Raw genomic sequence first — 129140 nt, 5'->3', positions numbered from 1 at the left:
TCTGCTTTTTGGTGAAATCTGTTCAAGGTAGCAACAACAACAAAAAAAGATAATGTTTTCTTTCTGCCTAGTGCAGCGCAGGCTAATGATATACCACTGACTGAACCAGACGCTCTAGAGATTTCATTTACGGGGAGGAGTTGTGGGGGGGGGGGGGATTTTTTTTTCCATCCTAGTTATTTATTTTAAATATAATGTTTCCAACTCCACCTTTATTGTTATGGGCGTCATCTCTTGCCGGCCAATCGGCAAGCTGCAATCTATCTGTCAGATTAAATGGAAAGTCCTAATGAAGCTGGAGATTTGAAGTGGGAAGAGCTACTGGGATGGGGGGTGCAAAGAGGGAGAGAGGATGCACGACTCAGAGATACTTCTGTAGCTCATCAACTGTTCCACTTGCTTGAGCTGAGCAGCCCTAGTTCTCTCTTCTGCTGCAGCGTTTCACCCTTTTCCTTTTTATAAGAGCTACACGTCAGCTCTTCAGTTGGAGAGGCAGGGGCTAATTCCTGATCTGCATAATAGGTTACTCGGTTATGGGAGGAGTGGCTGCGCTTCTCTGGTATGCTGGTGAAGAAGGGAAAAACAGGCCATGCTAGCTGTCCCTGGTATGCTTTTGCCCATTACCGTTTTCGATTGCCATTTTGCTGGAATAGTTTTCTTGTGAGCTGGGCTGCCCTGTTAATGGAGCTCTGGGTGACAGTATGAGGCTTGGGGGTTGGATGTTTATTTCAGGATGCATTCTCGGAAGAAAAGACTAAGATGTGACACAAGTGAGATTGGGGAAGAAAGAAGTCTGTGACTCAGCAGGGGACTGACCGATTGATTACAACAGTGGTGGATCTCGCTGCTTCCTTAGAAGATTCCCGAGACGTGATATAAATTTGATCCACCCTGTTGGTGTCTTTTGGTCAAGAGAAAGATAAATCATTGATCTTGAAACCGGTTTTTTTTCCATAAGAAAGACGTGATATATTGTGGGTCCAAGGTTAATGTTTTTCCAGATGTGGCTACAGCCACTCAACTTAGGCAAAAGGCCTTTTTGGCCTTAAAGCCAAGGGTGTTAGCAGTAGACGCTTCTATTTTCCTGAAGTACCCCTGTAAATGTCTTCTTACATTCAAAGGAACTGAATATATATTCTTGGACTCATTACAACTTGAACAGTTTATTAAGGGGCATGAAATTAGTAGTGTGGGTTAAGGGATTATTTATATGTTCTGTAATAGTTTATACTGACTTGATTGCCTTATTTTGTTTTGTTTTTGAGGTGACTCCTCTAAATGTGGGCTAGTTGGTTTTCTTAGAGAATATTTTGGTCACTTTTTATAATTTCTTTTATTTTGTTTTTTTGCAATTCCAAGTCACATGTTCTTATGATGGATATGTAAATGTTAAAAAAAAGAGCAGGGTCTCCAAATGGGTTTGTTTTGTTTATACCATAGCAAGAATACACCTCACTTGGAAGCCAGTGTATATTGGATACAATCTCTCTCCCTCAGGGCCATCGAGAGACTGAGCCGGGACAGAGCCGCCACCACCCCCACCCCAGGATCGTCGCTGCCATTATCCCCCCCCCCCCCCCCCCCCCCCCCCCCAGGATCGTTGCCGCTCCCTGCCTGCTGCAACTGTAAATACCTTGGCTGGCATGTATGAAAGCAGTGTGTAACTTTTTTTTGTTTTGTTTTCAAACTTTTTTTTTTCTATCGCTGCCAGACCCTCAGCAGCAGTACAGGGAGAGTGAGGTGAAGGAGAGAGTGAAGGGTTGCCTGCGAGCATGCTTGGCGAGCGGGAGGGCAGGCTCCAGAGATGCCGCAGCTCCTCAGCCATCCAGCAGCTGCTATTTCAGTGGTAATGGGAAGGAAACGGCATTACCGGCAGCTCCTGACCACCCGTAAAAATTTAATCCTAAAGGTAAGCGGTCCTTTCTGTGCATTGCTAGGAAAACGGCGGTGCATCACCTTGAAATTTTGTGCATCTGTGTCTCAGACCACACAGGCCTGTCCAGCACCAGCCTTAGTCCTTCACACTCGGAGTCACCATCTAAAGCGCTACTCGACATGCAAACACACATGCAGCCATTTAAGTTTTGGTTTTCATACCATTCGTTTTCTAATTAGAGATCCCTTGTGTTTATCCCACGCTTTTTTTAATTCTGTCACGGTTTTCTTCTCCACCACCTCTCTTTGGAGGGCATCAACTACCCTCTCTGTAAAAAACAATTTGCTAACGTTACTCCTAAGTCTACCACCCCACAATCTCAATTCTTGTCCTCTAGTTTTACCTAAGCATAGGCAAAGGTACTGCCATGCCACCCAGTCTACCTGCCCCCCCCCTTCAGTTCTGCACATATGAAGAGACCACACCATAACTGGAAACATCAAAGGCCACAATTTATTGGGTTTAATTGAACCAGAGCCTTAACAATAACTTGTATAACTTCAAACATGGCGCCCCTCCTCCCCCCAAACCCCCCAGCATCTGAGCAAGATTCTGCCTTGGCCCAACAGTTGCTGCCTTCAACCACCACAGTTTCAGATGTCTTCCAGCGGTCACCCACCCATCTCAATTTATTCTCCCCTCTCCCCCCCACATGTCACAGTTCCCAGCATGTTTGTGCCAAGATGACGTCTCACCTTCCCCATCCCCAGCATGCCCTTTGCTCCAGGTAATTATTCATCATTTACCTGTGTCCTCAACAGTAGTTTCACACAAAACTCTTAGTCTTAGGTTCCTCCAACCAGAAGAGGGTCAGCCTAAACATTAGGCAGCAGCTTCTTGGTGGCGGCAATAGAGCAGTACGGTAAAAAAAGAAAAAACAGTAGGTCCTATCAGCACATAGTTTAACCTGCATTTTTATAGGATTTTCAGGTAATGATCACGATTGAGTTTAATTAACAAAACCTTGCAGGGGAGGGGGTGGGCTGCAGGTTAGGACTTGAAAGTTAATTTGGGGGGGGAGCAGGGGCGTAGCTACGTGGGGCCACAGGGGCATGGGCCCCCGTAGATTTGGCTCTGGCCCCTCCCCCGCCGACAACCCCTTCGACCCCCCCCCTTCCGCCGCCGTAGGGTACCTTTGCTGGCAGGGTTCCCCAACCCCCGCCAGCCGAAGTCCTCTTCTGCGCAGCCGCGTTGCTGATCTGCAAGGCCAGGCTTCTGTTTCTGTGAGTGACGTCCTGCAAAGTGAATGTCTAACTCCAGCCCTGCTAAAGATGAACATACTGAGCACGAAACACCTGGAAAATAGCGATTTTCAAAACCTCCAAAAAAATAGACATTTTTTGGGGTTCGAAAATTGCTATGTTCGGGATGAGATTTCTAGATGTTTTCAGCAAAACGTATACAATTGGACTTGGGTGTCATATTGAAAATGCCCTTCCACGGCACCCACTACCCTTGTACTGGCTCTGGGGACCAATTACTTGTCCCCCCCCCCCCCCCAACACCACAAAAAAAAAACACCTTGGCCTTAATCCATCATCATCATCAGTTTTTTTTAAATCATTTTTAGTGAACTTGTTCATCCAAAATAGTTTACAATAAAAAGAAAGCACAGAAAAGGCAAAAAAAACAGGAAGAGAAAGCTAGATTATGTTTCACTATGACATGACTGTCAGATGTACCAGCTGCATATTATTTAACAGCTGGAAAGAAATAACCCTTTTCTAAAGGATAATGAGGAAAGGCTGAGAAGGTTAGGGCTCTTCAGCTTGGAGAAAAGGTGGCTGAGGGGTGATATGATAGAAGCCTACAAGATAATGAGTGGAGTACAGCGGACAGATGTGAAGCGTTTGTTTACACTTTCAAACAACAAAACCAGGGGACACAAGATGAAGCTAGAATATGGTAGATTTAAAACAAATAGGAGAAAGTTTTTCTTTACTCAGCGTGTAGTTAGGCTCTGGAACTCGTTGCCGGAGAATGTAGTGACAGCAGCTGGCCTTACAGAATTTAAAGGGGGTTTGGACAGATTCCTGAGGGAAAAGTACATTGAACATTATTAATTTTTTTTTTTTTTTGGGGGGGGGGGGGGGGGGGTTTGCCGGGTTTTGAAGCCTGGATTGACTGCTGTCGGAGACAGGATGCTGGGCTTGATGGACCCTTGGTCTTTCCCAGTATGGCAGTGTACTTATGTACCTCACATGGGGGCCCTTGTACTAAAGTTTAGAATGCGTTAATGGACATTAGTGTGTACTGCGTGTCACCTGGCCTATTGGTATGAAATAAGACACACAGCACTTAGCATGCACTAAGCTTTAGTAAAAGGCTTGGCTGCTCTGCGCGTGCTCTATGGGCCGATTTTCCGATGGTTTTACGAAGGGTTAGAGAATGCAAGTGAGCTGCAACGAGCAGCTCATTTGCATTCCCTTTCCTTCGTGCATAGCTGTTCTGTACCGATTTGTTATGAAATTCGGTACGGAACGGCTCTAACGAGGACTTCGGTGCATCCCCCCCTCAGAGTTTCCTCCTTCCCCTTAGCCCTCTGGGAATGGTAGTGTGAATCATTCTTACTCTACTCTGTGTCTCCCACAGGGGCTGCTGGGAATTGTAGTCTTTGGCTCTCACTATTTCCTCTGAGGAAGGTGACCAACTGCTGTCCCTAACATGCTGGATCCTTGGGGACCGGAATCTACAGCGACCACCCCTACGGGCGGACTCAGGCCAACCCGAAGGAGCCCTTCTCTCCCCTTCCCTGGCCATTTTCCACTCCATGTCCTTGTACTCTTCACAATATATAATTTATCTTTAAAATTGAGCGAGGTACTGGAAGATTGGAGGATGGCCAATGTAACACCGATTTTTATAAGAGGTTCCAGAGGAACATATTAATTTATCCATATTCATTATTCTCAATACCATAATGCAGAGACAGAGCTAAAGTGAAAATTAAACACTAGAATAAAAAGCCTCAGATCCCTACCACTAGCTGTAAATTTTAGTGAGGCTTTATGGATAATTACTTCATAGACATATTCCCCCCCCCCCCCCCCAATGAAAGATTCACATTCAACTCTGTGCCATGCAGAAATTACAGTGAAAAAAAATCATTAGAAACAGAAACATAACTTGTCTGCTTTAACTGAAGACTCAGTCCCACTGACAGTAGCCAGCATTTTGCTGAACTGCTGCTTCAGGATTACAGGGACCAATCTTAGCCATCACTGCATTCATTGAACAACAAAAAGATAAATTTAAACCACTACTTTCTTACTTAACCATTTAAATAACGACATGTGCCAAACGTACTGTTCACTTGAAAATCGCACCACTTCAAAATGATGTCTGTCACCCCCCTTTCATAACATGGTTGCGGGGACTTTGAAGTGTTTAAATAGACCCATTGATTTAGATTTTACCTTGTGGGTTCTTTTGTATTTTTGCATGACAAATACACATAGACTACAAACTCACACGTTCAACCAGAAAATGGAATATGATAGATACCTTTAATATGATGTCAGCAGAATAATCAGCTAACACAGTTTCTGATTACAGATATATGGTATTCATGGCAGTCTCTAACCTCCTGTGCACAGGGCGGGGGCAATGAAGGGTCTGTGTCTCCACAGTGCTCAGAAATGCAATATTGGAGCAAAATGCCAAATAAAAAGAAAAAGCTCTGAAGAAGTTCCTCTCTCTAAAACATACCAGTGCACAGTGCAGTTATACTCCTGCTCTGCCCAGCCCAGGTGGGGCAGGCCCTGACCAGTCAAATATGTACACATGAGCGGAGCCTGGCCAGGGTAGCATGCACATCCACAGAAAAAAAGGAATGTTTCTCTCCCTCAGTTACTAACTGATAAGGGAGGTGAAGAAGATCTCTGGCTGTGGGAAGGGGATTCAGAGATGAAGCAGTGTAAACATGAGCATGTCAGATAATGAGGCCAAAAGGTGAGGCCTTTGAAAGCCCAATTCACAGCTATGTGGGCCAAATTTTCACTGACAAAAGCAGGTATGTACCATTCTGCATCTTAGAGCACAAGAAAGGGGGTCCAGGTCTTCTACAAAAAGCAAAGTACACAAAGATGGAAGTGAACCAAGTCCAAATGACCAGCCAAAAACACAGAAGTAAGAGCACCAAAAACAAAGTTTATAGGGTCCCAATCAACTTTGTTTTCAGTGCTCTTTCTATTGTGCTTTTGGCTGGTCATTTGGACTTGGTTCACTTCCATCTTTGTGTACTTTTGCCATTCTGCATCAGTCCACCTCTTGGAAATCGGGATTACAGATGTATCCTGTGCAACAGGTTGTGCATCTGATCATAAACAGAAATAGTTGGGACTAAGTGTATATTACAAAATGTCTGTCGGATGTTAGGCCTAGAAAACATCTAAAGTATCTCTAATTTCATTATCATATTATATGCAATTATTTCTACAGTTACTTATGGGAATAAGACACATCAAAATTACTAACAATTATGTTAGGCATGTACTCAAAAGCACTAATACTAAATATGTATTATTCATATCTTCTTTTGCCATTCTTGGCAATAACACAATAACACACTTGTGCGAAATGTAACAGTTCTGTCAAGTTCAGTTCATGATGGTCTTGTATAGAAAGTTGCACTTGCGGTTTTCATCACACATGAAAACTTCTGTCTTGTTGCACATTCAGTGGTCAGTTCAGTTCCCCTCTTCTTTAGCAGCAAGAGGTTGTCATCAGGGCTGATGGCTGCAGTCAGCATGTTTGCAGGACATGTTTAATTGTTCACAGGTGATGTGACATCCTGTGGGTAAGAACAGGGACAGCAGTATCTGGACCATAGCAGGTCCTTATCATATCCAAAGTTCCCTTTCCTGGGTTCATAACTTCATTTCATTCATACACAAACTTTCCTTGTGCCCAGTCCTGTCCTGCCTCAATGTGAACACTTGTGTTGCCTATCCTAGAGTACCCTGTACTACCACCTCTGTTATGTGGTATATATTTATCTGGGCATCTTTCCCTATCAGGAAAGTGTAACACTAGTGCTGTGTAGCACTATCCCTACAGATGTCCTTAATGGTACTGGCCATTCCTACTTGACCAGGTGAGTTGACCCAGTGCTACAACTGGACATTACCCCTGTCTCCAGAGCCTGGATTTCAGGTTCTGAGGACAGTAAACCCATATGTTTCAAATAGGGCTATACCGAATACTCGTATTCAATTCGATTCAGCCCTGAATACACTATTCATCTGAATAGTGATTTAAATTCAAATATGAATAATCTGGGGTTCTGCTGTGCTAAATCCTACTGAAATAAACACTTGATCTCTGATTTCATGTTGCTTCTTTTTTAAATTTATTATGTTAAAGCTCAATGCTCATTATTCGTATTCAGTATATGTACTTGGCCAAATAATAGTTTTCATTATTCAAATTCAGCCGAATAGTAAAATATGGTGTGGCTCCCCCAAGTGGACAATTGACAACCACTAGTGGGATTGTTTCACCCAAATCTCTTAGGGTTTGAGCGAGTGTATTCTGGTGTAAGCCCTCTTTACTGAGTTTATTCGGGCATTCAGTCAGTTCTTATGCTTTTGGCTGACAGTCAGTGTGGGAAATCTAGATGATCTGGAGACAGGTGATAGTCCTGAAGAGGTGGCCATCCCACTTCCGATTGCATCAGCCAATCATAATTGAGGATCCACACCCACCTCCTGTCCCATACCTCTTGATGGTGCCACTGGATGTGATATAGCCACACCCACACCCACTCTTTTGCATAACCCCACCCTAACCCTACTTTATTTGCAAATCCAAGCCCTACCCTTATTTATATAGCCCACCCCCAAACCCCACCCCTTTTGGTGACATCAAGGAAGTGACATAACTCCAACCTAGGCCACACCCCTTTTTCAAGATAGTGGCAAGTAGTGGATGCCCTATGACACTTCCTTTTTCAAATTATTTGCTGCCATCTTAGATGGGTCACATGATGGGAACTGGTATCAATTGTTACATTACTCATCAGACACAACCCCCTATGACCTGGGAGTAGCATACACAGTTTATTTTTCTCAGCCCTTAAACCATTTTTTTTAAATGTATTTTTCCAAACACAGAATGCTGATTTATTTATTTACTTCTGTGTATGATCGGCTGTCTGCTTTTTATCTGGAATAAAAGGGATGTTCTCTTCTTGCAAGAGAAGCAGAACAGCCGTGCTTGTGCCAGCAAAAAAGTTTGTGTGACCATTTTAACAGGCTTTTTAAAGCAGTGCTTTGAGAACTTAATGGTGCGTTATGAGTGAAAGGATATGCTCTGCCTTTAAAAACCTTTTTCTTTAACCAGACTGTCTGTGTTTCTCAGCAATTGCCTCTCTATCAGAAGTATAGTCCACATCCTCCCTCCCTTTAAAACAAACCTACTGGTTTCACAACCATTTCCCCTCTCTTCTCATGCAGCTCGTCAGCCAGCAAGCTCTCCTACACAGAGGCCAGCAGACTGCTTGCTTTTGACTCACCTCTCCCTCCTCTCAATACACAGGTTTTAAATTGTGTCAGTTCTTGTCTGCATGAAGTCAAGCAAGCTGACACATGGCCCCCTTCCTGTCTCCCCCCCCTTCCCCCCCTCTCTGTGGCAGGCCAAATGGAAAAAAAATCTTTTTTTTAGAGATTCACACAGTGGCATGTGCATAACCAGCCTGCGTTTTATTTTACCAACCTCTCACAGATTCCCCCTTTCAGTGGGCAATTCAGAAAAAACAGAGCTGTGTGGTTAACAGTTTTTAAGAAAGAGACAAAACCCAGAGCCATACATTTTACATTGCTTTTAGGTTTTGCAGAAGTTTCTTTTAGAAGAACAATAAAATAAAAATCAAAAACAAAAGGCTTTTGTTTAAACAAATGCTAACCTTTCCTGAGGTAATCAAATTTGCTGATGACACAAAGTTATTCAAAGTCGTTAAATCGCAGGAAGATTGTGAAAAATTACAAGAGGACCTTACAAGACTGGGAGACTGGGCGTTTAAATGGCAGATGACGTTTAATGTGAACAAGTGCAAAGTTATGCATGTGGGAAAGAGGAACCCAAACTATAACTATGTCATGCAGGATTCAGTGTTAGGCGTCATGGACCAAGAAAGGGATCTAGGTGTCATAGTTGATGATACGTTGACACCTTCTGCTCAATGTGCTGCTGCGGCTAGGAAAGCAAATATAGAATGTTGGGTATTATTAGGATAGGGATGGAAAACAAAAATGAGGATATTATTCTGCCATTGTATCGCTCCATGATGCGAGTGCACCTCGAGTATTGTGTGCAATTCTGGTCTCCGCACCTCATAAAAGATATAGTGGAATTAGAAAAGGTGCAGAGAAGGGCAACAAAAATGATACAGGGGATGGGATGACTTCCCTATGAGGAAAGGCTGAAGAGGCTGGGGCTCTTCAGCTTGGAGAAAAGGCGGCTGATGGGAGATATGATAGAGGTCTATAAGATAATGAGTGGAATGGAAAGGGTCGATGTGGAGTGTCTGTTTACGCTTTCCCAAAATACTAGGACAAGGGGGCATGCGATGAAGCTGCAGTAGGGAGTTTGCTTTTTCGCTATGAATACTAAAGAGTTTGATGCACACCTGCTCCATCCCTTCTCATGCATCATAGCAGGACCCTTCAACGGTGGTTAATGTTTATTTGTTAAAAAATTATTAGAACCCACCAACCTTAAGTTTGGCATGGAACCTGATCAAATTGTATGGTGCTACAACTGCTGGCAACCTTTGTATGCAGAATTTTCAAACCAGTACCCATTTATACATTTTATGGATTTCTGCCAGTAATGTTTAATGATGACCTGCTGTTTCCAGCCCATAAAGTAAATCTGGTCATTGCCAAAGATTTTATGGAGTCCATTTATAAAAATGATGTTGAAAAAGCCTTTACTGAATATACACACCACAAAAATTTAAGCATTATTTATATCGTCCAGATCATTTTTTGTCAAAGCAGAACAAGCCACTCTATCACCTTAGTTTCCAAATATATGGCACTGTTTGAGAATCCGAGAGATAGGCAGCAGATAGCTGTTCTTGCCAGACAAATATACCCAGGCAAGACACGTTTCTTTCTCAAGGCCTTTGAAGATGCTACCAGAAAACCGTACGGCTATCTCATCATGTATTTGAACACATTGATGCCCGAGGCTTACAGATTGAGTACGGACATCTTTCCCCCAGCTATGGTGGTCATATATGGCAAGAAAACAGAGTGCCTATAAAAAGAAGTGATGAGCCACCACTTTTTCCACACAAGCTAATAGCACTCTCACAGGCAACAATATATATAGCCACCTGAAAAGGAACCTGGAGCTTTTAAAACTTTTAGGTCAGGCTTGCCCTGGCAGAGAAAGGCCATCTTTGGCATCACTTTGAATGGTTTAGTAGTGGCTATAGCAGAGATAGCCCTAAATACTCTAAAAGGTAGCATACCAATATCACATAATCAGATCAGCATCTTGAAAAGACCAAAGAGTCTTGGGGGCAAAAGGATTCCTCTTAAAGCAAAGAAGAAGCTGGTGATGCAGTCTGGGGGTTTTATTGGACCCTTGCTAAGTTTTGCCTTGCCACTGATCATGATCTTTATTGGCAATGTAGTATGCTGAAAAGATGTACTTGATCCCTAGCTGACAGCTTCATTATGTAAGAGGTCCTCCAGGGCCCCATGAAAATATTAGAACAGTTGCTGTTCAAAGGCTCGATGAAAAAAATGAGTGGTATTCTTCAAAGTTCCAGACTAACCAACTATGAAAAGGCCAAACATTATTCAGCTGTGCTTCAGTGCTACCTTTTGTTTGCCAAACAGAGCAAAAGGGAAAGAGAAAAAATAAGCCTGTATCTATCCGAACAAGGTCATAAGCATATGGAGGTGCTCCTACCCTGTCTTCAGGAAGTGTTAAAAGGAATTTGTGTGCATTATAGGAAAAACACAGAAGTGTTGCTCAGTAAGCTATCCATGCACAAGGATGTGGTGACCTGGGATGCTAATGGGACTTTTGTATATGAGGGATACCCTATCAGTGGGTCTAATCTGCTCAACCTGGTTTGCAGGGCTACGCAGACGCACAATCTCCCCATAAAAGGAAACCTAGAGGTTGGGAAGAGTTCGTGGAGTCCTTGGCTGAACTCAATATACCCTCCACAGTAGTTGGCATTGGCAATGTAAGCAACAAATATCTGTTCAAACTTCTTAAAGAAAAACCCCACTAAGGTCTCTGTAAAATTCACCACCCCTGTGAAAACCAAAGAAATTCTTCCTTTAAAAAAAAGAGAAACCTGTGAAAAACATTACCCTCCCCTATAAGAAGCAATCTGCATTGAACAGATAAAAATAGTTAAATATGTAATATGCACAGTTTGTACACAGACACATAAAGCCAGACCCATGATTCCTTTTCAAAGTTTTATTTAGATGCTGTATGCCACTCTATTTAGGAAAGACATCTGTTTAGGTTACGAAACAGACCTCGAAAAGATCTATACATATAACACGTTCTTTGTTATTTTTCCCCAAAGTGTAATACCACTTCATCATTTTTCAGAGCAGCTTCAGAATATAATTGTAAAATATTTTCAAAAACCAAGGAGTGGCCTAGTGGTTAGGGTGGTGGACTCTAGTCCTGATTCCCACTTCAGGCACAGGCAGCTCCTTGTGACTCTGGGCAAGTCACTTAATCCTCCATTGCCCCAATATGTAAGCCGCATTGAGCCTGCCATGAGTGGGAAAGCGCAGGGTACAAATGTAAAAAAAAAAAAAAAAGTCTTTACAGCGATGGTGTAAGAAAAACATGCAGTAGTAACCACAGGTAGTCAGTAGAGGGTGTTGTAGCCATCTGTTGTGGTACACAGTGCTTCTGTAAAAAATCTATAGTACTACTAGGAAACAATAAGCTATCTAGGGAATGTCTGCAAGAATTTTATTTTAAAAACCTCGCTGGCACTGTTCTGATTCAGATAGATGGCTAACTAGTGCTCGCTGAGTAGGTCGTGCGGGTGGGTAATTACTGCTAAAGCCAAGCAACCAATCGCTGGGTAAAAATTCTAAAAACGGTTCTGTGGTGTACGGGTCTTCCATCAACAAATGATAGATCTGTACGGTGTTCATTGTTTACATGTAGTCAAGCAGGGACATTCCTTCGCTGGTTGATTCCTATTACGTTATCAAACACCCCATAGACAATCATGGCAAAACATGGCACAAAGAGGATTTCTGTGCACATATTTGATTTCATCAAGGAGTATTTCTGATCAGGTAACAGGTCAAAAGCCAGCAAAGTGTAACCTCTGTAAAATTCCATACGGTCGATCATCAAAATGCTATCTTTCATATGTTTACAGGTCACTTGTACCAGCTGCATGTATTCTCTTAAGCAGTGACCATGTTCAAAGTCTGGTTGAAGAGGTGTTCCCGGTACTTGTTCGCTGTTCATGTATAGAACAGCAAAGTTGATATTGTAATGTTGAAAATGAAAGAGGTTTTTACTGTAGGACCTGCTGAAAACATCATTGTCCACAAACCCCAGGATGATGAGTTCAAGCAACTGTCCCAGAAAGAGGTTTTCCTGGTTGGTAACACAAGCTCCGGAGGGTATGCTAAACACCTTCAGCCCCATGCGATCCATGGCATACTTGATGTTGGCCTTCAACAGTGCTTCAGCATGACCCAACCTTACCCCTGGTGACATTTTTACTGTCTTTATAAACAATGAAGCAGACAGGATCTGTACTTTGTAGTATTCATTGACATCCTCATTAAACAGAAGGCATCTTTACTTCTTATCAGCTTTATCTTAACATCTACCCCATTGATCAGAAGTTTTTCTTGGAAAAACAGATCATTGTGTAAATGACTCAATAATTCTACTTTCTGGCTAGCGGCCACCAGGGTCTGTCAACTTGTGGCTCCTGGCTGAATCTGTATAAATCAAACCGCTTGTAAACTGTGTTTTGAAGGGTCCTTCATAATTGAGAAGCAGTTATATGAGGGCTCTATAAGGGTACCAGTTGTTACTCTGATTGATGAATGTCTCCAATTGTGACGTTAAGCTAGCTGAGGAGGGAGGCCATAATCTACTAGCATCACTTTGGCTGCCCCTGTGATGTCTGATCCGTCTTCTTTCACGATCTTACAGGTCAGGTACAACAGCATATTATTCAAATCCAAATAATCTTCCCCATGACCAGGTACGTAAAAGTCAAGCAGCGTGGTTTTCGATAAGGTGATAAAGGCAATATTTCCACACAAATGCTTTTTCGATACTGGTTTGTGTAGGTGAGAGTTGAAAGAAGCCCAATTCTAATTTAATGCATTCTTCTGGACCATCATGCACAAAAGTTATGATTTTTTTTTTCAAGCTATATCTTCCAGCTCTGTAGTGTTGGCTCTCTTCTTAGCCTTGCGCTTAGGCTTCTGAGATACTACACAGCTAGGTTTCTTTCTTGTGAGGGGTTCGGGCAGTCCTTCTAAAAGTGTTGCTTTTAAGGGCTTTTTGTATGACCGCTAGTCTTGAACAGGTCTGCTCCATAAGTAACAGGTAATCCATAAACATCTAGGAGCCTGTGACTGGCTTAAGCCACAAATTAATGCTGCTTGGTCACTGTAAGTTTTAATCGCCACCATGTTAAAATACAACCGTTTTTCGGGGTTGCAAGTGAAGCTTAAAGATCAGAGACATGTCTGTTCATGTCATCTTTATTTCGAAGGTGATGGTATTGATGTGGTGCTTGTTCACGGGGACATATTGGGCTTTATTATATGTGAAGGTATGTACCTTCCCCTTTAACCAGTACACAGCGCTGTGCAGTACAAAATGATCTGCTACTAACTGATGCTCTACAATGTCTGTGTAGAGATACAAGGGCTTAAAACCACCTGTGATGTCAGCGGGCAAGCTTGCATGACTAGTGAAACCATTAGGTTCAAACCCCAAAATGATCGCTAATTTGTCCTATGCTCAGATGAGCGCCGGTGAGCCCGTATTTCTCATTATGATTCTACATTTGATGGGTCGTAAGAGTTTTGCATGGGCTGCTTATTGTAGCAAGTGTTGTTATCCTCGTTCATACTCTCTGCTAAAGCTTCCACGGTTGGGAGTAGCCATTCCACACTACAAATGTTTCATTTGGTAAGCCATATACCATCAAGTTGTAAAGTTGGTTTTAGGCAGGGCTTTTTCTGAGGGGGTACTTGGGCGTACCGAGTACCGGCACCTTTTCCATTGTCTGCTAACATTGACCCATGAAACCCAAGTTTTAATGATAGAGCTCAGGCTCTACACACTAATTCTGTCTTGTCATAGATTCTGTGACTGGTTGCAGGGGGCCTGGCTATGATGGGATGGGTCCCTCAGTGATCACCCCATTTTTAATAGTTCTTTGTGGTAAAAAGAACCTAAATAAGGCCATTTAGCTATGTGGGTGCTGTAGGGGTATATTCAGGAGGACAACTTCTAATATATATCTAGAGGAACTTAGCTGACAGAACACTACTAAATAGGAATTATTCTGGACACGGTTCTAGGGGATGCGTACCTCTTATTGGCCCTTAGGCTAGCTAGCTGTACTAATGAAATGAACAATGCCACAGATGGAATATATATTATTTATTAGGTAAAGAAATATATATATAAATAGTTCTGAAGCAAAAGGCAAAGCAAAATACAAAATAACTTGCTATAAAATAGATTATCACCAAAATATAGATAATGATATATGATTATCCAAACAGACTAACTAAATGGTGATTACACAACCAATCACAATACTGATATCCTAATGATTATTATGAGAACTTACACCACACATCTTCTGCAAAATACACAGTTAGCAGCTAAATTCACACACCACCAGTCCTGACACCCAATCTGTCACAGACAAAAAGCCAAGAACTAACTATCCCCTAACTAATAGGTAGTAAACCCTGTTATCTCACCCTACAGTCCGTGGCAGACTTCCAATGGTAAAGAAGCGGTTTCCTCTTCTGAGACTCAAGCTGAAGCCTCAGCAAGTCTCTCAGTCTAGGAATAAAGTCCAAGGTCTGTATTCTGGATACAGATGGCACAGTCTTTAGGGAGGCCGTGTATCATAGTTGAGCTAACCTTGTGAGTTTGTTGCAAGGTGTGCAGATCACTGATGTTTAGAAAATCAGTCTCTTGCTCTTTCAGAGCCTTCTATCCTCCAGCAAGTCTTCTGGTCTTCTTCCTTCCATTCTCCTTCAGTCCCACATTGGCATCCAAAGGTCAGTTGACACGTTTGGACCAATCACAGATGGTGTAATAATGTCCAGCAACCTTCATGGTCATGAAGAGAGGCCTTTGTTATAGCAAAGAAACTGTTATCGATGGCATGCAAACCTCTGTGTCGGATCCCATACTCCTGGAGCCATCTGTGTCTCTCTCCTCCATTCTTCCCAGGAGATAGCTGGGCTAGTTTGCAACAAATAATATGTCCTTGGACGAAGTTGTCATGGTATTGAGGGAGCTCAGAGAGGTTCTGGCGGGTCCTCTTAAAGATTTGTTTAATAAATCCTTGGAGACGGGAGAGGTTCCGTGGGATTGGAGAACGGCGGAGGTGGTCCCTCTTCACAAAAGTGGTGATAGGGAAGAAGCTGGAAACTACAGGCCGGTAAGCCTCACTTCAATTATTGGAAAAGTAATGGAAGCCATGCTGAAGGAAAGGATAGTGAATTTCCTGGAAGCAAATAAGTTGCAAGATCCGAGACAACATGGTTTTACCAAAGGGAAATCGTACCAAACGAATCTCATTGAATTGTTTGACTGGGTGACCAGAGAATTAAATCAAGGACATGCTATGGATGTAATCTACTTAGATTTCAGCAAAGCTTTTGACACGGTTCTCCACAGGAGGCTCTTGAATAAACTAGAAGGGCTGAAGATAGGACCCGAAGTGGTGAACTGGATTAGGAACTGGTTGACGGGCAGACGCCAGAGGGTGGTGGTAAATGGAGTTCGCTCGGAGGAGAGAAAGGTGAGTAGTGGAGTGCCTCAGGGATCGGTGCTGGGGCCGATTCTATTCAATATATTTGTGAGCGATATTGCCGAAGGCTTACAAGGTAAAGTTTGCCTTTTTGCGGATGACACTAAGATTTGCAACAGAGTGGGCATCTCAGAGGGAGTGGAAAGCATGAAAAAAGATCTGCGGAAGCTAGAAGAATGGTTTAAGGTTTGGCAATTAAAATTCAATGCGAAGAAATGCAAAGTGATGCACTTAGGGAGTAGAAATCCACGGGAGACGTATGTGTTAGGCGGTGAGAGTCTGATAGGTACGGACGGGGAGAGGGATCTTGGGGTGATAGTATCTGAGGACCTGAAGACGACGAAACAGTGTGACAAGGCGGAGGCCATAGCTAGAAGATTGCTAGGCTGTATAGAGAGAGGTATGACCAGCAGAAGAAAAGAGGTTTTAATACCCCTGTATAAGACATTGGTGAGGCCCCACCTGGAGTATTGTGTTCAGTTTTGGAGGCCGTATCTTGCGAAGGAGTTAAAAAAATGGAAGCGGTGCAAAGAAAAGCTACGAGAATGGTATGGGATTTGCGTTACAAGACGTATGAGGAGAGACTTGTTGACCTGAACATGTATACCCTGGAGGAAAGGAGAAACAGGGGTGATATGATACAGACGTTCAATTTGAAAGGTATTAATCTGCAAACGAACCTTTTCCGGAGAGGGGAAGGCGGTAGAACTAGAGGACATGAAATGAGATTGAAGGGGGGCAGACTCAAGAAAAATGTCAGGAAGTATTTTTTCACAGAGAGAATGGTGGATGCTTGGAATGCCCTCCCGCGGGAGGTGGTTGAGAGGAAAATGGTAACGGAATTCAAACATGCGTGGGATAAACATAAAGGAATCCTGCTCAGAAGGAAGGGATCCCCAGAAGCTTAGCTGGCGGTGGGAGGCAGGGCTGGTGGTTGGGAGGTGGGGATAGTGCTGGGCAGACTTATACGGTCTGTGCCCTGAAAAAGACAGGTACAAATCAAGGTAAGGTATACACAAAAAATGGCACATGTGAGTTTATCTTGTTGGGCAGACTGGTTGGACCGTGCAGGTCTTTTTCTACTGTCATTTACTATGTTACTATGTATGCTCAGCAGTAATTTTCCTTTGTAGAAAAGCTGGTTTCTGATGGTTACAGATGTATTCAGGCCACAGGCAGTAGTATCCATATTATTATAACAGAATTGTTCAGGTGTGTATAAGCCCCAGACCAGCAAAGGTGAGATCGCAGGTAAATACACCTACAGTGCTGGCTCTGAATATGGGGTTGGCACCCGCATATCTTTTTTTTTCTTAAAAAAAAAAAGCCCCTGAGCCCCCTTCCACCCCAACAATGTCCCCTCTTCTCTCCCCCAGTCCACATTAAGACCCCCCAGACCTTCACACCCCCAGCCATGCAGCGGGGTAATTGGGAAGAGGAGCACAGCTCTCTCGCGCATGCCCCTTGAGGCACCTCTCTAAAATGGCTGCCATGACTTCGTGTAGCACCTCGCAATACTGCACAAAGAGATACAAGTAGGCTTGGGGGTTTTCTGGGGGGGGGGGGGCTTGACATGAGCTTGGGGAAGGGAAAAAGGGGCCATTGTTAGGGGGAGCTTGAGGGCTCTTTTTTTTAACCAAAAACAAAGTTATGTAGGCTTGGTCCAATATTCAGCCGGGGCTGCATAACTCTTATTTATTTATTTGGATTTTATTCACACCTTTTCCAGTGAGTTACATTCAGGTACACTGGGTATTTTTCTGTCCCAGGAGGGCTCACAATCTAAGTTTGTACCTGAGGCAATGGAGGGTTAAGTGACTTACCCAAGATTACAAGGAGCAGCAGTGGGGTTTGAACTGATCACCTCTGGATGTCAAGACTGGTGCTCTAACCACTAGGCCACTCCTCCCCGACTGAATATTGGCCGGGCCCACATACATTTCGGCATCCAGCCCACTCAAAATTATCCCCCAATATTCAGTGCCAGTGCCTGGACATGGCACCTGAATATTGGGGGATAATTTAGCCAGCAACAATCAGTAAATAGCTGACCACCAGCTGAATATCAGGGGGATTATCTTTTTTTGGTTAAATTGCTCAACTAGCAGCCAGTTTAACCAATAATGTAGCCTTTTAGGTCTCTGTTAGGGTTTTATCTAGTGTTTTAGAGTCTAGTTTAGTATTTTAGCTTGCATTGTAGAGCTTGGCATAACATCAGTTTAGAGCACAGGTACCAGTTGAAAGAAGTCTCTGTTTAGTGTTTAATTTCCTTAGTCCCACTCACCCCAAGGCCGATCTTTGATTTATAGGCTCTCCAGCCAATTAGGAGGTAGACATTATAGATAGAAGTCCTTTTTCTTTTTTTTTGGCTTTGTGCTTTTTTTTGCAACCAGTGCTGTGTCTGATTTATTTATTTTAGGAAAGGGTTTCTTTAAATTCTAATTTCATATTGGTGGGAAAACTGTTGCTTCCCCCCCCCCCCCCCCCCCATCTTAGTAGAGAGGACTTAGATTAACTTTCTCTTTAAGCAGCTTCTTTTCTTGCTCGCTCCAGGATTTCATTTTTACCTCCATTTCAAAAGGAGAGGTGACTTAAATAATCCCTTTTGAAGTCCTTGCACTTCTGTGAGTTAGTCCTTACACAAAAGAAGACGGCTGCCACTTTTAGCCTACATCAGGGGCAGACTGACAGTGATCTGGGCTCCTGGGCACAAGGGGTCATTGGGCCCCTGCCGCTGCCCCCGCCTTTGTTTCCAGCACCCCGTTGCACACTACAGCCCCTGGGCCTACTTTGAAGGACCCTGGTGGTCTAGTAGCCTCTTCAGGGGACAGGAAAGAACGCCACTCTTTCCTGCTTCTTCTTAATGGCTGCCGAGATTTCCCACGGCAGTCTCGGTCCTGGCAGTCTCGTGAGTCTGCCGCAGGATGTCTCAGCAGCCATTTTGAAGAGGCAGCAGTGCCAGACAGAGAAGCGCAGTGGGCAGGAAAGAGTGGCATTCTTTCCTGCCCCCCGAAGAGGCCACCAGGGGGAAGGGGGGAAGAGGCACTGGGACCCCCAGTCCCTCTGGGCCCTCGAGCACTGCCCAGTTGCCCGTATGGTCAGTTCGCCCCTGGCCCACAGGACAGCTGAGGAAATGTTAGGGACTTTGGTAGGGCTTTTCTGTTTTCTTTCTATAGGTGCAAATACTTCTGCTGGGAAACATTGCGTCACCAAAGCTGTTGCCCCACTTACAGCTTCTGCCTCTGTACAGACAGAAAATGTGACCCCAGGAGAAGGGCCGGTTCCATGTGCCAGATGTCTTCAGCTTGAATCCCTCATGAAAGGAAGTGACAAGGTTGAGAAGCATCTGTGAAAATGAGACATACAGAAGAAGCTGTGCTGAAAGAGGACAACTGGACTCAGATCACGAGACCTTGCAGGATTGATACCATGACTTCGCCTGCCTTCGAACTGAAGAGCCGATATGCAGCCCTGCAGGACTGACAGTGGTCGGGGCCCCTGGGCAGTAAAGATCGTTTGGGCCTCCCCCGGCCACTGCCTGCCTTCCCACTGATACAGAGCTGCCTCACCGCCCCCACTGCTGCAGTTGCTGCCCCCTCCCACACACCCTAAGCCAAAGTGGGCCCTCCCCAGTGCTACCTTGAAGGGCCTGGGTGGTCTAGTGGCTTCTTGGGGGGCAGGAAAGAACCTCAATCTTTCCTGCCTGCTATTGCTACTGTGCTTGGTGCTGCTATGTTTTTTAAATGGCTGCTGAGACTTGCCAGGCAGAATAGCATCAGAGGGGAGGAAAGAGTGAGATTGTCTCTTGCCCCCACAGAAGCCATTAGACCACCGGGGCCCTTCAAGGTAGGACCGGAGAGGGCTGTATTGTGCGGTGGCAGGCAACCGAACAGAGCCTCTTGGCCCTCGAGCACTGCCCGGTTGCCCAAATGGTCAGTCCGCCCCTGTTGCTCTGGAAGTGGAGGAGGTGAGAGCATTCCAAAGAGAAGAGGAATCAGAACTCAAAATCTCAAAGTTGCTGGATCAGTGACCACTGAGAGGTGAAAGGTAGTGGATGTTGGCGATTCTCTTCTTTTTTTTTTTTTTATAACTCAAACATTTATTACAATTTAAGACAACCTGGAACATACAGAAAACTACAAAAGGTCTCCTGTTATGAAACCCTCCCCATATAACAAAAGCAAAAAAAACCCCTTCCTTAAGCGTCCCCCTAAATACACTCGCCTCCTCCACTCCTCCAGCCCCCCCCCCCCATATCAGCAAATCTAAATACTTTTGTAACATCTCCCAATGAGGCACAAAAGGATTCTTCTTATTGTGAACAGCAGCTGTGATTTTTCCATCAAGAAAACAAACTTAACCAGGCATGATGTCCTGGGAGGTGTGCTATCTGCCAGATGCCAAAACTCAAGATGTTACAGGGAGCTTGCTGAGACTCATCAAGCCTAATGACTATTATCCAATATTGCTCATCCATTTTGGCACAAATGATACTCAAGGTATGAAAAGTGGCTTCATGGATCTGGGAGAGAGGGTGAAGCAGACAGATGCACAGGTGGTGTTCTCGTTGATCGCCTGGTGACTTGCCTGCCTGGTGCGAAGGTGGCGGACCTCACGTGTCACCTAGATAGGATTCTAGATAGTGCTGGGGAGGAGTCCGCTGTCTTGGTACATGTGGGTACCAATGACATAGGAAAATGTGGGAGAGAGGTTCTGGAAGCAAAATTTAGGCTCTTAGGTAGAAAGCTGAAATCCAGATCCTCCAGGGTAGCATTTTCTGAAATGCTACCTGTGCCACGCGCAGGGCCCAAGAGACAGGCAGAGCTCCAGAGTCTCAATGCGTGGATGAGACGATGGTGCAGGGAGGAGGGCTTTAGATTTGTTAGGAACTGGGCAACATTCTGGGGAAGGGGGAGCCTATTCCGAAAGGATGGGCTCCATCTTAACCAGAGTGGGACCAGGCTGCTGGCATCGGCGTTTAAGAAGGAGATAGAGCAGCTTTTAAACTAGAAATGGGGGGAAGGCCGACAGTCGCTCAAAAGAGCATGGTTCGGGATAAGGTATCTTTCAAAGATATCACCATAACAGGGAAGATAGAGTATCCTGATAGTGAGGTTGCAAAAGAGATTGTAGTAGATCGGGTATCTTTAAATAACAATAAAAATCAGACAAAAGATTGCCAATTAATACTGTCAAGTACTAAGCATGATGTACTTAGGAACAACAAACATAGTTTGAAATGTCTATATGCGAATGCCAGGAGCCTAAGAAATAAGATGGGGGAGTTAGAATATATTGCACTAAATGAAAAATTAGATATAATAGGCATCTCTGAGACCTGGTGGAAGGAGGATAACCAGTGGGACACTGTCATACCGGGGTACAAATTATATCGTAGTGATAGGGTGAATCGGATTGGTGGAGGGGTAGCATTGTATATTAACGAGAGCCTTGAATCAAATAGATTGAAAATTCTGCAGGAAGCAAAACACTCCTTGGAATCACTGTGGATTGAAATTCCATGTGCAAAGGGGAAAAGGATAGTGATAGGAGTGTACTACCGTCCGCCTGGCCAGGACGAACAGATGGATGCGGAAATGTTAAAGGAAATCAGGGACGCAAACAAACTGGGCAACACAATAATAATGGGGGATTTCAATTACCCGCATATAGACTGGGGTAATGTAACATCTGTACACGCAAGGGACATAAGATTTCTTGATGAAATCAAGGACAGCTTCATGGAACAGCTAGTTCAGGAGCCGACAAGAGAAGGAAAAATACTAGACTTAGTCCTTAGTGGTGCTCATGATCTAGTGCAGGGGGTAACGATACGAGGGCCGCTTGATAACAGTGATCATAATATGATCGGTTTTGATATTGGCATTGAAGGAAGTGAAACTAGGAAATCAAGTACGCTAGCGTTTAACTATAGAAAAGGTGATTACGACAAAATGAGAAAAATGGTGAAAAAAAGACTGAAAGGAGCAGCTCGCAGAGTAAAAAACTTGCATCAGGCGTGGATGCTGTTTAAAAACACCATCCTGGAGGTTCAGGACAAATATATTCCACGTATTAGAAAAAAGGGAAAAAAGACTAAACGTCAGCCGGCGTGGCTAAACAGTAAGATAAAGGAAATCATTAGAGCCAAAAAACAATCCTTCAGAAAGTGGAGAAGAGAACCAACTGAAAGTAACAGGATAGATCATAAGGAATGCCAAGCCAAATGCAAAGCGGAGATAAGGAGGGCAAAAAAGGACTTTGAGAAGAAATTAGCGTTGGAAGCAAAAATACATAGTAAAAACTTTTTTAGATACATTAAAAGCAGGAAACCGGCCAAAGAGTCGGTTGGGCCGCTGGACGAAAATGGTGTTAAAGGGGCGATCAAGGAGGACAAAGCCGTAGCGGAGAAATTAAATGAATTCTTTGCTTCGGTCTTCACCGAGGAGGATTTGGGGGGGACACCGGTGCCGGAAAGAATATTTGAAGCGGGGGAGTCGGAGAAACTAAACAAATTCTCTGTAACCTTGGAGGATGTAATGGGTCAGTTCAGCAAGCTGAAGAGTAGTAAATCACCGGGACCTGATGGTATTCATCCCAGAGTATTAATAGAACTAAAAATGAACTTGCGGAGCTACTGTTAGAAATATGCAATCTGTCCCTAAAATCGAGTGTAATACCGGAAGACTGGAGGGTAGCCAATGTTACTCCGATTTTTAAGAAAGGTTCCAGAGGAGATCCGGGAAATTATAGACCGGTGAGTCTGACGTCGGTGCCGGGCAAGATGGTGGAGGCTATTATTAAGAATAAAATTGCAGAGCATATACAAAAACATGGACTGATGAGACAAAGTCAGCACGGATTTAGTGAAGGGAAGTCTTGCCTCACCAATCTAATGCATTTTTTTGAGGGGGTAAGCAAACATGTGGACAATGGGGAGCCGGTTGATATTGTATATCTGGATTTTCAGAAGGCGTTTGACAAAGTGCCGCACGAAAGACTCCTGAAGAAATTGCAGAGTCATGGAATCGGAGGTAGGGTATTATTATGGATTAAGAACTGGTTGAAAGATAGGAAGCAGAGAGTAGGATTGCGTGGCCAGTATTCTCAGTGGAGGAGGGTAGTTAGTGGGGTCCCGCAGGGGTCTGTGCTGGGTCCGTTGCTTTTTAATGTATTTATAAATGACCTAGAGATGGGAATAACTAGTGAGGTAATTAAATTCGCCGATGACACAAAATTATTCAGGGTCGTCAAGTCGCAGGAGGAATGTGAACGATTACAGGAGGACCTTGCGAGACTGGGAGAATGGGCGTGCAAGTGGCAGATGAAGTTCAATGTTGACAAGTGCAAAGTGATGCATGTGGGTAAGAGGAACCCGAATTATAGCTACGTCTTGCAAGGTTCCGCGTTAGGAGTTACGGATCAAGAAAGGGATCTGGGTGTCGTCGTCGATGATACGCTGAAACCTTCTGCTCAGTGTGCTGCTGCGGCTAGGAAAGCGAATAGAATGTTGGGTGTTATTAAGAAGGGTATGGAGTCCAGGTGTGCGGATGTTATAATGCCGTTGTATCGCTCCATGGTGCGACCGCACTTGGAGTATTGTGTTCAGTACTGGTCTCCGTATCTCAAAAAAGATATAGTAGAATTGGAAAAGGTACAGCGAAGGGCGACGAAAATGATAGTGGGGATGGGACGACTTTCCTATGAAGAGAGGCTGAGAAGGCTAGGGCTTTTCAGCTTGGAGAAGAGACGGCTGAGGGGAGATATGATAGAAGTGTATAAAATAATGAGTGGAATGGATCGGGTGGATGTGAAGCGACTGTTCACGCTATCCAAAAATACTAGGACTAGAGGGCATGAGTTGAAGCTACAGTGTGGTAAATTTAAAACGAATCGGAGAAAATTTTTCTTCACCCAACGTGTAATTAGACTCTGGAATTCATTGCCGGAGAACGTGGTACAGGCGGTTAGCTTGACGGAGTTTAAAAAGGGGTTAGATAGATTCCTAAAGGACAAGTCCATAGACCGCTATTAAATGGACTGGAAAAATTCCTCATTTTTAGGTACAACTTGTCTGGAATGTTTTTACGTTTGGGGAGCGTGCCAGGTGCCCTTGACCTGGATTGGCCACTGTCGGTGACAGGATGCTGGGCTAGATGGACCTTTGGTCTTTCCCAGTATGGCACTACTTATGTACTTATGTACTTATGTACTCCTGTTGAGGGTAAAGGCCAAGGCAGAGAAGATCGCATTCTAGAGATGAATATGTTTTTATGTTTATGTTTATTATAAAAATTTAATATACTGCCTGGCTTAAACAGATCATGGTGGTTGGTGTCGTCAAGAGCATTTTGGCTTCCTGAACCATGGGATGCTTTTCCAAGGGCTGCTGAGCAGAGATGGTGTCCATCTATCAAAGAAGGGAAGACGTGTTTTCAGCAGCAGACTGGCTAATCTACTGAAGAGGGCTTTAAAGTAGAATCACCTTTAAAATCTGCTCCCTAGTACACAAAATTCTCTATGGTGAAGTCCCTGACTACCTGATTAACCTAATCATCCTACCACCCAGGAATGCATTAAGACTATCCCGTTCGTACCTAAACCTTCATTACCCAAACTGCAACGGGCTTAAGTATAAATCCACATATGCTTCATCCTTCTCCTTCATCAGCTCACAACTATGGAATTCTTTGCCAGAGGCTATAAAAACCATCCACAACCATCTAAATTTCAGGAAATCACTTAAGACCATGTTATTTGGAAAAGCCTACCCCAAGGACTCGGCATGTGTCTCCACTGCTTGATACACATCAATCTAATGACAATTTTGGGCACATCCACCCTTCCCTCCTCTCCCCTGGTTTCCCTGTTCCTTTCGTTCCTTCCCCATTCTCTCCATTATTTCTTATGTAGATTTAATGTTGTATTAGCTTAATTTACTGCATTGGCGTCCGCCTTTGCAATACGATGTAAGCCACATTGAGCCTGACACAGTTGGGAAAATGTGGGGTATAAATGAGATAATAAATAAATAAATCATTGGGCAGAGTGATCAAAGCCCCTAGGTAAGTACAAGCCCGCAGGTAAATAAAGCATTAAATACCTCTATATAAATGGGGAAAAGGGACAATGTCTGGAAAGCAGTATATACTAATGCCTGAAGTATGGGAAATAAGGTTTTAGGATGTGATGGAAGAGGCTGATTTGGATTTAGTGGCGATCACAGAGACATGGTTCACAGAGACTCATGACTGGGATATAGTTGTACTGAGCTATAATCTGTTCAGGAAAAACAGGATAGGAAGAAAGGGAGGGGGAGTGGCATTACATCAGTGGCGTAGCAAGGGGGGGGCGGTCCGCCCCGGGTGTCAGCTCAAGGGGGGTGCTCCCTGCCAGCTCCCCCCCCCGGGTGCAGCACGATGACACCCCCCCCCTTCAGCACATCAACACCGCCAGACCCAGTGCCTACCCTCAGCTCCATCCAACCAGCTCCAGCACCCTACCTTTATGTTTAACTCATTTTTATTAGGTTTCCAGTAAGTAACAATACATACATAAATGAACAATCTACCGAGAAGATTCCCATGTACAGATATTAAACATTAACAATGCTACTCCTCTCCTCTTCAACCTCTACAACTCCCCTTCCCCCCCCCTTCTTCCTCCCCCCTCTTTCATTCCCCCCCCCCCCAAAACTGTTACCCTTTATTCATTTTTTTTAATTGCAAGGAGTCCAATGTCGCACAGGTAAAGTCCAACAATAGAGTTAATTTAGGATTCTGCTTCTCGCTGCTGGCTGCAATGTATCCCAGAAGTGTGCCCATATTTTTTTCCAGGTTCTTGACTTCCTCAGAGGAGAAATCTGTTACTCCACATCTTTCCAATTTCAGTAGCTCAATCATTTGCGTCCTCCAGACACCTATTGATGGGGCCACAGACTCTCGCCAACTCAGCAATATAGTTTTTTTTCCAATTAACACCGATCGTCTTACAAAGGATATAAAACCTGGGGGTTGTAAGTTTCACACTTTTATAGATCCCAAAGAGCAGCAGCGGATGACTCCGTATGGTACGGCCTCAATAAATCTTGATTTCAGACAGCACCCGGGAATAAAAGTTCGCCACGTGGGGGCATAGCCAAAACATATGGCCAAACGTCGCAAGCATCTGTCCACATCGGGGGCACGCTCCGGAATCGCCAAACCCCGCTTTCAGCGCTCTTGCTGGAGAAACATAAAGTCGCATTGCGAATTTGTACTGAAGTTCCCAATAACGCGTGTAAACTGCATGACTCTGGGCCTGACGCAGATGCTCACTAAATATCTCCGCTGTCACTTCAGTCACCAAGTCTTTGGCCCAGGCCTGTGCTCTACTAACATAGTCAATGTCCTCCGTGGTGTCTTGTAGGAACCTATGATGATATCTGAGGGGCACGGAATTCTGGGCTCCAAGAGTCAAAGCCGTGTTCAGTACGTCCTGCACATCCTCGCTGATGTTCATCCAACCCAGTGCGCACCCTACCTTTAAAGAAATCTCGGAAGCCGTGGCGAGGCGAGGCGCAGCGCCTCACGCCTGCATGTAAAAGAAGTGTGGATCCCCCTCCGAAGGGACACCACCTTGTAAGTGGTGGAGGGGCTTCCGTGTTTCAATGACTTAGAGGGCTATGCTGAAGGGTTACCCATATCAGACAGGCCTCTGAGGAGAAACCAGACAAAGAGTGTCCCAAACTGGAGGATCCAAGATGGCATCGAGGGAGGACGTACATTAGTTGAGTTCCCGTTTTACACCAGAATACCTGAAGAAGTTGGCGCACTCCCCAGAGAATGGGGAAGAAAAAAGGCAAAGCCGTGGTGTTGTCCTCCTCGAACACGGCTGGGGTTCCCACCACTTCTCAGTCTACATTGGAGAGATTCGGGGTCATAACGTCGGGGATATCGGTTCCTGCTTCGGGGAACAGCAAAGCTTTATTGCCGAATCTCAGTGGAGAGGGAGTGACTTTGAGACCCCTGTTGGCATGACCTCTCCAAGACCCGGAAACAGTAACGCTTCGCTATGGAGGTCGACAGTGGAAACGCCCGAAGTGGGTTAGGATTCTCACGCGATCCGAGGAGGTCCTGGCGCAGCATTGACTCCAGATAATAAACCAACTGGGGGATTGGAGAGTGAGCTCTTCCCCCCAAAGATATCTGGAGCGATTTCTGTGGAGAAATTGGATCTGGTGAAGCCAAAAAATGTCATAATGGATGCACTATGGGAAGTGCTGCAGAGTGTGAATAATTCTCTTCTTCAGATGTCAAAAATTTTTCAGGAATAAATATGTGATTATGTCAATACTTATCTAACAAAGTGGAAGTCCAAGATATAAAAATAGAGACTTTGATTACGGAAATGGTTTCTCTATGAAAATCAGTTAATCTGGTAATGAAGGACAGTCATGTTTCTTGTAAAAAAAGTGGAACTTCTGGAGAACCAATTAAGGAAAAATAACTTGAGAATGACAAATCTTCCTAAAATACCCTATATAGAGAGATATATTACCAGTGACTTTTGCCTTTGATTTAGATAGAAACAATGTTTTGAAATTGTATTTCCGAAACATGGCTGATAGTTTTTTGGGTTCAAAGATAAATATATTTCCTGATATATCAAGGGAATCGCAGACTATGAGGTGTGAACTCTTGGCTTTTAAGCCAAGAATCATTGCCCTAGGTGGGACCTTCCTAGAGCGATACCCTTGTAAGTGTTTTATTTCCTTATTACTTATTTGTTGAACCCAAGAAATTACAAGAGTTTGTGGAGTTAAAAGAACAGATGAAGAACCTGCAGCAACTTCCTTTAGTTACCACTGTACCGGCTGCAATTACCGATTAACCTTCCTCCCTCAGAAAATATGAATTTGTAAGATTAACCACTTGGTGTTTTTCTTATTTTCTTTGAGATTGTTTTTCTGATCTTGGATCCCCCAATTGTGGACAATTATATATATTGTTGAGAGAAAATGTTTTTTCTTTTTCCTTATATTAATTTCTGTTTTTCCTTACATTTACGTGATAAATGTGAATGTAATTAAGTAAAATGATAAATAAAAAAAAAAAAAAAGAAGTGTGGATCGTCTCATCGGGCCTTCCCTCACTCTGTCTGTCCCGCCCGCCGCTGACGCAGCTTCCTATTTCCGCAAGGGCAGGACAGACAGACTGAGGGAAGGCCCGATGAGACGATCCACACTTCTTTTACATGCAGGCGCTGCGCCTCGCCACGGCTTCTGAGATTTCTTTAAAGGTAGGGTGCGGGAGCTGGTTGGACGGAGTTGAGGAGGGTAGGCACTGGGTCAGGGGGGGGATGTCATCGTGCTGCACCCGGGGGGGGGGTGCAACAGTGAACCGCCCTGGGTGGCAGCCCCCCTTGCTACGTCACTGCATTACATATTGATAATTTTAAAGCCACAGAATTGCAGGACCTACAGGGCAAGGAAGAGGCACTGTAGGTCAGTCTGGAAAGAGGAAATGGAAAATGCATCTACATTGGTGTGACGTACAGGATTCCACAGATAGAAAAATTGGACAGAGATTTAACTGAAGGCATTCAAAATATATAGCTATGAAGGGGGAAATACTACTAACGTGATTTTAATATGCCAGATGTTGATTGAGATATATCTACTGAGGGGTCTTTTAGAAGCAGGGAGATCCTAGATTCTCTACAGGGGGAACTATTTCGGCAGTTGGTAATGGAACATGCAGGATGGGGCCATACTGGCCTTAGTGCTTACTAATGGGGAGAGTGTTTCTGATGTTATAGTAGGTGATCATCTGGCATCCAGTGATCACCAGATGGTGTGGTTTAATATTAAGATAGGTGTGGAGAGGGTTCATTCAAAAGTGAAGGATCTAGACATCAAAAAAAGTGACTTTATTCAAACGGGAAGAAGTTGGAAAGCAGTGGGCAAAACTGAAAGGAGCTGTTGTAAGGGCAACAAACCTTTTTGTAAGGAAAGTAAATAATAGTAAGAGGAAAATGAGGCTAAAAATCAGTAGTAGCTGAAAAGGTCAGGAAAAAGAGGTTAGCAGCAAGAGGAAGACAGGCAACAGTATCTGGAAAAGGTAAGAGAAGCTGGTAAAGTAGTCAGGAAAGCAAAGCTGCAAATGGAAGAAAACAATAGCCAATATGGTAAAATTGGGGGGGGGGGGGGGGGGGACAAGGCATATTTTAGATATGTTAGTGATAGGAGGAACTGCAAAAGTAGCATTGTGAGACTCAAGGGTGAAGGGGAGGAATACATAGAAGCTGATAAAGATAAGGCGAGATAGCTTAACAAATATTCCTATTCTATGTTCACAGCTGAAGAGCCGGATGCAGGACCATAGAACACAAAACACAAATAGGAATGGAGGGGTGGTAGTTCCTGAATGATTTACAGAGGACTACGTTTGTGAGAAGCTGGCTAAACTAAAAGTGGACAAAACAATGTGGCCGGATGGCATACCCCCGAGGGTACTGAAAGAACTTAGGGAAGTTCTGACAGCTGTGCTGACTGACCTTTTCAATGCTTCTCGAGAGTCGGGAGAGATCCCAGAGGACTAGGGAAGAGCAGAGGTGGTCCTTCTCCACAAAAGTTGAAGTAAGGAAGAGGTTGGGATCTACAGGCCAGTAAGTCTGACTTCTGTGGTAAGTAAATTAATGAAAACACTTTTAAAACAGAGAACAGTAAAGTTTTTAGAATCCAGTGTATTACAGGATGCAAGGCAACATGGTTTCACTGGAGGCAGGTCTTGATAGACAAATCTGATTAATTTCTTTGACTGGGTAACCAGAGAGTGGGATCGAGAGAGAGCACTAGATGTGGTGTATGTAGATTTTAACAAAGCCTTTGACACAATTCCTCATAGAAGACTGATAAATAAACTGAGTGCCCTTGGTATGGGCCCTAAAGTGACTGCCTGGGTTAAGAACTGGCTGAGTGGAAGGTGGTAAGAGGGTAGTGGTAAATGCAGCTTCCTCAGCAACCCTCCAGACCGGTCAAGATGCTTGGGTTATGCACGCCTACCAGCAGAGGGAGACTGAGAACACTAAACTTTGAACACTGTACATATAACCTGTGCCTAACCATATCCATCCAGTATTTCTCAGTCGCCAGCAGAGGGTAGACGTGCAGCCTGTGCAGCTTGTCCGGTCTGGTAGGCCCTAGGGGTTTTTTAGGGTTTAGTGTGCCTTATTTTTCTCTATTTTAGTTCCTTTCCATTTGTTTAAAAAAAAACAAAAAGAGAATCCGTGTGCTTGGTTTCCTCAGTGTGCTTGGGGTGGTGGGTCCTGTGGGGCCCTTATTGTACCCCGTGGGGTGTCACACCCGGGTGGCCAGGTCCCGCCCCCTAGCTGGCTCTCCCTCTTGGGCAGCCTTGTGCCTCAGCTGCCGTGATAGGGCGGCAGCCTTGAGTGCCTTACAGCCAGCAGTAGCGGGGCTCAAATAAAGTTTAAAAAAAAATCAGCTGCTCCTCCAGTTTTGAACCGGCATCTTTCTGGCTGTCCAGGAGAGTCGAGGCTGGTGGTGAGCCATGTGTGTCTGTGTGTGCTTGGGCTTTAGGCTGAGTTGCAGTTCTTTAGTTATGTCAGGGAAACTCCTCCGTTGCCGTTTTTATGCTTGTTGAGGTCTGGAAGCGCTGGGTTGTCAGTGCAGGTTTTGTGGGGAGCCCAAGCCACCTTCCTCCGCATTCCTGCCTTGTGCTCTGATGGGGCTGAGTTGGCAGCTCAGGCGGGCGTGACAGTGTTGGTCCTGGTTTTGGCGGGAACCGCAGCCATTTTTGAATCGTCCCGCGTTGCGGATCCGACAAAGTCTTCTCAGGGAATCCCTGTTCCAGGACCATCTTCAGCTTTAGACTCCTCTGGGGGATGGGTTTTCCCCCGGAATTTATATGGTCCATGTTCCAGGCCTGGAAGGCGGGTCCCTCCCGCATGATGCTCCCTGGTGAAAGGGCAGGGGCAGGGTTAACGAAGAGACCTCGTTTGGAGTGGTCAGAGGATCTTGAGACCTTTTCTCTCCCAGGTTCTGAGGGGAATCTTAGTGAGCTGGAGGAAGAGGAGATGTCCCTGTCAGCTCAGGACAAAGAGGTGTCCTTGCCAGGCGAGGACCCCTCAGTGGTTCGGATTTTAAATAGGGATGAGTTATCCAAGTTCATTGATCAGGTTTCTACTACCCTAAAATTTGAACCTACAGAGGTTCCTCTGGGATAGGTGAAGCAAGTGGATCCTTTGGTTAAGGGGATTCGGCGTCCTCCACGCTCTTTTCCTATGAACTTGGACCTGAGAGACATGGTGGCGCAGGAGTGGGCTTCTTGTGGCTCAGGCCATGGCTAAGCTCTACCCTCTTCCCCAGGAGGATAGGGATTCTTTGAAACCTCCTGCAGTGGATGCAGTGGTAACGGCTGTCACTAAGGCCACAGCTATTCCGGTGGATGGTGGTGCCGAGTTACGGGACCCTCAGGATAGGAAGTTGGAATCCTTTCTTAAGCAGAGTTTTGATTTGTCGGCCTTGGCATTGCAAGCTTCGGTTTGTGGAGGTCTGGTGGCCCGCGCTTGTTTCTGCAGGGCTGAGAAGCTTCTGGATAGTCCAGGGTCTGATAGGACTTTCTGGATTCAGGAGTTGGCTAAGTTGGAAATGGGGTCATCTTTTTTGGCGGATGTGCTGTACGATTTGTTAAGGGCGTCGGCAAAGAATATGACCCTAGTGGTAGGAGCCCGTCGAGCTCTGTGGTTACGGGGTTGGGTTGCTGATGCGGCTTCTAAGTCCAAGCTCTGTTCGCTCCCCTTTAAGAGCTCTATTCTTTTTGGGGAGGATTTGGATAAGTTGGTGCGGGGATTTGGTGAAGCTAAGGTTCCGCGTCTCCCAGAGCTACGTACCAAGTCAGGTTCCAGGGGGACATCTGTGCATGGTCGTTTTTGAGAAGAGTGGCAGTATAGGCCGGGTAGGTCTAGTGGAGCGCCCAGAGATAGTTTTGTTCCAGAGGACCCAGCCCTTTCGGGGTGGATGCCATGCTGGACAGGATGCCTCTTCGGGAACTTCCGGATCAGTCCGTTCTTCCCGATGATAGTGCGGGGGCCCATAGGTACGTGTGGGCGTTCGGTTGAGTCAATTTTACCAGAGGTGGGTCCAGGTTACTTCAGACCAGTGGGTTCTGGAGGTAGTATGCAATGGTTATGCGCTAGAGTTCGACAGTCCTCTTTCAGATTTCTTTGTAGTGTCTCCTTGTCACTGTCTGCGCAAGGCGAGAGCAGTGCGAGACACTCTGTTACGTTTGATCGACCTAGGAGCAGTGGTATCCGTTCCTGCAAGAGAAAGAGGGAAGGGTTGCTACTCGATTTATTTTGTGGTGCCCAAGAAGGAGGGTTCCTTTCGGCCCATTTTAGACCTTAAGAGGGTCAATGGAGCTTTGAAGGTCCCCTCCTTTTGGATGGAAATCTTGTGCTCGGTTATCGTGGCGGTTCAGAAAGGCAAGTTTCTCACCTCCTTAGACCTGACAGAGGCATATCTGCACATTCCTATCCAGGCGGTGCATCAGCATTTTCTTCAATTTGCTGCCTTAGGGAAGCATTTCCAGTTTTGTGCGCTTCCCTTCGGTCTTGCGACGGCTCCTCGCACCTTTTCCAAGGTAATGGTGGTTGTGGCGGAAGCAAGGCATTTTGGTTCATCCTTAACTCGACGATTGGTTGATTCGAGCCAAGTCGAGGTCAGAAAGCAAGGAGACGACCGCACGGGTGGTGTCCTTTTTGCAGTCGCTAGGCTGGGTAGTGAATCCGGCCAAGAGTCAGCTAGTCCCTTCTCAGTCCCTGGAGTTCCTAGGGGTGCGGTTCGACACAGAGAAAGGTCAAATGTTCCTGACTCGCTTGAGTTTCCAAGCTGCAGGGGCAGATTCGGCAGCTCTATGCGCAGAGGGCTCCCTTGGCCCATTCTTACCTCTAGGTTCTGGGTTTGATGGCAGCAGCGATAGAGGTAGTCCCATGGGCCAGGGCCCATATGCGTCAACTGCAGGTGGCTCTGCTGGATCGCTGGTGTCCTCAAACGAAACTTCTTCTGTTAGAGGCTCCTAAGGGTTGTGGAACAGCTTCCTGGTGGAGATGAAAACTGTATCTGACTTTAAGAAAGTTTGGGACAAGTACATAGGATATCTATGGGAGTGAAAGGGAGAGAAGATGGCAGGAATGGGCAGACTAGATAGGCCATATAGTCTTTATTTACCTTAATTTTTTATGTTTCTATGTTAAACTGCTGTATATTGCCTTGGGTGAATTTCTTCATAAAGGTGGTTAATAAATCACAATAAATAAATAAAATAAATAAATGTATTTATGACATACAAATAATGAGGACGATTTCCAAAAGCCACATACCCAGGTAAATGGGCAATGTGAAAATTGCCCACCCTTCCTGCAGACAAAAGTATGCACTGAAAACGTTTTGACTATGCGGGGGTGTCAGAATCTATTGTTTTGCTTTGACTACAGCCAGTGGCATAGGAAGGAAGGGGGTGGTGGGGCGGTCCGCCCCGGGTGCACGCCGCTGGGGGGGTGTCGGCTCCGCTGGTTCCCTGCTCTCTCTGCCCCGGAACAGGTTCCTGTTCCAGGGCAGAGAGAGCAGGGAACCAGCTGATCGGCCCTCTCACCTGCCCCTCGCTTCCTAATTGAAGTAAGAATGCGCTCTGGGGGGGGGGGGTGCGCGCGCCGAGGGAGTGTGTGCCGTGCTGTACCGGGGGGGGGAGGGGTGCGCAGCGGCGACCCGCCCCGGGAGTCAGCCGCCCTCGCTACGGCACTGACTACAGCTACTTTTTGCCCCCCCCCCCCCAAGAAGCTGATGCCTAGGTGACTGCCTGGTCTTGCCTAATAGTTGGACCAGGCCTACGATATATAAATGCCTGCTTATAGATATGTCACATTAAGAAATTCTTTAATTGCATTCTCTCCTCACACACAGTTAATTGGACGTATTTGGAACATACATCTTCTCTATTTTTTGAAAATCAGCTGTGCATCGCCATCTTTTTGCTGTTTCACATGCTTTTGGGGTGGCAGAATTTGGTGGCCGAGTAAAATCTAACAGAAACCATAAAAAAAACATATTGTTGAAAGTTTGTTGCCATTGATGTCTGAATTGAAAACTAGCCGGGAAGGAGCAGCCATTTTACCCATGAACAGGGTAAGAACGCTCTAAAACTGATGTGAAAAGATCAGTAAGGAACCTGCTGGTTGATTCTGGAATCTCCATTGACGTTAAGAAATTTCCAGAATATGACAGAATGATTGTTCCCCAGGGGATTTTGAGTCTTAAAAAAGAAAATACAAATAAACTGGAGAGGCACAAATGTGTTAAAAGCAATTTATTTTGCATATAATCTGTTACAAAAAAATAATCCATTTATGAAGCTAACATACTTCTAAAAAAAATTCACAGATACAAAGGAATGGATATGAGGCATTGGTAGGAACTGGCAAAGTCACCTGACATGTTACTTTAGAAGAAACAGTAGGTGTGTTTAATGTTCATATGGAAAGAGAATTTATGGGTAAAAATATTTGCTATGACTTTCCGATGAGAGAAAATCCTGAGTGGAAACAGTTTGGATTTCATTATTGAAATGCTAGAAAGATTTCTTCCTCACCTCCATTCAGTTCCTGTTCTCTCCTTCTGTGTTATTTCACTCTCTAAGTTACAAAGCCAAGATGAACTCCATCTAAAATTTGCCAACTTCATCTGCACCCCAGCTGCATTGCTGAAGAGAAGCAGAATTCAGGCATGGCTTCTCTTTGCCTTCCCAACAGAACCCCAAGGCATACAGACAGAAGTAATCAGGGGTTATGAAAATGAGCCTGTTCACTCATGAATTTCACTGATGCTAACAACAGTTTTTCCTTCCTTGCCATCCAAATACCAAAACCCATTCTCATTTTTTTTCCATTACGGAGGGCATTATAGCAAACAGACTCAAGAAAGGATTATACATACTAGATTTTGCACATGGATATATGAATAGTACTGTAGGCAAGTTCAGTCTTTAAACAATAAATGCATAGTATTACTAACCTTGAGAATAATGATCTGCAGCTTTTGTGCTAGCCAGAAGGATGTCTTTGGCTAGCACAGTCTACTTAATGGTTCGCAAACCTGTGCTGGGGAACCCCAGCCAGTTGGGTTCTCAGGATATCCACAATGAATAGGCATGAGAGAAATTTGCATGCGAAGGATACAGTGTTTGCAAATGTAGCAGATATTCTGAAAACCTGACTGGTTGTTTTGGGAACCACTAGAACTGAATTAAAGTTAAGGCCACTTTATCCATCCCAGCATGGGTTTGGATCCTAAGAGCACTTTCTTACCATGCACTAATTTGCAAAGCCCAGAAGTCTCAGTCCTGGGGAATTCCTGAGCCACATAGATAGCCATCTTAGGCTGCCAAAAATTAAGATCTCGAGGTTCTCATGGGGAAATAACTGTTGGCTCTGCGTCTCACTGAGATTTATTTCCATTTTTCCGGATTTATCTAGGGACACTCAAAAAAGAAGAAAAGAATTCTTGGCATTAAAACCAAGAATTCTTAAGTTAGGAGGAATTTTCCTCCTTAAATTCCCTTGTAGATGTATTGTCTCTTTACATTCCACAAATTATGTTTTCTTTGAACCTGGGAAATTATTGGATTTTATTAATGCTAAAGAATAAGTTGAGTTTAACTTGAATTGCAATTATGTTACTTGGCTGTGTTTTCTAGAATTCCTTCTACCCTTATCTCTATATATAAAAGGCACCACCAACGTTCTAAATGAAGCCTCCAGCCGGAAGTGTGAAGGGGAGAGATATCCGGTTTCCCCATGAGTGTCTGCCCCGCCCTCGCTCTCTCTGTAACACAGACAGTGAAGGAAAACACAGCAAAGCACGAAATCAAATTGCTCTCTCTGTAACAGTGAAGGATTCAGAGGGGGGAGGGGAGAGAGGGCAGAAGCCCTCACTATCTCTGTAACACAAACACAGCACAGCAGGAAACACTGAAGGACTCGACTCCCAGGGGGGAGGGGACAGAGAGGACAGACAGCACAGGGGAAGGGAGAGAGGGCAGAGGGCAGGGACACACACACTCCCACATGCACACAGAAGAAAACCTTGCTAGCCCCCGTTTCATTTGCATCAGAAATGGGGCTTTTTTACTAGTGATTTATATATTGAAATTTACCTTGCTTTTTACCTAGTACTTGGATCACACATTATTTTGTGGACTAAGATTATTATTGTAATTTCTTCTAATTTTTCTTTTACTTAATTTGTAAACTGAGATATTTTCTGTATTTCCATATTTGCGTTTATTCATGAACGTAAATGAAAATATTGATAAATAAAATAATTTAAAAAAAAAGAGATTTATTTCTGTGCCCAATTTTGTGAACAAATCTCTACATTTTGCACAAAAAGAAAAGCCATGGGGGGGGGGGGGGTTCTGGCTCTTTGATGTCTGCTTATGAAGCTTTCTCTATACCTAATCAAAACCTTTCTATAGCTGCTTGACATCTACATGCCAACAGTAATTCTAAGAGAGCATCTAGACCAGCGTTTTTCATTGGTGTGCCGTAGCTGGTCCGCAGGTGTGCCGCAGGAGTTGAGGGTCATTTATTAGTAGGGCCAGCTTCATTTGTGCCCGAACAGAGCGTATCTTTTAAAAGTTTCTTTGTCTCTAGCAGTTAGTGCCAGTGAGCAGCAATTCATACAGCCTGCTTGTGCCAACCCTAGAGCCTTCTCTCTGATGTAACTTCCTGCTTTCACATAAGTAGGAAGTCACGTCAGAGAGAAGGCTCTGGCATTGGCATAAACAGGCTGTATGAATCACTGCTCATTGCTGCTGACCGCTGGAGACAAGAAGGTACATGGGGGGGGGGGGGGGGGGGGGGGGGGGGGGGGGGGGGAGGGTTAAGCAAGACAAGGGAAAATGCCTGATTGCTGGCTGGAGAGGGAACAGGAGAGAGAGATACTGAACTATTTGTGAGGATGGAAGGGGGGAGAGAAGGTAAAAGCTGGACTATTTGTGGGGAGGGGAGAAGGTAAAATGTGTGGGGGTGCAGGTGGTGGGGGGGGGGGGGGGAAGAAGGGAAAATGCCGCCGGACCATTTGTGGAGTTGTGCTTTCACAATTTTAGCGCCATGTAAGTGTGCCATGAGATGAAAAAGTTTGAACGTTTCTGATCTAGGCTCTAGGGTAAGAGGATAAGGAGGTGCCTGTTTATAAGCCTGTTCTATAAAGAGAAGTAGACACTTACGTTTCTCTACAGAATACTAACGCAAGTGGCAGAAACATGCTTATATTTACATACAGCAGCTTTACAAAGGCTGGTGTAAATGCCCCTGCCAAATTGTTACCCGGAGCCCTGCAAATTCTGTATAGTGCGACTAGAGTTGTGCCTGCAAATCTGGGTGTATTCTGATTTGCGCAAGCAACTCCATTAGTTAACAAGCCAATCACCACCGATAATTAGATGTTAACAAGCAATTAGAATTGGCACTAATGAAGAATTTATGCACACAATTTGCTAAGCGTATTCTATAAAGTAGTCTGTGTAAACTCTACCGCGTGGATCTCAAAAGTGGGCATGGCCATGGGAGAAGCAAGGGCGGGTCGTGGGTGTTCCTAAAATTGACGTGCAGTGTTATAGAATAACCCATTCTGGGTGGAGATGAAATATAGGGTGCCTAAAAAATTGGTGCTGAAATCAGTACTGATTAACGTATTCTATAATCAGCACCTAGATTTAGGCGCGCCAACGATAGAATATGCTTAGTTGCTATTTCAGAGCCTAAATCTACATGCATCTATTTGCACCAATGAAAATGTAGCCTGAATCCCAGCATGCAGATTTGGCGCGCTGGGCCATATTCTACAGTGGGGGAAATAAGTATTTGATCCCTTGCTGATTTTGTAAGTTTGCCCACTGACAAAGACATGAGCAGCCCATAATTGAAGGGTAGGTTATTGGTAACAGTGAGAGATAGCACATCACAAATTAAATCCGGAAAATCACATTGTGGAAAGTATATGAATTTATTTGCATTCTGCAGAGGGAAATAAGTATTTAATCCCTCTGGCAAACAAGACCTAATACTTGGTGGCAAAACCCTTGTTGGCAAGCACAGCGGTCAGACTTCTTCTGTAGTTGATGATGAGGTTTGCACACATGTCAGGAGGAATTTTGGTCCACTCCTCTTTGCAGATCATCTCTAAATCATTAAGAGTTCTGGGCTGTCGCTTGGCAACTCGCAGCTTCAGCTCCCTCCATAAGTTTTCAATGGGATTAAGGTCTGGTGACTGGCTAGGCCACTCCATGACCCTAATGTGCTTCTTCCTGAGCCACTCCTTTGTTGCCTTGGCTGTATGTTTTGGGTCATTGTCGTGCTGGAAGACCCAGCCACGACCCATTTTTAAGGCCCTGGCGGAGGGAAGGAGGTTGTCACTCAGAATTGTACGGTACATGGCCCCATCCATTCTCCCATTGATGCGGTGAAGTAGTCCTGTGCCCTTAGCAGAGAAACACCCCCAAAACATAACATTTCCACCTCCATGCTTGACAGTGGGGACGGTGTTCTTTGGGTCATAGGCAGCATTTCTCTTCCTCCAAACACGGCGAGTTGAGTTCATGCCAAAGAGCTCAATTTTTGTCTCATCTGACCACAGCACCTTCTCCCAATCACTCTCGGCATCATCCAGGTGTTCACTGGCAAACTTCAGACGGGCCGTCACATGTGCCTTCCGGAGCAGGGGGACCTTGCGGGCACTGCAGGATTGCAATCCGTTATGTCGTAATGTGTTACCAATGGTTTTCGTGGTGACAGTGGTCCCAGCTGCCTTGAGATCATTGACAAGTTCCCCCCTTGTAGTTGTAGGCTGATTTCTAACCTTCCTCATGATCAAGGATACCCCACGAGGTGAGATTTTGCGTGGAGCCCCAGATCTTTGTCGATTGACAGTCATTTTGTACTTCTTCCATTTTCTTACTATGGCACCAACAGTTGTCTCCTTCTCGCCCAGCGTCTTACTGATGGTTTTGTAGCCCATTCCAGCTTTGTGCAGGTATATGATCTTGTCCCTGACATCCTTAGACAGCTCCTTGCTCTTGGCCATTTTGTAGAGGTTAGAGTCTGACTGATTCACTGAGTCTGTGGACAGGTGTCTTTCATACAGGTGACCATTGCCGACAGCTGTCTGTCATGCAGGTAACGAGTTGATTTGGAGCATCTACCTGGTCTGTAGGGGCCAGATCTCTTACTGGTTGGTGGGGGATCAAATACTTATTTCCCTCTGCAGAATGCAAATAAATTCATATACTTTCCACAATGTGATTTTCCGGATTTAATTTGTGATGTGCTATCTCTCACTGTTACCAATAACCTACCCTTCAATTATGGGCTGCTCATGTCTTTGTCAGTGGGCAAACTTACAAAATCAGCAAGGGATCAAATACTTATTTCCCCCACTGTATAAGTAGACGTGTAAATTTTGGAACAGTCACGAAACACCCATTTCCCCGCCCATAACCATGCCCCTTTTTGCCTGCGCATGTTAGATGTTCAGCGCACATCATTACAGAATACACTTAGTGGTTTGGGCGCCTAAATTCTAATCAGTGCCAATTAGTGCTCATTATTGCTTGTTAAGTTCTGTTATCAGCGCTCATTAGCTTATTAAGCCAATTGAGTTGCATGCATTGTTATAGAATCCATGCCGATTTTGGCATGGGTCTCTAGGCGCTCTATATGGATTCTGGGGGTCTTCACCTAAAGTTAGGCGTGGGCATTTACCCCCGTTTTTCATTAGTGTAAATGGCTGCACCTAAATTGTAGTTGTGTGGACGGCGCTATGTGTATTCTACAAACCTCACTTACTTGGGCACGGTTTATAGAATGTGCGTAGGTGTGCTTTCCATTGGTGCAGATTTTCTCTTTATAGAATCTGGCCCAACATGTGTAAATCATAAAATACTGTAATTTGTCTTCTCCGCCCTTGCTCCACCCATGAATGCGTCCACTGTCAAAGTATGCAACATCAAACCATGGTCGTTTTCTTTTAGCTGGAGAAAACTACCGGCTGAACGGAATTTAAATTTCTTGGACCTGTGGTCCTGACGCAGCCTTGCAAAACGCTGGCCACTGTTGGTCACGGTCAGGCTGAAGACCTTGCTAGTAATAAGAAAGGACAGGAGCAGCTAAAGCTAATTTTGTTTTACTACTTTGCGTAATAAAAAGACCAAGCTAAGCTGTTTTTCACTATTTGGAGAAGAAAGGAGTTTTTTTCGCCGATGATGAGGAAGTCCTGCTTCTACAGTGTATAATCTACAGCTGGGAGCTTCTCGAGGCTTTTTCCTCTTTCTATACTAGCACCATTTGTGAAAGCTTACTATCTATGTGAGAATTCCAAGAACTTCTATGGTATATGGGCTAATGTTGCCATTAGCGCTCGGCCATTTTGAAAAATGACCAAGTGTGCATTAACTCCCCCATTCTCTATTTCTGTGGATAACACTCTCATCCTTCCTGTCTCATCAGCTCGTAACCTTGGGGTCATCTTTGACTCCTCCCTCTCCTTCTCTGTACATATTCAACAGACTGCTAAAACCTGTCATTTCTTTCTCTATAATATCACCAAAGTTCGCCCTTTCCTTTCTGAGCACACTACCAGAACCCTCATCCACAATCTTATCACCTCTCACTTAGACTATTGCAACTTGCTTCTCACAGGTCTCCCACTTAGCCATCTCTCTCCTCTTCAATCTGTTCAAAATTCTGCTGCACGACTAATATTCCGCCAGTGTCGTTATGCTCATAGTAGCTCCACTCCTCAAATCACTTCACTGGCTTCCTATCCGTTTCCACATACAGTTCAAACTCCTCTTATTGACCTATAAGTGCATTCACTCTGCAGCTCCTCCGTACCTCTCCACTCTCATCTCTCCCTACATTCCTCCCCAGGAACTCCGTTCACTGGGTAAATCTCTCTTATCTGCACCCTTCTCCTCTACCGCTAATGCCAGACTCCGTTCCTTTTATCTTGCTGCACCATATGCCTGGAATAGACTTCCTGAGCCGGTACGTCAAGCTTCATCTCTGGCCGTCTTCAAATCTAAGCTAAAAGCCCACCTTTTTCATGCTGCTTTTAACTCTTAACCCTTATTCACTTGTTCAGAACCCTTATTTTATCATCCTTATTTTAATATTCTCTTATCTCTTGTTTGTCTGTCCTAGATTGTAAGCTCTGTTGAGCAGGGACTGTCTCTTCACGTTCAAGTGTACAGCGCTGCGTACGTCTAGTAGCGCTATAGAAATGATAAGTAGTAGTAGTCTTTGAGATTCCGGAATCTTGCTACTCTTTGGGATTCCGGAATCTTGTTACTCTTTGGGATTCTGCACAGAATCTTGATATTGGGATTCCGGAATTTTGCTACTCTTTAGGATTCCACACAGAATCTTCCTACTCTTATCTCTTATTTGTCCTGTTTGTCTGTCCTAATTAGATTGTAAGCTCTGTCGAGCAGGGACTGTCTCTTCATGTTCAAGTGTACAGCGCTGCATACGTCTAGTAGCAGTTTAGAAATGATAAGTAGTAGTAGTACTGTAGGTGGTAAGGGCTAACCCACTATCCATATGCTAAACAGTTAGGAATGCCCACTCTTCACCCCAACATGCCCCTTCAAAAAAAATGATTTTTTTTAGCACACAGCGCATGCAGGGACCCTGAGTGCATCCCGTGGTATAGCATTTGAAGCTGTGTTAGGCACATGCTAACACAGTTTAGTAAAAGGGGGCCTATGTCATTAGAAGATTTAGGGCTCCTTTTATCAAGCCATGCTAAAACGTGGCTGGAGCTGGTGACAGTCCGTGGGGTTTCCATGTGCTGCGGCCACTTTTAGTGCAGCAGTAAAATGGCTGCTGTGCCGTATTTCATTGTAATGGCCACGCACTAATTTCCCCAGTAGTACGTGGCCATTACCGTGGGAGCCCAGCTATTTAGGAGGTGGTAAGTACTCTCACACTAATCGGCGTGTGCACAGTAATGTGCCCGTGCTACCTGATTAGTGCAGGCACGCCTACTCTCCACCCATGGGCACACCTTCCACGCTGGAAAATATTTTCCAGTGTGGGATTAGCACACTGAATGGGGAAACTACTGCAGGATGCCTCAGTTCATCTCGTGGTAATGCCCTTTTAGCGTGCGGTAGGCCTGCCGCACCTTAAAAGACCCCTTAGTCCATCACAGCTGGACTAAGGGGTCCTTTTTTTTCTTTCTGTCTACAAGAAACAGAATGGCCTCTGCAAGTGAGGGAGTGCCCATGAATAAGGAGTAAGCACGTATAATCTGTATTTCTTTATATGTAAATAAATCATTTTATTTAAAAAAGAAAAAATAAAGCATTTTTTTTTAACTTCAAGTAACATTTCAGCATTTTGTACCCCTTCTGCTAACTGAAGTTTTGACTAGGAGAGGTAGGCAGTGCAATAGATTCGCCTTGATCCTCACAAAAATTGAAAGTTTATTGTCGCTTCACCTAAAGAGGTAAAGCCTTGCTTCTGAGTTACTATTGCTGTCCTAAGGTGATGATGATTCAACCTTGGTTTGCTGACTCCCAATAAAATCTGGTGCATATTGGTGTGGCATTAAAAAAAACCAAGCAAAACCTCTTTAGAACTTGAAACTAAATCATCTTTCATTAAATTCATTAAAAAATACAATTTTTTAAATGAAACTTCTTAAAAATAAATAAGAAAAGTTTCTTAAAATTATCTTCAGATTTACACCATCATACTCTATCCATGTTTTGGTATAATTCCTGGTGTCTGATAAAAAAAATTATGCTCTCTTTTCACTGGGAATTCCTAGCCTTCCTAGTCTAGGTCACACATAGGGGCAGGGCCCGGGGCAAGGCCGCCCCCAGGGCCCCCACCCCCCAAGGTCGTCGTCGCCGCCACCCCCTCCGTTCACCACCAGGCCGGGCCCCCATGAATTCAAATCATAGCGCGAGGGAGGGACACAGGGAGGGAAGGCCCGAAGGGAGGCGATCTGCAGACTGCCGCTGCTGCGCTTCTTTCAAACGGAGTGAGGTCGAGGTGAGGCGCTATAATTTGAATTCAGGAGGGCCCGGTAGTGGATGGAGGGGGCGGGTGGAGGGGACTGCGGCGCCAGGCCCCCCTTGGAGGCCTGGACCCGGGGAATTTTGTTCCCCTGCCCCCCCTCTCAGCGGCCCTGTATAGGGGGTCTTTTACTAAGTTGTGGTAGAAGTTTTAGCTCACGATAGAAATCAGCTGGTGGTAAACACCGAGACACCCATGAGCATCTCGGCATTTACTGCCAGCTGATTTCTACCGCAAGCTAAAATTGCCATCATGGCTTAGTAAAAGACCCCCATAGCGATTAAGGTCAAATGACAGAAGGCACAGGACTCCATATTTGAAAGCACTGAGGCAGGAGCACCAGTGAACTGATAATTTTGGATGCATACACTGTTATGATACACACCCAAAGTTATACAACCAAAAAAGATGTGGGATTTACTGTGGGATGTTCTAGGGCAGGGGTGTCCAACCTCTGTCCTTGTCAGGTTGGGTTTTCAGGATTTCCATAATGAATATGCATGAGATCTATTTGCATAGAATGGAGGCAGTGCATACATATAGACCTCATGGATATTCATTGGGGAAATCCTGAAAACCCAACTGGATTGTGGCCCTTGAGGATCGAGGTTGGACATATTTCTCATTGTCTGCAGTACCAACTGGCTTCTGGTTTTATTTAGCCCCTGAGATCTATGGAGATGTGGTTTTGCTTTTCTTCATTCTTTTCTGGCTTTGCTGCCTTTTTAAAAGGCCAGCTCAAGATTTATTCAGAGAGCACCTTCTTTAGACAATGCATTTGCTTTTTAGATTGAGTGAAAAGGGGAATTGGGAGATCAGTTCTTAAATGGTTTTCATCCTTCTTGGGAAATAGACAATACAGGGGCCCATTTACAAAGCAGTGGTAAGCTCACTGCGGTATTACCACAGGGCAATCCAGAAGTACCACCAGCCCAACATGAGCATCGGAGGTAGTTCCACTCCTAGCATGTAGAGAAAATAGGTCCCTATTTTTACCGCAGCAGTGGCGTAGCTACATGGGGGCCACGGGGGCCTGGGCCTCCGTAGATTTGGCCCTGGATCCCCTGCTGATGATCCTCTCTACCCCCCCTCCCATCACCAACCCGCCGTTACCTACCTTTGCTGGTGGGGGACCCCAACCCCCACCAGCCGAGGTCCTCTTCTTCTGGCACAAGGTAGGCAACGGCGTCGGCAGGGGAGGGTTGGCAGCGGGATGGGGGGTCGAGAGAGTCGTTGGCAGGGGGGGTCAAAGTTGTTGGTGGTGGCGGCGGCAGGGGGGGTCGACAATGGCGGGGGGGTGGCGCCGGGGGGGGGGGGGGCTAAAATGTGCCCCCTCGCCTTGGGCTCTGGATCCCCCTCCCGCCGAAGTCTAGCTACGCCCCTGCCTGGCAGTAATCGGTTAGCGTCACACGCTGCCTGTTTACTGCCGGGTTAGCTTGGGAGGCCTTACCGCCACCTCATTGGATGGCAGTAAGTGCTCCCCCCCCTCATGGCCATGTGGTAAGTGCAATCTTACCGCATGGCCATTTGTTTTTTCGACCTTTTTACCCGCTGCGGTAAAAAGGGCCTCAGCACGAGGCAAAAAGGGCCCCCATCGTGAACAATGGTGTAGCATCAAAGGGTTGAAAGCATCTAGGAGTTCTGAAAATCTGCCTCTCGATGTTCCTTCTGTAAAAAAACATGCGATTGGAGTCTGTTTGGGAGCAATCTGTTGCCTTCCAAGGCTCAAAAATATGGAATAGTCTACCTAAAACAGTTCGCTTTACAGTTCTTTTTGAAAGGTGTTAAAAACGTATTTGTTTTGTTTCTTAATGTTATGTTTTATAAAAATGACTTAGATATTTCTTATTAAGATTAGATTATTGATTTTAATGTAATTCTGTCTGATTGGCAAATATCTCTTTGCTCTGTGATCCGCTTTGAATCGCAAGTTAAAAGCAGAATAGAAATCGCAGATTAGAATAGAATGAAATGGAATCACATGTCCATAGATTCAATGAGATTTAGGGCCCTGTTTACTGTGTTATAGGCTCATTGACGTTTTTAACACACGTTAACCATGTACGCAGGCTAACCGTGTATGCGCCTACATTATCCTTATAGATGCCTACACAGTTAGCGCATGCGTTAATTGTAGGCATGTTAAAAACACTAATGCGTCTTAGTAAACAGGACCCTTAGCCTGCTCTCAATGACCTGCCAGTCTCCTCCTATCTCAGAAGCACAGTCTACCCTCCCCCAACTGATCAGACCAGGTAATTCATGTTATTTTTAGACTAAGCTAAACTCAGAAGCACCAGTTATGTCTGTTCTGTACAAGTAGAAAATTAAGGAATCTTTTCCATATATTTATATATTTACATCTTCCATTGGTGATAAAACCGACAATATTAGCAAATCCCCAAACTTCTAGTCTAACCTGCAATAACATATATGCATGTCTATATAAATATATAAAATGAAACAAACAAAAAGGCTATGATAGGGAAGCGTGAATCCTTTCTCCCTAAAGCTAAGCAGACAAGTTATCGCGGTTAAAGGACAGACAGCCAGTCTCTCATTCCTGCAATGCTATAATAACACATAGCCTGCAAATTGATTTCACTTTGTGATTTCTTTTAGCAATCCGTCACGTTCTGCTGCTGGATAACTTGACCGCTCGGGGTAGTATTCTGCTTTTTCCTGATAATTTCAACACTGCCAACATATGCCACAAAAGCAGCCTGTCTGACCAGGACATGGTTAATAGAACTCAAGCACAATACATCTCACAAGGAAGATATAACTTACATTTCAGTGTATAATAAAAACAATAAAAATGCATAAGAGCCCTCAGGCAGCACCTAATGAGACAACAGCCTTTCTCTCACAGTAATTGTGAACCATGTTGGTGTGCAAGGAGCTCACTGAACGGTCAGAGAAGACACAGTTATCTTCTCAAACACACTCCTATACTCCCTCCCTCCCACAGTTGCTAAAACTGATTACTACACCCTCCTAGACATAATCCTATCTCAGTCCCTCACCACCAGCATATTATTTAAGAAGCAGGACATATTAAGTCTGTTGACTTTGGGCCAGACCGTGGCACTGTCAACTGCAAGATCGGGGTTTGCTTCCTGAATCCACTTTCTACTCCGTGGGCTAGCCGGAATTGGGGATGCTGCAGTGACAGCATTCACAGCCCTCCAGGAGGAGGGAGTTGCAGCCATTGTTTAATGGCAACCCCTACTGGCCACACTTTGTCGTCTCTGGCCAGGGACAATTGCTGCAATGCCTGGGCTAGACCGGGGGGGGGGGGGGGGGTGGAATGAAAGGGTTAAAATGGGGAAACATACCCCTCCCCCATCTACCAGGTAGTTGTGCATGTAGACTCATGGCATCACAACTCTATTACGACCTGCTTCTCAGTGAACTGGAAGCCTAAAGAAAACCATCTGGTCGAAGAATAGACTCCTGTATGCTAGTGTGTGTAAAGGATTATATGGTAAGATTACATATGAGCACGTGTATACTCAGATGAGACTGAACTCACTCATATGCATGTGTGTGCACATGGATCAATGTTCTTGTCTTCCTTAGGGTCCTTTTTCTCATTAGGTGGTGCTCTTCCAGGGCCCAGAAAGCATTTCTACCTGCAAAGAATAAGCTAGTTCACCACCATTTTCAGAAATTGCAACGTTTAGGCCACACCACACATGGAAAAGCCAAGCTGAGTCCTTTCAGACATGACTGGGTCCAGTCAATATAAATGGGATTGGTTTTGGTCCTGATCAACTTCATTACCAGTCTTCCTACAAGGTAGAAGAGAGAATCTTCTGGAATTCACCCAGCACTCCTGCTGTTGTTGAAGGCACTTTGGCTAGGATTTGTCAAGAGACTTTGCTCCAATTATATGGGAGTGGAAAAACCATCAATAAATCGGACCCTTGGTCTTGAAAGAGAAAAGAAAACTAGCTCTGGTGGCTCACACTGGCATTGGGACCTCGTCGTACACATCCTGACCCTCCGTTTCATCTAAGGTCACCTGTACATCATCTCCATCGAGCTACAAAGAATGAAATGCAAGGTTACCAGCAGTACCAAACACACCAAACAGATGCAACTCAGTTCTGTATATGAACTGCCTATTCCCAGTCTGTCTGTAGGGACTAGATCCATCAGGGATTACTGTGCGTCTGAGTCACATTCCGGGGGTTGATATCCATTCCATGCAGGCCAAGGTACAAACAGTTCAAGAAGGTGCTTTTGGTGACCTTAGAAAATGGCATTCTTCAAGAATGAAAGATAATAATGATGATGTGATAAAAATAATTTTATTTATGCGGAGGAAAAGCCTCAAATGTGAAGGGAGCACTCCGTCGTTGATGATTCCAACATAAGGGAGGTCCCTTTAATCATCACGGGCATAAAAACCTCCTTTAAGAAAAGTTGAGCTATTAGAACCTAAACATACTCTTAACGGTTCTAAATGGTACACTTATCTCTCAATCCTGTTCAAACGACTGCAGGATTGAGAGATAAGTGTACCATTTAGAACCGTTAAGAGTATGTTTAGGTTCTAATAGCTCAACTTTTCTTAAAGGAGGTTTTTATGCCCGTGATGATTAAAGGGACCTCCCTTATGTTGGAATCATCAACGACGGAGTGCTCCCTTCACATTTGAGGCTTTTCCTCCGCATAAATAAAATTATTTTTATCACATCATCATTATTATCTTTTTTGCTTGGGTATCTGTCTAGAGTTTTCCAGAAATTGATTTGATGATATTCCAAGAGCTCTAGTTTGATATTTAGATTATTCTTTAAGAATGACTCAGATGAATATTATACCAGAGGAAATGTAATACTAAAAGGTATTGATTCAGAACCCAGAGACAACATTTCAGCTCCTAAGCACCAATGATCTTAAGGGACTATATATTTAATACTAGCCGTTAAGCCCGTAACAACGGGCTAGTTTTTTGTTTTCCTATGGCCTCTCCCTCCCTCCCTCCCCTCCCCCCCCCATCCACCAACCCTGCTCTCTCCCCTGCCCTCCCCCCAGCATCTGTTTCCCTCAGTTCTGCCCCCTCCTTCCCTCCCTGCTCCCTCCTCCTCTGATTTCCACACCCATGTCCAATCCCTCCTCCCTATTGGGCTGTACTGCTGGTGGAGGCGGGGCTTGGACTTCTACACTCTCAGCGTTCTGACTCTACTGCGCATTTGCAGGTGAGTCGGTCACTTGCCGTTTATATGTTTGATATGCTAAGCCCTATCTGTGTATTGTTTTATTTTAATTTTGTACATTAGGTTCAAGAAAATGTGAGACGGTACTTCTTTGCTGGAGGAGGGAATGAGGGGAATAGGAGTGAATATTGGAGTAGACCATTAGCAGTGGTGAAGGAACCTAGTGTTGTATAAGGGTTTGCGCATTATACAGATTAATATTCAAAAGCATCTGCGATCTGGATAAGCACTGCTCACCAGGACATTCAGAGACACTGCTTCTGAATATCCTTACAGACCACTTCTGCACTATCCAGACAGTGGCAGGGCAGAGCACAGATAGAACCGGAGCAGTCCTGGAACATATCCAGATCGTGGACTGAATATTCCCACAATCTGGATGAATTCTGGTGCTGACCACATTATCCGGATATTCAGTGCCAGTCACTGACCAATGCTGAATATCCAGATATTGTTTGACCACCGCAACTGACATCTACAAAAAACTGCTAATGGGGGCAGTGCAATATTGACCTGACAGAGTTCAGAGCTAGGAAATGGGTTGAAACGTTAATTCCTAATACCGATTCTACTCCAGATTCCATTACAAATCCACTGGGCCCAATATTCAGAGCACAGGATGTAGCTGGGCTGCCTCCCGTGGCTACCATTGAGCTCGGATATTCAATGCCTGGCCATTTCTGTTGACTGGCATTGAATATCCAGTTTAATTTTGGCCGGTTTAAACATAACTGGCCAAGCCAATATTCAGTGCTGGCCGGTTATGTTTAAACCAGCCAGAGATATACCTGTCAGTTTGGCGGCCAAATACGGCAGCAAAACTTAGCTGGCGGTTCACCGAAAATCTGCAGATAGCCAGTTTTATCATGCAACATAACTAGGTGTTAACCAATAATATTCAGTGGAAGACAGCTGGCTATCTCCCACTGAATATCCCCGGTTAAATGGTTTTGAACATCAGGGGCACTGTGGCCAGCCATGTGTCAATGGGTGAAGCACAAGGGTTGAGAGAGAGAGAGAGAGAGAGAGAGAGAAATTGAAGCAGAGAGGAGAGAGGAAAGAGAGATGAGCGAGAGAGAGAGAGAGAGAAAGAGAGAAAGAGAGAGAAAGAGAGAGATAAAGAAAGAGAGAGAGAGAGAGAGAGAGAGAGAGAGAGAGCAAATGTTGACATGACATCCTGACTACACTTCAGAAGCCCTGGTTAATGCTTATAGTCTATCTGATCTCAGCGTGTCTCTCCTCAATATCTGCTCCACAGAGCTGGCACTCTCTCTTCTCTGTATCTGTACAGTGCTCTGTATACCTTGTAGAATTACAGAGATATTTAGTAATAGTGGTAGAAGGTGGGTGAAATATGGGGAAAAAGAGTCCTAGTGTTGATACAGTAAATAATGTGCTCATCCACACAAAGTCGTAGGGAACTAGATGTGAAGAGAAGTGGGCTGACTGGATGGGCCAGTTGGGCCTTATCTGACTTCATCTGTTACGTTTCATTCAGAGTTAAGAGGAGTGTACTGCACTCATGGAACAAGAAGGAGCTACAGTCGTATAGAGGTTACACCGTTAGACTTACACATTTCAATTCCAGGTTTCGGAAGATCTTGGGAAGCAGGAACCTGCGCAGGGGCACAGTCATGATCAGGATGAAGGGCAATGCCAGGGAAGCTGGGGTTGACTTCACCACCCACAGGACCATGAGACAGAAGATCTGAATGAGCGTGAAGATGTGCATTCGCCAGGTCTTCACCTAAAGGCAACAAGGTGAGAGTGGTCAAAGACAAAAATTCAATATCCTCCTTGCCTCTTTTGACACCACAGGACACCAGTCTCTGCTGCATGTACCTTAAACAGAGGCTGCAGGATCAGTGGCGTTCCTAGCCTGGATGGCACCCGGGGCGGATCGCCGATGCGCCCCCCCCCCCCGCAAAATGACACCTCCCCCCCCTCCGGTGAAATGACACCCCCCCCAGGTGCACGCCGCTGGGGGGGGGGGTGCCGCGGCGCGCGCCTGTCGGCTCCGAGTTTGCTAACTTCGCTCGTTCGCTGCAGCTCCCTCTACCTCGGAACAGGAAGTAACCTGTTCCGGGACAGAGGGAGCTGCAGCGAACGTACGAAGTTAGTGAACTTGGAGCAGGCGCGCGCCGCGGCACCCCCTAGCGGCGTGCACCCGGGGCGGACCGCCCGCCCCCCCCGGTACGTCACTGTGCAGGATGCACAGCCCACACTTAAGAAAAGCAGATTTATGTAGATATGTCAGCAACAATTTATGAGCGGATTGTATTTATTTATTTGCTGCACTTGTATCTCACATTTCCCCCCCTATTTGCAGGCTCAATGTGGCTTACAAAATGTTTTTGTTTTGTTACATTTGTACCCCACACTTTCCCACTCATGGCAGGCTTAATGTGGTCTACATGGGGCAATGGAGGGTTAAGTGACTTGCCCAGAGTCACAAGGAGCTGCCTGTGCTGGGAATTGAACTCAGTTCCTCAGGACCAAAGTCCACCACCCTAACCACTAGGCCACTCAACATGTACACATTATAGGATAAGAATTTCAAAATATAGATACAGATGGGTACATAGAATATCAAAGCGATCATATTAACGGACAGGGCTTTTTTTGAGGGGGTACTGAGTACCGGCACCTTTTCTATTGTCTGCTAAAATTGACCCATGGCCCCCAAGTTTTAATGAAAGAGCTCAGGCTCTACACACTAATTCTGCCTTGTCACAGATTCTGTGACTGGTTGCAGGGGGCCTGGCCATTGTGGGGTGGGTCCCTCAGTGATCACCTCACCCCTGAAGGGTGGCCTAGCATTTGAGTACCGGCACCTTTTTTGCTAGAAAAAACACACTGTTAACGGAATAATAATTTTACAGTTATTACAAATAAGAGTGCATAAGTAAATCATATTGGATTGGAAGTGGATTGAAAGATCAACATAACATAACATAACATAATGATATCAGGACAAGATATAATATTCAGTCGTGAGGATGTATAAATACCTTTATATACCTCTAAATGTCCTAGAACACCAGAGATTAAATACATATTCCCTTGACTAACACAATAGTCTGAAGACAGACACTAAGACGTCTTTAGAAAGACAGGTTATATTTACAGTGCAGGATCATATGTAAATGTCTTGAAAAATGTAAGTCGTTTATATTTATGATTATTGGGAAATTTCTATGCGTAAATTGTTTGAAGATGCTCCAGCAGAGGCTGCAGTGAAAGCCACTATAAAAAGGCTCCCGTCTTGTCTTACCCTCTTCACATATGGCACATCAGGATGGTACTTGGGTGGCTTGAGCATGAGCAGCATTCGGTCATACAGCTGGATTCCATTCAGAGACGTCACACCCATGTAAAGGAAGATTCCAAAGAGCACCGCCAGAGGAATGAGCTTCAGAACAGGTTCCATCAAGATAGAGAGACCTGATGGGAGACAGAGAGATCTAAGTCATTCACTCTAAAGCTGCTGCCAATCAAGGTGGCCACTTTGAAAATAGCCCACCCAGGCAGTGTGAAGTCCATTTTCCCTTTGAAAATTGCCCACAGGTAGAACTGGCCTGCCTAAACTTCACTGGGAAATAGCATATGTGCATTTGAAAATTTAATCCACACACATTATTTCTTAATATTGTCCAAACACCTCCAGGAACAATTCCTTTAATCCAGCTAAGAGTACTTGTACGGTGGAATTGCACGTTCTGCCAGATTAAAGGTGAACAATGTTCAGACAGCCTTTTTACTTGGGTAAATTAGTGTTCACCCAGATAACTGGCTTTTCACAAACTGACCTCCAAGTAGGGCCATGTTGCTCTCTGCCACATTAAAAACATTACATCTGGCTATTTCCACAATCTTTAAGAATTGTGTTTTTAAAGACTTACCTACAAGGATGCCCACCAAAAGCCCACTGATCCTCTGTTCTATGACATGTTGAATCTGGACTTTTTCTCCTGGGCTACTGGGTTTACTCATCACAGTCAAGGCGTTGACGTGGGTGACTGTCCTTACTGTGGTGGCACTGAGCCAGGGCATCCCAAAGAGGGCACATATACTCCCCATGCCAACAATCAACAAAAGGTCCAGGTGGAAACCAGAACCCTTCACTAGCTTTCTCTCTGGCTTGCTCACAATCAGTCTAGAAAAGAGAAAGAGATTAAAAGTTAGCCGAAATCTGGTATAAGTCATCCTTCTCAGACAATGACAGTATCTTCAGCTCTTCATCAGCAGAACCCACCAGCTTGGGCAGGTCTGGTACTGTCCACTGCCTTGTAGAGGAAGCTGAGTTTGATTCTTGGGTCAGGTTTTTCTCTATTTAAAAGCCTTCTCTACTGCAAGCCATTCAAACTGATGTACAGCTAGCAGAAAAATACAATATTGCAAATCAAGCAAACCCATAAAATATATAACACATAAAAAACAAGCTGAGACAAAACACTCCAGGCAAAAAATACACAACTACTGGAAAATATCTATTACAAAATGTAGACAAACCAAACACAAAAATCCAGCTCCCTATAGCCATCTACACTCCTGATAAGCCCATTACTCATACTAGGCTTTGTCCATCATTCCTACCCCTTCCTTTCTGCTCCCCAGGGTTTGTTCACAGCTCCTGCTAGGCAGGAAGTCATTACATCATGCAATGGTGACACCTAGTGGCTAGAATTTTGTCTTTTGATTGCAGGGTTCCAGAAGGAGTTTGAAGCATAGATCCAGTCAAATAACTGTTATTGCAATGGATGGACTATTGTACATTTGGTGAGAGGGAGGATGGGAATATAAAAATTGAGAAAAAAATCCCTGGGTAGCTGTTACTGAAGGCTCATGGCACCAGATTCCTGCTCTGGCTCTAATTGAACTGGAATTCCAGTGGAACAGAAGGACAACTGCTGGATCCAAAATGTCTTTACAATCACAATCTGAATCCCTTTGTTGCGTGTAGTAACGATCCAAAAAATGGCATCCAAAAACATGAACTCTACTGTCTGGTAGGAGGCAATAATATAGTAGTTACCAGGTTTTTGGTTAAAAAAATCTTAACAGTTCACTAATAAATACAACCAGTGTCTCCTCCAACCCATCCAATTAATAACCAATAATAAATCAATTTAATCAATTAAAAACCCCCAAAATTATTTACTCAATTCATTATCCCCAAAACCAAGTGATTACTCTAACAAACTAAACCACTATTCAGCTACCATTCAGCAGCACCTGAGTCTATTTTCTGTCTTCCTCTCTCTCTTTACCTCTTCTCTCCCCTCCCCCCCCTTTAGTGAGGGATCCACCAGCCATACAAACAAGGATAAGATCCTTTCTTACGTTGTGATCTGTGACTCCATGAAGATGAGGATGAAGACAAGCAGTGCAGGGACAATTGTAGCAAACATCATCCAGATGGGAAAATCAGAATGAACCCCGAAGGGATGGATAAACCAGCCCCGGAGACTGGCATTGGACACCTCCAAGCCTTTAGGAACACTCAGTTTCTGGGAAAGAGTTAAGAAGTTAATTGTTCTGCTGATGCTCACACCCAGTCTTGTTTGAGAAAATATCTGTTTTCAGTTCCACAGAGACAGCTGAGAAGGGATATAATAGAGGTCTACAAAATACTGAGTGGCGTAGAACGAGGTAAACATAAATTGATTTTTTTACTATTTCAGAAGTACAAAGACTAGGAGACACTCAAGGAACTTACATGGTATTAATTTTAAAACAAACAAGAGGAAATATTTTTTTTCACTCAACGAATAGTTAAGCTCTGGAACTCATTGCCAGAGGATATGGTATCAACGGTTAGTGTATCTGTGTTTTTAAAAGGTTTGGATAAGTTCCTGGAGGAAAAGTCCATAGTCTGCTTTTGAGACAGACATGGGGGAAGCCACTGCTTGTCCCTGGGATCAGTAGCCTGAATCTTGCTACTATTTGGGATTCTGTCAGGTACTTGTGACCTGAATTGGTCACTGTTGGAAGCAGGACACTGGGCTAGATGGACCATTGGTCTGACCCAGTATGGTTCTTCTTATGTTCTTACCTTAGTGCTGCTCTTCTTCTCAAGCCAGACTTTCTACTGGTCCCCCTTCCCTGCTCTATCCTTAACTATCTCCATTCAGTGTCCTGGTGGCAATTCACTAAGGCATCCAAACCCATCACCCTTTCACTTGTCATTTCAATTAGCTTTGGAAAGGAAGTCAAGCTCTCTTTTCTATCACTTGTAGCTCAGCAACCTTTTATATATATGCATTATAGCTTTTAAGCAATCCCCATATAGGAATTGCTCAGCGAGGACACACTATGATAGGATAAGGGTACTAATCTCTATGCAATGCTTTAAGTGGAAAGTGCTCCCTAAGGATCTCACCTGGGTGTAGGTATCGGTGATAAAGAAATCAGCTATAACCATAATAAAAATGGCTATTGGAACACCAAAGTCCCCAATCACACGACGAATCTGCAGGAGAAGAACAGCAATATCACACAACAATATGGAAGTCATCGGCAAATCAGGACCCCTTGGTTCACCCAATCTTCCTTGTTCCTCTGCACAATCTCTGGCCCCTTTTTTTTTGCCTTGCTTTTACCATCAGCCCTCTGTACCCATCTGAAGCGTGCTTATAATTCTGTTGTCCTCGTTGTGCTAGATGATGGCGTTGTCCTCATGGCGCTAGATGATTCCAATCATCTATTTATCACCCTCTCATTTAAGCAGCATGTTCTAATCTACATATGTAACAGTATCATTGCTATAGTCTATCCCAGGGTGTACGTGATGTATTAACATTGGTATGATCCCGGTCATTCCATGTCAAGTGGTCTTGTGGTCCCTGCGTGACCATCACGGATTTCGATGACATTTCTGTGACATTCATACATGTCCCCAATGAACATTGGTAAAGTTTTACGTTCCCCGATGCAATACTTGCTGAGATATAGTAATCTGTTTGACCCCATACTGCAACCTTCGCGCAGGGACCACCAGACCACTTGACATGGAATGACCCAGTCTGGCTCGTGTGGCAAGAGTTGAGCACTGCCATATGTAAGGTGTCCAGTTTGACCCCTGCATTAGGCCTTCCACTCTCCTGGGCTGAACTGATGCTGGTAATGTTGTTAGCACAGTATTCAAGCCTCTGAGAAGAGGGAGTCATATCACTGCTTAAAAGTGGTACCTAGTGGATTGATTGCAGGTCCCATTTTCCAGAGTTCCAGAAGGAACCCTGGCACTTCAATGATCAGCCTAAATTTTGTAGACATAAAAGCCTGGATTCTATATATGGCGACTAAAGTTTCATGCAAATCAGTGAGCACAGCCGATTTGCGTGTGCAACTTAATTAATTAACAAGCCAATCAGTGCTGATAATTGGCCATTAACAAGATATTATTGCCACTAATTGGCACCAGGAGCGTAGCCAGACTTTGGCGGGAGGGGGGTCCAGAGCCCAAGGTGAGGGGACACCATTTAGCCCCCTCCTCGGCACCGCCAACCCCCCCCCCCGCCATTGCCGGCCCACCCCGCCGCCGCCACCACCACCACCACCACCACCACCACCACCACCACCAACTTTGCCCCCCCCTCCCGCCGCCAACCCTCCTCCATCGCCGCCGTCGCCTACCTTTGCTGGCGAGGGACCTCAACACACGCCAGCCTAGGTCCTATTCTTCCGGCGCAAGGCTTCGTTCTGTTTCTGTGAGTCTGACATCCTCCTGTACGTTGTATATGCAGGATGTCAGACTCACAGAAACAGAACGAAGCCTTGCGACAGAAGAAGAGGACCTCGGCTGGCGGGGATTTGGGTCCCCCGCCAGCAAAGGTAGGCGGCGGCGGGGGAGGGTTGGCGGCGTGAGGAGGGGGTTGAGAGGGTCGTCAGCAGGGGGGTCCAGGGCCAAATCTACGGGGGCCCAGGCCCCTGTGGCCCCACGAAGCTATGCCACTGATTGGCACTAATGAGAATTTACGCAAGCAACTTTCTAAGTGTATTCTGAAAAGTGGTGCACGTAAATTCTAATGCATGGATCAAAAAGGGGGCATGGCTATGGAAGGAACTCATGGACATTTCTAAAAATTACACACACTGTTCTGGAATATGCCTCACGGGCATGTACACCAGGTTGTCATTGGTGTAAATGGTCACACCTAAATTTTAGTCACGGAGACAGATGCTACGCGTATTCTATAAACCGCTCCTAACTTTAGGCGAGGTTTATAGAATAGTGCTAAGCGTGTTTTGTTTCGGCAATCATTTTTTTTTGGTGCCATTTATAGAATTTTATCCAAAATGGGCAGATGGGGATCCTAAGGATAGTTGTGAGGGAAGGTTCATGGTACAAGATCTCAGCCCCAATTCAACTGAACTGGCATCATAAAAGAGCAGGATGCCACCACCAAGCCAAAATCACTGCTAGAACAGCAATGGATATGCAGAAACTCTCTCACTAACATGTACGTATCTACAGAACAAAGTGATGTCTCTCCTTCTTTAACCCCCCCAGGAGTTTTTGTTATAACCATAACATTGTTCATTGCAGGGGTGTAGCTACGGGGGCCACGGGGGCTCGGCCCCTACAAATTTCATCCGGGCCCCTGGTTTTGGCTGGCAGGGGACCCCAACCCCCGCCAGCTGAAGCCTTCTTCAGCGTGGTCTCCGGCGCAGCCGCGTTCGCTGCCTGCCCCCGTTCTTCTTTCTTCTTGCTCCTCCTGTGCATCAGCGTGCACAAGAGGAGCAAGAAGAAAGGAGAGCAGGGGGCAGGCAGCGAATGCGGCTGTATCAGAGACTGCGCTGAAGAAGGCTTCAACTGGCGGGAGTTGGGGACCCATGTCAGCAAAGGTATTTGTTTGTGAGGGGGGTTGAGGCGAGGCGGTGGAGGGGATGAGGCAAGGCGGTGGGGGGGGAGGGTGAGGAGGCGAGGCGTGGGCGGCAGGGCTGCACTCAAAATGTGCCCCCCCCCAACCTCGGGCTCTGGCCCCTCCACCGTGAGGTCTGCTATGCCCCTGGTTCATTGTTCAGGATGTTTGAGCAGAGGCAAACCCACAAGAGTGGAAGAAGCAAACCGCAGTCTCAAGTGGATCACCAAGACATTTATTCATCCCAAATCTGAAGACTGAATATTTCCAATTCTGACAGAATGAACCCCATATGGGCTGTGTTTCGGCACCCCAAAGCCTTTATCAGGGGTTCTTAGACAAACAGAAAATTCAGTCATAGAAACATATAAAATAATTGTATGAACTAAAAGGATATATAATGAATTAAAATAATATAAGGTAAAATAATACAAACGTAATGCAAAAACAGAACAGAATATGAAAACATAACTTGAGAACTGTGTTTTGGCTTCTTCCACTCTTGTGGTTTGCTTGTTTCCCTTTTGCGGAAGACGATGTTCCCGTTTGTACTGTTTGACAGAGGGACATGGAATGATAGATCCAATTTGGTTCCTAGATTTTCTTTTGAGGAGGAGGTAAAAGAAGGATCATGATCCATTTGTTTTTACAGGTGTAAGCAAAGGGGATGGGGTAGAGAAAGAAAATGCTGAAGGTTGCCACCATACTGACCTTCCCCTGGGAAAAAGCTGCTCGTTTTTGAACTTGCGCAAGAAGAAAGCAATGAAAAAAAGTCCCAGCCATCAGAACCAGCGAAGCAGAGCTGTGTTGGGTTGTGGGGGTTCTGTGCCCGTCACGTTGTATTGTTTCTGAAGCGGGTTCTGCTGGAAGATCTGACAGGGATTGATGGAGAATAGTTAGCCAAATCCAAGAGGCAGGAAGGTGACAGCAAGAGGGGCCTAGATCAGTGAATCATGCTGAGGGAACCAAGGGGCAGGGCCAGTGCAAGAGTATTAGGCATCCTGGCAGCCCTTCAGCCTTAGCCCCTCTCAAGTAAACTTTCAGACTCCTAGTGTCCTTCCGCCTGATTTTTTTGATAAATAAACTTAATGATGGTCATCCCAAAGCCACTCCGCCAGAGTGATCTTGTAAAAATACAGAATGACATACTAAATTTATTTAGATTTTGCCCACACCCTTTTTCAATAGTAGCTCAAGGTGAGTTACATTCAGGTACACTAGATATTTCTCTGTCCAGGAGGGCCTCACAATCTAAGTTTGTACCTGAGGCAATGGAGGGTTAAGTGACTTGCCCAAGATCACAAGGAGCAGCAGTGGGGATTTGAACTGGCCACCTCGGGATTGCAAGACCGGTGCTCTAACCACTAGGTCACTCCTCGTTTATGTATTTATGCATACATACTATATAAGGAAGGCTATAGCCAAAAGCCATTTACCTGGGTAAGGGTGTTTTTTTGAAAAATTGCCCACCTTTCCTGCAGGTAAAATACATTCTGCTATTTCTGGGCATGTGTGTAGCTGTCAGGACATATTGTTTTGCTTTGAGTTCAGCTACTCCTTGCCATGCTCCCCTCAACCCCTCCCCCCTCAAGATAATGCCCTAGGTGACTGCCTAGTTTGCCTGATGGTTAAACCAGCTCTGCCAATGAGTGGAACTTTATTGCCTTCTGAACCTTTACTGTTGAAATTTACCACGTGCTCTACCTTCATATTCAAACTGGTCATCTTTCCCCCCTCCCCCTCTTGCCCCTCCCTCTCCCCCATCCCCCTCTCTCTGTACCCCCTCCCCATCCCCATCCCCATCCCCCCTCCCTCTCCCCCTCCCTCACCCCCTCCCCCTCCCTCCAAGTTCCAGTCCCTCCCTCCCAGTTCCAGTTCCTCCCAGTTCCAGTTCCTCCCAGTTCCAGGCCCCCCTCCCTTCGAGTTCTAGGGTCCCCCTCCCTCCGAGTTCCAGGGTCCCTCCGAGTTCCAAGGCCCTCCCCTCTTCCCTCCCTCCCTCCCTCCCGAGTTCCAAGGCCCCCCTCCTCCCTTCGAGTTCCAGGACCCCTCCCTCCGAATTTTAAAAGTCATCTTACCTCATCGGGATTACAGCAGCAGCAGCAGCGGTGAAAAGCGTGCAGGCTTTGCGCTTAGTTCAGGCTTCCCTTCTCTCTCTCTCAGCTCTGGTCCCGTGGGACCAGAGCTGAGAGAGAGAGAGAAGGGAAGACTGAACTAAGAACCGAGCCTGCACGCTTTTCACCACTGCTGCCGCCGTAACCCTGATGAGGTAAGATGATGACTTTTAAAATTCAGAGGGATGCGGCCTGGAACTCAAAGGGAGGGAGGGAGGAGGGATGAAGGGAACTTCCGGTGGGGGGTGCTCGAGCACCCACAGCACCCACTGAGTCAGCCCTTATGCCTGCTGTACACCGACTTTAGTGAATCTCTTCATAAAGGTGGTTAATAAATTCCAATAAATAAATGGGATAAGTACTAAGCTCTGTTGTTTTTATTTCATTTAAAAAATGATACCGTGATTAGATAGGTAAATCTTAGGAATCTGTTCCCTAAAGGTATCCAGGGAATGGATTAGGAGTCTCCAACTGAACCAGAACATGTGATAGGCTTTACCACTACAGCAAAAACTCAGCTTTGTAAACTTCTTTTTGAAAGCAGAAATGTATGGTAATGATCAGAATGGCATTTTTCGGGGGGTGCGGGTGGCAAAGGTGAAGAAGATTTAATGAACCATATGGAAGTCACAACCTTTTGTAATTTTCCCATATGCAGAGAGTAAATTAGACCCATAGGGGCCCTTTTACAAAGACGCACTAGTGTTTTTAGCTCACGGTAAAAATCAGCAGGCGGTAAACTACTGTCAGCTGATTTTTACTGTGAGCTAAAAACGCTAGCAGGGCTTTGTTAAAGACCCCCATAGTGCGGTATTTATTTATTAAGGTTTATTTATTTATTAGGATTTATTCACCGCCTTTTTGAAGGAATTCACTCAAGGTGGTGTACAGTAAGAATTTAAATCAAACATAAGCAATAGACAATTGCAGCAGTAAGAATATTCAAACTGTACAAAGTATGGCATAGTTTACTACGTACTAAAGACTGAGAAGATGTATAATAATAGAGAAGTTTATTGAAGTATGGAGACTCGACACAACGTTGTGTTTCGGCCTTAGGCCTGCATCAGGAGTCTTATTTCACAAAAAGCCTTCTAGGCAATGATGACATAAAATCTTCTGGAAAGGATAGTCTTTAAAAAGACCGTTGTGGAATATGGCATGCACGTTTGTCTCAGACTGCACGATTGCTGCAAAAAGACTATCCTTTCCAGAAGATTTTATGTCATCATTGCCCAGAAGGCTTTTTGTGAAATAAGACTCCTGATGCAGGCCTAAGGCTGAAACACAATGTTGTGTCATAGTAACATAGTAGATGACGGCAGAAAAAGACCTGCACGGTCCATCCAGTCTGCCCAACAAGACAACTCATGTGTGCTACTTTTTGTGTATACCCTACTTTGATTTGTACCTATGCTCTTCAGGGCACAGACCGTATAAGTCTGCCCAGCACTATCCCCGCCTCCCAACCACCAGCCCCGCCTCCCAACCACCGGCTCTGGCACAGACCGTATAAGTCTGCCCAGCACTATCCCTGCCTCCCACCACTGGCTCTGGCACAGACCGTATAAGTCTGCCCAGCACTATCCCTGTCTCCCAACCTCCAGCCCCGCCTCCCACTACCGGCTCTGCTATCCAATCTCGGTTAAGCTCCTGAGGATCCATTCCTTCTGAACAGGATTCCTTTATGTTTATCCCACGCATGTTTGAATTCCGTTACCGTTTTCCTCTCCACCACCTCCCGCGGAAGGGCATTCCAAGCATCCACCACTGTCTCCGTGAAGAAATACTTCCTGACATTTTTCTTGAGTCTGCCCCCCTTCAATCTCATTTCATGTCCTCTCGTTCTCCATACTTCAATAAACTTCTCTATTATTATACATCTTCTCAGTCTTTGGCTTCCTTGGTCGTCCTCCCACTTTTATTTTAAATTGTTGTATTCCGTGGGGTGTCTTGAGTTCTCCGTTCTTTGGCGGATTTCTTTTCACATAGTTTACTACGTACAATGTCAACACAGTACGTAATGGAACATTTTAATTGACAGTGTAGGGTATAAGTAAAGATGAAACATATTGATAGGTAAGAGAGTAAGAGGAGTTTGAAAAATAAGGTAACTAGTTTAAAGAAAGTTGCACATGAGGTTAGAGAGATGGTTAAATATTATTCTAGCTAGGGTAGGAGTGGATAAACATGTCCTGCTGCAGTATGTGCAAACCATGTCACTCCCTGTGTGTGTGAGTGAGACTAAAAAGTTAGTTACTAGTACATGAAAGCACACACACCCATAAACACACACGTAGATATCTGGCACATCAAATGTACATACACAAAACACACTCCAACTGCCTCTGACACACAGACACTCCCTCTCACACTAACAGGACAGCTCACCTTGATTAGCTTGGAGAAGGTCTCATAAATGAAGATGAGTGAGATGAGGAAAGAGAAGATCTCCTGGGTGAATCGAGAGATGTATCTCACAAGGAAGCTGCCTTCAATGGCCACAACAATCAAGACGATCAAAAGGAGCCAGAAACCAATCCAAACCCTTCCCACAACGTATTCCATATCATTGTTTTCACAAAACTGAGTCAGGAAGAAAGGACAGGAGTTAAGAATGACAACCTCCAACAATCAGCAGCCAATGAGGATAGGCAGGCTCTAATAATCAGTATCCAATGGGGATCAAGAATGTCCAAAAAAAAGTAGCCAATACAGAAAGACCGTCTCTAATAATCAGCATCCAATAGAGAATGAGAACTTTCCTAAGCAGTCAGTAAGCAAAAACACTCTGTAACAGTCAGTATGAAATGAAAACTTCCAACCATTAGCAGCCAATAAAGAAAGGCAGACTTCAACAATCAACACCCAGTGTAGAATCAGAGCCAATCCATCAAACCTGCATGTGGAGGGGCATAATCGAACAGGGGCGCCCATCTGTAAGGGCGGTCATCTCCGGGGATGGCCCTAGGAAGGGGCGGAGCTAACTGTATTATTGAAAAAGATGGGCAGCCATCTTTCGTTTCGATAATATGGTTGGGGCCGGCCAAATCTCAACATTTAGGTCGACATAAATGTTGAGATCGCCGGACTTAGAGATGGGCGGCTTTGTTTTTCGCCGATAATGGAAACTGAGGCTGGCCATCTCAAACCCGGCGAAATCCAAGGCATTTGGTCATGGAAGGAGCCAGTATTTGTAGTGCACTGGTCCCCCTGACATGCCAGGACACCAACTGGGCACCCTAGGGGGCACTGCAGTGGACTTTATGAATTGCTCCCAGGTACATAGCTCCCTTCCCTTGGGTGCTGAGCCCCCCAAATACCCCCAAAACCCACTCCACACAATTGTAAACCACTATCATAGCCCTTATGGGTGAAGGTGGCACCTACATATGGGTACAGTGGGTTTGGGGGGGGGGGTTGGAGGGCTCAACACTTACCACCACAAGTGCAGCAGGTGGGGGGGGGGGGGGGATGGGACTGGGTCTGCCTGCCTGAAGTGCACTGCACCCACTAACACTGCTCCAGGGACCTGCATACTGCTGCCATGGAGCTGGGTATGACATTTCAGGCTGGCATAGAGGCTGGTGAAAAAATGTTTAAAATTTTTTTTTAGGGTGGGAGGGGGTTGGTGACCACTGGGGAGTACGGGGATGTCATTCCCGATTCCCTCCGGTGGTCATCTGGTCAGTTTGGACACTTTTTTGAAGCTTGGGCCTGAAAATAAATGGACCAAGTAAAGCTGGTGAAATGCTCATCAGGGCTGCCCTTCTTTTTTCCATTATCGGCTGAGGGCGGCCAAGTGTTAAGCACGCCCCCGTCCCGCCTTCGCTATGCCTCCGACATGGCCCCTTAAACTTTCGCCGGCCCTGCGACGGACTGCAGTTGAAGGCGGCCAAAATCGGCTTTCAATTATGCCGATTTGGCCGCACCTGAGAGAAGGGCGGCCATCTCCCGATTTGTGTCGGAAGATGGCCGCCCTTCTCCTTCAAAAATAAGCTGGATAGTGACCCATCAGTTATCAGCCAACCCCAGAAAATTAAAACTTTTTTATTTAGTGAATTCTTAGGATGAATCTTTGGGATGATTTTGTTCTCTGTTGAACCAATTTTGTCTAACTTTTATATTAGATTTGGATTAGTGGTTTAAAATTGCATTGTTCTATTATTACTTGATTTGTAATCCGCTTTGGGCCTCCTGAAAGGAGCTGGCGGAATATAAATATGTGAATTGAATTGAAAGAGCATATGCAAAGATTCACTTTTCTAGGGAGGTTGGACTTTTTCTTCGAGCTCACAGGAGATAAGTTGCTCCACAAAGAGGGGCATATTCAAACGGGGCGCCCAAGTTTTCATGAGGGCGTCCTCGCAGGATGGCCCCATAAAGGGGCAGGGCAACCCGTATTATTGAAATAAGATGGGCATCCATCTTTCATTTCGATAATACGGTCGGAGACGCCCAAATCATTAAATTTAGGTCGACCTTAGAGATGGTCATCCTTAGGTTGTTTTTGAGATGGTCATCCCCGGTTTTCAGCCATAATGGAAACCGAGGACTCCCATCTCAAAAATGACCAAATCCAAGCTATTTGGTTGTGGGAGGAGCCAGCATTCGTAATGCACTGGTCCCCCTCACATGCCAGGACACCAACCGGACACCCTAGGGGGCACTGCAGTGGACTTCACAAATTGCTCCCAGCTGCATAGCTCCCATACCTTCGGCGCTGAGCCCTCCAAACCCCCCCAAAGCCCACTCCCCACAACTATACACACTACCATAGCCCTATGGGGTGAAGGGGGGCACCTACATGTGGGTAGAGTGGGTTTTGGGGGGGGGGGTTTGGAGGGCTCAACATTTACCACCACAAGTGTAACAGGTGGGGGGGGGGTGGGCCTGGGTCCGCCTGCCTTAAGTGTACTGCACCCACTAAAACCTGCTCCAGGGACCTGCATACTGCTGTGATGGAGCTGGGTATGACATTTGAGACTGGCATAGAGACTGGAAAAAATGTTTAAAAAATTTTTTTTGGGTGGGAGGGGGTTGGTGACCACTGGGGGAGTAAGGGGAGGTCAGTTTGGGCACCTTTTCGAGACTTGGCCGTGAAAAAAAATGGACCAAGTAAAGTCGGCCAAATGCTGTTCAGGGACGCCCTTCTTTTTTCCATTATCGGCCGAGGACGCCCATCTCTAAATGACGCCCCAGTCCCGCCTTCGGTACAGTGCCGACACGCCCCCGTGAATTTTGGTCATCCCCACGACGGAAAGCAGTTGAGGATGCCCAAAATCGGCTTTCGATTATGCCGATTTGGGCGACCCTGAAAGAAGGATGCCCATCTCCCGATTTGTGTCGGAAGATGGGCGTCCTTCTCTTTCGAAAATTCACCTGAAAGTGTTGCAGGTATGATTCAAAAGAGAAACATTGATGCACATAATGCAGTAATGTGCAAGTCCTACTTGAATAGAGCAGAAAAATGTATCAGTTCCCCTTATGAAGATGCAAACATACAAGTGGAACATCATTTTAAGGAGTGCAATACATGGCATGCTTTCGGAGCAGAAACATACTGTGTAAAAGGATTCTTCAAAGACCAACAAAGGACCTGAGAACCCAAGGATGAGCAGAGGCTGAGCACTTAGGAGACAAAAGACCACACTCTGGACAGCTGTAGAGACAAGTAGCTCAGAAACTCCCATATAATTCTGTGTCTTCTCACCTGGAAGCCAAGCAAAGCAGAACCCCGTCAGGAAAAATTATACAGCACTATGTCTGAAAACATTCTGAGAGATATGAAGGACCTCTCACCCAATGTCCTACTTAAAATATTGTACCAATTGTATCTAACCAACAAAATTATATTCAACCAATGTCCTATCTATAATAATATTGCACCAACCTCTGGCCCACTGATGACGTAAATTGCACTGAACCCTAAAAAGGGGATATTGGCTTATATGGGAAATGGGACTTGATATACTGCCTTTCTGAGGTTTTTGCAACTACATTCAAAGCGGTTTACATATATTTAGGTACTTATTTTGTACCAGGGGCAATGGAGGGTCAAGTGACTTGCCCAGAGTCACAAGGAGCTGCAGTGGAAATTGAACCCAGTTCCCCAGAATCAGAGTCCACTGCACTAACCACTAGGCTACTCCTCCACTCAGACCTAAGTTGAACTGAATTAAATCTAAGGGTCTGAACATGTGGAGGGACATTTTCGATATGATGTTTAAATCCGACTTTAATCCGTTTTGCAGAAAACGTCCAAAAATCCAGTAGTGAACATGGCCATTTTTGAACCTGAAAAATGTTTATTTTTTTTTTTTCCGAAAATGGCCATTTGCTAGACGTTGATGTGCTTAGTGCATCTGTCTTTTCTGACCATTTTCTGGAAAACAAAAAAACATCCAAGTGAAAAACACACAAAATCAAGCTATTAGGATGTAGGAGGAGCCAGCATTCTTAGTAGACTGGCCACACAGACATCCCAGCAAAGCAGTGGGGCACCCTAGGAGGCACTGCAGTGGACTTCACATAAAAGGTCCCAGGTTTACATCTCACCATTACCCCCTTATATTGTATGATGAGCCCTCCAAAACCCACCAAAAACCTAATGTACCCAACTGTACAGCACTACAATAGCCCTTATGGCTGCAGGTGTCACCTACATGTGGGTGCAGTAGATTTTTAGTGAGTTTTGGAGGGCTCACGCTTTCCACCACAAGTGTAACACTTAGAGTGGGTTATGGGCCTGGGTCCCCTTCTCTACAGTGCTCTGCACTGACCACTAAATGACTCCAAGGACCTGCTTGCTGCTCTAATAGGACTGGCCATAACATCTGAAGCTGTCATAGAGCTTGGTATGTACTGTTTCATTTACATCTTTAAGGGGTGGGCGAGGGCAGTGGCGTAGGAAGGGGGAAAGTGGTGGGGCGGTCCGCCCTGGGTGCACGCCACTGGGGGAGTGTCGGCTCCGCTGGTTCCCTGCTCCCTCTGCCCCGGAACAGGTTACTTCCTGTTCCGGGACAGAGAGAGCAGGGAACCAGTGGAGCCGACGCAGCTCCCAGCGACATGCACTTGGGGCGGTTCGGCCCTCCCGCCCGTCCCTCGTTGCTTTCCCATGTAAGTATGTGCTCCGGGGGGGGGGGGGGGGGTGCACTCCAGAGAGGGGAGGTGCGCTCCGGAGGGAGGAGGGTGTGCCGTGCTGCACCCGGGGGGAGAGGGTGCACAGCGGTGACCCACCCTGGGTGCCAGCTGCCCTCGCTACGGCACTGGGAGGGGATCAGTGACCACTGGGAGAGTAAGGGGGGGGGAGTTATGCCTTAATTCCTCCAGTGGTCATTTGGTTATTTGGGGCACCTTTTTGTGATTAAGTCGTTATTAAAACAAGTCTAGTCCAAAACATCAAGGTTTTAGCCTGGGATGTTTTTGCTTTGTTCCATTATGGCAGAAAAACATTCACATACAACACGCCTCTGACATGCCCCCTTGTAATCTGGATGAACTGTATAGAAAAATGTCTGAAAAATATGTTTCAAAAATAGCAATTTGGATGTTTTTGCAAGAAAAAAGTCCATCTACCGCTTTGTTTTGGTTTTTTTTGGACATTTTCTGTTTTGAAAATAAACCCAATACCAACACATACTTATATACCACCACCCTCCCCTAATAGGTTCGGTGCGGCTTACATCATCTCAAACAATCCAGAATAAACAAAATAAAATAAAGATAAAAATATATACTACAGTATGACAAATTCAATTACAACTTCTGATCATTGAATAACAGTAGATAGATAATGGTAGATAAAGACCTGCCCAACAAGATAAACTCCTACTATACGATATGATAACGTATGCGTACTTGATCTTGAGCTGTCCTTGCTATTTTCAGAGAACAGACCATAGAAGTCTGCCTAGCACAGGCTTAATTTTCAACTACTGGAGTTGCCATCGAAGCCCACTCCAGACCTATCTAGCCATAATTGGGACACAGACCAAAGCCTTACTTCCCAACTAGTGGATTTGATGCTTAAGCATGACTAAGTTGTTTTGATTGCATTCTATTGCCATATGGAATCCTTTGTGTTTATCCCATTCATTCTTGAATTCAGTTGTCTCCACCATCTCCTGAGGGAGGGCATTATAGGTAACCACCACCCTCTCCGTGAAAAAGTACTTCCTGACCATTACTGCTAAGCCAACTGCCCTGTAACCTCGATTCATGTCCTCTAATTCTACTGCTTCCCCTTTTCTGGAAATGGTTTGTTTGCATATTAATACCATTCAAATATTTATGGGAGTAGAGGCTTTTCTCCACAGGATTGGTACTTCCAACAAAGTCTCTCAAACATAGTCCCAATTCCAGTAGCCTGTCCCTGGCTTGGCTACATTCTTGACTATGCAATAACTTCCTTTATCATAACCACAGTTCCAATAGCCAAGGGATAATTAGACTACCTTGGCAGTCTTCAGTTACCTCACTTGTGATCATACAACCCTGGAATCACTGGAGGCATAAGAATAGCCATACTGGGTCAGACCAATGGTCCATCTAGCCCAGTATCTTGCTTCCAACAGTGGCCAATCCAGGTCACAAGTACCTGGCAGAAGCCCAAATAGTAGAAACATTCCATGCTACCGATTCCAGGACAAGCTGTGACTTCCTCCATGTCCATCTCAATGGCAGATAATGGACTTCTCCTCCAGGAACTTGTCAAAACCTTTTTAAAACCCATATATGCTAACTGCTGTTACCACATCCTCTGGCAATGAGTTCCAGAGCTTAACTATTCTTTGAGTGAAAAAATATTTCCTCCTATTGGTTTTAAAAGTATTTTCATGTAATTTCATTGAGTGTCCCCTGGTCTTAGTACTTTTTGAAAGAGTGAAAAATCGATTCACTTTTACCCATTCTACACCACTAAGGATTTTGTAGACCTGAATCATATCCCCCCTCAATGGTCTCTTTTCCAAGCTGAAGAGCCTTAACCTCTTTAGCCATATGAGAGGAGTTCCATCCCCTTAATCATTTTGGTTGCTCTTCTTTGAACCTTTCCATATTCCGCTATATCTTTTTTGAGATACAGCTACCAGAACTGAACGCAATACTCAAGGTGAGCTCACACCATGGAGCTATACAAAGGCATTATAATATTATTGGTCTTATTTACCATCCCTTTCCTAATAACTCCTAGCATCCCGTTTGCTTGTTTGGCCACTGCCATACACTGAGCCGAAGATTTCAGCGTATTGTCTACAATGACACCTAGATCTTTTTCTTGGGTACTGACTCCTAAGGTGGACCCTAGCATCAGGTAACTATGATTTGGATTATTCTTCCCAATGTGCATCACTTTACATTTGTCCACATTAAATTTCATCTGCAATTTGGATGCCCAGTCTTCCAATGTCCTAAGGTCTTCCTGCAACTTTTCACAGTTTACATGTGCTTGACTAATTTGAATAGTTTTGTGTCATCTGCAAATTTAATTACCTCACTTATTGCTCCAATTTCCAGATCATTTATAAATATGTTAAATAGTACCAGTCCTAGTACAGACCCCTGTGGCACTCCACTAATCACCCTCCTCCACTGAGGAAAAAATGGCCATTTAATCCTACCTTCTGTTTTCTGCCCAATAACCAATTCCTAATCCACAAAAGAACATTGCCTCTTATCCCATGACTTTTTAATTTTCCCAGGAGTCTTTCATGAGGAACTTTATCAAAAGCTTTCTGAAAATCTAGATACACTACATCAACTGGTTCACCTTTATCCACATGTTTATTCACGCCTTCAAAGAAATGAAGCAAATTGGTGAGGCAAGACTTCTCTTGGCTGAATCCATGCTGACTCTGTCCCATTAAACCATATTTGTCTATGTGCTCCATAATTTTATTCTGTATAATAGTTTCCACTATTTTGCCAAGCTTACTGGTCTGTAATTTCCCAGATCACACCTGGGACCCTTTTAAAAAACAACATTATATTGGCCACCCTCCAATCTTCAGGTACTATGGACGATTTTAACAATAGGTTACAAATCACTAACAGCAGATCAGCAACTTCATGTTTGAGTTCTTTCAGTACCCTGGGGTATATACCATCTGGTCCAAGTGATTTACCCTCTTTAACTTGTCAATTTGGCTCAGTACGTCTTTCAGGTTCACCAAGATGTCTTTCAGTTTCTCTACATTGTCGCCCTTGTAAACCATTTCTGGTACAGGTAGATCTCTTACATATTTTTTCGTAAAGACCGAAGCAAAGAATTCATTCGGTCACTCTGCTATGGCCTTGTCCTCCCTGAGTGCCCCCTTTTCTCCTTGGTGATCTATTGGTCCCACTGATTCCCTCACAGGCTTTCTGCTTCTGAAGTACCTGAAAAAGTTGTTACTATGAGTTTGCCTCTATGGCAAATTTCTCTTCATATTCTCTTTTAGCCTGCTTTAGACTTCTTATCACACAGGAATGCAAGGGTCTGAGCTAGAACCACTCCTCTTCCCTGGTACTCCCCTCAGATACTGCAGCCAAGCCCTCTTTTGATCTCTTCCCTTGGGGCCTCTCTCGCTGTACTCTGCCTCAGGGCATTTAACTACATCCCTGCCTGAGCCCTGCCCCTCTGACTCTGGTCAGTAGGCTAGCACCACCTGCTATAAGATGGCTTAACTGTACCATCAGTGAGGGAGTGTTCTTAGGCACACCTGCTGCTATATCACTCCCTCCCTCACAGAGGGAGATCATGTATGCTTTTAACTCCTAACCCTTATTCACTTGTTCAGAACCCTTATTTCATCATCCTCACTTTAATATTCTCTTATCTCTTGTTTGTCCTGTTTGTCTGTCCTAATTAGATTGTAAGCTCTGTCGAGCAGGGACTGTCTCTTCATGTTCAAGTGTACAGCACTGCGAACGTCTAGTAGCGCTTTAGAAATGATAAGTAGTAGTAGTAGTAGTCTTTGGGATTCTGGAATGTTTCTACTCTTTGGGATTCCGGAATCTTGCTGTCTTTGGGATTCCACACAGAATCTTGCTACTCTTTGGGATTCCGGAATCTTCCTACTCTTTGTCCTTATCCCTTATTTGTCCTGTTTGTCTGTCCTAATTAGATTGTAAGCTCTGTCGAGCAGGGACTGACTCTTCATGTTCAATTGCACAGCGCTGCATACGTCTAGTAGCGCTTTAGAAATGATAAGTAGTAGTAGTATGGTATGTAGTACTGCAGTAAATAAGAAATGGCAGGAACTTGCAGTCTTTATCTGTTGCCCCAAAGCTACAAAATGACAGTTATCCCATTGAATTAGAAGAATAAGCAGCACTCAGCTTACCCAACAGACCCCCAAAGGTGATGGCAGGGGACAGAGCGGCAAAGTAAATGAAGATGACGGCAGCCAGGCATTGGGCATTTAAGGCATCCTTGATATCGCTCAGATACTTGGGATAGCGGCGTTTGATATCCCGAATCAATCCACCAAATGGTCGTCTTGTTCTGCTCAAGGGGTCATCATCCTCTTTTGGCTTCTGTTCTGTTGGGACCAAAAAGCACAAGTGGCAAATAGCTGAGTGAGATCTGAGGGGAGCTTAGGTGTTGTGTGAAACTAATCACACTGAGACATTTGGATATAGAAAGGCACAAACATATATCCCAGAGTCATTCATCTAATGAATTGGTGAAACCAAGACCACAGATATGTAGCTGTTTCATCTACTGAAGAACTAACACGTCAGAGACTTAAGTTTATATTCATAGCATAATTATTGTAAGGAGGTATCATCTGGCTAGATCCAGATTTCATGATGGGATAGGATTGGCTGCACCAAATATAAAATTCCCCCCTATATTATGCTAGTTGGATCACCACCTCCAAAGGTGGATGGGGAACTTATTTTCTACGTTCATCTAATTTGCATTCTCTTCTGCTCCAGCAATGGGGATATCAAGCCAGAGATCAGTCAACGAATGGACTACTTTGGAGAAGCCAACCTTTCCTAAGGTGAGATAGTAGTCTAGGGTTCTTATTTTTGAAGCTCTATTGCTATTTTGGATGTCTGAAAACTAGCATTTAGATGTCCATATCGCATATTTCTACTTTCCCTCTCTAAGTTCCCCCCAATTGTACCTACCATACATGTACCTCATTCAACCACAATATCACTTTGTATTCATTCGTACCACGTATTTGTTCAGACCGGAATCGGCTAACGCCGTTAACGGTAATATGTAAGCCACATTGAGCCTGCAAAAAGGTGGGAAAATGTGGGATACAAATGCAACAAATAAATAAATAAATATCTCAATTTTAGAAAGGCAGGATATGGGCATCCAACACCGCAGAACGTCAATATAGCAAGGGAGGGTGGTCATGGCATGTTCTAGGAGGGACTAGGGAGGGCCCAAACTATGGATGTCCAACTACAATTAAGGAAGGGGAACAGATGTCCATGTCTAAAAGGAAGGACGTCATTATTTAGACCTGGTACTTGTCACATCCAGGTTACAGAAAGGTGCTCTACTGGAGCAGCTGGGCACTGGAGGGATTGAGGCACAACACCTCCTTAATCCCCCAGTGGTCCCTGACCCTGATCCTCTCCCTTGAAAGTGAAACAGGCAAGAGATACCAGGCTGTATGACAGCTCCAGGTGTTATTGGCATTGTTAACAGAGAAGCATTCAGATCTAAGGAGTAACCTAGTGGTTAGTGCAGTGGATTGTAAAAAAAATTCAAATCCCACTTCAACTCTTTTTTTTTTTAATTGTGAGCCCTCCAGGGACAGAAATATCCCTACTGTACTGTACTTGCAAGCCTAAAGGCTATTGAAGTGGCGTACATTCAGATACAATAGGTATTTTTCTTTCCCTGGAGTGCTCAAAATTAAAAGTGAAATTCACAAGCAGCTGCATTGAGATTTGAACCTGGGTCCCCTGATAACTAATACCTACCCCTCTGCTCTTCTTGGATATCTGTGTGGCCATTTCCTATACTGCTATACAGAAGTCCGTGTCCCTTGTTTTGCCTCGTTCATAATTTATAGCTTATAGTTTATTCAGCACGTGATACACCGCTTTTACAAAAACTTTTGGTCACAGCAGTTTACAATAAAATAAAATTGTAAAAAAAACACCATTTAAATAGAGGAAAGCACACAATCATACAGAGAAAGAGGGGATAATCTGAGGAGATTGCTTATTGGAATCCACAGTATTCGCAGCCATACCTGAGTCCCTGAAGAAGAAGATTTCAAACCCCGCAGTGTTGGGCGTTTTAGAGAGACTGCGGAGAGGAACGATTTTCAGAATGAAGCAATGTTTGCTGATTCTACGTGGTTAAGATACTTTTACTACAGCACAGTCGGGTAAAATATTTTTTGTCTGGCAGCAAGACAATAAGTGTTGTGCTCTTTACATTTGGATATTTTCTGATATTTCCTGATGTTAAAGAGTGATTTGTATTAAAACAATGTATTTGGGAAGGTGAAATTTATTTATGGCATTTATACCCCGCTCTTTCCCGCTCGATAGCAGGTTCAGTGCGGCTTACAAAGTATGGTACAAAGTATCACGGAGATGACATAATTACATAGAGTAGGAATATTACTGCATTTAATAATTCTTGAAATATCAGAGTCCACAGTGTTTCGGAATTAGCTATTTTGTAGTTATTCTTGTTCTGTGCTCTGTGGAAATATGGTCAGAATTAAGGGCCTAGTTTTTGCAGTGTGAAGAATGAAAAAAACTTATCCACTCTCTATAGCAGCCAATTTTTGGCTAGCTGCATGAGTGAGTCAAATTTCTGAGGGTCTTCTTTACTTATGTAATGCTTTTCCTATACACTGTGTAGCTAATAAAGAATTAGAAGGAATACTTTTTTTAAAAAGTGCAAAATAGAAAGGTAAAAATAGGTATTGTTTGACTTTAGTTCCCCGGTTTGATTTGTGTATTGTTTAATAATACCAGTGGATTTGGGGATTTTTTGATTCATTCATAATTTTGCCATTTCAGTTTGTAAAATGGATGTTCATTTCTAGCACATGGACATCCATCTCACATATTTTCAAACAGGCTGTATCCTGTCTGTGATGGTCTGACTTGGACATCCTTTCAAAAATGTCGTTCTATATAAACATTTGGTCTAGAAAGCAAACTCAATTTTGGGTGGGCCTGAGCCTAACAGAGGTGGGCAGAAGAACTCCACCCTGTCCCACAAGTGATTTGGTCTCTATCTCTCTCATCTGCATGCCATATGGTCTCTCAAACATCCCCCTCCCCCGCATACCTTTTAAGTAGCATGTTTTCACCAGCAGCCAGCATAAACTAATACACACTGCTCATGTTGGCCCCACAGCCTTCCCTCTGATGCAACTTCCTGTTTCTGCATAGGCAGGAATACATCAGAGGGAAAGCTGTGGGGCCAGTGTGAACAGTATATATCAGTCGCTGCTTGCTGCAGGCGAAGATCTGCAATTTACAGGATATGCAGGAAGGACAGTTATTGGGAGTTTTGGGTTGGTGGGGCTTGGGGATCCCTGCCAGCCACATCATAGATGTGCTGCTACTGGGTGGGCCTGAGCCCAAAGTGGGTGGGCTGGGCCCACCCTTGGCTACGCCACTGCTAGAAAGACCAGAGACGTCCTGTTGTGAAAGGGGAAGTGCTTGTGCTATTACAAGCTTCCCTCACCCCTGATATATTCATTTAAGTACTTCCATCTTGGCCTTTCCAGTTATCAGATGCTTGTGGGTTTGCCATTTTGATCCTCTCTACTATCAGCAGAGCGCCATTTATAGAGCTGAAACATAGCTTCAGGGAAGGGTTTACAGTGGATTTTCCATCCTATCTCTTTCAACACTAAAACAGATGACATAAACCTGGGAGACAAACAACATTACTCTGCCCTCTCCATACCTGTCATCTTGCTCCCTGGGACCACTTTGATCTCCTCAGGTGCGCGATACCTTTTCCGAAGGAGTGCCTGCTGTACTGGCACTAATTCCTTCAGAAGCTGTTCATTTTGGATCTCAGAAGGGGGGATAACAATGCTGCAGTCTAGAAACTCCTCCACCCCCTTGATCAGGTCCTGGCGTTCTTCTGCCAGGTAAGCTTCCATGCGGAACACCTGCAAGTCCAGAAGAAAGAGGACGTTAAGGAGAATGCATTCAAGGTCTAGTCGAGCAAGGACCGTCTCTTCATGTTCAAATGTACAATGCTGCGTACGCCTAGTAGCGCTATAGAAATGATAAGTAGTAGTAGTAGTAGTAGTTAGGAAGTAGAAAAACCAAAAGGGCACTCAAATCTCAGTAACACACGGAATTAAGCCAATAATACGGTAACTACCTCAATGATTCTGAAAAACTGAATCCAGTTGTCTGACTCTTCAGAAAGCCCCCTTCTCCCGGAGGTTTTATCCAGTTCTATATCAACGTACCCTTTCTGACATCATGGTGGAGACAGCCCGACCAATCTCATGGTAACTTGTATTTGGGGAACCGGGCCCCAAGAGCACAAAGAGGAACTTGACAGGGCAGGGCACCTCCAACACTGATTCCAGCTCCGCAGCTTCCTTCAGACGCACAAAGGCCAATGTAGGGTGCTCCAGGAAAGCCGCACACCCTGGGGAGGGAGGCGCCATAAAGGTGTCATTAACCAGGGAAGGTATAGTGACAGGTTTGCATGGTATATTAGAAGTAATGAATAAGAGAGAAAACAGAAGGGGGAAAGAGAGAAAGGCAAAGAAGCAGAGCAGTGAAGAAAGAGAAAAAGAGACTGGGAGAGATGAGGATTAGAACAGCAGGGTGAGAACCAGGGAAGCCAATGTTTCTTGTGACCTTGGGCAAGTCACTTAACCTATTTTCAAAAACTTAGACTGTAAGTCCTCTGAGAACAGGAAAATACGTATTGTACCTGAATGTAACCCAGCTTGAGCAACTATTAAAAAGGTATGAGATAAATCCAAATAATTATGTATTGAATTAAATTATGAATAGGCTAGAAGGAGTAGAGGTCACTCAGAGGGATACTGCATCTATCAATAGATGACCCAGTGAATTGTTCAATATAATCTGGAAATTCTAATAAAAATGAAAAGAATTAAAAGGTAAAAGTTGGGGTCACAAGATAGTTCTAGGTCATTCAGGTTTGGCTCAGTTGGGCCTTTCTGTTTCCATTGCATATTTTGAACTAGAACTTGAAGAAAACAGGACCAGGAGTCCCTAGGTGCCATATTGGCCTCTCCTTGATGTCACAGCCGGTCTTTGCTCAAGGATGGGAAGCTAGTGATTGTTAAAGAGTAGAGCTCTGACAGAAAAAGTTTACACTCACCTACTAGAACCAATGTCGCCTCAGTGTTTTCTGGAATTCTCTCTGATAACTGCTTGTTGCTGGGTGCCCCAAGCTCTCCCTGAAGAGAAAGGAAAGGAGAGAAATGAGTCTGCTCACTATCTGATATCCTTTCCTTTTTGTCCCCCCCCCCCCGAGATTCCTGTCCTCTCTAATACCAAACTTATCCTGCTTCAATTCCACTGCTCATTCTCTTCCCCATTTTCTCTCTTGAATTCTGTCCAACAGCTTTCCCCACCCATTTCCTCACTTAACCTTTTTGCCCTTGTCTTTATTTTCCTTACTTTCTCCTCTTCTTCTTTCAACCCACACCCTGCAGTCTAACCTTGCTCACAACTCTTTCCCTTTTTGAACTAGGACCTTCCCATCTGGAAATGCATTGGGATCTGCAGTGTTGCATTCTGTAGTGTGTAGAGCTAGAATATAACTCCAAGATAAAGGGTAAAAATAAATGGGCCTTTTTAACCAAAATGTGGAATTGCCCCTTCAAATGCAGGACATGTGTTCAAGCTAGATGCCAAGGTTTACCTGTTCCATGACAGCATAGGTCTTCATCTCAATCTGCGACTTTTCTTGCATTAATGCCCATGAGGCACTTGGATCCTCTGTTCCCTTCTGCTGCAGTGATCCAATAGAGCCAGGATCATCAGGATGGCTGTTGGGCATCAGACAACACAACATCTTAAACTTCAGGATTGTTCAACGCTTTCAGAAGTGGCATATTCTACGCTATTGTGTCAGTGGGAACGCTGGCTGCATGTGGGTTCTCACCATTATTACCTGTGCTGGAGGAGGAGGGCTCTCAAAAGTTCCTCTCGATCTTGTGGTCTCAAGTGGCCTTCATAGATCATTTGGTCAACTAGCTGACTGGAAATTCCAGCCAAGTTCTTCTCTTGCAAGTCAAGGAGGACCGTACCTAGAGACATGACAGAGTCTCTTAATTTTACATAAGAACATAAGGATTGCCATACTGGGACAGACCGAAGGTCCATCAAGCCCAGTAGCCTGTTTCTAACAGTGACTAATCCAGATCCAAGTACCTGGCAAGATCCCAAAATAGTAAAACAGATGATGCTTATTCTAGAAATAAGCAGTGGATTTTTCCAAGCCCATCTTAAGAATGGCTTATGGACTTTTCTTTTAGAAATGTTTTTCAAACCTTTTTTAAACCCTGCTATGCTAACCACTTTTACCACATTCTGTGGCAGCAAATTTCAGAGTTTAATTATATGTTGAGTGAAGAAATATTTTTTTCATGATTTGTTTTGAATTTACTACTTAGTAGCGTCATTGCATGCCCCCTAGTCCTTGTATTTTTGGAAAGAGTAAACAATGCTAAATAGTAGTAGTAGTAGTAGTACAAGTGATTCACACCTACCCGTTCCACTCAGTATTTTTAGACCTCTATCATATCTCCCCTCAGCCATCTCTTTTCCAAGCTGAAGAGCCCTATCCTCATCCTTTCCTCATAGGTAAGTCATCCCATCTCCTGTATCCTTTTGTCACCCTTCTCTGTACCTTTTCTAATTCCATTATATCTTTTTTGAGATGCAGTGATCAGAATTGTACACAATATTTTGCAGTTGCAGCATGGAGCAATACAAAGGCATTATAATATTCTCAGTCTTGTTTATTTATTTATTTAGATTTATACTTTGCTTTTCCAAAAAAAAAAAGTCCAGAGCTACTGGTGTACAGCCAGTACTGCCCCTTCTTTCTAATGCTCAGCAGAGCCTTCCTGATCCCTGTTCCAATGATGTCTCCACTGTCCCATTTCTGAAAGACCCATCATTGGTACCATTACAAAGCACTTGTTTGACCTCTTGATTCCTCCTTTCTCACCTTTTGTGAAGGCTCTGCGCAACTGGAGGAGACTCTGGAAGGTCAGGTAGGAGATATGTGGCTTCCCCCACTGCTTGGCATCCTCTTCATAACCCTCTTCCATCTTGACCCAACGAGAGGCCTCCATCCAGCGCAGCTCGTTGTTTTGATCCACGATTAGTTCTTGCAGCTCTACGTAGCCCTGCAAGCCGCCGAACCCCACCACCAGGAAAAAAAAAAAAAGAATTCAGAAATGAAAACCAAGACACTTCAAACTTGGCAGAGTGCTAGGGCTGCATAAAATGGAGGCAAGATTGCTCTATGTGCCATGGACTATACAACAATTTCCATCCACTTCAGAATGAAAACGTTTGATTGCAAATTGATATCAGGTCAAAGTTCTATGTTTGACAAAGACACGCTTTCAGGTCATAAAGGTAACTTTATTTATAGGAGTTAAAATGGCTGTGACAATCATTGTGCCTTTCCTTGGATCATCATTACGCAGCGCTAGAGAGGTGACAGAAGAAGAAGAGGGGACAGTGCTGGGCAGACTTATACGGTCTGTGCCCTGAAGAGCACAGGTACAAATCAAAGTAGGGTATACACAAAAAGTAGCACATATGAGTTGTCTTGTTGGGCAGACTGAATGGACCGTACAGGTCTTTTTCTGCCGTCATCTACTATGTATATGTAAGAAGGTTAAAAATGATTGGTGTTGAGTCTTGATTCACAGCCTTCACCTCCTGTAATCGCTTACATATTTGCTATGAAATTTGTATTTTTTTCCTGATATACTTTCATGCTTCTTTGTAATATTTTTGATTCTATGAAATACACACTTTTTTTTGGAGGGGAGGGGTGGAGTGGTAGAGGGAAAATCCATTTTGACATGGTCTGTAGGTGATGATGAAGTGGGTTGCCTCCTCAAGTGAACCCACAAATGTTAATCCAATGCTGTATCAGTGGCGTAGCCACAGGTGGGCCTGGGTGGGCCAGGGCCCACCCACTTAGGGCTCAGGCACACCCAAAAGTAACACAAATTTAGCCGTAGCTGGTAGGGATCCCAAGCTCCGCCAGCTGAAGACTTCCTTCTGATGGTAACGAAAATGCTACTCTCCATGATACCTGCACCTGTGCATGCTCAGTTTTCAGTACATGTCTGCTACAGACTGCCAAGGTGGAAAGAAGCATTTTCCCACCAGATGAGATATTTTTTGGTGGTGGTGGGATGGGGAAAGAACACTTGGTGCCCACCTACTTCTTGCCTAGGTCCACCCAAAATCTATTATCTGGCTACGCCCCTGATGCTGTTTCCTCCACCATCAGTGCATAGCAAGGCAATTCTGAGGAGTAGGCTGGTGGTTAGAGCACTGGGCTGATAACCAGGGAAGCTCATTTCAAATTCATTTAGGAGCTCTTTTTCTAAGCTGCATTAGATGCTAACATGCACCTAAAATATAGGCATTTTAGGTTGGGAGTAGAGGAGTGGCCTAGTGGTTAGAGCACCAGTCTTGCAATCCAGAGGTGGCCAGTTCAAATCCCACTGCTGCTCCTTGTGATCTTGGGCAAGTCACTTAACACTCTATTGCCTCAGGTACAAACTTAGATTGTGAGCCCTCATGGGACAGAGAAATATCCAATGTAACTGACCTTGAGCTACTACCAAAAAGGTATGAGCAAAATCCCCCCCCCCCCAAAAAAAATATATATATATATATTGAGGGTACATGCCAGGGGCACAGGGTGGGCATTCCTGCACTAACTGGTTAGTGTGTCTAGATTACTCTGTGCCAGCTGGTTAGCGCACAGATAATGTAGGTAGTATTAAATGCTCCCATGGTAATTTTTTTTAATTGCAACATTAATGCATAGCCCAGTGGTTCCCTAACCTGGTCCTGGAGGCACCCCAGCCAGTCAGGTTTTCAGGATACCCACAATGAGAGACATTTGCATGCACTGCCTCCACTGCATGCAAATCTCTCTCTTGAAAATTAATTGTGGATATCAGTGGCGGAGCTATGTGGGGCCATGGGGGCCCAGGCCCCCTCAAATTTCTTCTGGGCCCCTGGATTTGCTGGCAAGGGTCCCCAACCCCCACCAGCTGAAGCCTTCATCCAGCATGCTCCTTTTAGTGAAACTGAGCATGCTCAGTTTCACTAAAAGGAGCATGCAGGACGTGAGGGGAAGAGCGAGCAGGGCAGGCAACATGGTGGCGCCGAGACTAGCACTGAATGAAGGCTTCAGCTGGCGGGGCTTGGGGACCCCCACCAGTATTAAATTGTGGTGGTGAGGTGGTGGGAAGCGGCAAGGCAGTGGCGGGGGTGGTGGTGAGGCAGCAGACGGGGGCCGGCGAAGTGGCGGAGGGGACGGTGAGGTGGCGTGGGGGCTGCGGCAAGGTGGCAGATCAAAATGTGCCCCCCACCTCAGGCTCTGGCCCCCTCCCGCCATGAGGTCCGGCCACGCCCCTGGTGGACAGTCTCAAAACCTGACTGGGATGACTCCAGGATCAGGCTTGGAAACCACTGGCATAGCCATTAATACAAAAAATAGAAAATCCAGGTTTGGCCTTAGCCCAGTGTTTATATGTAAGGTTGTGCTAAGGCCTGTTTTTACTGCAGCTTAGTAAAAAGACCCCTTAATCTTCTATGGGTTCAGGTATAAATTTAGGGGCCCTTTTGCTAAGCGGTGGTAAGCCCAATGCAGACTGATTTGCTTGCCATTCCAGAACTACCGCAGGAGCCCACCTTTTCCGGTGCTATCAAAATATTTTCTTTTTTGTAGCTGCCAGGTTAGCACGGGAGCCCTTACTGCCACCTCATTGTGTGGCGGTAAATGCTCCCCACCCCCGAAATGTCTGTGCAGTAAGTGGTTCGCTTACCGCACGGCCATTTATTTTCGGAAAAAAAAGGCAGCCTTTTACCCGCTGTAAACCTCAGCGCGCGTCAAAATCACATGCTGATACTAACGCAGGCCCCCCATTTAGTGCAGTTTAGTAAAAGGACCCCTTAGATTGTAAGCCCTATGGAGACAGAGAAAACAGCTCCTGTTCCTGAATGTAACTCACCTTGAGCTACTACTGAAAAAGGTGTGAGCAAAATCCACATAAATTATTTGAGATTCTGCTGCTACTATCTGAGATTCTACATGGAATGTTAATGTTGCTATTCCACTAGCAATATTCCATGTAGAAGCCTGCCCTTGCAGATCAGCTGCGCAGGCTTCTGTTTCTGTGAGTCTGACGTCCTGCACGTACGTACGTGCACAGAAACAGATGCCTGCGCGGCCGCATTGCTGATCTGCAAGGGCAGGCTTCTACATGGAATGTTGCTAGTGAAATAGCCTAGTGGTTAGTGCAGTGGAACATTGAACGTTGCTACTATTTGCGATTCTAGATGGAGTGGCCTAGTGGTTAGAGCACCAGTCTTGCAATCCAGAGGTGGCCAGTTCAAATCCCACTGCTGCTCCTGGTGATCTTGGGCAAGTCACTTAACCCTCCATTGCCTCAGGTACGAACTTAGATTGTGAGCCCTTCTGGGACAGAGAAATATCCAGGGTAATCTCTGAAAAGCACAGAGATTAACACATGGGAAGAATTTTCCTTTCAAACGCTGGATACTTGGTCATTACTTTTTCTATTATTGATGAACTTTAATGCAATATCACCTTGTACTTTATGTTACCATCAATGAATACCAATGCTATACCACTTTGTATTTCTCAGATCCGGAAATAGTGACTGCCATTAGGCCTTAATGTAAATTACTCTCTCATCCATGAACATTAAGGCAATATCACTTTGTAATCTACCCTATAATGTACATGATATACCAGCTTGTATTTCTCAGATCCGGAAGTGACGACCGTCACTTAGCCATATTGAGCCTGCAAATAGGTGGGAAAATGTGGGATACAAAAGCAACAAATAAATAAATAAATTATACTACTACATGGATCTATCTTATCTGGATAGGCTGAATCAGGTATGATTTTGCCCTCCCCAGGCTTAGCTATTTGTATCCGAAAGCAATCCTCATACTCAAATATAACACACCATAAGAGGAAAAACACAAGGAGGAAAAAGTCTCAGCTGAATCAGAGCAAATTGCATTCTTTCAGGTCTGCAAATAGGGAAAAACCCTCCTTTGCAACCTTCTTTTTATTCTAAACAAATGCTGTATAACCTAGCCCTCAGTTCACCGCTCCTTGTCCGACGGTGGCCAGCGTTTCGTTTGCTGCTTCAGGGACTTACGGTAAAAACTGGAAACGGGCCAATTCCACACAGTTCAGGGAGCACTGCTTACTCTCTTGCTTTCTTAAATCCGGCCAGCTCAGGCTTTTTCCTCCTTGTGTTTTTCCTCTTCTGGTGTGTTGTATTTGAATGTGAAGTTGGCTTTTGGATCATTTGATGTGTACTCCACAACCTTCTCGTTATACGTTTGTATAACGTAATGCCAGCTAGCGATCCAGTCTACCCTAGGCTGGACTCGGCTCATGACTTTAGGGAATCCAGTGGGGAAATCAGAACCACAGGTCCCTGCGTGCATTGCGGTAAGCCCAGGACTGCATCAACCCTGCCGGGCGAATCTGGATCCAGTTGGCAACCCTAGCTTTGTATCCGTCTCTTTTCTCACATTCAGCCTACCTTTAAACAGCCACCTGCTCAGGGTGAGCAAAGCAGCTCAGACTAGTTCTAAATCGCTGGGATATCCAGTAAATTATTGAGTACAAACAAGGAAGCAAAGTGATTAAGCCACACACTTGAAGCTCTTTGCTCACTTCATAGAAGCACTTCTCCCAACCTCCCCCTCCTGACACTTATTGTGTTTATACATCAAACATGCACTCCTTCCTACTCAGCCTCTTCCCTACCTCCTAAATCACTTGCTTTTTTTCTCTTTAGACCTAAATGAACCGTGTAAAAGGTAAAAACATAAAGGGTCATGGATTTGATATACCACCTTCTGTGGTACAGCCAAAGCGGTTTAAGCTTATTATTATGTACAGAGTTCTTAGGTCCCTTCATGCTTTAGGACCACCAAGTCAGATTAATGTGCTGCTGGACTCTATTCCTCCCTTTCATGGCTCATAGATTCAGGGTTCTTCTTCTCCTACAATTCTCTCCCATTCTTACGTCTTTCTGAGCTCAAATCATTACTTAATATGGTCGTGCGGCCTCTTCTCCTCACCTGGTGATTCCCCTGCTGGAATGTGGAAGAACCGGGGACCTGTGGAGCTGGATTGGTCACCAAAGATCCAAAGCCTGCAAAGGAAAAGAGAGAGAGAGAGAGTTCACTGTGCATCCTTTTGTTGATGGGCTGGCCTGGGCTCTGCAGTATCAGCAACGTCCATGTTCCTCCAGCAGTAACTACAATAACTGAGTACCCTCATCAACATAAGCAGCGCCAACCTTCAGCGAGATCTACAGCAGTTGGGAACTCTCGGGCATAGACCCAGTGCCTCAATATTTATTTATTTATTTATTTATTTATAGCATTTATATCCCACATTTTCCCACCTACGGGCAGGCTCAATGTGGCCTACATCAGCCTGAAAGACATACATCAAACAGGTAATAAACGATCAAGTACATTGAAGTTGAGGAGGTTAGTGAGTAATTACAGAGGAGAAGAAAAGGAGAAGGATATTAGGGTTCAATATGTCGTTCTGATAGCTACAATATCATCAACCTTATGGGTAGCACCCAGGTGCCCTCTGCAGAAAGAAGTGATGCTTGCCTATTGGCACAGTACCTGGGCATAATGCACATTTCTTTCCTTGCCTCAGTACCCTCAGTATGATGCCCAGAGGTTAGTGTCCTCAGCAGTGACCAAGTGTGACCCTTCCTGCTCTATCTACCAATCCTGTATCAGATCTCAGAACAGATTTCTTAACCAAGCTTCTCTGGGCTATGTATTACGCACGAATAGCACAGAGGATGGTTCTTGGTGTCTACCTAACACTAAGTGTTATGTCTGGACAGTCCCTCATGTGCCTCTTCTGTGGAGTGAAGCGGAGGAGTAGCCTAGTGGTTAGTGCAGTGGACTTTGATCCTGGGGAACTGAGTTCAGTTCCCACTGTAGCTCCTTGTGACTCTGGGCAAGTCACTTAACCCTCCATTACCCCTGGTACAAAATATGTACCTGAATATATGTAAACTGCTTTGAATGTAGTTGCAAAAACCTCAGAAAGGCAGTATATCAAGTCCCATTTCCCTTTCCCTATTTGAGATTCTACATGGAATGTTGCTACTATTGGAGATTCTAGATGGAATGTTAAGGTTGCTATTACACTAGCAACATTCCACGTAGAAACCTGCCCTTGCAGATCAGCAATGCGGCCGCGCAGGCTTCTGTTTCTGTGAGTCTGACGTCCTGCACGTACGTGCAGTCAGACTCACAGAAACAGAAGCTTGCGCGGCCGCATTGCTGAACAAGGGCAGGCTTCTACATGGAATGTTGCTAGTAGAGGAGTAGCCTAGTGGTTAGTGCAGTGGACTCTGATCCTGGGGAACTGGGTTCAATTCCCACTGCAGCTCCTTGTGACTGTGGGCAAGTCACTTAACTCTCCATTGCCCCTGGTACAAAAAAAGTACCTGTATATATGTAAACCGCTTTGAATGTCGTTGCAAAAACCTCAGAAAGGCAGTATATCAAGTCCCATTTCCCTTTCCCCTTTCTATGTCCCTGAAGTGATCTGAAAATGACTGCATTTCAGTTGGAAGGTAGGACATGCCCTCCTTTCTCAACAAATGCCCCCTGTCATAGCAGTGTGTTTACAGAAGAACTATGAAGAGAATTCTCTCTATATCAGACATACAGAAATGGGACAGATGTCTGATCTTGAGGAGAGATCCAGCCTCTGTTTAACATACTCTCAGAGAAATGAGGAAAACACGGACAAGGAGTGTCTTCTAAGCATGAGACGTCAACTAGATGAAGTGTTTCTTTTCAACAGATGTAATAGTGAAATTCCTCAGTGCAACTGGCCTCAGCTATCTATATTTTTTTGGGATGGGAGAATTCCCAGAGTGCTGCCTCTGGGATCCTGCACTCCTTCTCCCCATTCAGGATAAGCCAGACAGACCTTCTGTCCCTCTGCTTAGCAGTGGTATATGCAATCCTGCCCTTCATAGGGAAATTGGGCCAATCCATGCTGCTGAACCCAGAACTGGGCCCTCTCCTCTGCAGAAAAGCTGGGGTGTGAATTTGGGGAAGGGAGAGCGATAGTTGGTATGTGGCAGGAGAAGGTGATGCTTTGTGGGCTATGACTATGCAAGTGGTTAGGTGCATGTTTTGATAACAGAGCGCCAGTCAGATTTGCTGTGTCGTTCCAGTGCTTTAGCATTGTTTCCTAAACAAAGTCACCTAGGCTGGGATGGGTACTCTCAGATCTGAATCTGATACCCCAAGCTAACCATCTCACAGCTAAACACAGTAACAGAGCAGTAACAAAGAAACAAGAGAACATGACAGCAGACAAAGACCATAAACCTATCCAGTCTGCCCATCCACATCAACTACTGAACTCTATAATCCCTTCCTCACCCTCAGAGAGCCTCTGTGTTTATGCCATATTTCCTTGAATTCAGATATAGTTCTAATCTTCACCACCTCTGCTGGGAGGCTGTACCATGCATCCACTACCCTTTTCCATAAATAAATATTTCCTTAGCTTTCTCTTAAATCTACCCATCTCATGAGCCTTCATTTCATTGAAAAAGGCCCATCTCTTACACAATTACACTTTGCAGGTATTAAATGTCTCTATCACAATTCCCTATCCTGCCTTTCTTCCAGTGTTTATATGTTTCTATCTTTACGTTTTTATTGATGACTCAGCAGCAATACAATACAATAGCGCTCAAGGCCATAGCATATAATGCAACCAATAAATGAACAACGTGCAATATTACATGAACAACAGTCATCACATTTTACTTAACTCCTATCTTCACTTGAGTCTCCCCCCCCCCCCCTTTAATCAAACCCTCTATGCACCCCTTTCTATCTTTAGGTCTGTCCCCATAATAGTGAGAACAAAAGGATCCCTTGGCCCACTCAACCTGCCCAGTTTCTCACTGCCTGTTGAGGCACCACAGACCCTACTTCATCTCCAGTTGTCGCCTTTCCTTCCCTTTACTGCTCCCTTTTGAAAGTACTTAAATTTTGCTTACTATCACCTTTATTGGTAGTGATTCCAAGCATACATCTCTCTTTAACCTAACACTATTCAGGACAAAGAGGGAAGGACAGACAGAGACAGGCTTGACCACATCTGTGAAAGGTTGTCAAGTTTAGTAATATTGAGTAACAGAAGAGTACCTACGAAAGAAAACATAAGAACTTAAGAATAACTACACTGGGTCCATCTAGCCCAGTATCCTGCTTCCAGCAGTGGCCAATTCAAGTCACAAGTACCTGACAGAATCTCCAAAAGTAGCAAGATTCATGATACTGATTCCAGGGACAAGCAGTTGCTTTCTCCATATCTATCTCAATAGCAGACTATGGACTTTTCCTCCAGGAACATGTCCAAACCTTTTTTAAACCCAGATATACTAACCGCTGATACCACATCCTCTGGTAACAAGTTCCAGAGCTTATCTAGTCAAAATAAAAATACCAAGTTTCTCCACACTGGAAGAGCTGTAAAGGAACCTGGTTGACCCCTCCCTATACTTCATCCCACACACAAGGTCACTGGGGTATAAGGAGATCAGTGGCACTGCTTATACTGCACACAGTGGAAGTGCTGGTTCTCAAAGCATGGAAGATGTTAGAAGAGAGCAGAGGATCTAAGGCAAAATGTAGGTGCCCTGGAGGAGGTACTGATAATGCCCAAGAACTGGAGCTCCCTTTCTTGGGCCCTTGCAAACATCTCGAAACACAATTCTCAGATCTTTGGGTCAAGATGAGGCCCTTGTGAGAGCAGCTTCTCAGTCTCCTGCACACATGCTCTCTCCCATCATGCTCTTTCATCTTTCTTGGCTAACTTTGCATACCACCCTGCATTCCCACCCTACACTACAAGGCTGGTGACCTGATATTCCAAAGCACTCCACTAGTCACTGCATCATTGTAACTTATACACTTAACCTCCTAGTGACTCCTATTCACAGTCTTAAAGCAGTCCTTATAAATGTCTTGTTCTTCCCCTCTTCCAGTCTTCTCTACCCGTCTTTATAGAAACATAGGAAATTATGGAAGATAAAGACCATATATCCCATTCAGTTTGTTCATCCATACCAACTACTAAGTTCTACAATCCCTTCCTCTCCCTTTGTGATCCTCTGTGCTTGGTCTACACTTCCCAGAATTCAGATACAGTCTTCTGATCCACCACCTCCACCACCATTTCTGTAAAGAAGTATTTCCTTAGGTTGCTCTTGAGTCTCATCCTATGTCTCTTGTTCCAGAGCTTACTTTCAGTTGAAAGAGGCGCATCTCCTGGTCATTTATATCATGAAGATATTTAAAGGTCCCTATGATATCTCCCCTCTCCCACCTTTCTTCCAAAATACAGTATACACATTGAGATCTTTAAGTATGACCCCATATGATTTAAAGCCTGCAAAATATGAATCATCCCCGCCTCCCACCACCACTGCCTCTACCACGGCACATTCCTCCCACCTACCTTAGCATGTGTAGCCCTACCACCAGAATCCAGTGACTAGAGATGGAACATGGCCATAATATTATCTTATATAGTCCTATTCATCTCTGAGCGTGGACCCAAGAGATGGGGGGACCAATCCGATCTGAGATTCAGAAAGCCACCTCCAATCCTGTATCGGTGATCTCTGGAACTTGCCCAGGGCCGAGTTCCTGCTTAGAGCGGTTTGTGTGCACAGTAAATTGAGTGGCATTTGTAATCCGTTGACAGTAAACATGGGAGCTGGCAGTCCACATGGTGTGTGTGTGTGGGGGGGGGGGGGCTCACCCTCAGTATCAGCAAGGTATAACGATTGCTTTGAAGATTTCACAGATAGACACCCTGACTAGTCTACACTTCCCCCCGCTGTACTGTCAGTAGGGGAAGGAGGAGCAGCTCCAATTGACCTCTGATGCCATTGCTGATGCCTGGGGAGAATGGGAGAACCCTCTAACAGGGAGGGGAAGGTTATTTACTTAGCTTATATCCTAAAGCAGTAATATAGACACAGCCCTGAACAGCAGACATAGAGCAATACTGATTAACTGAGTAGAAGTTAAATAATTGGTTCTTCCTACATGTCCAGTTTTGTAAAGTCTGGCACATGAAGAGTAGCTAATGGTTAGAGCAGCAGGCTGAGAACCAAGGAAACCAGGATTCAAATCTCACTGACTCCTTCTGACCTTGGGCAAATCACATAACCCTCCATTGCCTCAGAAACATATTGAATGCTGTCTTTACTAACATGTAGTTAGTGTGCAATAATTTGAGTTAAGTACATAGTTAGTAAATGGGCCCCACTGAGAATTTTGGAGATTGCATTTTTTTTAAAAATATGTATTCATTGAATAAAGCTTTTCTTTTAGTAAGTGGAACCCTTAGATTGTAAGATCTCTGGGGACAGGGAAATACCTACTGTACTGGAATAGAACTTGGAGTGTTAGGAGTGGCCTAGTGGTTAGGGTGGTGGACTTTTTGTCCTGAGGAACTGAGTTTGATTCCCACGTCAGGCACAGGCAGCTCCTTGTGACTCTGGGCAAGTCACTTAACCCTCCATTGCCCCATGTAAGCTGCATTGAGCCTGCCATGAGTGGGAAAGCGCAGAGTACAAATGTAACAAAAATAAAATAGATACTATTGGAGATTCTACATGGAATGTTGCTACTATTGGAGATTCTACATGGAATGTTGCTACTATTGGAGATTCTACATGGAATGTTGCTATTCCACTAGCAACATTCCATGTAGAAGGCTGCGCAGGCTTCTGTTTCTGTGAGTCTGACGTCCTGCACGTACGTGCAGGACGTCAGACTCACAGAAGCAGAAGCCTGCGCGGCCACATTGATGATCTGCAAGGGCCGATGTTGCTAGTGAAATAGCAACATTCCATGTAGAATCTCAAATAGTAGCAACAGTGGAGGAGCGGCCTAGTGGTTAGTACAGTGGACTTTGATCCTGGGGAACTGAGGTTGATTCCCACTGCAACTCCTTGTGATTCTAGGCAAGTCACTTAACCCTCCATTGCCCCAGGTACAAATAAGTACCTGTATACAATATGTAAGCCGCATTGAGCCTGCCATGAGTGGGAAAGCACAGGGTACAAATGTAACATTAAAAAAAAAAACTTGACTGGGAAATACCTACTATGCCATACTTTGTATTGTTGTTTGAATATTTTTATTGCTGTAATTGTCTCTTGCTTATGTTTGACTTATTCTTGTTGTACACTGCCTTGAGTGAATTTCTTCAAAAAGGCAGTAAACAAATCCTAAGAAATAAATACTTAAGAAGATACGTGACTCGATGATCTGATGAGGAATCTCTTATTATGGAATAGTAAAGAAAGGAAAAAGGGAGACTTGAAATATCTAGCAGGTTTCAATAAGGTATGAGAAGGAAGCATTTTCCATAGAATGAAAACCCCCAGGGCAAGGGGTCATTGTATAAAACTGAAGGAGGGAAAGCTCAAATGCAAAGTGGGGAAAATGCTTTTTCACTGAGAGGCCAGTAGATACCTGGAGCAAACTTCCAGTGGAGCCAAAACCAGTAGCAAAATGTAAGCATGCTTGGAATAGACAGGAAAGGAGAAGAGCACAGAGGGAGTAAGACCAATGACAGTACAGCAGGCAGGACTATGGGCAGGTTAGACAGGGTGGGCCAACACCTTCTATATTAAAAGGCAACTCTCATTGCAGTGCTGCAGATATAAGACTGGGGGGGGACCTTAAAGTAATTCTGGCTTTGAGTTCCCATCTGGGAGTTTGGTGAAAGGCATTTAAGCAGTTTGTAAGTAATAGAAATAGAACAATGTCATCGCGAACATACCTCAATCTACACCTCCCAAACTGCAGAGGTGTCGAGTGCAAGGCACACTATGCATCCAGTTTCTCCTTTCTGAGTAGTCAACTTTGGAATGCTCTCCCAAGACCCATCCGAGCTATTAATAACTATTTACCTTTCTGGAAAATGTTAAAGTCCCATTTTTTCAAGCAAGTTTACCCTAATGGACCAGCTTAATTCCACCAGATCACCTACGATACTCCTGCTAAGACGTCGACGCTTACTCTGACCCCAATGTTATACTCAATCCCTCATCTTCTTCCCTCCATCCTTTACCATTTCCCTCCCATTCTCCTTCCCTTTCACCTATCATATCCTTGTCTACCTTCCCTATTCTAGTTCATTACGTTCTTTTCACATGTCCTTTATAATGCCTTTCATAATGTAAGTAGTTATGATCATCACAATTTATAATACTGTTCCTACATTTCCTTGTTTTTACTGTATTCTTTACCATGTAAGATGCTTTCTTTTACTATGTAAGCCGCACTGGACATGCTGTATGTGGGAAAGAGCGGGGTACAAATGTAATAAATAAATAAGAAAAAGCAATTTATTCTATCAGGTTTGTGTGCTATTTAACATTCAATAAGAGAATTGATTTAATTTGAATTTCACTTTATCTTATGTAGAAACATAGGTCTCCTTTTGATAAAGCAGTGCGAAACTCATCCAGAGTCGAGGGGACAGTTATAAAAGCTCAAGACAGAGGTAGCTGGGATGAAGTACAGGTGTGCACCCCCAACTTTCTTCTCACTGCTTCATTTCTTCTCTGGTTACCCCCCCCCCCCCCCCCCCCCCCCCGTTACCAAAGTGATATGTCTGCAAGTCATTGCATTTGTAGCTGGAAAAGCAAAACCACGTCAGACCAGCCACAAACAGAAGGAATTGGACCCAAACAAATCATCTTTCTTGTCCTTTGTGGGCAGTCACTGAAGACAGAATTGTTTGTTTAGTGTTGTCACAAGGCTCAGCTGAGGAGTGGTGTGGAACTTAGCAGGTGTTAGTGGTACTCAAGTTCTACCCTGGTGAGATGATAAAACCTTTTGCGACGCTCCTTGAAGACCCATGAGGCAGCATGAACAGAACCATCTGCCAAAGCGTGATCATTCATAAGTACATAAGTATCGCCATACTGGGAAAGACCAAAGGTCCATCGAGCCCAGCATCCTGTTTCCAACAGTGGCCAATCCAGGTCACAAATACCCGGCAAGATCCCAAATATGTACAAAACATTCTATACTACCCATCCCAGAAATAGTGGATTTTCCCTAAGTCCATTCAATAACGGTCTATGGACTTTTTCCTTAGGAAGCCGTCCAAACCCTTTTTAAACTCCACTAAGCTAACCGCCCTTACCACACTCTCTGACAACGAATTCCAGTGTTTAATTACACGTTGAGTGAAGAAACATTTTCTCCGATTAGTTTTAAATTTACTGCATTGTAGCTTCATCACATGCCCCCTAGTCCTAGTATTTTTGGAAAGCGTGAACAGATGCGTCACAAAGGCACAAGATCCCACATATATAATATTAATAATAACAATTTTGTCACCATCAGCGGCTCCTACCAGAACAGAGAGGTGGCACTGGAGTTACTGGATATCTGCCTCATGGAGTTCATTATGGAATATAGAAGCCATACACTTTCTGACCATCAGAGGTTTGGGGACTCTTTCTTGAAGTGGTGAGAAATACCAAAAGGGTGATGCTGACATAGGTGTATCTGCAGGATTGGAGGGAGAGGGGGGAGGGTTTTCTAGGGGGAGCTGAAGGGTATGGAGGAGGTGTTGTGAGAAGACTTCCAGAGAGGGAGAGATCTTCACTGGTAAGAATTTGCTGGGAAATTGTTTCTAAACTTGGGGAAAGGTAGACTTAGAATTAAATAGGTAACTCAGGGACTTTATTTTAAGATACTCTGCTCTCTTGGCAAAGGAGTTTAAGGAATATTTTTTTCTTAGCCTATAAAATCTCTGTTACAGTTCCATAGGCTAGCATTTAAGGGGGGTATTGTACAGTTACTATAGTATCAGTATAATGAACAGCTAATAGGCACAGGAAGCATCAGTTTAGACTTTAACTCCCTCCCACTCACCCAAACTCCCACCCGCCCCTGGCCTGATCTCTGATTTATAGGCCCTTGAACCAATTAGGAGGCTACAAATTTAATTAGGGCATCTCTATCAGCCAGTAATTAGCTCTTAGAAATATAGTCTACTTAGATCTATAGAGGGGAACCTACTAATTGTTAAAACAATGATAATACTAATAGCTAAATATTAGCATAGGCATATAACTAGCAATCGTAGAGGACTTTAGTTTACATATTCCCATTCCATTAGCAACTTAATTAAGAAATCGCCAATAATAAGATGCAGGTGGCAGTTCAGCAGCAAGATGGGGGCTACCCAGTCATTTTGCACTGAATGTCAAATGTTTGATTATCTCCCAGTTGGTGAGAAGTCATATGTGTGTACTTGGTGCAAAGAGCTCCTAGCACTCAGGGAACGGGTCCAATCTCTGGAAGCTAGAATAGCAGACTTGGAGGAGCTGAGGCAGGCAAAGGGGTTTATAGAGGAGGCCTACAGAGACATAGTAGAGATGTCCCACCTCCAGTCTGGCAACCTCTGTGCTGCCATGGAGGAGAATGGTCTCCTGAAGGGAGAGCATCACTGTGAAGAGGCAGGAAGTGATACTGTGGCCAGGACCTGCCCTCCAGGGGATGCAACATTCTGTCGCACCGAGGATGTGTCTCCAGGGGCTTCTGTCCAGGAGGGAAGGGTTAGTATGTCTATTGGAGATTTGATCATTAGGCAAGTAGATAGCTGGTGGACTTGAGGATCGCTTGGTCACTTGCCTGCCTGGTGCGAAGGTGGTGGACCTTACGCAGCACCTAGATAGATTTTAGACAGTGCTGGGGAGAAGCTGGCTGTCTTTGTACATGTGGGTATCAATGACATAAGAAAATGTGGTAGGGGGGTTAGGGTTAGGGTTTTACATTTGTTATGAACTGGGTGACATTCTGGGGAAGGGGGAGCCTATTCCGAAAGGATGGGCTCCATCTTAACCAGAGTGGGACCAGGCTGCTGGCATCGGCGTTTAAGAAGGAGATAGAGCAGCTTTTAAACTAGAAATGGGGGGAAGGCCGACAGTCGCTCAAAAGAGCATGGTTCGGGATAAGGTATCTTTCAAAGATATCACCATAACAGGGAAGATAGAGTATCCTGATAGTGAGGTTGCAAAAGAGATTGTAGTAGATCGGGGTATCTTTAAATAACAATAAAAATCAGACAAAAGATTGCCAATTAATACTGTCAAGTACTAAGCATGATGTACTTAGGAACAACAAACATAGTTTGAAATGTCTATATGCGAATGCCAGGAGCCTAAGAAATAAGATGGGGGAGTTAGAATATATTGCACTAAATGAAAAATTAGATATAATAGGCATCTCTGAGACCTGGTGGAAGGAGGATAACCAGTGGGACACTGTCATACCGGGGTACAAATTATATCGTAGTGATAGGGTGAATCGGATTGGTGGAGGGGTAGCATTGTATATTAACGAGAGCCTTGAATCAAATAGATTGAAAATTCTGCAGGAAGCAAAACACTCCTTGGAATCACTGTGGATTGAAATTCCATGTGCAAAGGGGAAAAGGATAGTGATAGGAGTGTACTACTGTCCGCCTGGCCAGGACGAACAGACGGATGCGGAAATGTTAAAGGAAATCAGGGACGCAAACAAACTGGGCAACACAATAATAATGGGGGATTTCAATTACCCACATATAGACTGGGTTAATGTAACATCTGTACACGCAAGGGACATAAGATTTCTTGATGAAATCAAGGACAGCTTCATGGAACAGCTAGTTCAGGAGCCGACAAGAGAAGGAAAAATACTAGACTTAGTCCTTAGTGGTGCTCATGATCTAGTGCAGGGGGTAACGATACGAGGGCCGCTTGATAACAGTGATCATAATATGATCGGTTTTGATATTGGCATTGAAGGAAGTGAAACTAGGAAATCAAGTACGCTAGCGTTTAACTATAGAAAAGGTGATTACGACAAAATGAGAAAAATGGTGAAAAAAAGACTGAAAGGAGCAGCTCGCAGAGTAAAAAACTTGCATCAGGCGTGGATGCTGTTTAAAAACACCATCCTGGAGGTTCAGGACAAATATATTCCACGTATTAGAAAAAAGGGAAAAAAGACTAAACGTCAGCCGGCGTGGCTAAACAGTAAGATAAAGGAAATCATTAGAGCCAAAAAACAATCCTTCAGAAAGTGGAGAAGAGAACCAACTGAAAGTAACAGGATAGATCATAAGGAATGCCAAGCCAAATGCAAAGCGGAGATAAGGAGGGCAAAAAAGGACTTTGAGAAGAAATTAGCGTTGGAAGCAAAAATACATAGTAAAAACTTTTTAGATACATTAAAAGCAGGAAACCGGCCAAAGAGTCGGTTGGGCCGCTGGACGAAAATGGTGTTAAAGGGGCGATCAAGGAGGACAAAGCCGTAGCGGAGAAATTAAATGAATTCTTTGCTTCGGTCTTCACCGAGGAGGATTTGGGGGGGACACCGGTGCCGGAAAGAATATTTGAAGCGGGGGAGTCGGAGAAACTAAACAAATTCTCTGTAACCTTGGAGGATGTAATGGGTCAGTTCAGCAAGCTGAAGAGTAGTAAATCACCGGGACCTGATGGTATTCATCCCAGAGTATTAATAGAACTAAAAAATGAACTTGCGGAGCTACTGTTAGAAATATGCAATCTGTCCCTAAAATCGAGTGTAATACCGGAAGACTGGAGGGTAGCCAATGTTACTCCGATTTTTAAGAAAGGTTCCAGAGGAGATCCGGGAAATTATAGACCGGTGAGTCTGACGTCGGTGCCGGGCAAGATGGTGGAGGCTATTATTAAGAATAAAATTGCAGAGCATATACAAAAACATGGACTGATGAGACAAAGTCAGCACGGATTTAGTGAAGGGAAGTCTTGCCTCACCAATCTAATGCATTTTTTGAGGGGGTAAGCAAACATGTGGACAATGGGGAGCCGGTTGATATTGTATATCTGGATTTTCAGAAGGCGTTTGACAAAGTGCCGCACGAAAGACTCCTGAAGAAATTGCAGAGTCATGGAATCGGAGGTAGGGTATTATTATGGATTAAGAACTGGTTGAAAGATAGGAAGCAGAGAGTAGGATTGCGTGGCCAGTATTCTCAGTGGAGGAGGGTAGTTAGTGGGGTCCCGCAGGGGTCTGTGCTGGGTCCGTTGCTTTTTAATGTATTTATAAATGACCTAGAGATGGGAATAACTAGTGAGGTAATTAAATTCGCCGATGACACAAAATTATTCAGGGTCGTCAAGTCGCAGGAGGAATGTGAACGATTACAGGAGGACCTTGCGAGACTGGGAGAATGGGCGTGCAAGTGGCAGATGAAGTTCAATGTTGACAAGTGCAAAGTGATGCATGTGGGTAAGAGGAACCCGAATTATAGCTACGTCTTGCAAGGTTCCGCGTTAGGAGTTACGGATCAAGAAAGGGATCTGGGTGTCGTCGTCGATGATACGCTGAAACCTTCTGCTCAGTGTGCTGCTGCGGCTAGGAAAGCGAATAGAATGTTGGGTGTTATTAGGAAGGGTATGGAGTCCAGGTGTGCGGATGTTATAATGCCGTTGTATCGCTCCATGGTGCGACCGCACCTGGAGTATTGTGTTCAGTACTGGTCTCCGTATCTCAAAAAAGATATAGTAGAATTGGAAAAGGTACAGCGAAGGGCGACGAAAATGATAGTGGGGATGGGACGACTTTCCTATGAAGAGAGGCTGAGAAGGCTAGGGCTTTTCAGCTTGGAGAAGAGACGGCTGAGGGGAGATATGATAGAAGTGTATAAAATAATGAGTGGAATGGATCGGGTGGATGTGAAGCGACTGTTCACGCTATCCAAAAATACTAGGACTAGAGGGCATGAGTTGAAGCTACAGTGTGGTAAATTTAAAACGAATCGGAGAAAATTTTTCTTCACCCAACGTGTAATTAGACTCTGGAATTCATTGCCGGAGAACGTGGTACGGGCGGTTAGCTTGACGGAGTTTAAAAAGGGGTTAGATAGATTCCTAAAGGACAAGTCCATAGACCGCTATTAAATGGACTGGAAAAATTCCTCATTTTTAGGTATAACTTGTCTGGAATGTTTTTACGTTTGGGGAGCGTGCCAGGTGCCCTTGACCTGGATTGGCCACTGTCGGTGACAGGATGCTGGGCTAGATGGACCTTTGGTCTTTCCCAGTATGGCACTACTTATGTACTTATGTAAGAAGAAGCCTATTCCAGAAAGATGAGCTCCACCTTGACCAGGGTGGAACCAGGCTGCTGGCATCAACATTTAAAAAGGAGATAGAGCAGCTTTTAAACTAGAAATGGGGGGAAGGCCAACAGGTACTCAAAAGCGTATGGTTCGGAACAAGGTATTTATTTAAAAGATATCACTAAACCAGGGAAGATAGGGCATCCAGATAGTGAGGTTGCAATAAGGACCATAGTAGACTAAGGGGCTCATTTTCAAAGCACTTAGGCTTACAAAGTTCCATAGGTTACAAAGAGGGACATTTTCGATACGACGTCTAAGTCCAACTTTGGACATTTTTTTTAAAAAGCCCAAAATTCAATTGGGGAATATAACCATTTTCAAAACAGAAAAACATCTTTTTTTTTTTTTAAATGGCTATTTGCTAGATGTTTTTGTGCTCTGTGCATTGATCTTTTTGGTCCCTTTTCGAGAAAAAAAAAACCCCATCAAAGTGAAAATGCACAAAATCAAGCCTATGGGATGTAGGAGGAGCTAGCATTCTTAGTAGACTGGTCATACAGACATCCCAGAAGAGCAATGAGACACCCTAGGGGCACTGCAGTGGACTCCAAATAAATGTTCCCAGGTACACATCTCACCATTGCTCCTTTATCTTGGCTGCTGAGCCCTCTGAAACCCACCCAAAACCCACTACCCCCAACTGTACACCACTACAATAGCCCTTATGGGTGAAGGGGGCACCTATATGTGGGTACAGTGGGTTTCTGGTGAGTTGTGGAGGACTCACAGTTTCCACCACAATAAAAGGTAGGGAGAGGTATGGGCCTTGGTCCACCTATCTGCAGTGGACTGCACCCATCACTAGATTGCTCCAGGGACCTGCATGCTGCTCTAATGGACCTGAGTTTAACATCTGAGGCTGGCATAGAGGTTGGTAAGTAATAGTTTTAATCACATTTTGGTGGGTGGGAGGGGTTAGTGGCTACTGGGGTAGTAAGGAGAGGTCATCCCTGATTCCTTCCAGTGGTCATTTAGGGCAACTTTTTAGTACCTTTTTCATTAATAAAACAGTCTAGACCAAATTCCCAACTTATATCCCTGGATGTTTTTGTTTTGTTTCATTATGGTAGAAAAACATCCCAATGTTAGGAACACACAGATCCCGCCCTTAACACACCCCTGGATATGCCCCCTTGTGATTTGAATGCACTTCCGATGGACTTCCTAGAAAAATATCTAAAAATTGGTTTTGAAAATACCAAGTTGGATGTTTTGTAAGAAAAATGTCCAAATGCAGATTTATGCCACTTTTTGGACATTTTTCTCTTTTAAAAATGACACCCTCACTTAACTTTGCAAGTCTAAATGCTTTGAAAATGAGCCCTCAGGTGTCTTTACAGAGCAGACAGATTTTAAAGATTGCAAATTATCACTGTCAACTGCTGAGCAAGTTGTAAATAGGAACAACAAATGTTGTTTTGAAATGTCTGTATCCAAATGCCAGAAGCCTAAGAAATAAGATAGGAGAGTTAGAATATATTGCACTAAATGAAAAGATAGATATAATAGGCATCTCTGAGACCTAGTGGAAGGAAGATAACCAATGGGACACTGTCATACCAGGGTACAAATTATATTGCAGTCATAGGGTGGATCAAATTGGTGGAAGGGTAGCATTATACATTAAGGAGGGACTTTATCAAACAGATTAAAAATTCTGCAGGACACAAAACACATCTTGGAATCCCTATGGATAGAAATTCCATGTGTGAAGGGGAAAGTGATAGGAGTGTACTACCGTCCACCTGGCCAGGATGAACAGACAGATGTAGAAATGTTATCAGAAATTAGGGAGGCTAACAAACTGGGCAACACAATAATAATGGGTGATTTCAAATACCCAGATATTGACAGGGTAAATGTAACATCAGGGCATGCTAGGGAGGTAAAATTCCTTCATGAAATCAAGGACTGCTTTATGAAGCAGCTGGTTCAGGAATCAAGAAGAGGGGGAACAATTCTAGACCTAGTCCTTAGCGGAGCACATGATCTAAGGCTAAAGTAGCTAGGGCTCTTCAGCTTGGGGACGGCCAAGAGGAGATATGATAGAGGTCTATAAAATACTGAGTGGAGTGGAATGGGTAGACGTGAATTGCTTGTTTACTCTTTCCAAAAACACTAGGACTAGGGGGCACACAATGAAGCTACTAAGTAGTACATTTAAAACAAACCAAAGAAAAATATGTCTTCACGCATATGGAATTCATTGCCAGAGAATGTGGTAAAAGCAGTTAGCTTAGCAGGGTTTAACAAATGTTTGGATAATTTCCTAAATTAAAAGCCCATAAGCCATTATTAAGATGGACTTGGGAAAATCCACTGTTTATTTCTAGGATAAGCATTATAAAATCTGTTTTACTGTTTTGGAATCTTACAGGTACTTGTGGCCTGCATTGGCCACTGTTGGAAACAGGATCCTGGGCTTGATGGACCTTCAGTCTGTCTCAGTATGGCAACACTTATGTTCTTATGGTTAGAAGTGTTTCTGTAGCTCTAAGGGGAAGCAGGAGGAGGAAATTATACATAGTGTTAGGATGCAGATTAATCCAGTGTCTAGAAAAATTGTGTATTATTCATATTTTATCAGGTGATTGTGATTTGATGGTTGTGTTGAAAAACTGTAAATTAAAAAAGACAATAACAATATGGGATTTTTAAAATGCTTTGTATCCAGGAACAGTCCCTATCAGCTGCATTGCTGTAGTGCTATACTTTAGAAAAGTGCTTCTTAACCCAATCATCTGGGCACACCTAGCCAATCAAGTTTCTAAGCTATCCAAAATGAATATGCATGATACAGATTCGTATGCACTGCCTCCTCAGTATACAAATCTCTCTCATGCATATTCATTGTAAATATCCTGAAATCCCAACTGGTTGAATGTGCCCCATGGACTGGGTTGAGAAGAACTGCTTTAGAATCCTACATTCAGTTAACTCTGGGGGTGGAAATCCTAACTGCTGACTTCAGGGCTTTCCAAACCTGTCCTTGGGGAACCCCAGCCATTCAAGTTTTCAGGATATCCATAATGAATATGCATGAGATAGATTTGCATTCCAAGGAGGCAGTTATGTCAAATTCAGGCTTATTTTTGAAAGTGATCGCCAGCCATTTCCCCGACATAAATCGGGAGATGGCCGGTGATCTCTCAAAAGCGGCAAAATCGGTATAATCAAAAGCGGCTTTTTTGACAGCATCGCTGCTTTCCCATTGCCTCGCCAGCAAAAGCTCAAGGGGGCGTGTCGGTGGCGTAGCAAAGGAGGGACATGGGCAGGCATAGGCGTGGCTACCAGATGGCCGGCTTTCGCCGATAATGGGAAAAAAAAGCGGTGTTAATCAGTATTTCGCCGGGTTTACTTGGGCCTTTTATTTTCACGACCAAGCCTCAAAAAGGTGCCCCAACTGACCAGATAACCACCGGAGGGAATTGGGGATGACCTCCACGTACTCCCCCAGTGGTCACCAACCCCCTCCCACACTAAAATAATACAAATCAAAACCTTTTTTTTACCAGCCTATATGCCAGTCTCAAATGTCATTCCCAGCTCCCTGACAGCAGTATGCAGGTCCCTGGAGCAGTTTTTAATGGGTGCAGTACACTTCAGGCAGGCAGACCCAGGTTCATCCCCCCCCTACCTGTTACACTTGTGGTGGTAAATGTTAAGCCCTCCAAACCCCCCCAAAACCCACTCTACCCACATGTAGGTGCCCCCCTTCACCCATAAGGGCTATGGTAATGGTGTAGAGTTGTGGGGAGTGGGTTTGGGGGGATTTGGAGGGCTCAGCACCCAAAGTAAGGGAGCTATGCACCTGGGAGCTTTTTTGGTATTTTAAAAATTTTTTTAGAAGTGCCCCCTAGGGTGCCCGGTTGGTGTCCTGGCATGTGAGGGGGACCAGTGCACTACAAATGCTGGCTCCTCCCATGACCAAATGCCTTGGATTTCTCCGGGTTTGAGATGGCTGACATTTTTTTCCATTATCGCTGAAAAACAAAACCGGAGATCTCAAACCCGGCGAACTCTGGCATTTGGCCGGGCTAAACCGTATTATCGAAAAAAAAGATGGCCAGCCATCTTTTTCGATAATATGGTTCTGGCCAGCTGTTGCGCCGCCGCCAAAATAAATCACCGGCGATCTATTTCACTAGCGACGTTCGATTATGCCCCTCATTGTCTCTTTAATATTCATTGTGAATATCCTGAAAACCTGACAGGCTGGTGTTCCCCCAGGACAGGTTTGGGAATCACTGGCTTACTTTATAGCCCATTCCAGGAGTGAGTAACCACAGGCCTTGAGGGCCACAGTCCAGTCAATATTTTCAAGATTTCCACAGTTAATATGCATGAGATTGATTTGCATGTAGTGCTTCCATTATATAGAAATATTGAAAAGATGACTTGGCTGTGGCCCTCGAGGACCATGGTTACCCAGCCCTGGCCTAAACTGTGAGAAGTATTCTAAAAGAGAGAGAGGAACTTATCACACAATACTATTACTATTGAAACTGAGCTACAGATGAATACACTGGAGGTAGGGGAAGGGGGATAAGGTGACTTTCTGAAGGTTCCCCAGTCTTACAGTTGAGTATCTTCATAGGCTGTGTTACTTTTGATCTGATCAATGTAAGAATTATCCAAAGATGAGCCTTCAAGATTATATAGGCCCCTCCTTCAAGATGTCAGCTAGGTATGAGATTCATCTCTTCAACTCAGGTAGCCAACTGGCTCCATGTCATAAAATCCAGTGCTGATTTTACTCTACTACATGCATTTCCCTAAGAAAACCAGAACTACAAATCCCTGTGCAATCCAGGACTGGATTAACCTCTTCCTCATGACATGGAGTAAGTTGACAACCCTACTCCAGTACTCCATATTACAGGATATTCTATCCCTTCCTCCCCATGTACTTCTTCATTTACACCCATTGGAGCCCCATCCACTTCAGCCCCTGTTGACTTCACTGAATGAACACATACTTCTTGCCTTTTCCTGATATCTTCCCGCCTTGCCCATGGTGTTACCCTCCATCTGCCTTCTCTTGGTCAAGTCATATGTTCCGCGGTACCTCCGCCACGATTTGTGGCTGAAAAACACATATCAGGAGGAGGAAGAGGAGGCTGTTAATGATTTTTTTATGTTGAAAGTCTGACTAGCAATGATCTTATCCCTTGACTGCTACCTCTGCTGGTCTCAACTCACCAAATTAAGTTTTGCAGTCCAAATTTAGATTTCTTCTGCTCATAGGGGAAAGTTCTGTTGTTCTGAGTTCCAGGCCCTACACAAAACAGGCTATTAGGCAGGCAAGGCCACTGGCAAGTGCCATTGTGAAACCACCATAGTGACAGCTGAACCTTAGAACTGCTGTAGAGTTTCCAGATACAGGATTTCCATGCCAACATTTTCTAGCACTTACCAAGTCACCAAGGCTTTCTTGTCTTCTGAAGGACCATCGTGTTCATGTCAGTGCCCTCAGACATTTATAGAGTTTCACTAATTTCATATCAGGGCTACTTCATTCTACTTTCTTACTTTCTGTAATAGTTCTGTCTCTCAACATGACAACCCTATTGCTTAGTCCCATTGGTCAGCCCCACAGCACAGTCCTATGGGCAGAAATGCTCAGGGTAATCAGTTCTCTGGAACCTTTTATGTCTTGAGGGTATATATGCCATAGCATTAGTTTTAAGCACGGTACGGATGAGTATTAATGACTGCAGTGATGTATTACATAGGAAAGATCAATATGGACAATCAGGTTCTGCCAGTATAAGTCTTCATTCTGCAGAATATCTGACTGAATTTGGCACAACCCTCCCCTTTCTCTCTCACACACAAACCTCAGGTCTAATTATAAACCATATAAAACTGAGCTCCATTTGCAAATCCTTAAGAAAATGGTGTTCAGTAGCAAACAAACCACACATTTTGAATTCAGGATGAACCTCAAAAGACTTAGATGCAATACTGACCACTACAGAGCTCATCAATAATTTTATGTGGTATTTTTGTCATGCTATGTTTAAATTATTGTTTTGTCTTTCCCTTTGCTGGTGAAGATCATTGAGCATGTGGTCTTGACTCAGCTTGAAAATTTTCTTGTGCCTGCAGGGATTTTTGATTTATATCAGTTTGAATTTAGAATGCTCCTGCTGTCAACTGTTGGTATTTAAGGATGGGTTTGGATCAGGGGGACAGTTTGTTTCAGTGAATGTGGATATTTCAGCCGCATTTGAACACCTTGAACCACAACATTCTATTGCACTGTTTGAGGGGTTTTGGACTGTCAGGAATAGTATGGGACTGGTTTAGTTCGTTTTGAGAGATAGGAAACAGGAGGTTGGGGTGGGTGATGAGTTCTCTAAACAGTTGGCTGCAGGGGTTCCACCAGGGTATTGCTTGTCCACCACGTTGTTTACCATCTATTTGGTATCCCTTTGTCATCGTTTACAGTCTTTGTCAGTTTTTTTTAAATTGCATATGTGTTGATGATATTCAACGTTTTTTTTTCTCTTTTTGAATGGCTGATTTGGCAGTAGGTCAACTTGACATGACTTTTGCAGTGGTAGCCAGTTGGCTGAAGGAAAATAGGTTGGTGTTCAATGCTGGAAAAAACAGAGGTGATGGTGGTTCTAGATCTGGTGTGCCTGATTTTCCAAGTAAGGTGATGCTTGGTAGTCAGGCGGTCTCGATCTTGCAGCAGGTGGACATTCTTGGTGTTGTCCTTGATGCTGGTCTATCTTTTAAGCAACACATGCAGCAATGATCAGATGCTCCTTTTTTAAATTGCTGATGCTTAGGAGGGTGAGGCCTTTCCTATCTAGAAAGGACTTTTGGCTGGTTGTCCAGAGTATGGTGTTGAGCGGCTTAGATTATTGTAATGTGATATACTTAGGGCTCCCTACTGGTCAAATAAAGGCTCTACAGGTGATACAGAATGCCACAGCTCAATTGATTGTTTTGGTCTTCTCGATATGATCATGTCTCTCCATTGTTGCACTGGCTTTCTATGGAGGCTAGGATACAAATTAAGCTTCTTGTATTAATTCACAATGTGCTTTGGCATTATTCTACTGGCTATCTAGCCGATGTTTTACACCTGTGCAGCCCTTGCAATTTGAGGGGGCAGCTTTGTTATGTGTTCCTAATTTGGCTAAAGTACACTTTGAACAGATGAGAAAGGGTTCCTTTTCATTGACGGGGCCTATGATTTGGAACAAGTTACCACTCTTTTTGAGGCAGATGACTAACATGGCAGTATTTAAGAAACAGCTGAAGGGCCACCTCTTCTCCTGATATATGCAAATTTAATGAATGAGGCAGGATGAATGACTGCTGTGTGATGCATATAGTTCTATGTGCTAGTTTTCTGGAGGGGGGTTCTCTTGGAGAGATATGGAGGTTGAGGGGAATTTTCATTATTTGTATTATGTATGTTTTATTGTGCTCTGCCTCGGATAGAGGCAGGAATATAAAAGCTTTATCATTAAACCATTATATCTTTTCATATGTTTCCGGTAATTAGGTGGACTATAAATATTTAAATTAAAGGTGCCTACAGGTTCCAGATTGATCGCCTCAAAAACTAAGGCAATAGTGAAACCCCATGGAAAAAGATCTTGAGTCTACTATTGACACCTACAGAATTAGAACCCAAATGGAGAAGGCAGCGGTTGAGGGTGGTCAACCCAGTTCCTCTCTCACAACCCCACATCCCTTGGAGTTACTACACTCTCCTCTTATCAATGGACAACTTTGATGTTTTTCCGTTTGAGGTCCTGAAATCCTCCACGCCCAGGGTGTCCTCTAGATCAGCCTGAGGAAAGCCAGAGAAATATTTAGCTATGAGTCAGTGGTTGGCTGGCTATCAAAGAGAGTGCTCCACAAGCCCAAGGCTAACCCAGGAGCAGTGAGAGCTAGTTAATGAAAATCGGGTTTCAGGCTAGGTGACTCTTTCAAAAACAAGATTTTTTTTTAAATTTACGTACTTATTAAACTTATTAATCTCTTTTTCAAACATATCCAAAGAACTCATATCACATCCAATATACAAGTTAACAATTAAAACCAGGCCTAAAGCCACTCATATCAGCTAGACCATACAGAGGGACATTTTCAGAAGTATTAATAGCCATAAATAGAAGTCTTCAAATACCAAAAAGAGATTCTGGGTTAGCCATGTGACTAGGATGATTTTGCCACATGGTCACATGGTTTCAGATGCCCAATCTAAACAATCTGATTCTGAAAGCCATCTCATACAATAAAAAATATATTCCCACCTCTTGGAGTTGGCCTGAAGCATCCATGTTGTACCGATGTGCAGTTTCTCACGTTCTCTCTCTCTTGAGGTCACCTTAGCCAGGATGAATCATTACTCAAGAAACAAAATCCTTTAAACAAAAAAAAAGCCACAAATTCCACCAATTAGTTGACTCTGCATTATAAAGTGGACAGGGAGTGTGGAGGATGGTGGTCAGGATAATGAAGCTGTTCTAGACCAGTTCAACCATGCAGTGTGTGCCCTGGTCTTGCAAAGGACTCACCCTCACAGAAGTGACATTTCATGAGGATTCTAGACATTAAGCAGATTACGGCAAAGAGAACTGCTTTTCTAAAAGACATGGGGCAAACCCAGAATTGGCTCAGTCTTCCTCTTGTGACTTGAATCCATCTAATAGACTTAGATTTATCTTCAGAGAGATGAAATAGAGGCAGCACAGCTTGAAAATAAAGAGGGTCAAGCAATAAAGTTGTGATAACTGCAGGTGATGCTTCCAGAGGAGGCTATAGCTGTGTAATAGTCACATTAGTGTTTGTATGGGATCTATAACATATTTAATATTTGCATTGGTGCCTCCCTAGAGGGAAGTAGAGCTTGTGTTGTTACTGAGCAAGTGCCTCGAGTAAGGGACGGAGCACCACTGCAGTATCTGCTTTGGTGTATCTGGCTTTGCATGGTGAAGAAATGTGTTTTTTAATTTGGTTCTGTCTTAACCAGGGAATCCTTGACTATGTGGAAAGCTGTCAGGTCAGCATCCCTCCTTTCCAGCCAGCTGTCAACCTCCCGCCCCCCCCCCCCAGCCTGAATTCTCTTTAGGGAAAACCCTCCATCAAATGAGTCCTTAAACACCAAAAACCCCCAACTCATAACAGGAATATACTCAGTGGTGTGCTGAAGCAGGCTCTCACAGGCTCGCAAGAGCCGGTGTTAAGTTTTTAAGGATTTTGGGAGCCGGTTGTTAAGTAGAGCCCTCCATGGCTACTTTAACAACTGGCTCCCAAAATGTGAGCTTGGGCCCCCTGCTGAATTATCTTTTACTTGCTGGTGGGGATGCTGAGCCCTGCCAGCCAAGTAAATAAACTACTGCTGCTCCCCTGCTCCTTGTTTCCAGCTCTGGGCAGCAGGCTGGGACTTCTCGAGCATGTGAGATAAGTTCCAGCATGCTGCTCAGATCAAGACGTTGGGAGTGGTGGCAGTCCATTTATTGGCTGCCAGCAAAGGTATGCCTAGTGTGCCCACACAAAGGGAGGGAGGAGAGAGAGGCAAGTGTTGCTCCCCCATCCCCCCCCGGCCCTTCCAACTGCAGAGCTGGCTACGTCCAGAGAAAGAGCCTGTTGTTAAAAATTTACCAGCACACCCCTGAATATACTGATCTGAAGAGGTGATGCCCTGTATATAATGATTGGAGCACAGCAGTACACACTGGATATTGAGCCTTTATCCGAGCTCTGCAGCTTCTCATTCTGGAACTCATTACTAGAGCAGGTGGGTTTAAAAACAGAATTGGACAAATTCCTGGAGGACAAGACCACAAACCATTATTAAGGCAGACCTGGGGAAAGTCACTGTTTATCTCTGAGATTAAATAGCTTGGAATCTCGGTAATTTTGGGGATCCTGCCAAGTACCTTTGACCTGGACTGACCACTGTTGGAAACAGGATTTGGGTTAGATGGACCTTTGATCGGACCCAGTACAGCAACTCTTATAGTCTCATGTTCAAATATTTTCCAGAGAAGGGAAAATGGTAAAACTGAGGACAACATGAATTGAGGTTGTGGGGTGGCAGATTTAGCAGTAATGTCAGAAAATTCTTTTTCACGGAGAGGGTGGTTGATGCCTGAAAGCCCTCTTGAAGGAGATAGTGGAGAAAAAAACAAACAAACCATGACAGAATTCAAAAAGGTGTGGAATGAAAACAGAGGATCTCTAACCGGAAAATGAATGGTATAAAAAACCAAAACGTAAATGGTTATATGTATGTTTGCATGTCGAGTGGCATTTTAGATGGTGACTCTTGACTGTGAAGAACTAAGGTCAATGTTGGGCAGGCTTGCATGGTCTGAGTCCCGTATAAGGCAATCCAGTTTAGAATGGGCTGTTGAGGACTTAGATGGAAACCTGGAATTTGGAAAGTGTGGACAGTGCCAGGCAGAGTTTTATGGTCTGTGTCCCACAATTGACAAGATGAATTTGGATAGACCGGAGTGGGCTCTGACAGTAACTCTAGTAGTTGGAAACTAAGGATAAGGCTGGGTGGACTTCAGTGGTCTGTGTCCCAGAAATGCCAGAGGGACAATGATCAAATATTTTATATCACATTCATTGCTGGTTTAATCAAGACTTGATAATGAGTGTGACTGTTGGGAAGACTGGATGGCCCGTTCAGGTCTTTATCTGCCATCATTTACCATGAGTCTGGTTCGAACTCAGATGTCCTCTTTTTGCTATGTTTTCCTTCTTAGAGCTGCCTTCTCACCAAAGTATTTTAAGGCATATACTGTAATAAATGCAAACCACTTTGATTGTATCACACAAAAGAGGTATATCAAATCCTATTACCCTTGCCCTTACCCTTTGATTTCCTTAATATTTAGAAGCCAACATCTGATTTTGCAGGCCATTAGCCTCTCTTTTTTCTAACAGTGGCCAGAAGATTCTCGGATCAAGCAATGGAAAAGGGGAAATGAGGGGAGAGATGCTAAAAGTTTATAAAACCATGAGAGGGGATCTTGGTCTGACTCAGTATGTCCTATCTTATAGAAAACCTGCCTAGATCTACATGTATAAACAATGGCTAGCCATAAGCAATTATTTTAACATTTATTATTAACATTTATACAGCAGAGGAGTAACCTAATGGTTAGTTTATAGTGTATTAAAATTTTATATGCCGACTTTCTTTGTCGTAACAACAAGGCTGTGTACAATAAAAGTAACACAGCCAAAGGTTTTACAATGAAAGGAACGCCATGAATCAATAGGACAGAAGAGAGGAAAAAGAACTAAGAATGGAAAAAGCAGAGAAGAAAGTAAGACACAGAAGATTGCTGCATGCTGGAATCCCACTCAGATGGAGACTCCATAGGCCTTGGTGAATAGGTGGGTCTTCAAAGCACTCTTAAACTGGGGAAAGAGGGTTCAAGGTGGAGCCCTGGAGGCAAAAAGTTCCAGAGGAAAGGACCTAAACAGAAAAAGGCCCTATTTCTAGTTGGTTCTAAACGGGCTTGAGAAATAGAGGAGAGGATTAAGCCGAGAAAGTGTGGGTTGGATAAAGGGATGAGCAAGGAGGCTAGATATGGAGGGGAGCCACAATACATAGCCTTGTGAACCAGAGTACAAATTTCAACTTGAATATGATAGATGACCTTAAGCCAATGGTGCTGAATGAACAGCGAGGGTGCACTATCGAACTTGCTAGCATGGGAAAGAATATGAACAGCTGTATTCTGAACAGTCTGAAGACATTTTATCAAATAGGAAGGAAGCCCTGTATATACCATGTGAAAGAACAGTGATATAAAGAAAAGCCTTTTGTGAAGAAGTAGTAAGAACATTGCGAATGGCTCAAAACTGGCACAGAGCCCCAAAACAGCATCGCATCACTGCACTGATCTGAGAACTAAGGGAGAGATCACTGTGCAGTGGGCTGAGAACCTGGGAAATCGGGTTCAATTCCCACTGTTGCTCCTGGTGACTCTGGGCAAGTCACCCAACCCTCCATTGCCCCAGGTACAAAAAATTAGATTATAGGCCCACTAAGGAACAAAAATTACCTGTATATACTAAATGAAAAGCTGCTTTGATTGTGCCACAGAAAGGTGGTATATTGTATTACCCTTATTAGGCTCACACTTTTTGCAGTTGTAGCTTAAACATGTTACCTTCAGGTACAGTAAGTACTTTTCTGTCCCTGAAGTACTCACAATCTAATTTTATACCTGAGACAATGGAGGGTTAAGTGACATGCCTGACATCACAAGGAACTACAGTAGGATATGAACCAGGCTTCCCACATAATGGGAATGCTTATGGGTCAGAATTTGCTCCCATATCCTTGTCTTAATGAAGCATTTTTTTTTGTGAGATATCTGAACTTTTTGCACTAATTAGCCCTTTAGCAAGCTGATGAAGGGCTCCTCTCATGCTACCCAAAGGGGAAGTGAGGAATCGATAGAAGAACCAAACAATTTGGTCGTTCATAGAAAAATGTGTCATAGGATGGCGATGGAGCATACAAAGGATCAAAGAGTACAGAAAAGTAGAGAAAGGTCCGTTGACTTCCAAATAAACAAGTGGATCCACAGGAGTCCAATCCTTGAAGTTTATTCAGAAATCAAACCAGTAGATTCAACAGTAGACTCAACACGCTCTCCTGCCTCGCCTCCTTCTCAGTTCTACATGCTCCCGATCTTTTTGTAGATGGGTCAGGGCCACTGAGAGACATAGCCAGGCCCAGGGCAGAACCGGACTGCAACAAGCTGTCCCCCCTAACTTGCGCTGCTCCTCCCCCAATTGCATCGCTGCTCCTGCCTGCCCGTCCCTTACTCTTCTGTGTTTGCCTCCAAGGCCAGCAAGCCACTTCCTGCATGCCTGCTCCCACAGTCTGCTCTTTCCTGCTCCTGTCCATGCCTAGAGTCAGGACCCAGATGATTGGATTAACATGATATTGCGCTAATGCAATCATCCAGATCCTGGGTGGCATGCAGGAGCAGAGGAGGACAGCCCTGGAAGCAGGCAGCAAGAAGAAGCTTGCCAGCACCGGGCCTGGGAATTTCCTCCCCCCCCCACCCCCCCAGAGCCCTGAGATGGGTTTCTGGGATCTATACCTTCAACAGGATGTACAGGTAGACTAGAGAAGGATTAACAAGCATGGGGCAGTGCCTGCACTAAAAGCCCTATGAAATGAGATTGAAAGACCTAAATGTATATGCCCTAAAGGAAATACATGAACAGCAAAGGGGGTCAACTGGGGTCTAAGGTACCGCACTAGAAATTCAACTGGGTATATTAAATGTTTCTAGATTTAAGGTCTTTAATTTTCTATTTTTATTTTGTTCCTTTTGTTTGTTGGTTGGTTTGTTCTTGTCTGTCTTGGTTCATACCTTCACTCTCTCTATTTTATTTTGTAAACTTTCTTAGACATATCTTTTGATTTGCAGTATATGAAATAAATTTGAACTTTGAACTGATGGACCAAAGCATGGTTACCCCACTGTCCTTGCTGTGAGTTACCGTGCACATAGGAGCCAACTTCTCAAAATTATTGGGGGTGCTAAGCCCAATGGAAATAACCCCTCCCTGAACACATAAAAGGAATTTCTCAATATTGGGGGTGCTCAAGCACCCACAGCACCCACAAAGTCAGCTCCTATGACTGTGCAGATTACTTGCCTCCAGCCACACCTACTCACTAAAAAAACTACAGTAACACGGTAATGATAGAGTAGGTTATTGCAGTTTGCTGAATCAGCATCAAGTATGGTAAGTAGAGTAGATTTTATTCAGAATCCCTCTAATCATATTGATTCTCTCCCACTTTCTGTAGACACTGCATTGACTTTCACCCAGTGCCACCATGGCTGTTTATGATAGAGGAAAGAATACACTGAATTCAGAATTAGCACTAACCAGTCCCTTATCTTATTTAATATCTGGAAGGTACATCGTTTTGGAAGGAATGGTAAGTGCATGAGAACATTTTTTTCTGACACACCAGCAGATGGAGCTCATCCTGACTGCAGTAATGTACTCAAGTAACATGCAAAGAATGTAGACACTGAAAATACTGGACACCCAAACAAAATGCAAGAAACTGAAATACAGGAGATCCTAACAAACTGCAGAATTCAGAGGTTGAATGAAATGGAACCCCAACAAAATACAGAATGCAGAGGCTGAATGAAATGGAGACCCCAACGAAATGCAGAATATAGAGGTTGAATGAAATGAAGACCCCAACAAAATACAGAATGCAGAGGCTGAATGAAATGGAGACCCCAACAAACTGCAGAATTTTATGGGAGTTGAACGTAACAAACTGCAGGATACAGGGACTGCCATTGCTATAAACCTGAAGACTCTGTATTAACCTCCTTTTTTGTTTCTCTCCCTCACCTGAATATCCCTCCCACTTCACTCATGCTCAGTTTCTCCCAGTGGTAACATAATAGAAAATCTTAGGCAGAGGAGAAATGAAGTCATTTAAAAATGTGCCAACCTACCTGTAGATGTGTTAGCCTAACGAAGGGGAAAGAAACCCCAGCTATGAGATCCTGGGCTCTCCAGCAGCCCCACCTGTGCTCTATGAGCCTCCGGAGTGGAGATGGCATGGAAGAGACTCTGCAGCTCATTCTGTGAAGTCTGAAACTCCTGAGTCACCCCTGGCTCCCTAATCTCTCATACCCACCAGTACATCAAGAATACTCTGCCCTGGCCAGATCCCCCCATGATGCACTGAATAAACATGTTATCTGATGTGCACAGTGTCTAGCAAAGGGCCTTTCCTTACTCTGCAACCATTTCTCCAGCCTCCTTTTGCACCCGCTTTCTCTGAAGCCCACGGTGCCCACCCTATCCGAACCTGACTTTCAGTAAACAGCTTGGGAGCTGTGTATTTCAGTAAAAACATGTATTTATTTTCCACCCTCCCCTATATGGTGATTTCATTCTAATTGCAAACACCTCCTGTGACATCGTACTTACAAGTGTGGGGATTCCCTTTGACGCAGAGCAATGAAGGGAAGGCTGGACCTCCCAAGGAGGAGAATATATTCTGATATATTGTGTATATATATTTATTTGAAATGTTTCCCTCTGGACTCCACAGGGTATCCAATACCCTCAGAGTGCCACAATATGGCCAATTTTCTACCAGTGGGAACTGCAAATGGTGTATGCAGGGGCGTAGCCAGACAACAGATTTTGGGTGGGCCTAGGCAAGAATTGGGTGGGCACCAAGTGTTCTCCCCCCCCCCAAAAAATAAATCTCAGCTGGTGGGAAAACGCTTCTTTCCACCTTGGCAGCAGGAATGCACTGAAAACTGAGCATGCGCAAGTGCCAGTGTTGTGGAGAGTACTGTAGCATTTTCGTTACCATCAGGGGGAAATCTTCAGCTGGCGGAGCTTGGGATTCCCACCAGTTAGCACTAAACATGTGCTACTGTTGGGTGGGCCTGAGCCATAAGCCCTGGCCCACCCAAGCCCACCTGTGGCTACGCCACTGGGTGTATTGTCATCTCACACCAACATCACAATATTTCCCTAGGACATGATGGTTACACACAGGTTTTGTTCACGGCAGAATAAATCCTGGATGTCACAAGCAATGAGAAAGCCTGGAGATAGCCCCTGCCACATTTGCTTTGGCTCATCTACCAATGTGAGGACAGTGTATCAGTTAACAATACTTTGACAGCTCATATGTCATCATATTCTATGCACTGCAGAATAATTTGTCTTGCTTTACTTATAAATGTTTATAGAAGTTCACAATGCTTCGATAAGACTTTTTGGCTAGTGGCAAAAACAGGTACTAATAATAAAGGAGTAAGGAAGAACAAGGTCGGCCATATTGTTTCCCAGAGTCCTATGATGTGTTGACAGGGAAGCAAAGGAGAAGGAGACAGGAGGGGAGGCAAGATATTACTATAATTCAGAATCACTCCAAGCACAATGTATTAGTTACACATCAACACCATAACTCGTATGCTATCTAGAAATATCCAGCTTAATACATTCTAACATTATAGAACATTGTGAAATTTCAACAGATCTGGGAGCCTCTGTGGTTGGTAATGCCACATAGGGCATGCAGCTGGCATTTGAATTGTTAATACCGTATCATGAGGACACACTACACTGCTCACTTGCTATTATGTACACTTTCGGGCTTGGATAAGAGTACACCAAGCCTGGAAGTACGGTTCGTTGTTACAAGATTGACGGGGGGGAAGGGAAGGGGAACTGTAGGGAAGGGAATGGGAGGAGTTTGTGTTGAGACGGGGGTGCAAAATATTGAAAAACTTGTTGTGCTCTTTATTGTTTTGTTTGTTGCATCCTTTTTCAATAAAAATTACATTTCAAAAACAAAACATTATAGAACTTAGAATGCAACTGCAGATAAAGACCTCCAGACCCATCTGGTCTGCCCATTCTACCTTTCTCCAGCAGTACTGCAAACATTGATTGATTTCTGGCTTTACCCTTGTTTACCTTACTGCTGAGAATCCCCCATGCTTAGCCCACACTTTCTTGAATTCTGTTAACTGTTTTTGCCTCTATTGGGAAGCTATGCCATGCCTCTACCATCCGTCGTGTGAAGAAATATTTCTTTATTTGTTATTCTATTTTCTACTTATACACAGTTGTTTTTATTTTAAAAAATCCAAACGGATTACTTCGAATTAGAATTTATTATTTCTAGTTCGCCCTTATCCAGGGCGGAGCACAACAATACAATACATAAAATACACAGTCAACAGCAACAACTGTACAACAATACTAAAACAATCAAAGAGACAATCAGCACTGTTCTAAATAAGTTCCAGTCCACAGTCCCCTCCATCAGTACCAGGCAGTCCAACTCAATGATATCACAAAACAGCAGGGGTGAAAGCGGAGAAAATTCCAAATGACCAATGCTCTTACTCCTTGTTTGCGCTAGATGTAATCTACTTGGATTTCAGCAAAGACTTTGATACAGAAGACTCGTGAATAAGCTGAACTTAGGACCCAAAGTGGTGAACTGGAGAGAAAACTGGTTGACCGACAGGTGGCAGAGGTTGGTGGTAAATGGAATCCGCTCAGAGGAAAGGATGGTGAGCAGTGGGGTTCTTCAGGGGTCGGTGCTGGGGCCCATTTTGTTTAATATATTTGTGAGAGATATTGCTGAAGGGTTGGAAGGAAAGGTTTGCCTTTTTGCGGATGACACGAAGATAGCCAACAGAGTAGATACCCTGGAGGGAGTAGAAACGATGAGAAGGGATCTCCGAAAGTTAGAAGAATGGTCGAGGGTCTGGCAGTTAAAATTTAATCATATAATTCTTATGGAAACCATTGTTTTAAATGCCTTATTCCTTTTTTTATTTGTTTTTTTTAAGATATGCTATTAATTTAGTGAAAGTAAACCTCTTTGTGTTTAATTTTTAAGTGCTCAGTAAAACTCATATCGCTCCGGCTGGTCTACTGATTAGCAATATGCAGTACCCAACATCATAGCACTTCAGCCCTCCCTCTCTCCTTGTATATGTATCTATTAGAATGTGCAAGATCGATCATTTAACACATTAATATATTAAGAGAGAACGATAAGCTGAAAAGAGTAGATAATCGAGCCAGCAAAGATTTCACTGTCATCATGAGCATGTTCATCTATCTACTGAGCCCCGGAGATCTACTGAGGTGCACTCAACGGAAGCCAGAAATAACAATTCCAGCCCCAACCTAAGTGACTATTCTTAATTGGAAAAAAATTGGTTGTCATGAATTTAACCCTTGGCAACTTCCTATCATGACCCCCTTTTTTAGAACCCGCTTTAACACATTTTATTAATTTTTAATACTGTTGATTTCAAGGAAATTGAAGGAATGTTTTTATCTAAACAAACAAGAGCCTTTTGTGGGGAAATACATCTCAAGTGGGCTGGAACTATGGACACTCTGTGATCAAGACATGAGGATGCCCTTTCCGTGCCCAACATTTTTCTCTCTTCCCGCTAGAAGGAGCTTCACAACACAAAGAAATATAAATGAAAAATGTGGGGAAACTCCAACAAAATGCAGAATACTGGGGAGATGCTGAACATGTCAAGGATATAGTCCCTATATATCAAAGAAAAGCACCAGAAGCTTTCAAAATTGGTACACAATTCCTTTATTCGTACACCTTGAACATCAATTCCTTCCTAAGTGACCCGACACGGGCCGTGTTTCGGCACACAGCTCCTACGTCAGAGGTCTGTCAATGGAGTAGTGATTTCTAGGAAGAAGCTAGGGCTTTCTTCTGCGATGGTAACAAGTTGGATGATTGTCTGTTTTCTGTGGTCTCTAAAAAGAATTCTTCTTGCACGGAATGCTGTTGGAGACCACGGAAAACAGACAATCATCCAACTTGTTACCATCACAGTAGAAAGCCCTAGCTTCTTCCTAGAAATCACTACTCCATTGACAGACCCCTGACTCAGGCACTGTGCGCTGAAACACGGCCTGTGAAGGGTCATTTAGGAAGGAATTGATGTTCAAGGTGTACGAATAAAGGAATTGTGTACCGATTTGAAGGCTTCTGGTGCTTTTCGTTGATATTTGGACTTGTTCTGTACTTGGGACCCTCTCTGTGCTGCTTTAAGGATATAGTCCCTCGTCAGAAGCTCATCTCTTCTATCTGCTCCTTGGCTGTCAGCTCCCTACAACATAGATAGAACCTGTTCCTCTCATATCAGTTGTTCACAGAGCTGCTCTGGGGGCTGATACATTAACAGTAAACTTCAGCTCAGCAAGGGTAAGGCCCAATGCAGTTTGAATCTTGTAGTGAAAATGCATTAGGAACTTACAGAGCCAGTTATAGTCATCCCCACCCTAATTCTTTCCATCCCATCACAGTCTGTGCATCTTATGCAGAATGCATTCAAATTACTTTTCAAATAAACAAATGGCTGGGAACCAATTAGAGATCATAATCTGATGTTAAGAAAAGCAAAATTGTCTGTGTGCATGCTAGGGTTGAGGGGGAGTTACAGCTGAGAGAAATAATTCATATAATGCCACAGGAAATAAACTTTCACTTAATTCTTATACTTTCGAGACAGGAAAAATGGGATTTACTTTAATCTGATGATGGAATGATGGCTCTCAGATTCTGTATTAGGCCACAAGTGTGATGAGTTTTGTGGCCTTGAGATAATGACCTTGACTTCCACGCTGAAGATCTTCACCTAATTTGACTGAACTGGAGAGGTTCGAGCAGGGGATGTTGAGGGTAAGGACTGCGGTGCACTGGCATGTCTTTGCTTATGGGTCTCAGTATTGGAATACCAGAAAGTGCTGCAGGCTGGCAATGTAATCAGAAGCAGAGCCAGGATGAGGCAGGTTGACGGCACGGGGGGAGCGAGAGCGGACTTCTGTCCGGCGCACATTTTCACTGCTACAGGACGAAAAAAATAGGCGCCGGCAGAACTCCGTTTGGGGGAGCGGCCGCTTCCCTGGCGCCCCACCTTGCTACGCCACTGAATGTAATATTTGTGTGTGTGCCACTTTCTTTAATTATTTGAGAGTTTCAAATCAGTACCAGGGACCAGAGGATACAGGAAACAGGAGAGTTGACTGACAGGAGGCGTAGGAAGTGCCAGAGCTTACAGCTATTGCTCAGTAAGACACCACTGGCAAAGAAGATTCCAGCAAGGATTTAACTCGTCAGAATGGAAACAGTGTCCTGAGTTTGAACAATGAAAGTCTTTGTCAAAACACTTCCATAAGCCAAGCGTTTGCAAGAACAGAAATCAGGTTGGTCAGCTGGATGCAGGAAAAGTAATATGACTAAGGTTATCCCCTGCTCAAAGTCTCTTCCCCCCACATTATCATTCATATCCATCTCTGGGGCCCTTCCCTTTTGCTGCTAGAACACAACTGACATAGGAGTGGTCTGGGAGCTGCTGGTTTTCCCCAGAGCCCATGAGGACCCAACCAAGAGCAGTAACCAGAGACAGGCAGAACTTCAGTAGGCCGTGGAGATTAACCCAGTCCTGCTGCCATGGATTAAGATAGAATGGAGTTCAGTGAACAAGGTACCAACCATAAAGCCCTTGGCTTGTTTCGGAGTTGTCTTATGGGTTTTGAACTCCTATTTCAAAGCATTTTGGAGAGACTTTCATTTTCTCAATTTGAAAAATAACCTCCACCCCCCACACACAAACACACATACACACACATGAGGTATTCAATACCTTGCAATATTTTAGTAGAAATTAAACATAACTTTTCAGTGCTATTTATTATACTGTAAAAGCACTTTTTTTGTTGAAAATGTAAATGCTGTGATATTACAACTTGGAAAAAAAAATTCTCTGCTGCAGTTGCTTGTACTGGGCACAGTATCTTTCCTCTCTCTGCCTCTTCCCCCTTAGTTTTGTTATCATTTTCCATATATGCTTTTTCGACTTGGATGCATCTTCTTCCTAAATGTGAAGCAAGGATGCTCAGCACCGATCAGTTCAATAAACAGAAACCTCTCTGGACTGATGCCCGTGGAAGTCCCTGAATTCCTTCGCTCTCCGGAGGTTTCCGTCTCTGTAACATTGGGTTGTGGATTGTAGAAGACACAAGACAAGTTGCTCCAGGAAGCTGGTCAAGGCTCTGTCTGTCTTTGTGCAAAGTAAAAGGAAGGATGGCATCATTAACAGTTTATTTATGGAAACACAATCAAGAATGCTTGTATATTACAAAAAAAAAATCAAGAAGAAACCAATACAGAGAAAGATAATGAAACAATACGTGTCAGCGCATATTTCACCTTGCACAGCATAGCTCAGATCTAAAGCGCAGAAAAAATATTCAATAGGTAATGGTAGCAACACATCAAGGCCCCCTTTTACAAAACTGCGACAGCCCAGTCAAAGAGAATGGTTGTGTCGGCATTACTGCACTGACAACGATTAGCAGTGACGTAGCTACGTGGGGCCATGGGGGGCCTAGGCCCCTGTAGATTTGGCCCTGGACCCCCCTCCCACCGCCAACCCTCACCCGCTGCCGCCGTCGGCTACCTTTGCTGGCGGGGGACCCCAACCCCCAGCAGCCGAGGTCCTCTTCTTCCGGTGCAAGGCTTCGTTCTGTTTCTGTGAGTCTGACGTCCTGCACGTGTACAGCGGAGGAGGGTTGGCGGCGGGAGGGGGGTCGAGAGGGTCGTCGGCAGGGGGAGGGACAAAGTTGGTGGTGGTGGTGGCGGCAGCGGTGGGGGGGATCCAAAAATGGCAGGGGGATCGGCGACGCTGGGGGGCCTAAAATGTGCCCCCTCACCTCGGGCCCCCCCTACCGCCGAAGTCTGGCTACGCCCCTGCCGACAAGCATGGCTTTGTAAAAGGGAGCCAAAATAACCATTCCTCTTCAGCTGGAAAATGTTCTTTTATATAATATCAACCCAAATGCAAGCTCAAAGCATTAGGGTAGTCTCAAAACTTGGCATTCATCCGTATATTTTGATATTTTCACATGTGCAAATGATTTATAAAGGGGTATTTCAATCTCACACCAACCGTGGAGGAACATTTTTGAAAGAATGTCCTGGTTAAAATGGAGATGTCCTGCTCATAAATCCATCTCACAGCCATTTCAAACAGGAATAATGTTGGGATTTCTTGTTCGAAATGCGTGAGAAGGATTCTCTTCTGCTGAAAACATATAAAATGAACAGCCATTTTCCAAAATGCAATGTCCAAAATATAAACACCAAAAAAGAAGGCACAAAAAAATCTGACTAGCATCATTTGTCCAAAGATGGCTACACAGACAACCCTGCAGAGCACAGGGACAGCCTAGTGGTCAGTGTAGTGGACTTTAAACAACAGAATCCCTCCAGAACAGTAGCGTAGCCAGAGTTTAATTTTTAGATGGGCCTGGAGGTGGACTGGGTGGGCACAGGTCTCGCATTTCCTCTCCACCCGCTACCACCCGCCACCGCATTTCCTCTCCATTCGCCCACCGCCGTCACATTTCCTCTCCATCCACTACCCCCCCCCCCCCCGTGACAGCCCCCCCTGCACATGGTCAGTTCTGGTCATTTTTACTGCCCTGAAGCGCCGTTCTCCCTCCAGCACCGGCGATTCCCATAGCCAGCCTTCTGCCAGCGTGCGTCATCGGAGCCTCTTCTAGGGCGCGTCTCCCGCCTACTCTGCAACTTCCTGTTTTCCGCAAAGGTGGGACGCAGGAAGTTGCAGAGTAGGCGAGACGCGCCTGAGAAGAGGCCCCGTCGACGCGCACCGGCAGAAGGCTGGCTATGGGAATCGCTGGTGCTGGAGGAAGAACAACGCTTCAGGGCAGTAAAAGTGAGCAGACCACGCGGACGGGGAGAGCGGGCAGAAGAGGCTGGGCGGGGCCTGGAGCAAAAGTGGCTGGGCCTGGGCCCGTCCAGGCTCACCCGTGGCTACGCCCCTGCTCCAGGAACAGAAAAAAAACTACTGTACCTAAAGATACATCATTACAATAGCCATCAAGCTTTCAGGTGACTTATAAATTCGGGTACAGTAGGGTATTTCTATGATCCAGGAGGGCTCACGTATTTGTACAGAAATAAAAGAGTTACAGTGGGAGTTATACCTGGGTCCCGTTGTTGAAAGTCTATTTTTTTTTTGTTACATTTGTACCCCGCACTTTCCCACTCATGGCAGGCTCAATGCGGCAGGCAATGGAGGGTTAAGTGACTTGCCCAGAGTCACAAGGAGCTGCCTGTGCCTGAAGTAGTAATTGAACTCAGTTCCCCAGGACCAAAGTCTACCACCCTAACCACTAGGCCACTCCTCCACTGACCACTAGGCTACTCCTTACTCTTGCTTGTTGATCTATTAGGACTGGTCATAATACCTGAAGCTATCATAGAGCCTGGTATCTACTGTCACTTTCAACTCTTAAGGGGGTGGAAGGGGGTCAATAAACAGTGGGAGATTAAGGAGAGGGTCATGCCCTCATCCATCCAGTAATATCAGGGCACCTTTTCATCAGAAGCGAAGCCAGGATGAGGCAAGTTGATGGCGCGGGGGGGGGAGCGAGGGCGGACTTCCGCCGGCGCACATTTTCACTGCAACAGGACAAAAAAAAAATAGGTGCCGGCAGAACTCCGTTTGGGGGAGCGGTCGCTCCCCTGATGCCCCACCTAGCTACGCCACTGCTTTTCACACCCTGGATGTTATTGAAACAAGTCTAAATAAAAATGTCCTTCTTTTTTGCCTTGGACATTTCTTCCCTTTCCATTATCACTGAAAGGCATCCTAATTTTTTGACCACCCTAGTCCCACTCAGCACATCCCCTTGTTATTTGGATGAATTACAGTGTAAAACGCCCAAATTCTGCCTTTCAAAAAAATCACGATTTGGACACTTTCAGCACACTTTTTTGAGCACCCTCATGTCCAAAAATGCATAGCAAATTTTAACTTTAGCTAAGTTATAGGAGAGGAACAATTGGTTTGCCTCATATGGAGATAGGTCCTTGATACAGTCATATGGAGTGGAGGAGTGGCCTAGTGGTTAGTGTGGTGGACTTTGGTCCTGAGGAACTGGGTTCGATTTCCACTGCAGGCACAGACAGCTCCTTGTGACTCTGGGAAAGTCACTTAACCCTCCATTGCCCCTGGTACAAAATAAGTACCTGAATATATGTAAACCGCTTTGAATGTGGTTGCGAAAACCTCAGAAAGGCGGTATATCAAGTCCCATTTCCCTTTCCCTATTGGAGATTCTAGATGGAATGTTGCTACTATTGAGATTCTGTTGCTACTATTGGAGATTCTACATGGAATGTTGCTACTATTGGAGATTCTACATGGAATGTTGCTACTATTGAGATTCTGTTGCTACATGGAATGTTGCTATTCCACTAGCAACATTCCATGTAGAAGCCTGCCCTTGCAGATCAGCCGCGCAGGCTTCTGTTTCTGTGAGTCTGACATCTTGCACATACGTGCAGGACTTCAGACTCACAGAAACAGAAGCCTGCGCGGCCGCATTGCTGATCTGCAAGGGCAGGCCCCTACATAGACTGTTGCTAGTGGAGGAGTAGCCTAGTGGTTAGTGCAGTGGACTTTGATCCTGGGGAAGTGGGTTGAATTCCCACTGTAGCTCCTTGTGACTCTGGGCAAGTCACTTAACCCTCTATTGCCCCATGTAAGCCGCATTGAACCTGCTATGAGTGGGAAAGCGCGGGGTACAAATGTAATAAAAATAAATAAAATGGTGAAACATAAATTCATGTTGGTGTTATATGTTTCCTGATCCTATAGTTTTATACTTCTTTGGAAGATAAGTTAAAATTTGCTATGGAGTTTTGGACACCTACGTAACCCTTTTAATAAATCTTAGCATGCACTAATTGAATTAGCGGTACCCAGTCAAAGCAGTCCCAACAAAAAGGCCCAAACATGACAAAAAAAAATACAGACAAAAAAGCACCCGGCAAAAGGACCTGCCCCTGAGTTTTTTTTACCTCTTCTGCTTCTCCTTCTCCTCCTGCTCTTGCTACTGTGTATTGGTGAGTCTCCTTCTCTCCCAGATCAGGCTAAGGGAAGGCCCCAACACCAGCTCCATCAGTCTGTCTAAATCACTGCCGGTGATGAGGCAAGAGTAGAGGATCCTGGAGGAAGAGAGGAAAAGCCCTGCAACACACTGCATGGTATTAGCAGTCATTAATTGTGTGCAAGTACATTCTTTAGACAATTTCCAAAGGCAAAGTACCAAGTAGAGGACGAAAAACACTCAGAAATTGGTGCAAAGTCTTAATTATTTGCAGATTGAACTCTTTCACACCTACGATTTGATCTTTTATAGCATCTACAAAGAATTTGAAAAGCATAGGGATCTGTTTATTAAGCCACGCTAGCAGCTGTCCATGCGCTAATGCTGACATGAGCCATTCGAAGCGAATGGGCTGTGTCGGCACTAGCGCACGGACAGTCGCCAGCATGGCTTACTAAACCGGAGTGATAGTCTTAGTTTGTATTTGTTGAATACTTTACCCTAGTTATTATTGCTAATGTGGTTGCCCTAGATTTTTTGGGTATTGAGCATTTCTCAAAAAGCAAATGGTAATGAAAAGTCTGAACCATACCCACATGACTATATCCAGCACAATCAGTCAATGAAGAAACTTTTTTTTAATAATAGATATTCTACATGCACATTTAACTGACACCTTGATTGCACTATATTTCAAGAGGTTAATAAATTAATATCTAAACTTCTAAAATTAATACGTTCGCCTTACAATGCTGAGTGGCAAAACTGACTTCGATAGAAAACATTGCATAGTATAGGTACAAGTTGCTATATTCAGTCCTCAGCTGCTTCATTCACCACTATTCCTGCAGTCAAATGCTTTTTTGAAGACAAAATTCTGATGATATTTTGCTGAACTGCAATTCCCAAACAAACAATCTTAGAAGCCTTTAGTCACATAGCAAACCTAGCATAGAACAGTAGTTACAGGGGCTATTTTCTCAAGGATTATTATGTTGTGGTGCTGGAATTAGCAATGCGCTAAATGGTAAGAAGCCCATAGATATAAAATGATCCTTTTTATATTAAGTGTGCGTTAATTCTGTTAGTGCATGCTAAGCTTTAGTAAAAAGGACCGTACGGTTGCTATAAGATTGAAAACCCTGTTTATAAATCATTTGCACATGTGAAAATTGTTTTTAAACAATATGGATCAATGAAGGGTTACTGCCTCTGTATTTCTGATTTCTGACATCTGATAGATAGATAGATAGATAGATAGATATTGTGGCAAGTAGAGGGCATGCCTTGCCGTAGAAAGGCCACTAGAGGGAGCTCTGATAGTAAAGGGCCTGCTTAGATATGAAAGTGCCACTAGAGGGACCTCTGCCTATGACAGCCTAAACCAAGAAGGAAGTGGTTTTGCCTCTTTTAGGTTAAGGGTAGGAGAGCCCATTGAAGAAGGGAAGGGATATTTGCCTTTTAAGAAAGCCCCAGCTAGGAAAGTTCTGAACCCACCTGGAATTAGGAGGAGTGGCCCAGAATGATGGTGGGGTCAGGTGTTAGAAGCCTCATAAAAGCACTCCTTTGGAGGAAGCAGCCAGAAGGAGAAGCTGGCTGGAGTGGACTGAGAATCCCAGGGCATGGACTCCAAAGGAAGAGCCAGGAAAGCTGTATGAGTGGCTGGTCAGAGAGGGCTGAGAACTCCAGGGCATGGACCCCAAAGGAGGAGCCAGGAAAGCTGGAGAAGTGGCTGGTCAGAGAGGGCTGAGAACTCTGGGGCATGGACCCCAAAGGAGGAGCCAGGAAAGCTGGAAGAGTGGCTGGTCACAGAGGGCTGAGAACTCTGGGGTATGGACCCCAAAGGAGGAGCTAGGAAAGCTGGAGGAGAGGCTGACCAGAGCGGGCTGAGAATCCTGCGGCACAGAGCCCAAAGGAGGAGCCAAGAAGCTGGACTTTTAAGAAAAAAAAGGTACTTACTTTATTGACTTTAATGAAAAGGAGTTTTTCCAATATGTTGGTGTTAGAGACAGTATGAAGAAAACACTAGCTTAGTTTGAAACCTGGACTAACAGCTCTGTGGCAGAGGACAGGACCGTAAGGTCACAGTGAGATATAGTCCTGTCCAAGGGGAGGTGACTGTTAAATGGGGACCCCAGCAGTTTACTAAGAGGAGCTCAGTTTGAGATTGCTGGATGAAAGAAAGTGCATTCATGGGTGAAGTACCCTACGGTATTTTATTTATTTATTTATTGCATTTGTATCCCACATTTTCCCACCTATTTGCAGGCTCAATGTGGCTTACAGAGTTATGTTATGACATAGTCATTCCAGGATTTTAGGTACAATTGGTACTGGTTGGAGGGGGCTGTGCTGGCTGATTTGCATAGGTCTGGACCCAGAAGGAATGCCTAATTTGTATATCACCAAGAGCCTCCTAGACAAGGTTGTTTTGTTGCCTGACTAGCCTAGGAGCTTAAAGAAGTACCAGAACTCATGATTGCTTGAGAAAAGGAGAGTCCTGCCCAAAGGAGAACCAAGGGGGGTGGGGAGGGTTGTTGGATGAAGTCGCCCTAAGTGAGAGGAGACTCGGTATTCAAGACCCTGAGAGTAAGCACCAGTGTTGACTGTATGTCTTTCAGCTATCTTTCTTAGAAACAAGTTCTAAAGTATGTTTCAGAGTACTACTGATTGAGACTCTGCTCATAACCAAGGTCAAGTTTCATTGCTGTTCATCAGAGTCCCTATGATGATGATATATACATACATACACACATCGTAACTGGGGGAAAAAAACAACTTTCTTATTTGCACCAAAATAAAGGGCCTTTTTATGAATGTGTGGTAATGCTCTACTGCTGGTCTCCCAGGGGTAGTTCTGAGCCCCACTGCATGTCATTCCTGGCGCTAGAAAATATTTTTGTATTTCCTAGTGCCAGGGGCATGCCCGCTAGTAATTGGAGGTGGTAAGGGCTCCCCCAGGAAATGGCCACATGGCAAGTGTTTAACTTACCACACAGCCATTTCCTTTTCTTAAGAAAAAAAGCCTCGTACTGGCGGTGGTAAAAGGAGGCCTTGGCACGCTGCAAACCTGCATGCAGACGCCAGCACAGAGCCCCTTTTCTTGACGCTAGGTAACAGGAGCCCTACACATCAAGCAACACTTTGCATAACGGAACACCAAAAATCACTGCTTACTTACTTTTTCTACCATGCAAAAATGAATAGTTTTTCATCCATAAAGACGAAGAAATTGCAAGGCTTGATGGAAAACATCTTCGGAGTATCTTTGCATGCTGCATCCTTGCTTCCTTTTTCACCTTGGTTAATTCAGTTGTATTGTGCTTTTTGTAGCTCTTCATGCAAAGGTCATGGTGAACAATTTCATTCACTGAGACTGGGAAGTTCCAAAATTTCATGCAACATCATACTGACTTTTGTGAGTCTGTGGCTGGTCTTCCTAAATCAACACAAGATCATGAATGCAATTAATGTTTGTAACTGTGTGAGTAGTGCATAGCCGAACACTAACCTTCCAACATTTTGTTTTACCAGTTTCATCAATCTTTTCCAGAAGCTTATTTAATCCCCCCACCCCACCCCATATCCAATTCTTTATCAGAAATTCAGCAATAAGTTATTCATTCATTTATAAATTTATAAGCCATGCAATCTGCCATTTTGCACCATGATGATTAGTTTGCTGCAAAAACCTGATAACTCTGTCTTCAGTAAACACCATTTTTCACAGTTAAACAGTGACATCACACTGATGTCACTTTTGCATGATAGAAAAAGTATGTAACCAGTACGTTCTGGCAGTCATTATGCAAAGTGTTGCTTGACATTTATTTTCATACAAATTACCCACATTTTCTTAAATTACACTGTTAAATATATACTACCTGCTACCACATTTGCTTATTTCCGATCTGACGAAGAAGGGCAACCTTCGAAAGCTAATCAAGAAATGTATTAAGTTATGTCCAATAAAAAAGGTAGCATCATATTTTCTTTTCCATGTTTTATTTTGTGTCTTGGTTCTGTTGAGGGTGAGCCCTTAGGTTCCCTGAGGCCCGCAAGACCTCAGAGGACAGCCGTGCACCCCGAATCTTCACCCGCGGCGACCGCCGTTCACCAAGGGTTGAGCCCCCAGCTGCAGGCGGCCAGCAGGACTGCTGGAACCGCGGGGTGACGACTGGCCTGGCTGGTAGTCTCTGAAGGGCAGCTAGCAAGGGCGGCTAGCACTGAAGAGGGACACAGTCTCTGAAGACAGCTAGCAAGGACGGCTAGCACTGAAGAGGGACACAGTCTCTGAAGACAGCTAGCAAGGACGGCTAGCCCTGAAGAAGGACACAGTCTCTGAAAACAGCTAGCAAGAACGGCTAGCACTGAAGATGACACAGTCTCTGAAAACAGCTAGCAAGGACGGCTAGCACTGAAGAAGGACACAGTCTCTGAAGACAGCTAGCAAGGACGGCTAGCACTGAAGGTGGACACAGTCTCTGAAGACAGCTAGCAAGGATGGCTAGCACTGAAAAAGGACACAGTCTCTGAAGACAGCTAGCGAGGACGGCTAGCACTGAAGAAGGACACAGTCTCTGAAGACAGCTAGCAAGGATGGCTAGCACGGAAGATGGACACAGTCTCTGAAAACAGCTACGCTCCGAGATCCACTGCGTCGGCTTCTGACATAAGAAACGGAAGCACTGGAATCCTCCAGTTCCTCCGTTTAAATCTTGCGCCAATCCGCCCCCTCCCAGGAAGAGGAGCCAACCACCCGGCCCTGACAGACAAAGGAGCGCTGGATTGGCCGGCCTGCCCTGCAGGCGGAGTTTCAGTGCCGGCGCACCAATCTGGTGCGAGGAGGCGGAGCTTCCGCGCCGGTCCGCTCCGGGCCAGGGAGACATCGACGCCGGCGCCGCCATCTTGGCCGGCGTGCTCCCTTCTCCGAGGCCGGCGTTCGCTCCAGCGGGTCGCCGGCCTCGGTCCGACCCGCGGCAGCATCGGCTCCATCGGAGGTCCGTCTCCGCCACCCAGGACGCCGCAAGGCCAGATGACCATCGCTCCCCCCAGCGGGAGCACAGGTAGGGGCTTGGAACACGACATTTTGTTTGATTTCTATTGATAACTGTTAAACAGCAAAGTTAGATTACAAACTCTGGGGGGTTCCCTGTTTTCCAATTACTATAGATTGAAAAATAGATTGATATAGATATCACTTTTAGGGGATTTGGCTTTAGCTCACACTTTTTTTTCCAGTAGTACCTTAAGGTGAGTTACATTCAGCTACACTACATATTTTCTTGTCCTATGCTTGTACCTCAGGAGTGTTGCCAGGGCTCCGGGCTTCTCGCCCAATTGGGCTCCTTTCCACGAGCCGCATACACACATCCAAACTGGCACGGGAGAGAGGGCTGAGGCATTTTCAAGTATTGGATAGACCAGTAGAAAAGTGTGTGGGGAAAACAAAAGGTTCTGCAGGCTAGGATTACGTCACAGAAGAAGACCTGTGTGCAGGGGGGCTCTGTTAGGAGTCATCACACAGGTTGGACCACCCAGAAGGGATGTACAGTTTCTGAGACAACCTACAGCTGAGGTACTGGACTGCAAGTCATCAAGTGTGGGGCATTACGACTAACCTTCAGTGGTTTTCCAGCTTATAAGAAGTTAGCAAAAAAGTAAACAGGAGTTTCATGGCTAATTTTCAATTTGTATTAATGCACTCCCAACCTGCAGGTTCCACTTTCTAGGAAACAAGATGGCAAGCGATCTGCAAAATCCAACGTGGAGACAAACAAAGCAGATCAATCAGTGATATGGTTCAAAACTTTATTTTCAGAGATTCGAATCTCTGAAAATAAAGTTTTGAACCATATCACTGATTGATCTGCTTTGTTTGTCTCCAGGTTGGTTCCACTTTCTAGGGCAGATATTAATTCACTGTGAATCTGTCATTTCTCTCCTTGCCAATATTTCTAGATGATGGCTTCTTTGAGGAGAGTCTCAGAGCCATGGCAGACTGAATGCAGTTTGATTCCATCCAGAGTAGGGACAACCCAAGGTAGTAGATTCCTCTTCAAATGATTTATTGGGGGTATATGATTTTGAGGAAAAGAGTCCACTTGGTCAGATGCCTCTCACAAAGTGGACTCTTGCCCTTGAAAGCTCCCACCCCAATAACTCTTAGTCTATAAGATACCACCAGCCTATGTATTGATTTTGCTACTTAAGACTACCACTGGACATTTTAAAATCTCTAAAGAATCCACACTGTGAATCTGTCCTTTCTCCCTTTCTTTGTGTAGAGTCCCAGGAGACCAATGTATCCTGGAGAAAACTGGATTCTTTACAGGTTTTAAAATGTCCAGCACAGTAATTGTGGTAGTCGTAAGTAGCAAAAACAATACACAGGCTGGTGGTAACTTATAAACTATTAGGGGGGGTGAGCTTTCAAGGGCATGAGTCCATTTTGTGAGAGACATCTGACCAAGTGGACTGTTTCTCTAAGATCATATACCCCCAATAAATCTGTTAGAAGAGGAATCTACTGCCTTGAGTTGTCCCTACTCTGGATGGAATCAAGCTGTATTCAGTCTGACATGACTCTGGGACTCTCCTCAAAAAGGCATCATCTAGAAATATTGGCAAGGAGAGAAAAGACCTTCTCATCTTGTGCAGGTCAGGATCACCTTCCTCAACACCCCTTCCCTGCATCCCCCATTTTAGGATGGAAGGGTTGCATGACATGGAAGGCAGGGGATGGAGCAAGGGAAGGGATATGGAATGGATGGATGCATCTATTGTGGCTCTTATGCATGCTTTTTTTTTTTTACTAAACCTTCAATGCATTAATGTTTTGCTTTGCTGTACTATAAAGGGGAAGGCCATCTCCCTTTTTGCTGATAATCTTCAAAGAATAATGCCGAAGAAAAATAGAAAGGATTAAATGGAGAAGTCCAGGAAAGACAAGCTGCATGCTAGACAAGAAAGGGCAACATAAATATAAACAGATTTTCCCTTCTGAAATTCTTCCTGTTGTTCAGGGTAATTTAGTCTATTTATTTTAGTGTATTTATTGCCTGGAAATAACAGGTAAGAAATCAACCTTTATCCTTAGTATTTGTGGTGTTTTGATACTTTTTTATTAGACCAGTATAAGAATTTTATATATCAATAAATAAATATACAACTATCACAGGGCCTTATTCAATAAAGACTCTTTCCAATATGCAGGTTTTCTGTATCCTATGAATATAAAGAGGAAAAAATTAAGAGCATAGATGTGATGCTATCCTGCTTATAATCGAAAGAGAAAAACGCCTATATTGCGACCCAAATCGGGAGATGGGCGTCTTTCTCCCGTGGGAGCCCAAATCGGTATAATCGAAAGCCGATTTCGGGCGTTTCCAACTGCAATCCGTCACGGAAACGGGTAAAGTTGACGGGGCGTGTTGGAGGCATGGTGAAGGCAGAACTGGGGCGTGGTTATCAGCCGAGGAGAGATGGGCGTCTTTAGCTGATAATCGAAAAAAAGGCGTTTTTACCGCAATTTTGGGTCACTTTTTTTGGACCTTTTTTTTTCATGAACAGGTGACCACTGGAGGGAATCGGGGATGACCTCCCCGGACTCCCCCAGTGGTCACTAATCCCCTCCCACCAAAAAAAATACCCCTTTAAAAACTTTTTTTCTAGCCTGTATGCCAGCCTCAAATGCCGTACCCATCTCCATGACAGCAGAATGTGTTCTATCCTCTGACAGCCTTTCCCTGGTTCTGATGTGGCTCTCGGGTGAGTGTGACACCTTTTCTGATATGCGCACTGCAGAGTCACATCAGCAATGCATTGTGGTGGGTGTAGGATATTGGGCTCCGTGATTCCACTAGCTTCGATGTTGGTAGTTGGTAGGCTCTTCTCCCATGGTGCTTTTCCCCCTGCCTACTGGGTCAGAGTGTGCCCTGTTTTGTTTCCGGTAGTCCATGAGGTAGTGGCCATTTTTGTAAGCCAGTTTTAGATCCCTTTCACGTGTTAGTCACGTTACAGAACTTAGTTCTTCCCTTGAATGTGGCTGAAAGAGGGCATTGTACAGCATTCTGCCAGCTCTGACCTACTGCTCATCTCAGTACCAGGGAGACTCGTTGCCAGTGGGGCACAACCTCTGATCTGCAGTTAACTGTGAGTAAGCGTGCTTATTCCAATAAAGGACGTTGTCGGAGAGATTAGTCTTCAGGTGTCAACTGGTGTGCCAATGTTATATAGCAGCAACAAGTCCTAGAGGCCTGCGTGTATGCAGGTCCCTGGAGCACCTTTAGTGGGTACCACAGTGCACTTCAGCCAGGTGGACCCAGGCCCATCCCCCCTACCTGTAACACTTGTGCTGGTAAATGGGAGGCCTCCAAAACTCACTGTATCCACGTGTAGGTGCCCCCTTCTCCCCTAAGAGCTATGGTAGTGTTGTACATTTGTGGGTAGTGGGTTTTGGGGGAGGGGGTTGGGGTTGGGTGCTCAGCACCCGTGGTAAGGGAGCTATGCATGTGGGAGCGTTGTCTGAAGTCCACCACACTGACCTCTAGGGTGCCCAGTTGGTGTCCTGGCATGTCAGGAGGGCGAGTGTACTACGAATCGTGGCCTCTCCCAAGACCAAATGGCTCAGATTAGGACGTTTTTGAGCTGGGCATTTTTAGTTTCCATTATTGCTAAAAAAAACAAATGCCCAGCTGAAAAACATCCATTTTTTCGAAAATACGGTCTGTCCCGCCTCTTCACGTACCCGTTTTCGGACATAGACGCCTGGAGATAGGTGCTCGCGTTCGATTATG

At 44.5% G+C, this 129140-nt stretch overlaps 1 protein-coding gene across 1 annotated transcript; it reads right to left on the bottom strand.

The window, feature by feature from the left end:
* Window positions 1–44616: 44616 nt before the first annotated feature.
* SLC4A1 (solute carrier family 4 member 1 (Diego blood group)) lies at window positions 44617–101246 on the bottom strand. The gene is given in 19 exon segments (XM_030220485.1): window positions 44617–47163; window positions 49917–50090; window positions 51618–51787; window positions 52246–52499; window positions 53687–53853; window positions 54726–54815; window positions 57915–58079; window positions 61710–61904; window positions 64883–65031; window positions 70643–70840; window positions 74215–74425; window positions 74735–74919; window positions 75628–75706; window positions 76174–76300; window positions 76426–76561; window positions 77488–77668; window positions 82656–82729; window positions 100824–100930; window positions 101047–101246. Coding segments are annotated over 19 exon segments (2943 nt in total). The 3' UTR covers window positions 44617–47082.
* Between the last annotated feature and the right edge of the window lie 27894 nt (window positions 101247–129140).

Source organism: Microcaecilia unicolor, chromosome 12 (genome assembly GCF_901765095.1).
Source record: "Microcaecilia unicolor chromosome 12, aMicUni1.1, whole genome shotgun sequence".
Taxonomy (NCBI): Eukaryota; Metazoa; Chordata; class Amphibia; order Gymnophiona; family Siphonopidae; genus Microcaecilia; species Microcaecilia unicolor.
Note: the sequence above shows the minus strand (reverse complement) of the source record. Positions and strands in the feature narration are given on the sequence as shown.